The sequence below is a fragment of the Haliotis asinina genome, chromosome 10 (assembly GCF_037392515.1).
Source record: "Haliotis asinina isolate JCU_RB_2024 chromosome 10, JCU_Hal_asi_v2, whole genome shotgun sequence".
NCBI classification, from domain to species: domain Eukaryota; kingdom Metazoa; phylum Mollusca; class Gastropoda; order Lepetellida; family Haliotidae; genus Haliotis; species Haliotis asinina.
The window spans coordinates 48733088-48850268 of record NC_090289.1 but is presented as its reverse complement, the minus strand read 5'-3'; the positions used below and the strand labels follow the sequence as shown (position 1 = coordinate 48850268).

At 38.4% G+C, this 117181-nt stretch overlaps 2 protein-coding genes across 2 annotated transcripts; both read left to right on the top strand.

The window, feature by feature from the left end:
- Positions 1-42800: 42800 nt before the first annotated feature.
- Positions 42801-115695, top strand: LOC137254681 (uncharacterized). The gene is made up of 13 exons (XM_067792530.1): positions 42801-45635; positions 59499-60446; positions 62752-62789; positions 88425-88688; positions 89163-89244; positions 90252-90361; positions 92294-92383; positions 92826-92915; positions 93846-93935; positions 95204-95293; positions 95842-95931; positions 99599-99688; positions 112246-115695. The coding sequence occupies exons 1-13, from the start codon at positions 42818-42820 to the stop codon at positions 112372-112374; spliced, it is 4929 nt and encodes a 1642-aa protein (XP_067648631.1). The 5' UTR covers positions 42801-42817; the 3' UTR covers positions 112375-115695.
- LOC137297769 (microtubule-associated protein tau-like) lies at positions 106470-107639 on the top strand. Its single transcript, XM_067829714.1, has one exon. It carries the CDS (start codon positions 106470-106472, stop codon positions 107637-107639), a length of 1170 nt encoding a protein of 389 aa, XP_067685815.1.
- Positions 115696-117181: the final 1486 nt, after the last annotated feature.

Below are 117181 nucleotides of genomic sequence, written 5' to 3'. Positions count from 1 at the left end.
AGCATTCCAGAGGTGTGAGTACTGATCATGTGAATTGGGCCTCTCTTATGACAACAGAACCAAACCAAGCCTCCTGCTAAAGAGTTGTACATTTCCTTAACAGCTCTGAAAACAATAAGTCCTCAAGCATGTTTTCCCCTTTTTACGGTTCTTAATACTCTGATGAGTCCTTATCTCAGAAGACTGTCTTGTCGACACATTTTATATGCTAAAAGTATCTATAATTAATATATGACCTGTTTGAGTCACAATATGGCTGATATATTTCCAATGTGACACTACATTTTCTCATTCACTCACCTAACCTCAAGCTTTCCCTCAGATATACTACTGTCATAGACATTTATGGTGTCCAGCCTGTGTGCATGGGTGTGTAGGGTGAGCACTATATGACATGCTTCATTTGATTTTGAAGAATATTTAGGGCATTATATAAGCATACTCGCCATGCAAACTTTTTGTCCACCTTAAATGTGTATGTCAGATGAAAAACGCTGACAATCTGACCTTTTGGCGTGCCTCTTGAAAGAATAAAAATATGTAACACTTGGGAGATATATTGAATATATTGACAGATTTAATTCAAATAGCTGTGCATTCATTCATTCATTCATTCATTCATTCATTCATTCATTATGAGTGCTATGTGGCCAGAATATCTGAATATCATTTACAGATAAGCTATCTGAAATAAGTGCTGTTAATATCATTTTGAAAAGTGTGTTATTGTTTTATTGTACTTACATTTCTTACATACTTCCATCCATATTCCACATGACATAAATAAGATGAAAATTGAATTAAATTGAAAATGTTATGAATATTCAAGAACAAGGTATCATTCAGAGATGATAGATGTTAGAAGTAGATGTTCTAGCTGTCTCTAATGAGTGTAAATGAGTTTAGTTTAACAATATTCCAGCATAATCACGGAAGGGGACACCAGAAATAGGCTTCACACATTGTTCCCATGTGGGGAATCAAACTCACATGAGTTTAGTATGACAAGCAAACATCTGAACCACTATCCCCTGCCTGTATAACTGACCTGAATGAGGAACTATTGAGGATCAACATTAAATGATTTGGTCATGACATGTGATTTGGCATATACTCACTGCAGTGCTCTACCAGATGTCACAACTTCAGGGCCACTTGTTTTCAGTGTTTCCATATAATACAAATGTGTTGCCAGCTTTTTCATCCCTGTGCATTTAGCACAAAGTGGGGGATATAGTATTAGACTCTGTCTGTACGAAAATGGAAGAAGTGAAAAAGAGTTGTTTACATTCTTTTCATATTTGGTATTAGGTAGGTTCATTACAGTATGAGAAAGGTGCTGGTCAGGGTTGGTGATCTTGACCATCATTTCAAGGTCACAAGGGGACTTTAACGTTTTAACCTTGTCGAACTGATTGCTGTATTTTTTTCACATTTGACACCAAGCTTTATCTAGGGAATGCATAGGACCCAGTTGATTTTGGTGACCTTCACATCATTTTCAGTGTCACACCGACAATTTTGAAGATTTCAGCATGTTCACCTACACTTTTAGCTTGTCAACAAGATATCTCAAGAACTGATCTCTGGATTTTCTTAATTCACATGTGACACCAATATTCATCTACAGATGGTGTAGGGCCCAGTTGATTTTGGTGACCTTAACATCATTTTCAAGGTCACTGCAACACTTTGTAGGTTTGAGCATGAATAATTTGCGGTGATTGATTATGTCACCTAAGTCACAATGCTTGTTTTGCTCTATATATGAGACCATATTCAGGAACTGCTGCTATTTTTGCAACTTTGCCACATTTATGTTTATTTGGACTAGGCAGGTAGAAGTTGGCCTGAATTTTTCAATATGGACATTCTACAAGTTATGTTGCATGTTTTTTGCTTTCTAGTCTCCACATTGAAGTACATGTATTACACAATGCTGACATGTCCAGCCTCTATTGCTCCCCATAACAAAATACACATTTCAGTTAAAATTTATTTTAATCATAAAAACTGAGTTTCAATATTTATTTGAACAAGTCAGTAGACGTTGGTTTACCAGGTGTGTCTCTGGATGATAAAAGCTTTTATTACCTACAGTTTAATGAAAGCTGACCTTTGGGATAAAGCCTGAAACAAGTATCAGCAATCTATTCTATCAGAATCATCCATCAGTGTCTTCATTGGTAAAACATTTCATCTTCAGCAGGTTATATTGAAGCAGATAGCAAGAATGTATTGCCAGCTTTGTTCAAAAGAACAGTTCTATTTTAAACACAATAATCATGACTTCAACAGAGGAAGCTGACTGCTTACTGTTCTCATGCTTCAGAGTTGCAGGGTGCAGTATTTAAATGTGGAAACTGCAGAAGAGTTCTCACTTAGTCATTTTCTGTGATTATAAAAACATCTTTCAACAGGTGTATAGCATCTTGGCCCTGGAAAGCAGATTCCAAGACTGATATCACCTTCCCTCACTCCCCCTCCAAGACTTAATAAGATTCCATGCTGCCTCTAAGTGGGTCACCTCAGCCAGCCAAGATGCAGGTTGTGTTTCTGTGAGATGTTTCATGTTTCTGAACAGGCATTTCCGTAACTGAGATGGCGACATATCTTCCAGTTTGCTGGTGTAAATAGCTGTGGTGGGACTGAAACCACTCCTTGAAGAAAGGTGAAACTGGTGGGTCTTGAGGCTTTGACAACTTGCAGGTCTGACTTGTGGTAAAAGTATGGGTAAGACTTGGTGCCTGGGTTCATTACATACGAGTATGGTTTTATACCTTTTTTGGCAATATTCCAGTAATATCACAGCAAAGGAGCATCAGAAATGGGCTACACATATTGTACCCATGTGGGGAATTGAACCTGGATCTTTGGTGTGATGAGTGAATGCTTGAACCATTTACATATCCACCCGCCCTTGAAACAAGGAACAAACTAACAGCTGATGCATTTTGAAGAGAGTAGCCTGAATCAGAGAATGTTTTAGGTTAAGATTTATTAGAGTGTTAGGTTTGAAGTAGAAACGTATGTTTTAAGACATTCTGTGTCCAGCATTATTCAAGAAAGGTGGAACTCTTCAGCAGGAAGCTAGGTTTGGTCAAGTTGTTGTAAGGGAGACCATTTCACTTCATCGGTACCATACCAAGACTTCTGGAATGCTAATAAACCTGAGTGAGCGAATATGTTTTTGCTGGGTTTGGTAATATTCCTGCAATATCACCGCAGGGAGTTAAGGCTTCACTCATTGTACCTGGTGAGATGTAAAACTTGCCAGCCCTGACCAAAATTTACCAACTCAAAAAATAAAATGCTAATTTACTTAGTATTATCAAATTAAAACTTGTAAAACATTAAAAAAACTCCTTCCAATGTGAGAAAAGAAATAACAATTTGTTTTAGATTTGTGAGTAAGTAATGATTTATCGTCCTGACATATACGTGTACATGTTTAAATTTTAACCTGACCATCGGGCAGGTCAATTTGAGATTCTCGCTGTCAGTGTTGAAAATAACCCGTCATGGGCGGTTGGGCAGGCAGGTATTTTGAACGCTGATTTGATTGGTGTTTGGTATAACTGACAGATGCATTTCAGGATAGGGCTGTGCATTAGATGCATAACAGAATGCATCCCTCTTCTACACTTTGATTCATTATTTTTTAAGTAATCTTTAGACAAGAGTTATGTATGATTGGTTGATTTTGGTTTTCTGCTACCTGGCAGACATAGATGGCATATGAGTATTTAAAATCCACTAGAAACATTACTTCCAAAGGTAACAACCAAGCAAATACTTCTGATGTAGACCGATATCGCAACCTTTCTGTTGTAATAATAATAATATGTGCATTTACATTGTGCCAAACTCCGTTCACGAGGTGCATGCTCATAGCCCTAACAGTCAAAGCAGGCATATTATTGCCCTGGAGAATAGTTTCAAAATAAAGATCACATTAAATTCAGTTTGGCTGCCTCAGTTGAACAGTTACTAAGAAGAAGATTCTCCAACAACTGCCATTAGCCTTGTAGAACCATGTTCCTGGCTCGATGTGCGCATCTCCTAAACACACTCATTGGTTCCACTCCTGGCCCAGAGGCTGTTGTCTCAGGATACTGTGACATTGTAACAGAACCTGTGTCTTTCGAACTGGAATTATAAGTGAGACTGAATAATGGATGACGTGTGATATGCCAGGTAAGAAGTGTCACCACTTTTACTCTATGTCTTGTCAGTGTCATTCTTGTTAATGCAGTTACAATGTTTCTACTAACTGTGACTTATGCACCTCAAGTCTGGAGTTACTCATTGTTGAGGCAGAGCTCAGGTGATTCACAGTACTCCATGCACCCAGGTTCCTACATCTGCAATGGTTACAAAGGACTGGTGAACATGTTCATCAAACTGAAAAAATTTACTTTTCCTGAAAAGAAATCATGAAGTTAGTGTTTATTCTGAGGATATATCCATTTGCATCTGTTTTACTCGTTTTCTCCTTCACTTTGAAAAAAAACTTTAAATGCTCTAAAGTGTGAGTCGATTCAGGTCAAAAACTTTTGTCTGTTAAGAAAAGCATGGTGTTGTTCTGAAATATGTGTTACATTTCAACTGGGTACTGTAAGTAAATGCTAACAGTCTGAAGTTTACTGTATTATCTTCAACTGAAGGACAAGATAAGCAGAACATTCAAGGTGAAGATTTTAACTATGCAAGTGTTTTGAAATGTATTTCTGAAGGTGATCTGTTGAGGAAAACCATTACAAAGGCGGTGACCCTGTTTCTAATGTAGAAATGGGACTGTAATAGTTTATCAGACTCATTTCTTCATCTAAGTTTTAACAACTGTTTTAACAGCTACCAAATACGCAGGGTAGACCCAACAAGACTTTTGTAGTCTGGAACTTTCTTCAGAGTTGTGGTATATGTAACATTCTAACATGACTTCAATAAATACTGGATTGTGATTGGTTAATCAAAGTCATCCAGAGGTATATAATCACGTTATATACCTCTGATTTCCCAACACAGTATGTTTATCTCCTAAATTACTAAAAGTTGCCTCAAAACCAAAAGTCCCCGCATTTTTCACTCATTCTGAACAAGTGGAATCCTGGTTATACTGAACCCTGTGGGATTCCCTTAAAATAATAAAATTATAAAGTCCTTCAAAATACGACTGGTGTCACAGGAATGAAAATTGCTTCAGTTTGTTTCAGTTATTTTTTGTCCAAGAAGGAAAACACACAACAGCTTTGCAATTTTCTGCTTATGAATTCTGAACAAATTTCCCAGCTGCATGTTCCCAGCTATGGATGCTTATGAGGCTGGTAATAAAGCCAGGCTTGCCAACACTGATAATCTGGCAGGGTTGTATCAGAGTGTGCAGACAGCTGCTTGGTGTTGGGCTGTATGTGGCCTATCGTCATTAGAGCGCAGGATCAGCGATGCACTTGGAAGGATAATTTTTATCGAAGGCCTATATTTGTTTGCATAAACTGATAAAGAAATATTTTATGAAAACATCATTTTTTTGTGACTCTTGGGTGTGCCACTTGATGCTTGCGAAAATCCTTTGCTCATTCATTGAAGATACTGCTCATTATGACATCATGGGTCATCAGAATCAGGATGCATGAAGAGTGAACATCTGGCAGGATTAAGTTTATTATCACCCAGTCTCATCGTGGTAAATCACAGGAATATTAGTAGATTCTTCTTGTAACAGATGTGTGTATTTTTTAATAATTTTTGGAAGAATTATATTCCTGTGTTTTTGTGAATCCTTTGCCCAAATAAGTTGGGCAATTTAGGTTTTTGAACTTATCCCAAAATCTTGTGTTACTTTGCAGAGATATGTATTATTTTATCATTACACATAAGTATTTATTTTTTTTAAAAATTTGGACAGCTTCCACAGTTTATTTGGATACACGTACACCTAAAGCTACATATTCCTGTGGTTTCATGAATCCTTTTTCAAAATGGAGATGAGCCTATCTGGTATTGAGATTTATCCTGACATTTAATTGTGTTGCATTGTTGAAAGGTGGTAGCTAGTTGGATTTTCTTATTGTGTCTTCCTCTTGTTCTGTATCCCAGTGCACATATTTCTATCACTGCCAGAACTTGTACCCTGCTGAGAAAATAACAAATATGTCAAAGTGGTTCAACACGCAGACCTTCCTGTCTGTCTTCGTGTTGTCAGAAAGGATGTGTAGTGATTGATTTTTTTTACATCATGCTGATTGCTGATCTAGCTGATGGCTGACATATTCGCAGCCCATGATACTCGATCAACTTCATGCCATGTTCCTAGTGAGAGTATGTCTCCAATCAAAGAGAATTTAGATACAATAAAATTAGGAGAACTTGCAGATCTAGACTTGCCTCCTTACAGCCTAAATGTTGAAGGTGAGGTTTCCTTTTACTCTTTTCATGACATTTCAGAGACAGTCAAAAGATTTTTTATGGTCCAAAGCTAGAAAATCTGTTTTGTCAGCCTCATATTGTAGTGTTTCCCTATGAGGTGTTTTGTACAATGACAGATGTTATACAAATGCATCAAGGAACAAACAGTTGATTATTTTGGATAGGATGGGTAGGGTGTATAGAGGGTTGCTGGGGGTTGTAGAGGGGGCAGTGTACTTTGTGGACAGGGTTTTGTTCTGCTATTATTGGTTTTGGTATTTAGGAACCCTGTTATTTTTATTCAACATAAACATGGTTAATTGTTATTTTAAAAATGAATACCAATAAAAATTGAATTGTTTGGACACTGTAGTATTGATAGTAAATATTCCCCCTGCAGTGTAAGGCATATGTAATTTAAATGGAAATGAATGATTAAGTTAGAATATAATAACCACCCCAGTTTGTCTGACAGTCCCCAAACCATATTATTTTGCCTACAGCCTAACCCTCTCTGTAGTGCTAAGGCTCTAAATGAAGCAAGTCTAGATTTCCTTAGACTAATGCCTTGTCTGTGAATATATGTAATTTTGATAGCAGCAAACAAACCCATTTCAATTGAAAAGGAGCCCCAGGGAGACCAGAGATTCAGAACCTGAGGAAATCTATCCTTTAGGGTTATAGCACTGCAGGGAAGGCTTGGCAGTAGGCAATATAATGTGGTTCAGGGACTGTGAGACAGACTCACATTTCCTCAGCTTTGGAGTCTTAGAACTGCCTTCTTTTCAATTTAAATAGGTTTGTTTCTTACTATCAAATTTATATAATCAGAAACATATAACCGTCCCTGAAATTTAATGGCTGCTCCCACTCTAGAACTGCTTCAAAGCATCAGCTTGCAGAGAAGCAGTTGATATACAACATGTAGTCTGGTAGACCTTCAAACCTGATATCAGCCGAAGTGCAAGATAACTTGTCCTTGAATGGAGGATAGGATGCCTACAAATGCCAGGTGTAAAATATTTCCTAGTGTATGCTCACTAGTCTCAGTGTTAACATTGCAAACCTCCTCACTCCATGTAATAGCCCAGGTAAAGTACCAAGAGACAGGTTAAAGGTGGTTGTGGTCAGGAAGTCTGCCATATGTTGACATGGAAACTTGATGCCAACAGACAGTATCATGTGTCAGTCTGAGGAGCTAAAGAGATACTAGACATCATCCTCTGCACTTGACCTCTGATGACTCCTAGCCTCTGACCTTAATCCTGATAAAAGCTGCTCATTTTGTCTGGGTTCCCGCTGATTACTAGAAGAAAGATGTGTGTCATGTCTCCATTTTCAAACTTCTTAATATATGTGTCAGTGAGTAGTTTCACTTCTCAGAGGTGCTGAATGCATCTTGTCAGACACTGTGTAAAGTGCAGTGTAGGGTAAGTTGAAGCATTTGTAGGGTTGGTATCAATGACAGACACGGTTGGGTCTGATCAGGACAGATATTGTGCAGACAACAGTCTGATCATAGTTCAAGAGTCTGCAAGGTTTGTGTCTGTAACAGACATAAGTCAGACACAAAATTCTGCTAACACTCTGGCCCACTGTAGGTTTGGGGTTCTGTGAGATAGACGTCTGTGATGGAGATAAGTCATTCACAGATTTCTCCAAACACTTTGGCCCAGTGTAGGTTATGGGGTCTTTGAGATAGACATCTGTGACAGACATAGGTCTTCTCCAAACACTTTGTCCCAATTTAGGCTATGCGTCTGTGAGATAGACATCTGTGACAGACATAAATCAGACACAGACTTCTCCAAACACTCTGGTCCAATGTAGGTTATGGGTCCTGTGAGATAGACATTTGTGACAGAGATAAGTCAGTCACAGACTTCACCAAACCCTCAGACTCAGTGTTGAATAAGGGTCCTGTGAGATATACATCTTTGACAGACATAGGTCAGAGACATGCTTCTCCAAACACTCTGGCCCAGGATAGAAGAGAGGATCTACAAGATTGGTATCTTATACAGACACTAGGTGTTGAGACAGTTTTCTCTACATGTTTGCTTATGCTCAGGCAAAGCATTTTGTACATTTCTCTATGAATATTTGATGACTCCTTACCATTATTTGTTCAGTGTGACATTTGATGAGTTATTGTATCCAGTGAGGGAAAAGGTAATGCAAAGTAGTTTCATTGTTTTTATTTTCTTCATGCATATGGTAGATGCAGTCATATTGTTGTTTTGTCAAGGGTTACAAGATTCAAGTCAGTGTGGTTGAAATGCTGCCTTAATAAACTCACTCACTCACTCACTCACTCATGGACAAATGAACAACGTTATGAATGGATGAAATTACTTTAAGTATTGTTATGGGGATCACACTATCAGTAGTCCATGACAGCAAGGATTTCTTTTCCTCAGTGTTTCAGTCTTTGAATAAGAATGTGTAGCCACCCTTCTGTAGACTGAGTGGGAGGGATCTTAACATGAGCAATGGGGGCTGCAGCGCAATCAGCTCAGTATGTTTTGAAGGTGAAATCAATACTTGCGTCTGAAGAAATGATAATTATGTTTTGCCTATGTGTTGTACAGAGCAAAGATAAACACAACACACAATCCCAGATTATAACATTACACCCAATAAAGATAGAAGATAATGCTCAATAGGCAGTAATGTGTAGAAGGATAGCAGGCCGACTTGGGATTATTCTTGACATGGAAATAGATGAGAAGAATACTGGAAATGTGATTACTGTTTGAAGAGTGTAAATAGGAAGCACATTTAGGGTGACACCATGAGGCTGCTGGGGAAGGAGAATGCTGGATCCAAGTCTTCTATGTTGCAGCAGTGACAGGATGTGTACCATGTTGCAGGGTTTGGAAAGGGGGAGGGAGGTTCTTCAGAATATGGTGGTCATGCAAGAGGAAACTGAGGGGAGTTTGTGTAGATGAGGAAGCAGGGACTGATACTGGAGGAGGTGATGACCAGAGTCTTGTACTGCAGGAAGCAATGACAGGGGTCTTGGACTAGAGGAGACGCTGACTGGGGTCTGGTGCTGGAGGAAGGGATGACCAGGGTCTTGTACTGCAGGAGGCAATGACCGGGGTCTAGGACTAGAGGAGGTGCTGAGTGGGGTCTGGTACTGGAGGAAGTGATTACCATGCAGGAGCGATTGAGTGAGTGCATGAGTTTAGTTTTATTCTTTTAGCAATTACTCATCAATGTCACTGCATGGGACACCAGAAATAAGTGGACTTCTCACATTGTGCCAATGAGGGGAATCCAACCTGGGTCTTCAGCACAATCAATGGATGCTTTAACCACTATGCCACCCAACTACCTTTTATGCAAGAGTTTAGGGGAGTTTGTGTGGATGAGGAAGAGGATGGTGATCTGGTGGAGATGGGAAGGAGGTTATTGTGAGTTTGTTTGGATGAGGAAGAGGATGGTGATCTGGTGAAGATGGGAAGGAGGTGATGTGAGTTTGTTTGGATGAGGAAAAGGATAGGGATCTGGTGGAGATGGGAAGGAGGTGATGTGAGTTTGTTTGGATGAGGAAGGGGATGGTGGTCTGAAGAAGATAATGGTCATGCAGGAGGGAGGTGATTGGAGTTTGTGTGGATTGGAAGAGGATAGGGTACTGGAGGAGGGACAATGATAGTTGAGAAGCAAGTGTATGAAGCATGATTTGGTTTGAAGTGTGGTTGGTTGTGGATCATTGTGAACTTACACTGTGATGGATATATGGATGAAAGACTTCACTGGATTCTGGAGTAGAAGTCCCCATGATCCTATGCCAATTCCTGGCAACTAAGACAAGATGTTATTATTTCCCTGATGGTGTAGATACTTACTCACACCATGAATCCAATCTAACTCCTCACAATGTCACCTATAATTATCTACAGGCTGCTGTGGTAGAGTTTGAATAATCCTGAGTGTTGCTATAAACATCAAACAAACAATTGAAAGAGAGATGAAGTAGGCAGTTGAGAATTAAACTGTAGAGATTTGATGATTTTAGCCAGATGGGGATGGTCCAAGGTTATCGGAGCTCTCAGGCAACCCTGTAGACTAACATCTAGTTTCTGAAATGAACATATGTTACAAACATATAGAACAAACTGTTTATGAAAAAAATAATAACAAAATCTAATGAAAAGAAGCCCAGAGACTCTTCATTTTCATAAACTGAGGAATTCTATCTAGACATATCCTACACTTGGATGGGGTCTCTTAGGTATATTTATTTCGGGATCTATATGACAGACAAGGAGATCTATTGCTCCAGGGATCTATTAGTAGGACTTCCAAGATTCCAATGACAGTGGCATTTCTATTGTAAATTTTTAAAGGCATACACATCAGACTTTTATAATGACATTCATGGAAGAAAGACAAGAGTCAGGTGCTACTGAGCTGATTGTGTCATAGTAATGGCTTCAATGAGGAAAGCTTCTGTTCTTCTGTCAGTACAGAAGGAGAGCTCCATGGCCTGCTGCTGTGACCTTTCTCTGTTTATGTGTATGCATAGTCCAAATAGGAACCAGGGAATAACAGACTTGATGTTTTGTGCTTGTGTTTCCCAACATCAAGCATATCTCTGACAGACTCTCTGCATGCCTGGGGGAAGTCTGACAGAACTGGGGACAGGAATAGCTGCTCGTTTTAAATTAAGATTTGGGTAAAACCAAATATAAACATGTTGATTTTGTTTAGCATGTAGAAAGTATTGGTACATAAATATACAATACCACTTAAAAGAAACTACAATTCTACGTGGGGCTAGAAGTGGTTCTGTGTGTGTGGGGTGTGTGTGTGGGTGTATGTGGGTAGGTGGGTGGGGGGTGGGGTGTGGGTGTGTGGGTGTGGGAGGGTATGCTGGTGTGGGCCCTCTGGGATGATCTGGTTAGAATTCAGATGGTCACTTACTTGGTTGATTCATGGCACAGTTTTCGAATTTCGATGGACACCTATTCCTGTAGATGAAGCTTTGTTAGTTAAGATCCTTGCCCAATCATTCTAGACTTTAGCTGGACTCCTCTTTTTCTTGAAAATGAGATTTATGTTTTTTCTCTCAAGTTTGTTGATCAATGCTCATGAGGCTTCCCCTACACATTTACATTTGAGGGTCAGATTGACTCCCAAAAAACTTTTTGAGAATCAAATAAAATTTTGGGGATCAAACAATTTACAAGATAATCCATTTTCAAGTGTTAATTGTTATTTCAGGTATATCAGAAATCATTTAAGTTATATTTACTACCAATAGCACTGAATTGTGTGGTTTTGGTTTGCGACACAGTATTTTCACTTCTCACTGCATCATATACGCAGCTTTTCACCATCAAGGGGAACCCTGCTCATGATGTTAATCATTTGATTGTCTAGTCCACAAATTGATTGTTTGCTGGCTGCCATTATATTAGTAGGTGATCAGACTCAATAACCATATGGATCATTGCTCATGGTTTCTGTTGACTCGTTGCTTTGACAACTAATATGTGAAACACAGTATTTATAAAGTCAGTCTAGACCAGTGGCATATGTGTGTTATTGCCTGTCTCATGGTCCCCGAAGCAGAAAATATTCCCCTCTGCCAGCTGCTTCTGCTACGCAAATACTGCATTTGAAGCAAGATGAAGGTATATAATAAAAAACATTGTAAAGGTGACATAGTCCCCGTCAGCAAATTATCAAACTTAAAAAGTAATGAAAGTGAAATGTAACATATGTCATATTTGGGATTACACTTTCTTAGTAAAGTACAAATGCCAAAATCCTGATATCTTGTTGACAGTCTTAACGTGCAGTTTAATATTCTGAAATCATTAAGATGTCACAGTGATGTTGGAAGTTAAGTGAAAGTCATAAAATTGACTGGAACTTACACCTTCCTCAGGTGAAGTTTAGTGTTGAATATGAAGAGAATCTAGGGGACGGTTCTTGAGATGTCTTGCAGACAAGGTTAATGTGCAATTCAACATGCTAATATCTTAAAAATGTCACTGTGACCTTGAAAGCTATGTGAAGGTCACCAAATCGACTGGGCCTTGTGCCTTCCCTAGATAAAACTTGGTGTTGAATGTGAATAAAATCCAGAGAACAGCCTTGAGATCTCTCACTGCCAAGGGTAAGACATTAAAATCCATTTTTGAACTTGAAATGAAGGTCAAGGTCACCAAACCTGACTTGGACCTTTCATGGACTGTGATTAACATAGATACGAAATATGGAAAGAATCTAGACAACATTTCCAGTTTGTATGTACAGGTGGACGAACAGACAGATGGAGCTTAATGCTAATAATTAGTCTAGTGTGAACATGAGCTGGGGCTGAGCTAGTGTTTAGAGTAATGCATAGCTGGTGAAATCATTCATTGCACCTTCTTGATTAATATCTTTCTTTAATAATGCTACATATGTTTGGTAAAGTTTTTGTGGCGTATACGATATGTTATCCTCAGAAAACATTGGACAGTGAGCCTGAAGTTGTACATGAATTTTAAATACTACCTACCAGTTCTTCTGTTGTGACTGATGATTTTAAGACTGATAAATCTGTCTTTATCTTATACAAGTCATAAGAGTTCCTTTTTTGTTTTATAATGATAACATTTTGAAATTGTTAGATTGTTTTGTTTCTCCTTCTTATTATTTTGTTTACACTTCAGCTCCAGTCTTCATTCAGGTTTGAAACAACTCGGTTTTACCCATTTCCATGAATAAATATGCTAAATGTCTTTCATCATTTCTCAATGGCAAGACTGCTAATTACAGAGTTCCTGTAACCTCTTGTGGTTAAGATATGTAATCTGCTTTTTACAAGATTATTTTCTCTTTACAAAGTCTGTAACTAAAGCCACGAGAGAGATCTTGGCCATGATCTTAATGAAGTATACTGTGTGTGTGTGGTTTTGCCTTCAAGTGCCAACCCATGGACCATTACCATTTTGTAGATAGCTAACGACTGGTTTCCATAAGGCCAAATAACTCACCACTGATGTGTTTTTAAATTCCATGAATAGGTGCCATGCAAGTTTGTTGAGGTAGGTGGACTTAATTAGTGATCTACAGGATAATTCTGATATTTGTGTACTTCATTTATAAATTATATGACAGAATTCTTTCTGTTTTCTGAACATGAGAATTTAAACCTCATTTAATATCCCAGACATAAAGTGAACAAAAGCTTGTACAGTGTGTAAAACTTTTTCAAATGGATGAGAGCATGAGCTAGTTTTATGGTGCTCAGGGCAGTTCTGTATTTCCTTGATTATTGTGTGTACCCAGTTCTAGTGGATTTTTGTATGCTTCAAGTTTAGTGTTAGAGTTCTGTTAACAAAACAAGTAACATTGAATTCCTGTAACAAATTCATTATAATTACAAACAAGGGCCAGGTTCGTGACATGTGTTACCGGGAAAACGTGTCTACTGTGCTCAAGACTTGTAAGAATAAGAAAATACAGAGATTTTTTGTGGTGTGCACAATTTGTGGAGGAGGACAAGCCTAACTCACTCTGACAACGTGATTATCACAATGTTCTAATTGAAAGTATGCCCTTGAAATTTGGTCATGGATAAAGGATGTACTGAATTTGAATCACTCACTCACTCACTCATTCACTCAGATTTTCTGTTCCGTTCTTACATTATTTATGGCTGTCATGTAGCTAGAATCTTGTTGCATTGTGGTGTAACGCAACATGCAAACAAGCTGCCAGTCTGTTTCTTTTTTATTTTTCTGGCCACAGTAATACATGCTTGGACTATCAAACCAACAAACACAGATACGAACTACAGAACTGTTGTGGCCACAGTAATACATGCTTGGACTATCAAACAAACAAACACACAGACAAACTACAGGACTGTTCTGGCCACAGTAATACATGCTTGGACTATCAAACAAACAAACAGACAAACTACAGGACTGTTGTGGCCACAGTAATACATGCTTGGACTATCAAACAAACAAACACACAGACAAACTACAGGACTGTTGTGGCCACAGTAATACATGCTTGGACTATCAAACAAACAAACACACAGACAAACTACAGGACTGTTATGGCCACAGTAATACATCCCTGGACAACCAGAAAGAGACAACTGTCCATTTTCTTCTGGCACTAATGAGACTACTGATGACCTGGGCTGGTCAGAGAGAACACTTTATAATGGTACCAGTACTCTTGAAGGGCCATCAGGGCAAAATATAACCAATTAGTTTGGACAGCTTAGACATCTAAATATTTCTCTAATGGTCATTTACCTGTTGCTGCCAATTATCACAGTTCTGTCATATATGTATATCTATAAATACATGACTATTTTAATGAAAACGAGTCAATGCCAATGAGTCTGTGCCTGGTCAAAAGATTCAGTGAAATACATGACCAGTCCCCAAGCTTTGCAAGATGGAGTTGTTACCAAGCGCCAACTTTTGCCTAATCAACTGGACAACTTTGCTTCTTAAGGTTTCAAGTGCAATATTATATTTTCCACTAATTGATCTTTGTACTGGAATTGTCATCAGTTTTTGCTGTAGTATTTAATCAACAGCCATCTTAGCGCTAATATAGCTCTGAGGAATCTAATCTTTGTAATCTAGTATGTCCAGTTGACAAATGTTGTTTTTTCTGTGTTGGAACTGGATGGAAAAGGTGTTTCAATAAAAAATGTCTGTTGAATATGTTTCAGGTTTTGACCCCTCCTTTTAGTAAAATCATTGCTTGACCTGCTTCAGGAAAGTAGTTCCTGCAGTTTATGTTGAGTAATAAGTCCATCTGTAACTCTGAATGAAAATCAATCTCAATGCAATACTGTACAATCACCACTAATCACTAAATCCTGACCAGACAACACTGCTAATTGAAGATACAGTTTGTTTTGTCTGACAATATTGATGTCAGTACTGTCTTGGATGGTGTTCATGAACATACCAAAGAGAGATGAACAAACATATTGTGCTGGTAATGGGGACAATGTACATTCCCAGCCCTGCTGGACCATACAGGAAGTGTGTGGTCCTTCCAAGGCATGTTGGCATGTGCGTGCATGGAAGTACGTCTTTGTGCACATACCTTCCTTGGTTTAGGACTGAGTGGCATGACTGCATATGTATGGCACCATATAGCAAAGCTGAATGAGGAGAATGGATTATTAATCTGTACCATGATAGGTATTTCTTTGTTTCAATTTTCATACACAAGACAGGTTAGTGAAAGAGATCGTTCTTTGATATGCCACTTTGGTCAGTAATTCATGGCATTGAATGTCATGAATCATCTCGACAAATTGTACACAGTTGAGAAAGGAGCATAGCCTATGGTTTGACTATGCAACCATATGCATTCCTAATTTTTATCATTCCAATGCCCTATGTATGACTTGTGTAAAATGCATAGAAACCCATACAGGTTACCCCCTGCTAAAGTCTGACTACAATACTTCTGAAAAGAGCTCTAAACTTGACTCTCTCAACTTCTTCTCTGCCTTCCACTGAAATAGTGAGCTTGAACATGACAATTTCTGCTTATGCACCCAATGGATAACTAATTATGTGTCTTTATCTTTGTCCTACCCCTTACCTGATGCTTATCTACATGCACCTTTTCAGACTGGAGGACTGTTGAAGTTAAGGTATAATTTACACACAGTAATAATAGCTGTTTAATCATTTTAATTTGTAACAGAAAGGTGCTCTGGTCCCATTTTCACCAAGCAATCTTAGCTACTATAAATATCATAACTGCTTTAGCACTATTAAAGATCTGATTTTGTAGAAGTATGCTCAGAAGATTGTTATTTACAACTGTTTTTTAAGGGTATGCATGTAAGATGAAAGCATGTGAAAATTTATATCAAAATCTATTTCAGTACACCTGGATCTTTCTTCAATATGATTTGTATCAAAGTCCATATTTATACCTTGATGAAGCCTGATTAATAAAAATCTATTATGTCTACCAATGTATAGATGATGCGTGTCTATGTAGAGTAGGAAACAACTCTTGGTTGCAGGTTATCAAGGAGTAGTCCTCTTAGCTCTGGGATGAGTGTGTGCATGTATCACTGAGTGTTGTACACCTCTTAGACTCATTAGGTAATGGCCAACACAGGAGTGTAAGGCAGTGACTGTTTACAAGTATTCCATGTGAGCAGCATGTGCTGGGTTGTTTATGAGCAAGACCTGCAGTTGTTGCCCCAGGTAACTAGGTGATGCAATGGTAGGAGTCAGGAGAGATTTGCATGACAAGAACACTCATGTACAGCCCAAAGGGAGCAGTAACAGGAACAAGCTGATGCCAGAGGTTGATGATAACTTATGTCAATCTTTTTTTGTAAGAATGATTTTTTCATGAGAATTTGAAAATACCACTATGGTTTCAAAGAGTTGTTAGATACGTTGGCAGTCGATCAATTTTAGGTCATTTAGGTGTATTAAAATTATGTATGTTCTGTAACAGATGACGTCTAGTTTTTTTTAAGAACTTAGCACAAATATGAAATTTTCCTTTATTTTGAGGGGGTGGAGGGGATTTTTTTAATTCCAGATAAAGACCTGTTATATTTGCAAGTCTGTGCCCAAGATACCAACAAACTCATATAACAAATGTTTAAGGAATCTCTTTCTCTCTCTCTCTCTTTCTCTCTGACACGCACGCACGCACGCACGCACGCACGCACGCACGCACGCACGCACGCACGCACACACTGATCCTTTGCAAGAATATTTAAGCTTGAAAATTGTAACTATTAATTATAAATATTACCCCATCTCGTGCCCTGTGTGCCCCCACCTCCATCCCCAGAGTGGAAACTGAAGCCCCATGCCCACTCCTACACCTCCTGCCTAAACACCTTATTACAGACTTGATAGAAAAAGAAATCATGCTAAAAGTAATAAAATGATACACTAACCAGCAGGTGCTTGAAACATGCAATGAAAAATATCTTGGTATGTGTTTCTTCAAACGTAATGTAGTTTCACCTTGGCCATGTGATTGTAAAAGGAAACTATCCATATTAAGCTTGTGTTGTTTTCTTTCAGCAAATAAGTGAATAATCCACATGTTATTAAAACAAGCAAGTATCTTGTTAAGGAAATATTGGATAATGTAATTTTCTGGATGATGTGCCCTGTAAGGAGCAGCAGGCCATCATGCTAATGAAGGGGCATGTCTGTGAGAAGGGTCTCAATTAGAGCAAGACAGTCCACATGCCCAGGGCTTGTTGTGGTTACCAGTGTGAATGTTATGGTAGGGGGTAATGATGTTAAACATGCTGTCTTGATTTATGTCTTACAGGGTCAACTACTCAGCCACATCCTCCAGAGTTTGATAGTCCAGGAGGTTGAAGAAAAGAGCTGTCATAGCTATTTGTAGAATACTAGTCTTTCTGGAAATTGGTCATTCTGCTTCATTACAGGGTTGGATAACAGTTTTTTCATAGGTTCACAGGGTACATTTTTGAAGATTCTGAAAGATCATTTTTATGGAAGATAAAAACATGTCCAGGGCTATTGAAGGATGGGAGCCAAGACAAAAATACACATGACTGATGGTGTTCATGTAATGGTGGGAAACACTTGGACCAGTTGTATTTGTCTGTTACATGACTACAGAGATTCTCCACACTTTCCCCTCCAGCCCCCAATGTTAGAGGAGAGCCACTGTAACATAGAGAAGTAGTTATTTACACTTAACCTGTACAGGGAGATCTAGTGTGTGAAGTGATGTGTCAGGGATTGGCAGGTTGTGTGGCAGTGTGAAGGTCAGGCCATACATCACAAAGCCATAACTACTGTGGCTAAGTGATGAGGAATCCTTGGTGATGAAGAATCAGTCAGAGGGTCAGTTGGGTGTAACTCTATCTTACAGAGTTAAGCACTGGCATTCCTTTTTGGTCTTGTCATGCTGGGACCTATTCCACAAAGTGATCTCAGCCCTAATGTGATTGTAGTTCACATATGTTAGCATAGACATATGAAAGACAGTTGTAGTGATATGGTGCTATCTGGTATGGAGCCCTGGTATATGACATGAAACTAGTTTGAAGAATTGTGTCTCAGGCTTGCCAAACTGAGCATGTCCTATTTATGACTCCTTACTGAAGACTGATAGACTATAGTAGACAGTCAAACTAAAAATGCTTTATGGTTCAACTTCTTTATTATACAAGGTCACATCGTTTCGAGACAGTTGTTAGTCTCTTCACTTCACCTGAAGAAGAGACTAGGAACTGTCTCCAAATGTTGTGAACCTTGTATAATACAGAAGTTGAACCATAAAGCATTTTTAGTTTGATTCCACCAACTTCTGAATGCCTTTGGAACAACTTAGTAGACAGTCACTTATAATAATAACTTTGGACATTGGTGCCAGTGTCAACTTAGTTGCGCCAGCATTTTTCAAGCACCTACGGTTTAGTGTATCATTTTATTCACCAGTGGTTTGTCTAGTCTAGATGTTAATGTTATACCCCCTTGTAATACAAACAAATAAAGCGATTTGAAACGGTGATTGTTTGTTAAACAACTTTTATACTAGCTGAATAAAATTCTGAGATTTAAATGTTCAACTGGCAAGATAAAATTGTGAGGATTTGCAATCTTTATTCCATTTAGTTTTCATTTAAAGTGAACTTCATTGACACATTTTCACTGCAAAGACTGATACATTTTCACAGCAGCTCATGTCTGTTTTTTTTCTTCTCACCTCCAATCCACACTTCTCCACACACACACTCATCTCCCTGCTCCACTCCACATTGCTCTGCTCTGGTTTACTACCGTTCTGCACTCCTCATCTCCCTGATCCACTCCTCATTGCTCTGCTCTGGTTTACTGCTCTGTCCTGCACTCCTCATCTCCCTGCTCCACTCTTCACTACCCTGCTCTGGTTTACAGCTCTGTCCTGCACTCCTCACTTCACTATTCCTCATCCCTCTTCTCCCCAAACTCCTACCCACTCCAGTCCTTTCCTCACTGGTCCAGCCCTACTCTAAGTCACCTGTCAGGGCAGGGAATGGTGTGTGTTCTCACAACATGTCTCAAATGATCAGGTTTCAGACCCCACCTTCAGTTTGCTCTTATGGGCTGTAAACGAGAAAAAGCAATTCCTGCAAGAAACAACCTTTCACACTTTTGGAACTGAATGATTAATAGATGCACAACAGCAGTCATGAAAGCACAAATGGGAGAATTCAACAGCAATTAGCATGATGATATCCATACAAGTGGATGCTGAATATATAACTTTATAGGGGCCTTAAGCTAGAAAATGTATTGATATAGATTGCTAAAAAGCTACTCTGGGATGTGTTGAATGATTCAAAATGTCAAAGAACTATTTTAAGGTTGGTTGTATGGAGTATTCTAACATCACTGATTTGCCTAGAGAGCAGTAAAAATATCTACCCATTTTTGTAGTAGGCATAAACATGGGAGTTATCAACAGTTATTTATTCATTAAGCATTTGGTTTCCAACATTTTGGAAGCTATGTGGTAACTGAGGTGAGCCATGTATATACCCAAGGAAAAACTGAGTTGAACTGACAGGAAATTAATCTTCACTTGAAAATAAGACTTTCAGAGTCCTCAGATTTGATCTTACAAACAGGCTTGGGTGCTTGTGTATGATGTTAGTTGAATATCATTTGGCATTACTTCAGAGGCATTGGATAGAACAGATAGCTGGCTACCTTATATCAACTGGTTCTGATAGCTGTTCTAGAATTAATCCTATATTCTCAGATTAGTGGTATCACCTCCCACAGTTCAAAGCTGTGTGGAGTATTCTAAGCAGCGTTGCCTGCCTCACACTGTGATAGATGGGCTTTAGGTCCTGTCAGGGATTGGGGGTGGGGGCAATACCAGTGATAGGCAGCAAGGATTGGGTGGAAGGATTTACTAACAGAAGGTGTTTCACCAGCTACTGACTGGAATAATGAGCTCTGTGGTATTTGACCCTGAAAAGGAAACATGATTCTGTGCCACTAGTAGACTTTTAGCTGTTGATATATAGAGGGGTGTACCGACTGAACGGGTCATTGGTGCGTACTTAGGGAATATAATGTTGTGTTGAGGTGCTGAGGTGTTCTGAACAAGTCTCTGCAGATGACTTGGTGAGATACCATTGTATTTACGTTTCTGCATTGTTGGCTATGTTATCAAAGGTTTGTGAAGTATGTGTGTAATGCATTTTGAAGTGAAGGTACAGTCCTGGGACTGTTATAAGTATGTTTGATTATTCAGTGCAGAATCCTCCCGTTTGACTGTTTAGGATGCAGAATACTTTGCCATTGTAAAATATCATTACTCTGTCACATGCCAGTATTTAATGGTCTGTAACTGCACACCTGTATGTAAAACCTGTGTAGTATCCCTTCATGTTTCACCTGTATGTGCCCACCTGTATGTGCCCACCTGTATAATATACCTGCATGTTTCACCTGTATGTGCCCACCTGTATAATATACCTGCATGTTTCACATGTATGTACACACCTGTATGTAAAACCAGTATAATATGCTTGCATGTTTCATCTGTATGTGCACACCTGTATGTAAAACATGTATAATATACCTGCATGTTTCATCCGCATGTGCACACATGTATGTAAAACCTGTATAATATACCTGCATGTTTCAGCTGTATGCCACACCTGCACATGCACATATGTATGATACACCTGCATGTACCTGTCTATATGTTACATCTGTATGTACACACATGTATGTTACATCTTTATCCAACTAGCTGTCTGTACATATCCTTTCAATAAATATATGTCACCAAATCTGTATGATATGCCTGCATGTTCAATTTGTATGTTACCTATATGTGTGCACATGTGTGTTACATTTGTATGTACACATATGTATATGAACGTACACCTTTATATGAATACTTGCATGGTATACCTGCATGTGTACTCCTGTCCGTTGCATCTCTAGGATACACCTGTCTGTACACACATATGTAAAAATATATGCACAACTGTATGTTACACCAGTATCAAAATACTTGTTTGTACACATCTCTGTCATACAGGTATATAATTGTACACCTGTATATAACATCTTACACCTGTATGCTACACCATTATCTTCATATCTGTATGTACACATGTATGTGTTACATCTGGATGTACATGCTTGTGTGGACACATCTTATGACAAATCTAACGTACATACACAACCCTGTGTGATTCAAGTTTATTTATTATCAAAGGCCTCCCAGAGTACATGTAAAGATTAATTTGGTCAAGTCAATTCATTATGATTAAAACACATTATACCGATTGAAACCTTAAGACAGATGCATAAATGCATACAAAATTCAACAGTGTATGGTGTATACATTTGTTTGTACATTTGTAAAAATAGAAATTGTCTATACCTATATTCTACGCCTGTATTTCACACCTGTATGCTTCACCTGTACGTTACACTTGTATGCTACACTTGTATATTACTTTGTCTTATCCTGTAGAATGTAAGAATAAGAATCTCCCTGAAATAAGAACAAATCCTCTCAAGACTTGTGTTGTAACATCACCTAGACTCCTAGAGTCTGAAGGTACAGATACTCTACAGTATTTTTCAGTACTATCCTGCATGTTTCACTGTAGAATGAAGACAGACTTCACATGTGCTAGTATATTCTTAACCTGGGTCAGCCATTTCCATGTTTCTCTGCCCTTTGCCAAAGAGTTCTCAAGTTCCAGTTGTATCTGGTAGACATTCTTGAATTTCCTCTATATCACTACAGCCATATTGGTTCTATTAGGACAACTTAATTACATATGTCAAGTAAAAGCTTAGAGATGTGATGGAGGGCAAACCATGTTAGTTTTGACACTAAGTATGAGGGGAGTCTGAGGATATGTCCTACCATGATGTAGGTCTGTGTATTGGGTCAACTGGAGTCAATTGCCATGACAATGACCTACTTTACACTAGATATGTTTTCTGTGATGCACTTTGGCTGCATCTCCTGCCATTTAACCTCAGTAACTGGTGTGGATGTATCTTCTATATATTAGCAAAGGAGACACTTTGAAACTGATATGTCTAAATTATTCATTGCAAGCAATATACTAGTATTAGTTATCAACAGGACAAAATAGTGTTTGTTGATGAATGAGGCTTTGCTTGCAAAAGGGAGAATGTTTTTAAAGTAAATGTAGTAAATGAGACACAGGGACATTTTGGAATGTGGATGTGAACTGTAAGCCTGCACAGCTTACAAGAATTAGAGGCCTTTCAGCAACTAACTAAAATGAACTAAAGGATATTGCAATCTCACAGAGAAAAGACAATTAAGAACATGGTGTGATCAATACTTTTTTCAATGAGGCCAGTCCCTTTTCAGATTTACTTATCCATTTGCTTCTTACAGAAGTGTGTTGAAGAAAGCAAACATTGGTTTCGATGTTAGATTAATTTCTTTGAAAAACAAGGGGTAGCCTACTTTATAAGCATTCACTTGTCACATCAATGTCCAGAGTTCGATTCCCCATATGGGTACAGCGTGTGGAGCCCATTTAAGGTGTTCCCTGGATGATATTGCTTGAATATTGCTAACAGTGACTTAAAAGTAAACTCACTCGCTCACTCTTTAAAAAATGTCCTTTGATAAAACTTAAACACAATAGTTTCTTCATGCATATTTTTATGCAAGCAGTTTATAGATCTTTAGAATTTTGAGATCTGAAAACAAGAACAGGGATTAGGTTTGCCTTGGTAAGTGTGATTTGACAGTAAGTATGAAACATGTCATCACCAGCAGTTATGTTATTGTATTATACCAGATATGGTGTTAGTGACTGGAAACATTCTTGCACCTCAGCTTAGTTTGTAAACTCCACAGGCAGGTGAGAATGGAATTTGTACTTGCACTGATCCATAGGTAATATCACAATGTTTTATTGTATTGAGCATATATTTGATGGATGCAGCCTGGAGCAACATAAACAGACTGCTTCTTCTCTTCTATCCTTTTTCTCCCTAGATAAGCAATCAGATCTGTATCTGGCTTACAAGTTATAGGGACACAGGCCCCAGACAATATCAGTGATCTTGAAAAAGTGCCTAGTCCCATCCTCAGCAACTATCAATGCTGCATGAAGTTTTGATAACTTTCTTTGTTCCATGAATCAACAAGTGTTCTATGGAAGCAGGCTATATTCTTCATATTCCCCACTTCTTTTGAATCTTTCCTCTATCTACTACTCTTCTTTTTGTGACCTTCTTCTACAGATGAACTGGGGGAAGAGCCAGTATTGTTCACATCAACTTCTCTTGTGTCCACCCTGTCTATCTCAGTGTCCCTGAACCACATTATTCTCTCTACTACATAGCCCTCCCTGCAACACCAAAGCCTTAAATGACTATGCTACTATAAAAATAATATATATTCAGAGCCTAAGCATTAGTTTAGTGTCAGCCCTCTACACATGGACTGTTGATGCAGGCCTTTCTTTTGCACATCCAAACCTATTCTGTGATGATCTCTGTGGGTGCTGTTTGTTTTGTGCTGCCGCAAAAATAGAGAAACATGTTTATGCTACTCCTGTGAATCTCTGGGACTGCAGGAAGCGCGACTGCTTGGCCTGATTCCACAATGTCAGAACAACTGACAGCCCATGTCTACAAGTGCTTATTTACCTGTGCCACTTGGTAGGGGAGCTAGGATCCCACTGGCTGTATCTACTGATGGTGGAGCCATGCTTACTGGGCAGCACTATGTAGCCTCTTCCTTTATGAATTAGGAGCCATGACTTAGTCATTGGCTGTCAGGTGGTTCCTGCTTAGTAATATATTGAAGCCAAGAAGGACCAAAATAACATTGTGTTTTTGTGGGAGAAATTTATACCTTCTGACAAGGCATCATGGCGTGCTGGCGGTATGCATATGGTGCTGTGGAATGCTCATGCTCTAATTTGCCGAACTGATTGGTTAATGAAGCTGAAGTCATTCAGCAGTCAGATTTACTTCAGAAAGTGACAAGAAGCATGTGCTTTTGTTTTGATGGAAAATTGGTTGATTGTTTTAGTGAAGCCTTGCTGACTGGGAGACTCATGGAGTTTCAGAAAGATAAGGAGCTATCTGTGGTTTGGGATCAGAGTGAGCTATCTGTGGTTTGGGATGAGAGTGTTGATGCAAGTTTTGTGGTATAACCCTTAATAACGCATGAAGTTAGTGGAGTTTGACAAGGGAGGATTCTCTGTAAAGGCTGTGAAATCTGAGTCTCTCTATTTAACTAATTAAGTTAGCAGGTCATCAATAATCAGAACAAATGGGAAACAAACTTTACTATCATTAATGTAAATGGCATTTTGGTATAGATGCTAGCATCATTGTTAGGCCTTATCAAGCATCATCTACCTGTCACTCAAAGAAGTTCAGTAACTATCTGCCTAATGGTTTAAAAACTTGTCATTGATATACAAGACTTGTTACGGGTAACAGAATATTTGGGCTTTACAAAGGAATTTGATACATGTAATTGTTTTGTTTGTGGTAACGTTTTTGAGTTTGTGAGTGAGTGAGTGAATTGAGATTTTACATACCATCAGTGATATTTAAGCCATATACCAATGACTCAGTGAATTTAGTTATACTCCACTGTTTGCAATATTCCAGCAATACCACAATGATAAACACAAGAAATGGGCTTCAGACAATGGCACCCATGTGGGCAATCAAACCTGGATCTTCGTTGAGATGAGTGATTGCTTTGACCATTAGGCTAACCCACTGCCCTTTTCACAATGAGATTTATGTAAAACTTTATAAATTTAGTACTATAATGTTTCCGCACAAGATAAACTTTTTCAGTTAATAACTTCATGTTATATTACATATTCATTGTGCACTGCAAATGATTGTGCATCGTGGCTGATTTTTTTTTCTCTTTCCAAATTGCTAGGATTGAACCAGACTTTCCAAGTTATTGTACAATGTTATTGAACGCAGTATACTCACTCAATTCCCAGACTCACTCAATCCCCAGACTCTTGTCAAGTTACAACTCAGTTATTTCAGCAATATCATGTTTGGAAGATGAAATGAGCTCCACACACACTGTAACCAAGTGGGGAATAGAACCAGTTATGAGCAAACACTGTAACCACTAAGCTCCCCCACTGCCCCATTAAGAGCCTTGATGGCAGGTCTATGAATCGTACTCAGCTGAGGAGAAATTTGGAAGAAGGGCAAGAAGTATATCTGAGGAAGAGAGATAGTGCATGTAGGGTAATGGTCTGAATTTTGGATGGGTGAGTGTGATGTTGATACAGCACTGACAGGACATTTGGCCAAGTCCATGCAACCATGATAAGATAAGACCTTGAAGAGCTCACAGTTCACACATTGATTGGTGCTTCCTCATGTATTTAGGAGCTGTCAGTTTGTAGCAGTATTGCAGAGGGAAATATCTATGTATATTGTCTACAAATAATGACTCATTATATTCTTGAGCTCTACACTGGATATTTCAAATAATGTCTCTCATACACAGAATTTCTGAGGCTCCTCTGTCTTTTTACATATAGTGGTCTTAATTACTACTTGGTGAAAGCTGCCATGTTGGATGGTTGGCCCAGTTTAGTGATTCACTCTTGGTCTGAATCCATGTCTGACACTTTGGATCATGGGCTCAAATCCCAGGTTCTCCCTGATGGTGTCTATGTGTGTCAACCCCATAGTACCTCCACTAAAGAGTTCACAAGACAGGGAAATGACTGAGACCTGTTTTACATGAAATTGTCTTAGGCAGGCATCGTAGACTGGATATGTAATAAGTGAAATCATATTCAACGTGAGGCGAAATGAGCTTTAACATCATACGTGTGAATGTTTCACTCATATGACGATGTGCATGTGTGTGTGTGTGTGTGTGTGTGTGCGTGTGTGTGTGTGCGTGTGTGTGTGTGCGTGTGCGTGCGTGCGTGTGTGCGTGCGTGCGTGCGTGCGTGCGTGCGTGCGTGCGTGCGTGCGTGCGTGCGTGCGTGCGTGCGTGCGTGTGTGCTTGTACTAGCAAGGTTTAAACTGGTGGTATAGTGTTATCTCCCTGATATACCATGTGTCAGTTATGCATGAATACCCAACTGAGACACGTTATACTGGTTCTAAACTGACCAGTCCTTGTACCCAAGCGCCAAGCGCGAAGCAGGTAAGTAGTGTTCAAAACTCAAGTCTATTAAAACAAGTCTGCATTTTGAAACTGGAAAAAGAATGTATTTTGTGTCTGGTATTGATATTGCTGAGAATAAGGACCCCTGATTAGTACAAACCTGCAGAAATATAATTACACACTGCTTCAGTATGCTGCAATATTTATAAGACAAGTGATGCTATAGACATCTTAAATATGCATCAAAGGGGGTGCAGTGGGTGAACTGTCTAAGATGTAGTGATCCTGTGAGCTTGAAGGTGCCAGGATCCAGCCCACCAGTGACAGAGTGTAAAAACTATGTTGTCGACTTTGTGTAGAAACTCTTTCAGTGTTGTCACATCCCCTAGCTTACAGTTCTCACCTCTGTGCACTTATAGATCACATATACTCTAGGAGGTGAAAATGCATAAATCACTCATTGACATCGTTATAAATGAAACCCCATCATTAAAACTACTCATTTCGATCTTTACCTACCGTAAATTGACCTTTTTGACAACAGTACACAATTCTCAAACGCAAACGAAATTTCAACCAATCAGAGCGGTGCGTCTCCGTGATGTAAGTATAGATATGAGTGTCTATGCAACATTCATCTACATTTCAGAGGATAAACTATTTCGTTTACAGGTTTTACAAACCTGAAATCGCTGCAGCTGTTGTGAAAAATGGAAGCTATATGTTCTCACAATCTACTCTCATTTAGTTTTGTCTTCTGCTTTGCCTGGTTTCCGAGTTACAACCCTTGTTTTCATAGACGATTCTGTCAAAATCACTTGGTGTCGCTTTGTTGTAATCCATGTTAGGTGGTATAAACCTACATGTTATTTGTCATCATTCACTTGATGCTCAGTTAATGAATTTATAATGGGTATAATTAATGGTAACACTACTTAGATTACCTGTCAAAGGTCCCCATTTGGCATTTCTTGTGTCTGGATCGATCAAAGGATTAACTGATAACACGCTGATTGATTAATTAGTTTTATGTGGATTTAAATGGGGGATTTGTCAAAAGGTCGTATTTATGTATGTACATTTACTAATCTGTACTGAATACACTCTGTCGTATCTGTGTCTATGTAAAAACAACACCCGTCTTTCAAAGGATTAACCGTCAATACGTAGACTGATTGCTCATTATTGGCTAACTAATTATTTTTTTAAAAGAATGACACACATTATACAATTAGTTGCCAGGTGTGCTATCTTGGGTGACCAATGAGACTATACAGCAATGTGAAAAACCTGAAACGATACATCACGCTTTTGTATGTTAGACTGGTAAAAGACACATCGCTTTGGAAATCTGCAGATGAATTATATATCACTTGTTTATGTGGATATTGATGGATATGTTCCTCGAACATGGTAATAGCCTGACATTGCTCCTATAACTTTAATTTTTTTAATTTTAGTATTTGCATTTTATTTTTATTAAGTTGTCATAGCTTTCAACAGAATCGTTGTTTTCGTCGTGAAGTGTAATGGTACAGACGACATACACTACTTGTGCGTGCGAATTATGATTCATAAAGGCAAACTATAAAATGTCTAGATATTACATTCCTGTTATACATTTGCAGATCGCTTCTATTTATTAAATTTCAAAATGAATAAAAGTGTGATTATAAAGTAATTAGGGTTAGGAGATCAAATATAAAGACGTATATTGACAAGTGTCTACATACTTAGGTGAGTGAACATTACAAACCAAGTAAATTTAGCAAGTGAAGAAAGAGTATTTTCACTTCGACCTAGCTTAATGTATGTTACAGGTTGTGTCTTGCAAATTCCTTTTGGCCATGACTGAAATACATGTTTAGCTACTAGGAAAAAGTAGTTTTTATTTTCTAACTTGATGAAAACAAACCATATTCTCAATAATTCTAACAGACTTTAGCCAATGACTTCACGATTTTTAAAACTGGCGACGCCCTGTCTGAGGATAAATGCTATTTAAGTTTGTTTTCACAGACTTACTAAATCGAAGTTACTTTCCACTGGTAGTAAAATATGTATTTTATTGATGGACAGTAGGATTTTACATGACATTGCTTATAACATAACAATTTCACTCTTGGGAGCGAGGCGGGGGTCAATATAATATTGCTTAAGGTAACAAATTGTCACTTCGACCACAGCCTGGCTTCCAAGGAAGAAAGTGTTATATTCATGCAAAATCCTTTTGGTCAGCAATGAGTAGTAAACAGTCTTGAACTCCATTTTCTATCATGGAAGTGTGGTAGGGGGCGCACCATCCAATTTAGTATATACCACAGACTTTAATCGTTCTTCAAAAGAACCAACAAATGAGTTGGTAGATGACAGATGGTGGCCATGTAAATACTGTTACGTGCAAACACCTTGTTGTGGGTACAGTAATGGGCAGCAAACTCAGGCAAAAATACTGTGACTGTGTCCCAGACCACACATCTGTGAATGCTCCCAAGGGATTTGAGATTGCGATTGGAAATACCATGTGCCACTGTGATGGACATCCATTGATCGAGGGGGGAAAAATGCCTTTGTCACATGAAAGTTACAGGTGAGCTTCAGTATCTAAGCCATATCATATTAGCTGAGGTAAAGTAACAAATGAAATAAGATTTATATTCAGTGAAAATACAGCTGAGTTACTGGTGCATAGAGTGTATTATAAGGTGATCTAAAGCTGCTATATGTATTAACAATATAGGCTTGTATTTAACATATTACAAGGCGAGGTGGCCACCTACTTTTATGTTCAGGTGAGCTGTAATTACTTTTGCGTAATGCTTCCACAATGTGTAGAACATGGTTTTGTGTTAGTAAAAACACACAAGATAATGATATGGTGTCTGAGACTGTTAAGAAACAGTTCTGTCTCAAGTTGACATCTATGGGATATCAACTTAAATGCATGACTAAACACCAGTCATATATAGACATGGGTCTTGCCCAGTTACATACTTATCATTTACTAGCAACCTTGCAGCAGTGACTTGACAGCTGTATAAGAATTGGTACTGAAATCTGGCATCGTAAAATAATAGAAACGTATCCTGACATTCTTACCTTACAGCAGTGCTCCATATGCACCAGGTGTTTTTGTTTGAGGGAGATGTTTGTCATATCTAGTGTTATGTTTGATGATAAAAGAAGACAGGTGTGTGCCATCACATAAAGGCCTTGTCTTGTTTTGTGCACAATGCTTTAAAAAGGATTGTCACAAGAACCCACCACTATATCCTCTAATTGCATAACACATAATGCACACCCACACTCTGTTAAAGTTTTCCTACTGTCATTTGGGGAAGTAGGAATTTTAGAAACCACAAATTTTATCAGAACTGAGCTGTTTCCCTTGTCTTGTAAATACATTGTTTCTAATTTGTAATTGCATAAAGATGTTCTGCCAAATGTGTTCTGTGCTTTTACTAACCATAGGAATCCATTTTTCTCATGAACATTTTGTACATATATTATTTTTATATGATATATATATGGTTGTAATGTGTCACTTACTATTTTCCTGTCTTGCAAATACATTTTTTCTAACTTGTAATTGCATAATGATGTTTTGCCAAATGTCTTCTGTGCTTTTAGGAATCCATTTTTCTTATGAAAAAGTTTCTACAGTGGTTTTCATAATTTTTTGGTGTGGTGTCACTTACTATTATCCAAATCACATTATTAAAGTTATATTGAGTGATTTTTTTTTTTTTTAAATACAAGAGAAGAAATATAAATTGTTCAAAGTAGAATTTTAGGCAGATGGCTCTTTGTAGCACTGAAATAAAAATGGAACAGAAAAAATATTTTATTTATTTTAATGTGTTGAAAATACTTCTAGTTCTGTTTGAAAATGTTTGACTTCTTAGACAAATGTAAATAATTTTTTTAATGTGCACCTTTAGGTTAAAATGTCTACATCTACAATTTTGTATTCATGTTTTTCTTAGCTTCACATTTTCTTGATAAAGCAGGAAGGAAGTGCCACATCAGGGCAGGATATTTCAATTTTGCTGGTATGGTTTGCAAGTCGCTTGAAGAACCACACAATCTTGAGGTCATTCTGTAATGTTCCAGGAAAGAAATGTCAAATATTTGATGGATTGACATCCAACCTTGAATTACATGCTCCACAAATTTCAAAGAGTGCACTGAGGTGCATGTCAACACAAGCGTACAAATGGTTTAATGTGAGAACGATGCCTGTTAACCGTTTAAAGCACCCATGATTACCCGCCCTTTTTCATTCTTTACACAAAGAGGTTGAGGATCAATAACTACCTAATTAATAATCTATGCATGGATCGATCCACTATATTGTTAATGCTCTCTCTCTCGCAGACTCCCGAAGATAGCAGTGAATGGCTGCCGAGACCTTGCCTTGACTCACAGCTAGCAGTTAGCTTACGGCACCCAGGAATTACTCAAAACTATGGCGGAGGTGGACAATGGAATGGATACCATGCAAGCTAACTCTAGCGATAGCAGTAAGTGACGACACTTGTTTTGGGGTACCGTTGTTTGGTCCTAGAAGTGTCTGGAAGGCAAGGCAACTAGTTATGGCTGACGCTCTGATGTGATATTCCACAAGTGTGCTGGCAGTCTTAAGTAGATATATGCAGATTTTTATTGGTATTGATATGTTTTTGATGTATTACGTTCTTTAAGTTTGTTTTTTGCAATAAACAGCCTGCTTCTCAGTATGACTGATCATGCTAACTGGTCTGCATAATCAGCTTGTGGCCACATAATTCAGCAATGTCAAGTGGGCTTTGTATAATGTTGGCGTGTCAGCTTTGTCGTAATTTTAGCCGATGCTTTGAGTAAACATGCTATCTGAGGTATTACGCCAGATCTGATATTTTTGCTGTGATTGCATCAATGATTGACAGATTCAGCCTCTCAGAACCTAAAAATATACACGCATATAGTTATCCATGTGAGAGGGGGAGGGTAGTGAGGAGGGGTGATATAGGCAAGGTTTGTTGTATCCAATGATGTCACTTACGTGGAATAATAGTGCTGCAGATGCTGATATGATTCATATGACACGGCACTCTCAGATAATGGTAGTCTATATTTAGCAGTGACACAGATCGGCTATGCATGCAGGGAACACAGGAGCATTATGGAGTGTTATAGTACACACATTTGTTCCATGTCAACTAACAATGGCAGTCTATACTGTTGGCAGATTGTTGAGCTGGTGGTGTTCAAAATGCCACATTGATCTGTGTTTGATACGCTCCATGTGGTTTATGGACATGTGGACAAAGCTGGAGTGGATGTTAGGAATGTCAGATGGATGTTGTTAACTCAGCTGAAACTGTAGTGGGATTATCTGCCAAGATGAGTCACCAGTCAACCCTCCCAATACCAGGCCCCCTTGTCATATACTCTCCTATATGCCACTCTACCCTAACATAGACACCCTCCCCTTCACCCATGCCTGCCCTAGATCTCCTATTCCCTGACCGCCCCGCTCTCAGCTCCTCGTTGGTGTACCCTGCACTACCTTAGATCCCTTCGTTCCAGTTCCACATTGTATCTATTAATCTGTCCATTGTGTACCTTCCTGTATCTAATCAGCTGAAACCCTCCCCCATCCACCCCCACCCCGACACATTGTGAACATTAACTATGCCCCCCCCCCCTTGCCTGTCCTTTCATTGTGCCTTGCTGTCATTGTATCCATTCCATTGTATTGCCTCCATTCAGATATATGCCTAGTGGACCTCCTCACTCTCCATATTCCCCCCTCGCCCACCCCACCCACCTCAACTAACACCCCCCAAACCCTTGAGATAATCAGAGGCTGCTACTGTCAAGGGACTTGATAAGAAGCTTGTTCTACACAGGCATTTAAAGGTAACATGTGTTCCTGTTTGGTATCATAGTATGTGTGTTATGGCATCCCTGTTTCAAAGACTCATGATATATTTACAATAGCTGGAGTCTTCAGTTGACGGCCTTGAAGGTGACAGACTGCTGAAATTGACGAGTCAGCTATTCGATGATTAATTATGTAACAGTAGGAAGCTGCATCAGTATTGTATGAGGAACGACAGCAGTTCCGGTAATCACACATTAATGCTTGTCAGCATTATTTGTTCATTTGCAGATAAAATTGTCTGATCATTATTCATTTGTAGAAATGTCATGGGCTCTCTGTTTCAAATCCCAGATAAGAGGCTATCGTTTTATTTAATTTTACGACTGTGTAATGTGTATAAAGGTATCAGAGCTTGGCATGTTGAAAGTTCAGTGTTCATATTTTACGATGTGACAGCAAATAATAACTTACTGTATACACACTGTATTATGAAACTTGCTGTCATTTCCATCAGTTATGTGAGTACTGTCCCATCTTGTCATCTTAGAATGCCAAAATGTTACTATTCAACAAAGTAATCACAGGAATAAGATTGTCATTACTCCCATACAGTGACAGTCATAAGACTACAAATCCAGTGCAGATCATAGTCAAGGGTCTGGCGTGTTTCTGTTCAGGATGATCACTTCACAATTGTATTATGCAGGACTGTATGCATGAGACCTTTTCCCTGGTCATGACAAAGTGTGAGTGAGTGAGTTTAGTTTTATGCCACTTATAACAATATTCCAGCAAAGTCACAGAGGGGGACACCAGAAATGTGTTTCACACATTGTACCCATGTGGGGAATCGAACCTGTTTGTTGGGTGATATGAGCTAACCACTTGACTGTCCCTCTGTCCCACATAACCAAGGGATACAACTCCGTACTGACTATAAGGACTACAGGTGCCAATTTTCCCCCATTTCCCTCATCCTCATCCATATGTTTTGTCAGAAACTGCATTGTACGTACACAAGCATCGGCTGAAACATCATGGCTGAATGTGGGTTGAGAAATATGACTTTCCAGTTCCCTTGAGTGTAGCCTTGAAGAAGACCGAGGAAAGTGTGCATATCTTCAGTTCCCATAGATTCACAGATATCATATTACCTCTGTTGGGCTTCATGAATACCAAATACTGACAAAAGTCCACAAGACAGACTGATGAATTACATTTATGGACATTGTGGCATAAGGTAGGAAAGGAAGTGGCTCTTCTACTGATTGCACTGTAATCTCTTAATCAATTATTCCAGCGTTATGCCAGCTTGGGATCAAGGATGATCAATCCCTTGCAGCAGAAGTGCAGGTATAAGTATTGATCAGGGCCTTCAGTTGCTGTTGATAGGTTTTATAGTATGCTTTTGAAGCTGTGCAGACGCAATGATATGTATCACATGAGTGTTGGTGAGTGAGTGAATGTGTGCTGTGTGGGTTGTGTAAGTGAGGGAGTCAACATTTGTGAATGAGTGGCATTATACAGCAACAATATTTCCAAACACAGTACCATTAATTGGTCAATGTGAGCAACTATTTCTCAGGTGTCCCCCACTGGAATTTTGCTGAAAGTGAGGTAAAACCAAACTCACTAAATGTTAATGGCAGCAATTGTAAGTATCAATCACTAGAATAGAGTTTAACAAAGAAAGTTTAACAGTGAATGTCATGACTCAGATCACAGAATTAGAACAGGCCTGTGTCTGTTCTTTCAAGACAGAATCATTTCAGAAGCTTGCAAGAATTTATTGTTTTTAGATAATCCATCCACACTTGGCAGGTACATTGTAGATAAGACTCAAGTCAGGTGGAAAAATGTTTCGAATACCCTCAGACATCATTCTTTTATAGGAACAGCTGTCATGATAAACACTCATCATTTCACTCACTATCCAATAATTTGTTGCCACTGACAACCACTAGATGTTCCTACAACAGTCTCTGTATCATGCCCAATGTCAGATCTGATATCTGGGAATGTGTTAACCATTTCTATGGGATGCTATGCCTGGATTAATGAGGTGTTGGTGTTGTTTCCACTGGTTGTGTCAGGTTCAGTGATGGAAGAGAGGGGTTGAGTGTGTGGAAGGGTTTAGCCTATTGGTTAAAGGATCCACTTGTCACCCTGAAGACCTGGGTTTGATTCCCCGCATGGCTGCAATGAAAGAAGCCCATTTCTGGTGTGCCTTGATCTGATATGACTTAAATAGTGCTAAAAGTGGCGTAAAACCATACTTACTCACTTGATGGAAGGGACGTCCTGAAGTGAAATTAGAGAAACATTCCAGAAAATACTTCTTGTCTGAAAAAGAGTTTAATATAATCTTATTTGTCAAGGTCATAATGTTGGCAATGATCATTGAGCTGTAGTAATACTTAGCAGGCCTGCTTTTATTTCACGACTGTGAAATAATGGGTGACTGTTGTTTTTTGTGCCTCTAACCAGTGGTTGATAGCATGAGTATTGATTCATGGTACCAAGGGACAGTCATATGCTAATCCTACTCAGTGTCATTTCATGGTCAAGACATCCATATGTAGTTTAGAATCTATTCATTTCCAAATAAATATCCAAAATTTAGAACAAAATTAGATGTTCAGTCTGCTTTCAAGTTCACTGTCTTGAAATTGGGAAGGAATGTTTTACAATACAGTTCACTCTGATCAACTCGGACTCTGTCTTTCTTGGATTGCTGTATATACCGGATTGAACTTACAGTCTTGACATAATCCTTTTGTAACTCTGACTGCTGTCTAATTTGGATGTTTTTGTTGGTCCCAATCCTGTCTAAATTAGACAGAGAACACTGTACTCGTTTTTGTGGATAAAAATCTAACTTTGAACATTCATCAGTTATGCTAATGGCATGTTCCCTGTTAGTGTTTGTATTCACGAATTTTTAAATGAAATTTGTCATGCTTAATTCTTTTCAGTGATTCTCGAGGAGTTTGTTTGAGAGAGAATTTCTGATTATTCCGAGTCAGAAAAGTTCTGTAGTTCCACTACATGGAAAAAGGCCTTAATGAGAGATTTGCATGTTACCACCAAAAGTTATTGATGAAACAATCATTGAACGACCACGGGGAATCTCATGTTCATTTAACATTAGGGTTACGTACTGTTATGGAGTGTTATTGTGCATTGATCTCGATGACCCAATCTTGCTGCCTAGTATCGGTACGATGGAACACGACCACACAGAACAATTTTTTGAGGTTATCAGATGTATTGATGGATTTCAAAAGCGTTAAAAGGAAAATAAATTGGTATGAGATTTCTGGGAGAACAGGCCAAAGCTAATGAGGCATAGCTTATTCGCTTATTCCACCATCTCTATTAATGCTTAATTTGAAAATGTGATTAGCTGTTAAGGTTCCTGATGTCATGTTGGGATGGGTAATAATTCATATTTCATGATAGCCTGAACATAATTGAATTTGAAACAGGGAAACAGGTGGTTGACAAGAACAGCAATGATCCACACTATTTGGATCTGGTACCATGAGAGCAACCACCCGGCCTTTGCCAACAAGCAAGACCCTCATTCCTCAAAGTGATTGTAGCACCAAGATGAATGTAACTGCCATACTTTAACATAGATGACTGTAATAGCGCTATGATCACACTGAGGGTTAAAATTGGTCCTCAGCAACCTTTCCTGCAGGTAACAGGCAACTTAGACTTGCTCAGGTTCTACGGTAATAATTAATAGTTTAAATGATAACTTCGTAAAAATATAATTCCTCTAACAGATTGGTAAACTTGATCAGTCTCTAAGGTAATAATCAATAGTTTACATGATAATTTCTGAAAAAACATAGATATTCCTCTAACAGATCTAGACTGGCAACCTTAGATTGCTATCCAGACTTGCCTCCCTGAAGGATTAAATTATTATATACATCTATGAGCTCAGTGTTCAGTACAGCCTAGGAGCAGGGATAGAACCAACCTAGACTGACACTTGGTCTGTGAATACATAATTTTGATTGTAACAAATAAACCCATTTGAATTGTAAAAGGACCACAAGTGAGACCAGAGATTCAGAACATGAGGAAATCTAGACTATATTCATTTATGGCTCTAACATTGCACCGTAGGTTAGGCAGTAGGGGAAATAACATGATTCAGTGACTGTGAGACAGACTAGAAGCAACTGAATGGATCATTCAGAATTTGCCCTGATGCAGAAAACCTGTGTATCAGATTATCTCAAATATGCACTCTTGATGCAATGCTACTTGGTCTTAAGTTCAAATAATCTAAGCTTGTAACTTGTTGTTTAAAACTGCTTAGTTTATTGTCTGACAGTTAACTGCTCTGTGCTGATTAAATACCTGACCTGCTTTCCCTTGTTTTATATTGTTATTAAACAGTCACAGTCACAGATATTTTGATGAAAGTTCCATACTGAAGTTGACTCCCCAAAATATGTCCATGAGACCTTCACATGACATCAGGGAGTCATTATGACTGCTAAATTTTCATGTCTGGGCAAAGACTGGATCATGTTGTCAGGCTTGTTCGTTTGACTGACTGCATGTGGTATGGGCTATTGGTTTTTGTGTTTCAATTACCATACTGTGTGGTTTGATTTTTTACAGCTTGCTGTTACATAACTGGCATTTTGTTGCATTAGACCAATACTTGCACCTACATGTGCACAGATATACATGTACACATTCTTTGTATCTCCTGTGTGTAAGGGAGATGATCGCCTGAAATCTAACCTTACCTGGATTCCTCAAAGGAGTCATATTACTGTAATCAGTCCATAAACATTGGGGCTTACGTGTGTGATGAGCAATGTGGATGGACTGTTTATTCTTAGTAAAAGAAATTTTGGTGTCCTTCATAATTTCATAGCTAGAAAAGTTATATGAATAATTCCATTTTGTAGTTCACCGTAAACTTGTGTATGCCATGGTTCCTTGTTCATAATCCATTCCTTGATTATTGTCAACATTTTACGCCTCAGCTGTATATGTGTGTGAGTTTAACGATCTCATGATATCATTCCTCACTATTCTGTACTGTTTCATTTCTTATTTCATGGACAGAACATAAATTGGATATCGTTGTGAACATTTATCGAAAAGTGACATGAATAATGTTAGTTCTAAAGAAGGATACATTACTTTGCTGTAGAAAAACTGGCCTGTAGGACAATCCGCACTAAAGTGCTGTACTGAAAGATTGTCAGTAGGCATGTAGTATGTTTTGTAGCGTTATAATTAGCACCGTCAAACATAAAGGTTGATGGACACTAATCATGAAGACTGTTCTGAATGACAGGTCCATGGCCATTCTTTCAGAGGAACCTATTCTTATTGTTTACATATACCAGAAGTTATGATGCCCCAGAGACTCTTACAAGTCTACTACATGGCCTTGAGACTCTTTTTGTCCTGTCTTAAAATTTTGTAAATCCTGTCCCCTGTTGTTTTGTGTAACAGAATATTGACATAATTGCCTAAAAATCCATCACACAACGTATAAAATTGGTGTTGCCTAATTATTGAGTATAACTGTGTTACAATGCTGAACACCCAGTAGAAAATACTTATCAGATAGACTGCAGGCATGTCTCCAGCTGGACAGATTTAGGAGAGTGTATCATTTCGCCAAGTTAAGCTGACTCACAAAGACTAATCACTAGCAGATGATGTGGATTTAAACATTTGAAGCAGGTTCACTTTGAGAGGTCAGATTCACTCCTTAGCACCTTCGCTTTATAATGGTTTGTAGAAGATGCCTTTGAAATCTGTTCTCAGTAATAGCTTGCCAAGTGCATAATGTGTGTTGGCTTAACACTGCCAAAGGGGATAGCATCGGATAATTTGATACTTGAAGACATATTTATATTTACATATAGAATGATAGTGAAAAAGCTGAGACTGGAAGGCTGCTTGTTCTAGAGCACAGGAAGCGTTGCTGGACACAAGTAAACCTACTTAAATTGATCATGTATCATAGATAGCTGCGGATGCTTGGGTCAGTAAAGCAATTTTTATTTGAGGAGAGCTATATATTCCTGTGATTGGAGTCAGATATTCCCCAAGGCCAGACACCAATTAAAAGAGACGTTTTTTAAGGTGAAAAAAACCCAGGAAATGTTGATAAGGATTACTGTTACATCCAGGCTAGGTTTGTTTAATGTTTTATACATTAACCTTACAAGAGTCAATATAACAGAAAAAAAGACATTTTTAATACAGTTTTTGCTCATCATTAGTTATGTCAGTTTAGAATAAGTGACAATTGGGGATTGTAAGGCCTTTTTGACTGCTGCATAATTTCTGATATAATTAGAGAAATTTCTGAAATAATTAGAGAGATCCCCTCCCTCCTATGTCTGCATGGTTTCACCCATCGCAATATAGGTCATTGACCCCATTGCATTTTACAGAAAATGTCCCTCTATGGAAGACTCTTGTTTCATAATTACTGTCTGCAGACATGGTCAGCATGTAGGCATAATAGATACCTATGAAAATCCAGGAACCCATGAAACATGTCATCATATCACAGTTGTGTAGATCGTTGTTCATGTTGTTGATCACTGAATTGTCTGGTTCAGACTTGATTATTTACACACTGACACCATATAGTTGTAATACACTGGGAGTTAAGCAACAAACAAAGAGGCATTTAAGAATTCGCCACCCATTACTGAGATAGACACAAGGCTGTATCCTACAGCTGTTAGGAACCAAATCAGTGGCCTAGTCAGTGCATCATGAACTGAGTTTATAACACCAACATACTGTAACCACTTAATGGTTTGTCAGTTAAAGTTGACTTGGAGTCTAATGGACCATGACAGGCAGTGCCTGTCAACAGGACAGAGCTATGCCACAGAGGGGCTGTAGTGGTGGGGTCAGCAGGGGTCAAGGTCTGGGTTGGGAGTATTGCTTAACTCATACATAGACTAATACTTAGCCACTGAATATATATAGTTTTGATTGTAACAGATAAACTCATTTAAAATGAAAAGGAGCCCCAGTGAGTCAGGAGATTGGGGAAATCTAGACTTGCTTCATTTAGGGCTTAGCTTTGTAAGGATGGCTTGCCAGTAAGGAAAATTATGTGGTTCAGGTACTGTGAGGCAGGCTACATTGCAGAGAGGGCTAGGCAGTAGGGGAAATAGCTTGGTTCAGGGACTGTCAAACAGACTTATCTCATTGTGGTATCTTGAACAATTGCCATATAGGGATACAGAAGATGGGTGCAAAGATGCTGAATCATACAGAACATGTTAATAAAACAAAACATATTAATTTCTTATTGTTTTCTGAGAAAAACATGACCAGAAAACACTCAATTCATGTTCTTTTTATTGTTTGTTTATGATTTTCATTGATTTCCTGTATTTTTTTAGTGCATACCACTTTTCCAAAAACATTTCATCTGTGTTAAGATCCATTTGCTGTTTTGAAAGACAGGCAGTCACAGTAAGTCAGTAAAATTTGCACTCAAATAACATTATTACCTAGTCTGCAGATTGTCCTGGTCATGGATGTATGAATATATGGCTCCTCATGTAACACCCCTTGGTGTCTTGTGCTTAAGGTATGAACTGGTCCTATATCCATCTCTTTTAGGTATAAATCAGGTCTTGTCATGCCAGTATGAGGAACTTCCTGTCTGTTCTGTGTGTTTTCCTCTACGCAGTATCTTTAAGACTCTCCAGTTTCGTGTGTAAGGGATATATCTTTGTTCTATAACCATATCATCTAGGTATAAATCAGGTTTTGTCATGCAATTTCACAGCTTCCTGTCTGCTGTGCAGAGAACAGAACTCTAAGTGCATATGTCTGACAAAGACGACACAGACAAAGAAAGAGAGTTCTCTTGTGAACTATGTAAGAAGTAGGTACACTGTACAAGACATAGCATGCTTCATGCGGTTCAAAGCAGTTGTGTTATGGCAGCCATATTGAATAACAAGGCTCAGATGAAGGCTCAGATGCTCACCATCATAATTGAAGTGATTTATCATGTTATATTAAGGCCTAACATTGTTGTTTTGTGACAAAGAAAGGCTAGAGCAATGGAATAACATAATCATATTGTTATGTGTAAACATGATAATTATGTTGTTTTCCCGCCAACAAACTTTAACATATTTAGGCTATTGTTGTGATTCTAGAGCTTGAAATAGGAAGGTTGTAGAAAGTTATGGAAACTGTTGGTTCTGCTAACAGTGAAAATATGCATTTATTAACTGAAGATGAAGCTGAACTGGCACCACATGTTCAGCATGTAAGGAGTTGTTTAGTAATAGAGGCACAAGTGTAACTCATCATCTGCAATGATTTGCTCTGAATATCTACCATCAGATCTCCAGAACAACTTCATCAGGCCTTTAGTGGTGAAACTGTGGTTGTAAAAGTTGTAAATGGTTGTAAGGCCAGACAAATTTAATTACTGGTTTCACACTGCCTGTCATAATTTCTCAAGAATCAAAAAAAAAAATACTTTCCCCACTCAAAGAATAAACTCCAAATGTTGATGTGATGTGATTAGCCCTTGAAATCAGTGTGAATCCTGAACTCACATAACTTGTTTGTCGATGATATAAACGAACGAAAAGAGTTAACATTGAAACTCATCTGTGTTTTTGCCCTGAATGTTGATATTTTTTGTTTTCTTCTGCCTTAAGGTTTTCTGAGGACAAAAACAAGAAATAAAATTGGTCTGGCCTAAAATATTTCTTTCAGTGAATTGAATAATGAATTCATCTCAGTGGGAATGGTAAAATTATACATATACATGAGTTCTGTTACATCTATATGTTGATGTATTCCCTGAGATATCAATACTAGTTCAGAGGAGGTCTTGGCAGAAAGGACAGGTAGAACAAGGGTGGTAAGAATTTTAGGTAAAGAGCAATATTTACAGTCAGATTTGCTAAAATTGAACAAGGTGGTACTTTGTTTTTGTCCCAAATCTGTCATGTTCTATTTGTCATGAGCTGAAACAAGATAACTGGAATCAGGTTAGTAGATCAGCTCTTTGGCCCCCATATTTGTTTTGTATGAGCAAGTTTAATGACAAGGTGTTGTGCTGAAAGTGATTGGTCTGAAGAAACATCACTGAATCAGTATCTGGAAGTATGTAGAAATAGCTTTCTGTTAATGTCACTGAGATGATTCCACATATGTTCACTTTATGGCTATATTGTAATTAGCCCTTGACAGTAAATGTGCATATAGGCAAACATCATGAGTATGTTGCCATGGAGACTCTTCTTGGTTTGCCAGTAACGTGCTAATGCTCAAAGGTTTTAGCAAAGCTTAGCACATGCATCACTTTAGGATATTCCTCCACATCAATCTGATATGACAAATATGACGCGTATTCCTGACTGTAAATTAACCATGGTGATTTCGAGTATGAGCTAATGGTGCTTCAATTAATAATGAATTTGTCGCCTAGAAGATAATAAACCCACCCAGAATCTCCATTTTTTTTTGTCCAATATCGAATTTGATATTACCCACCGATGGCATTAATGCTGGCAGATATGTTTGTAGTAGTTACTTCAACTTCTGGAAGACACATGGAAATAATACACGTTGTTATTGATGCATAGTTCATGTCAATTTTATTGAGAGCTTCAGCAAATAGAACATTTAATATATTATTCACAAACAGGAATGATGGTAGCTTGGTATGAGTATTGCTGTAATTAGCAGTCTTTCATTAGGCATGATGAAGAGAGCCACCCCCTCTCCTGCTGTAACTATGTAGTAAACCCATGAGAATAATCTTAGGCATGTTCCACACGTCATCTGGTGAACATTGTCAGGTGCAAGTAACTAATGTAATGATGTAGATTGCAGCTCAGGAGCCAAGCACACCATTAAGCAAATAGACAACCTTTTCGTGACAATAAATTTGATTACTAAGCATCCTCTTGTCAAGCAGACGTCATCTGTAATGTACCAAAGGTCATGGAGGTTTTCATTAGGATATGAATTTTACGTGATCGAACCCAATAAGGTAGTTATATGGTCCATGTTTGTGTCCCCGAACACCTTTTCTGGAACAGCTGGAAGGTTCATCTTTCATGGGTAATGAATTAATCACGAACAAAAGTAAGTATGTAAATTAGATAATTTTCTTCATACGTAGGTGTTGGCATCCGCTGATTGGGTGATGGTCCAGGTATGGACCAAATATGTGCGGTGTAAGCATTCAGCAGAAAGCTTCTGGACAAGACGGTGGTCTTGGTGCTTCATCCTCATCCTCATGCAGCTTTCTGCTTCTTAAACACTTCAGTGTACTTCATTCTTCATGAAGTATTGAAACTTGCTTCACTCTTGTGTATTCAAGGCTTTTTTATGCTATTCATCAAGGAAATATTGTTTTTCATCATCTACACCCTGTTTGGGTTCACAAACATGGCCTCTGAGCAGCTCCCAGCAAAGAAAACCACTGCAAAAAGACGAGCAGTTGGATCCAGTAAAAGAATAAGATTCAGTAGTTGTTCCAGAGCATCCTTGGAGGGTCGAAAGCCATGGAACAGCTCTACCAAGTGCGACATCAGCCAAATTGTAAAGAGGAGGAAGTCTGTGTTTGCTAAACTTGGCACTATTGCTATTTGCACCTCAAAATGGCAAGGCCTGCGGAAAAAGAAGACCAAGGTAAAATGTTTTCCATCTTCAGTTTCTGGGATATCAGATAAGTGCCATGGTTTCAGTGTGAAGAGAGCTGAGAGGCCTTCAAGACCTCTGCAAGCAATGAGATTAAGAAATCATTCAAAAGCTGCTGCAGCACAAGACCCAAGCATGGAAATGGCCATGTCAGCACAGACAAGGTCTAGTAAAGGAGTCATGGACACATACCAATCTTGGAGTTCCTCGTTACGTAGTTACAGTACAAAGCGGACACTTACTCCACTAAAAACTATTGCAAGGTCAGAAAATGGTGTAGCATCCCAGAAATATTCAGCAAGAGGGAAGACTGCAAGGAGAAAGGTATATAGACATTCCATAGTTAACAGGGAAGAACCAGACAGTTTAACAACGGTAAATTCCAGGACACAGGGCCTGACCTTGATGACTTCTAGCAAGACTACTGGAACTGACAAACGATGGAGCAGTTCCTTGCGATTTTATCCCTCTAAAATCCCACAGCCAATAATACCTCTTGTTAAAGGTAAGAAAGAATATGAAGGAATGCCGGTAACATATTCTGTATTTGGAAAGCATGCTGTGAGATCCTTAGGAATTGTTCCAGTCAAGAACAGCCAACAGCAGTCTGTTGTGCAGCATCCTTATCAGTGGAGTCACTCTTTAAGGTCATATTCTTCTCATTTACTTCCCCCAAAACATTCTCGCAGGGTTTTCACAACAAGAAAGGATGTAAAGCTTCCCATTGCAGGTTTTGAAGATTTTCCTGTGAAAAATATACCTGCTGTTAGTGATAAGAAAGGAAGTGAAGAAATGACTGGAAGACATTCAGTTTCTGACAAGAAAGCTGTAAAACCCTCCAGGATTCTTCCTGTAAGAAAACATAAGATGGGCCAGCAAATGACTGTTTGGTCTCAAGGGTCAGTTGTGGAACAGGCTCATCAGTGGAGTAATTCCTTGCGATCATATTCCTCTCTTATCCCTCGGCCGAAAAAATCTCTCAAACCTTCAACAACAAGAAAGGATGTAATGACTCCTGTACCAGGTTGGAAAGAATCAAGAAATGATGGACATGAAGACAAGGCAGTATCTGTTAACTGGTGCTGTTTTTGTGACTGCCAGTGCCCTGATGTATTTGGTACCTCAAGGACACATATGTCAAGAGGAAATGGCAGAAAGATACAAGTACGAACAAAACCATTCAAGATGACAAAAGAAACCAGGAAGCCTTGGAACAGCTCTCCACGATGTGATGAAAAACCAGCACGGGGAATAGCTCATCCAAAACCTAGGAGGAGTAATATATCAGATATTTCATGCCAGGTTGGAACTAAAGGGAAGATGGATAAAGCTGTGTCTGTCAAGTGGTGCTGTCATTGTGACTGCCAATGTCCAAAGTCATGTAATGTTTCAAAAGGTGCAAAGGTCAGCAGCAAGACTAGGGAACCTAAACACACTGAAAACTATCCTGTGAATAGTAGAGAAGACAAACCATGGATATCTTCACTAAGATCCTATTCATCACGTATTCCAAGACCTCAGAAACATACAACCATTTACAAGCAGAGACAACTTGTTGATTCAAATGCCTCTGCAGGAAAAATCAACATAAAGGCTCAGCCTAAAATCGTAAGTTCCAAGAATGATTCAACAATCAAGCAACAGAGTTTCTCGACAAGACAATTTTCATCTTACCCACCTAGACCTCAGAAGACAGCAATCAGTGTTTGGCAGAAAAGACATACTGAACAAGGTGATGGAAATCTAACAGAAGGAAAGATGAACAAGAAGCCCTACTTGAAATCTTTCCAAGCTGATTTAGAGGGTATGACATGGGTTACATCTTTGAGATCCTATCACTCTCATATACCAAGATGGAAGAAACGTGCAATCAGTTCCCAGAAAAAACCAATGACTGAAGAAAATGATCAGAATTTTACAGCAACAAAGGACGCCGGAGTATCAGTTGAATGGTGTTGTTCCTGCGACTGTCAATGCCCAAAGCAGGAAGCCATCAACCCATCACTGGTCATCATAAAGAGCACAAAGAGACAGTCAAGGATCATTAAACCAGTTACATGTATGGAGGATAAGAGACCATGGAGCACATCCTTACGCTCCTATCCTTGCACTGTTCCCCAGACAAGGAAATCACTGTCAGTTCCTGTTGTTATGACTGAGGAGGACCCAGTGGGAGGACATCAAGGTCCAAGCACGGGGCAGCAAGATCATAGCACAGGATGTGAGGGTCCAAGGAGAGGGAAGAGAAAGGGTAGACTTTCTGTGAGCGAGGAGGAGCTGGAGAAGGAGGAAGGATGGTTGGTTGAGAAACTTGTCCGTCTGAGGGAAGTTCATCGTCTGGCAATGGAATCTGAGATGAGACGGCAAAGGATACAGAAATTACGACTGGAAGTTGAAAGATTGGAAAAAATGTTAATGACAGGAGACTTGGAATCAGGAGATTGTTTCAAAGGTGGCAAGCTGTCTATTGTTCCTGAAATCAGGATCAATGATAGGCATGATGAAGGTGAGCACTGACAGATTTCTTGTGACCAATACTTATGACATGATGATCAGGCATGTATGTTTGGCAGGAGGAACTTGGAGAGAGTATGTATGTTTGTATGTAACTTTTAACAGTATTCCAGCATTGGGCAAAGAGCCAGTGTCAGGAACTGAGTCCGAAAATGCAGCTTGGTTTGCCAACACTTTATGGATCAGCCTAGTCTGTGAATATGAACAACTCTGTTGTTTTCTTCAACTGTATGCCTTTGAAACAATCAATTGTGTATGAGTTCAGGTTTGGTGCCAGGTAGTCAGTTGCTCACAGGTGTAATCTAATAATTAATTTATCATGGCCTTGTCAGTTTCAGCATTTAATTTTGTACATAGCTACAGTCAAGATTAACTTCCTAAGGAACCACGGAAGAAATAGAGATAAGATAAGTCAGTTTTATCAGTGTTTGATCATAGACGATGGTGAATAAATCAGTGGATGAATAATCAATCACAAGTTCATTTAGTCTGGTACAAGTTGTTGATAATATTTTTTACTTTCTGAGGTAAGAACATGATGTTCAGTATTGCTGTGTGGGATTTCTAAAGTAATTAGATAGCCTGGACAGTATGATGTACAGAAGCATGGACTTAGACTGACATGGACACAAGCAGGATATGGCAATTTGGACATGGAACAGAATACGTACAGAGTGAAAATAATGTTTAGAGTGGGATTTTTGTATTGTAAGTTGGGAAACATCAGTATAAGAGGAACAGATCAGACTGTGTCTGTCAAGTGGTTGTTGGTATTACTTGATACGCATAATCCCAACTTACTTCTGTCAGCGGTTGACCCGTGAAGGTCCCGGGGTAGAATAGACCTTCAGCAACCCACGCTTGCCATTAAAGGCAACTATGCTTGTCTTAAGAGGTGACTAAGGTGGTCAGACTCGCTGACTTGTCATCAGTTCCCAACTGCACAGATCAATGCTCATGTTGTTGATCACCGTATTGTCTGGTCCAGACTCAATTATTTACAGACCGCCGCCATATTGCCGGAATATTGCTGAGTGTGGCGTAAAACTAAACTCACTCACTCACTGTGTCAGCGGTAAGTGGCTTCGAGTGAACTTGACTCTGTCTCATGTTTACTGGTGTCATGCAATACACAAACAGTTAATTTGTTATAGAGAATGTGTGAGTGTTGGATGTTATTGGTAGGGCAGGATATGTATTCTTGAACACCTGGTTTCATCACTGATTTGTAGTCCATTTATTATAATAATCTCTTTAGATAGCAGCTTGGCTTTTCATGCACAGAAGGATATTTTTTCCCTGGAGTTGATGTTTTATGTTAACTTAATTACCAGGTATTTCTGGGTGTAACATGAGTATTTTCATATCTAGAATTAGAAGGGTTTGAAGGGTGGCCACCTCATACACTGGGTACATGGTCTATGTCAGAGAGTAATTATGTGAATTTTGAATTTAAGGCAGAAGCCTAATGCATTTTCGACAATTTGATAATTCCATACACTCATCACAAGCACCCAATGTTGTTTGCTATGTTTCTGCTCTTGCAATTTGTTTTGGGGATAACCACATGCAGTCCATGTGTGAGGGAGCATGCCAGTTGCCTAAACTCGCACATGTTGCAAATGCCTGATGCTACATGATAATTGAATGCAAGTAAACCAATCCTTTGTCTGCTTTTCAGTCTAACAATATTTACCAACTGGTGATGTTGTATACAAACCTCACATTTTATTCACAATGACAGTTGCAAGAACTATTTTTGCATCTAGGCTTCCATTGTATGTGAATTCCTTGTTCGTACTACAGATACTCTGCAAACAAAAAACAATGCTGTTAACTGAAAATAATGAAAAATCTAAATATAGGTGAATTATTTCTTTGAAAGCTCCAATTATTGATGAAAAGTATAATAAATCCTGTGGCCAGCTGATGTATTTCTTATTTCTGCTCTGTATAAATATTTGCTGGCCTGAGGGTGATGCTTACTGCTGTGGTGTTCACCTTATGATCACACACAGATGGGGAGGCTGCAGCTAGAGCATAACATGGTGCAGACAGTTGCTTTCTTCAGTGCAATACAAGCAGAGTAGCTATCATTGGCAGATTTAGACAATTCCACTCATCCAAGTGCAATAACATCATCAGTTTAACCAGATGTGAAGATACATCAGAATACCTCAAAAAGTGCTGCTCCTTCCGAGGCCTTGGATGAGAGGGAGTGCAGTGATTCATGTGATAGACAGATTTACATAGTTTTGTTTCCTCAACATGTATGATATGATTATGTAATATATCATGTAGATTGTTTGCATGTTTGTCTCTGTATGAATCAGGTCTCAAGTGACAAATTAGTTTGTAGTGGTGTAAGGTGAAATATTGGTGGCTTTTTCTGAGACATAAATATGACATTTGTGCACTTGTTGGGCCTTTCAGCTGCATTAGGATGTCCGTACCTTGCTTTGTACTGACGTTTATGACAATTCATTCTAAGTTTGGCACCTACTGACGCACTGGAAGACAGATAGCTATAAAGATGTTATGGCATAGAGTTTCATACCAGAAACATATTTTCAAATGTCAGGAATAGCCAACATGTAAGGTTCATCTTCTGGCACTTCATGTATGTCCCCTGTCACCTCTACATCCCATGCACTACTTCTCTCTATTTAGTCCTACTTAAAGACAGACATGTAGTTAAGTTGTCTTATCTCAACTGTTATCTGTAAAACAGTGGAAGCTGTCTAAACCAGCACACATTGGGACTGAAGAAATAATCCAATTTAGACAATATGCTGGATTGGCGAGCTGATGATAAATGTTCAAACCACAAATGGGACTAATATTTTATGCCAGTGTTGACAACTTGCCAAAATGGACAGATACTGGTTTTGACAGTTTCCACTGTACATATATATATATATAATATGGACCAAATTGAGCCCAGAATAATCCTAAGCTTAAACAATCTAGACATCAGTTGGACACCTTTTTAATTTATTCTTCAGGAATTTGGTGATGGGATTTTCCTTCTATTTTTTTTCTAACCGTTCTTCACACCTGTCTTTTCCTCCCTTCAGTCCTTCCTCAAGTATCTCTTCCTCTCTAATTTCCCTACTCACACTCACTTCATCATCTTGACCCTTGATCTTTTTTTCATATCTTCTCTTCACTTCTGTTCACTCCTCAACACTCATCAATACCCAACCAATATTACACCCTTTCATTGTCTCTCTTCTAAATGAAGCAAGTCTAGATTTTTCCTGAGTGAGTGAGTGAATGAGTTTAGATTTACATTGCCTTTAGCAATATTCCAGCAATATCACAGAGGGGCATGCCAGAAATGGGCTTAGGAGACAGTAGCCATGTAGGGAATCAAACCCGGATCTCGTACATGATGAGCAAACACTTTGACCACTGTGCCACTCCACTACCCCAGATTTCCTCACGGTCAGGATCTCTGGTCTTAGTCTCTGATCTGCCTCTGTCTCCTTTTCCATTTAAATGTGTTTATTTGTTACAATCAAAATAATATTTACTATGTAGGCAGATATTATGCATTACTCTACTGCTCACCCTCTTCCCTCCCATTGCCAAGGGCTTCTTCCCTTCATTCCCCCATCTGCTACACTGTCCTTCTTCCCCTACCCCCTGCCCTCATTCCCCACCCTGGCAGTCCCTGCAACGTGCCAATATTGCTACACAGGTTATGTCAGGGACTCTCTAGTCTGTTTTGTACACAATCTTTAGGGGAGGGCCCACATGATAAAATATTTACAGCAAGGAAAAAGCTGTGATGTTGCTGTAAGTAGCTTGGCCATCTGTCTGGGGGTAAAAATGTGAGATGTGCTTCAGAGAGCATGGTGGCGGGGGATCTGGGAGTTTTTATGGGATGGATTGTCATAATGTAAGATGTTGGTGCTGACTGAAACGTGATTGCTGGTAGACATGGAACATGTTTAGCAGAGATTTTGACATAAATTTGATGGTTGTTGTGAGTTGTGGAACTATTTTGAGATGTAGTTAAAGGCTTGATATGTTTTATTTTTATGATGCTTTTTGTTGAAATTTTGGTTCAGATAGTACTGTGGAATGGCATCTAGTCATCAAAGTTTTATGTATTTTTAATGGACACATTTCAGGACTTTCCTTCATATTTCGTATTTATATATTGCGTATCATTCCGTCAAGAAACAGTAGCAATATACTATAAACTACAAATATGAACTTTACAGTAGTTACAGACATATAGAAATGCAGATATATAAATGATATACATTACAACAGTTTATCATATGCAGTGTAGTCAAATGGAATCGATATGAGGCAATATACAGGATTCATTTGAAATTGTAAATATCATGACATATTTTAGAAATAGTTTCAGGATTTCTGTTTGAAAAAATTGTTAAAAATGGTTCTTTTCTTTTCATATTTATGGCTATATTTGTTTGTTTCAGTCATTTTGTTTCTACATATTGCTGTGAAAAACTTAGAACCTTAAAACAGTAATAGACTGACAACTGACTTCAACTGTTTTCTCTTCAAGATACTATCTTCCTAAGCACATGTGCACTAACTGCTCATCTATTAAGATGGCAGGTCGGATACATGCACATGTGCACTCGCCACAACTACTGCAGATGCTTCTAAATTTCTTTCTGAAAAAAAAGAAACCTTAAACATTTCTTGAATCTTTGGACCAAGTCTAAATGTAGGATAAATTCATTAAAATTGCCTATTCATGAGAATTATCTGTTTTTGAAAATTTTGTTTGAACCATTCTTTGCTTGTTGTTTCGGTTGATTGTTGTACGGTTACTGTGAAGTGTTGTTGTCTAGGAGATAAGAGCAATGACCTCATAGGACTATTGTGTTTTCCATGAGGCAGTTGGGTATGACTGACGTGTTGCCATGCCAGCGATTCTTCCCACAAAGACTCTTATCAGGCCAATTTGCAGAATGTGTAATTTGATAGCAAGGAAATGGTAAAATGGGACTTTAACAGGGCTAGGTTTGCTGCAGATGTGCAGCAGGGGGTACGTGATGCACATTCTTGGAGCAGATGAGGGAGATACACTCCAGCAGGAGTTGATGTGAAGGTTGGGGCAGGGTTACATGAAAAAGATGTGATAGAAGGGAAGAGTAGGTCAGACAGTTAGGTGTGACACATTTGAAGATCAGGTCACTCAGTCAGGTGGGATACACGAGATCAGATCAAACAGGTGTAATAGAGGGGAGGATCAGGTCATGCAATCAATCGGATACAGGGGAAGATCAGGTCACAGAGTCAGGTGGGACACTGGAGATTGGATCACACAGTTAGGTGTCATACAAGGGAAATGATTAGGTAAAAAATTTAGGTGGGATACAAGAGAAGATCAGGTCAAACAGTCAGGTGAGATATGTGGGAAGATCAGGTCATGCAATCAATTGGATACAGGGGAAGATCAGGTCACAGAGTCAGGTGGGACACAGGAGATTGGATCACACAGTTAGGTGTCATACAAGGGAAATGATTAGGTAAAAAATTTAGGTGGGATACAAGAGAAGATCAGGTCAAACAGTCAGGTGAGATATGTGGGAAGATCAGGTCATGCAATCAATTGGATACAGGGGAAGATCAGGTCACAGAGTCAGGTGGGACACAGGAGATTGGATCACACAGTTAGGTGTCATGCAAGGGAAATGATTAGGTAAAAAATTTAGGTGGGATACAAGAGAAGATCAGGTCAAACAGTCAGGTGAGATATGTGGGAAGATCAGGTCATGCAGTCAGGTGGTATACAGGAGAAGATCGGGTCACGTAGTTGTAATACAAGGGAAGATCATATCAAACAGCTAGGCAGGATACAGGATACTATGGATCACATAGTTGTAATACTATTGAAGATCAGATCAGACAGTCAGGTGGGATACATGGGAAGATCAGGTCATGCAGGCAGGTGGGATACAGAAAATTGGATCACATAAGTGTAATACAAAGGAAGTCAGATCTAACAGTTAGGTGTAATACAAGGGAAGATCAGGCCAAACAGTCAGGTGGGATACAGGGAAAGAGCAGGTCAAACAGTCAGGTGGGATACAGGGAAAGATCAGGTGAAACAGTCAGGTGGGATACAGGGAAAGATCAGGTCAAACGGTCAGGTGGGATGCAAGAAAAGATCAGGTCAAACAGTAAGGTGGGAGACACAAGAAGACAAGGTCGCATGGTGGTGAGTGTGGTGGGTTTTGATATAAGGAGTAGGTCAGCCAGTTGGTATAGTAAAGGGGAGACAGGGTCACATGATAAGGTGTGATGAAGGGAGGACATGGTCACATATTGAGGTGTGACATAGAAAGGACATGGTCACATGGTGAGGTGTAACATTGAGAGGCCATGGTAACATAGGAAGGCGTGATATGGAGAGGATATGGTCAGGTGGTAAGGTGTAATATGGAGAGGACAAGGTCACATAATGAGGTGTGATATAGGGAGGACAAGGTCACGTGATGAGGTGTGATATAGGGAGGACAAAATCATGGTGATGTGTAATAGGGGAGGACATGGGTCACATGATGAGATGTGTAAAAGTGGAGATTGGGTCACAGGATGATGTGTGATGAAGGGAAGACAGGGTCAGATTGTGAGATGTGAACTAGTGAGGACAGAGTCACATGGTGAGATGTGCCAAAGTGGAGATTGGGTCACAGGATGATGTGTGATGAAGGGAAGACAGGGTCAGATTGTGAGATGTGAACTAGTGAGGACAGAGTCACATGGTGAGATGTGCCAAAGTGGAGATTGGGTCACAGGATAATGTGTGATGAAGGGAAGACAGGGTCAGATTGTGAGATGTGAACTAGTGAGGACAGAGTCACATGGTGAGATGTGCCAAAGTGGAGATTGGGTCACAGGATAATGTGTGATGAAGGGAAGACAGGGTCAGATTGTGAGATGTGAACTAGTGAGGACAGAGTCACATGGTGAGATGTGCCAAAGTGGAGATTGGGTCACAGGATGATGTGTGATGAAGGGAAGACAGGGTCAGATTGTGAGATGTGAACTAGTGAGGACAGAGTCACATGGTGAGGTGTGCCAAAGTGGAGATTGGGTCACAGGATGATGTGTGATGAAGGGAAGACAGGGTCAGATTGTGAGATGTGAACTAGTGAGGACAGAGTCACATGGTGAGATGTGCCAAAGTGGAGATTGGGTCACAGGATGATGTGTGATGAAGGGAAGACAGGGTCAGATTGTGAGATGTGAACTAGTGAGGACAGAGTCACATGGTGAGGTGTGATATAGGGAGGACAAAGTTATATGGTGAGGTGTGATATGATATGGGGAGGACATGGTGAGATGTGAAAAAGGGAAGACTAGGTCAGTGGTGAAGTGTGACATAGGGAGGACTAAGTCACACAATGAGGATTCAGGGAGGACAAGATGACACTGTGTGATGCTAGAGGGAAGATTAGGATGTAACCAGAAAATATGATATAGGGAGAACCTTGCCGCATATAAAGGTGTATTACACCAGGACTGAGTCAGATACAAATGTACCAGGGGACACATAGCTGTCATTGGCACCAGTTGGATTGGTTTCGGTTGTAATACATTTTGCTGAACAACATTAAACTACAACGACAAAAAACTACTTGAAACATTTCACAACCCACCACTGTCATGTTTTATTAAATAATCGGACCCTAAAATATGTTTCAGCATACACTTTCTTTTTTGTCATCACTTTGTATATTTCATCCAGTCCTTACAATATAATTGTGATCATTTTGGGCAATGCCCCTACACACCACCATCTGCTCATTCACATTTATCATTTTTCATTGCTTCATGACCACCAGTGAATACATGACCTGCCTTCTATATGGGGAGGCAAGGTCAGAGGTGAGATACAGAGTGGTATGTGAGTTATAGCATTCATTCATCAAAACAGGTGTTTTCTTCGAAGATATTTATGCTTTTTGTTTGTAAAAGGAGTTTACAATTATGTGATGTAAATATAGCAAATCAGACAGGATAGCTAGCTGAGGACAAAGTGACTTGACTGAGGCATCTGATGCTTTCAGGGAAATATACATGTACACATAAATGTACTGACTGTGGTCCAAACTACAGTTGAACCTCATTTATCCAGACATTTTGGTTTCACTCGAAAATCGTCTAGATAGTGAGATGACCAGTTAACTGGGTCAAACAAGCAAAACATGAAAATTGAGTGAAAGCAAAATATTTTCATGTACATGTATCAATAAATCAACAGTCATTAGTAATAACAGTGAATCATCATAACATATAAGTGTCAGGTTTGTCAGGTTGTCTCAGACATATTCGTGTAGCGTGTGGAGCTTTAGATGGTAAGTTAGATGAAAAACATAAATCAATGACAAAAAGTTTCTATTTTGCCAATTGCATATTCTATGTTATACTTTTAAATGCCCTAAAAGCATATGACATCGCGCCGAACTTATGCTGTCTGCAGAAAGTAAACTTCCGGACGGGATCACATGACTTAGATCATGTGGCAGGCTATTTTTAACTTGCATCACGACAGAAAGCAGGGGTTGATTTTTATGTGTTATATGCACTACAATTACAGTGTAGTATAGCCTTAATCCTACTTAGCATGTGTTTTTGTATTGATGAGATGTTCTCACATGCGCCTAATCCTAATGAACAACCTGAATGACATGCGTCACTAGTGTTTTGATGGCTAATTAATCAATTCACACCAAATGCCTTCCAACAGATTAAGAAGGAAATCACATCGTCGTGCGGTAAATGGTAGTGACGTGACACATGCACGTTGTACAGATCTCACCATCAGGGTATCTGGATCAATTTTTTAATGGAAATCTATGGGAATGGTTTGAGAATTCACTGTCTGGGTCCGGAAGTGCAGTGTCCGGTTAAGCGAGTACAAATAATGAACAAAAGTTTCGTTTCACATAAAAATCCTCCAGAAGTCAGAGTTTCCGGATATATGTGGTCCGAGTAAACGGGGTTCGACTGCATCTGGGGTGGTGAGGTAGGTAGGTGGTTAAGTGAGTGAGTGAGCGAGTAAGTTTAGTTTTACACCACACCCAACAATATTCCAGCTATATGGCGGTGGTCTATAAATAATCAAGTCTGGACCAGACAATCCAGTGATCAACAGCATGAGCATTGATCTGTGCTATTAGGAACCAATGACACATGCCAACCAAGTCAGCGAGCCTGACCACCCGATCCCGTTAGTTCTCTTACAACAAGCATAGTCGCCATTTATAGCAAGCATTTGCTGAAATCCTAATCTATCCTGGACCTGCCTAGTGGTTAAAGCTGGAGCCAAAGACCAGTTTTGTTTCCCCTCATGAGTACAGGGTGAGGGCAACATAAACAAACTTTGCGGGGACATGAGTCCATGTACCCCGATGGACCAGTGAACAACGTATTTATCTTACTGAACACCTGAATTTTAATTTTGAACTGTTTGAAGCACTACTGTTGAATGCGAGGCGAATTGTCATTTTGCAGAGGACACAAGGTAAACAGATTTAGAGTCATCTCCCTTCCATCGATTTTCAGTCACAAAGCATTGGTAATTTCAGTGCTTGATGCGTGATTCAATGTTATTCGAGGTAAATAAGTAATACCATGAAGCACCAGTACCATGAAGTTTCGGAATTCCCAACAATGTACATTGAAAATAATACATCGCCTGTGAGCGGGGTACATTGAAATTAATACAATAGCGCTTAGCCAATCAGAAAGCAACATTCATTTGTGAGGTAAGATAATGTGTCATGCCCATTTCTGGTGTCCCCTACCGTGGTGTTGCTGGAATATGGCTAAAACAATACTCCCTCCCTCCTTCCTTCACTCACTCCTTCACTCACTCGCTCACTCACTCACTCACTCACTCACCAACCAAACTGACAACTTGTGAACATGCTGCTATGTGTGTTAGCGTCATGGTAACAGTGTTCATGGTACCACAACCATCTCTACACTGGAGACTGTAACAATGCAGATGTCTCTTGTTACAGCATCATGTTTGCCCATGTCTGTTGTTGAGACTACAGTTAATGGCACAGTGTTCAGGGAAACTGGAGAGACTGGCAGGTGATAATGGCTGTGTTCTCAACATATCTGTTGGAATATATAGACAGTATTGGGATCAACTGAGACAATGATTACTGATTGTAGACAGGCGGGGTTTGCCCCCACATGGTGTCAAGACAGCTGAGGTGTCATCCGTTGAGATGATTTCTAGGAAATGACAACCATGAAGTTAAAAAATCCTTCACTGGAATCGATTGCTGTTCTGTATTCTGTAGCTGTAACTGATGATGTATGTATTGGAGTGGGTTTGGATGACTGGATGACTCATTTGACTCCATATGAGGCAGTTGTTCTGCTGTGTCTCCTTATGTCTGGTATATCAATAACAACAATCCATACCTGACTATGTCCTACAATATAATTTGAAGTACATGCACGTCTTGTCCTTGTATAGGAAAGCGTTAGATATGTCACATACATGCATGCATCTGTCCATCTGTCCATCCATCCTTCCATCCATCCATCCATATATCCATCCATCCATCCACACACACTCACTCACTCACTCACTCACTCAGAGACACACACATGCATGTCCTATGATACGATATGATGCCTGCGTAATCTATGATAAAGTTTTACAAATATTGTTCTGTATTTAGTCTGGTAATGAAAGGGCCTCATGTAACATTTTGACATTGACATGGGAGCTTAAGACACTGTTTAGGAAGTCTTACCACCTTGTAAGATTGAATCTATGAACGCAACACAGGGAAGGATGTTGACGGTTGCCATTACATTTATGGCCACTATTAAATATAATCATGATAGATACATACTCAAAACTATGGCCATAAATCAAATGTTCATTTCTTTTGAATAACTGTAGTATACTCTCACTAGCTGCTAGTTTTGATGTGAGAATGTTTAGAATAAAAATAGATTTTCACCAGAAATCAATTGAGGTACATATGTATATGTGTAAGAAGTTTGCCTCTTTAACATCCATCTACATCCATTTAATGGACCAGATGGGATACAAGACTGGAATTTATTGTCTGTGAATGAGATACACTGCCCTGAACAAATACATCAATGTAACAGATATGCATAAAAAGAAAGTATATCAATTTCTGCTGATACTTCCTGAGTACTTGACTTTCTGGGACACCCTCTCCTGGGAGAATAATACCAGGATATAAATAACACACGCAACAAAACATTCATTAGACTTGCCCAAACCATTTTCATAATAAAATAATTGCACAAAATGCCCAATACATCTAAAATAGAATGTGTCAATTCCTCAAGTTTATGATTGTGTGAAATTCATTAAAATGTTTCTTAGCATAGAAATGCTGTAGTTCCCCAGTTGGTATCTCTGGTATATTTTCTTATGGAAACGAAGACTGCTTCCAGTCTATATGGTTTCTATAATTACACCACTGGTCTGCCTCCCAGTGGAAATGTCGCCCTGACCTTGATTATCGTAATTAATAGTGTGTAATTTGCTAACCGGTTGTATGTTTGTCAGCGCTGAGTAATGCCCTCAGACAGCGAAGGGAGAACAGATGTTAGCCTCAGGATGAGGACTGGATGCAACTGCAGCTTGCTGGAGCTTCAAAGGAGACAAAAGATTAGGCTCTAATATGTCTTCTGAATCACTATTGTCACTTTTTGCGGGTTGAATGTTAAAACATATTTCCTTGTAATTGGCATCATTGTTCCTTCCAAGGCCCCTAGAGTTATCTCCCTTGTACTCTGATGGATAGGCAGTATGGGGAAAACACGAGCTGGAAGATCCAGTGTTGACACTGTTAGATCTAGAATAGACTGACAAGTAGTCTCTGAAATGCATATATTTTGGAGAAAAAAGGTTTAAAGTGATAAAAATGAAATATAATGAAAAGGAGCCCTGATACTTTCTTCATTTTCTTGAAGATGTGGAAATCTAGACTTGCCGCATTTTGTAGACTTGCATGGGCTTTCTTTCTGTATGACAGACTAGGTTTGGAATATCAAGTATATCACATGAAATTATGAATAATTGGTGAAAATATGATGTATGAGTTGAGTCAGACTTTGATATATTATTTTTGTTTCTCATATTGTCATTAGAACCTCATAAAAATATAACATATTGTTCAGTTGTATGATTGTTCCTTGGACAATAATCTGTTGTTGTGTGATCATAGTTCTTAAGGCATCTGACCCTTTTACATTGTCAGCGATAATGGACAATCTTCATGTTTGTGTCTTGTTTTCAAGGGTAGCTTAACTGAATATGTGTCTTAATTGAATCAGGCCCTACTATTGCTCTGAAAAGTTACATTTTGAAAGATTTTGTCTGGGCTCAAATCCCATCTGGATTTATCATTACCACACATATAATCTATTTCTTTCAACTTGTTAAACATTTTCATTAACTCAGTGGGAGCTTACAGCCCGTGAAGATGCATGCTTTAACTGGACAACTCACACACTCTTCATACGTCATTCCTAGGTTGTAAGATTACCAGTCCTTTGATGGTACTATCAGTTTCAAAGAACAAAAATGAAATGTTATTCCTATATTGGATTGTAGTCATATTATTTGAGATTTATGTGTATTTAAGATAAGAATCAGGTGGTATTTCCTGATGTGTATGGCTTTGCCTGTAAATACTTTGACCTGAAACATGTTACTGTCCATGTGTGAAGGTCAACCTGAGTGGCCATGCCAGACACCTGTCACCTGTGTATCTGACTCATTAGGTCTCATCAGGTCTTCATTGTTTTCTCTTGGACATCTGCCAGGTTCCAACCCAGTTACCATGGTAATACAATATCAATGTTGTTTTCACATGAAGAAAACATACCAAGAATGACATTACCATTACATTTGTCAGTACCATATATATTTATATATTCATAAGTTCAACATTCACAAGTGGCTTTTGAATATATTTGCTATTGAATTATTTTTAACATCACGCAAGAGTGTCATTAGAAAAATAGAACCTGATTTTCCTTCATCACCCAAAAGGCATTACATATTGCAGATGTTCACAGTCCTTATATTTACCCCTTGTATGAGTGTGAGTAAAAGTGAGTGAGTGAGTGAGAGGATGAGTGAGTGAGTAAATGAGTGGGTGGGCTGAGAGTAAGAAGGTGAGTGAGTGAGTGAGAGGGTGAGCAAGCGAGCGAGAGTGGGTGACTGAGTGAGGAGGTGACTGAGTGAGTAAGAGAGTGAGTGGGGGAGTGAGTGGATGAGTGAGTCGGTGAGTGAGTGAGTGAGTGAGTGAGTGAGTGAGTGAGTTGGTGAGTGAGAGGGTGAGTGAGTGGATGAGTGAGTTGGTGAGTGGATGAGTGAGTGAGTTGGTGAGTGAGAAGTTGAGTGAATGGATGAGTGAGTTGGCGAGTGAGTGGGTGAGTGAGTATGGTTTTATGCTGCTTTTAGCAATATACCAATAATGTCACTGCCTGACACAAGATCCCTTCATGTGTATCACTTCTAAATGCCATTCAAAGACTTTAGCAGGCATTTGTTGAAAGAATACTTAAGGTAAATGCTACTTACTGTACAACTGTATTAACTTGGGAAATTCACATGAGTATATACTGAATTAACATAGATAAGGTATTCCTGACAGATGTATTTTATGCATGATCAGCAAAATGTGTTTTGTTATTGATAGTATGGTCCAGGGTTAACACATTTGTTATTGCTATTATGGTTCAGGTAAATCCTTTGACACAGCGTATTGTATGCCATATAATGGGCTGCATCATGTCACCTCCACAACTTGTTGTAATTCTGTCATATTTCTTTCAGGTTTGCTAGATTCTGATGTGCCATATCCGGTGAAGCGTGAAACTGACCCCATGTCTCAATCAATGTATGACGCCTCAACCTCCGACCCGATGACACAGTCGATGTATGGGTACGACAATGGTTTACCTGATGCCGAACCCGTTTCGACAGACATACCCATGCAATTTGATTCGCTGTGCTCTAACGGAGATGCACAATACCCAAGTAGTAAGGATCAGGGCAGTGAACAGGGCATTCAGAATGGAGCTGGACCTGATGCAGCCCCGGTCCCTGAAGGGGTCCTGATTGACTTTGGAGGACAGATCCAGAATACCATTGAAGCAGCACCTATGCCAGAGCCTTCTCCTGTGATACAGAGCAAACCCCCAGAACTTCAGCCCATGTCACAGGAGCCTGGCATGTCACAGTTGAGCGAGCAGACGGACAAGCAACCCGACATGCTTGGTGATCTCATAGCCACAGAGCCAGCACCAGTCTCACAGGACAAGCAGCCGAATGAAGAGAAAACTTTCGGGGAAGTGAGCGCTGTGCAGCAGACACAAGCTACGACAGACAGTAGCGTTAGTCATAACATGGAAGGGGGTGGGGATTTCACGTCTGATGGAGAGTCAGTGAAGGGGGAAACAGTGCAAGGGGGGACAGTGCAAGGGGGTACGGCAGGTGACAGCCAGTCAGTGAATGGGGATGTACAACAGTCCATGGAGTACACAAAAACTACCAAATCAGTGACAGAGACTAATGGGGAGGTTACCACGGTGACCAGAAGAGAGGAGACCATGGTTAGTAGGATACCACAGAAACCTCCCTCACCAAAGAAATCAGGGGTGCCAGTCCTTCGTTCACCAAAGAAAGAGGCGCCGGTTGACGTGGGCCCAGGTTGGGATGACTCAATCACTGTCACCCACCCACGCTCACGACCAGCGCATCTCCTACCCAGGAATCTCAAAGGTAATGTCAATTTACATTAATACAAAGCATTAGAAAGGTAATGTCATTCTTGACACACGATTAAGCATCTTCTTTATCTATAAATTCATGAGTACCAGTATTCGGTATGTGGATGTCATTATTGCTAGTTGTCACCTCAGGTTGTGAGCGATTATATAAGTGATTGGCGGTTGTAAAATGCATTATAAAGGGCAACAGTGTTACATAGGTCAGAGTAGACTGAGAACACAGGAAACAAACCAGTTTTAGCAGTAGGTCAGGTCATGAGTGCACGCTGCAGAGACAGATGTTTTGGAAATATTAGAATTTATATTTCTGTCGACAGATGCAGTTTCCGTGATGATGTGTTGTGTTTGCAAACAGGAACAGAAAATTCTGTGGTTTAATCATTACAGAAACAGCTGCCGAAGCCTTAGTTCTGGTACTAAGGAATCAGGAGTTATTTCCCTTTAATTGCAAGTGGACTGTTGATCGCGTTAGTGAATATCGTGAATAATTCTATACATGCACTAGTTCTATGAATGAAACATATTTTTGTTTCCTGTTTTACAACTGGCAGTACACTTATGAATATCAACCAGTCTGTAATCCCCATTCATGTGAAAGTTGAAAAACGTTTGTATATTTTTTACTGTTCACAATTTATGGACAAAGATTTTATGGAGGGCAGGTTGCCTGTCAGTGTTTGGGATCTTATAGCTTTTACATTTGAAATACAAGGGGATATATACAGTATATATCCTTAAGATATGTGGTTGATATAGATTAAACACACAAGGAAATTTAATATGTTATTTAATATGTTTGTTGTGTAGATTCCATGGAAGGCATACAAATTGTATCTTTGAAACAATTGTATATTTTATGAGTTGTATGAATTTTATATATAAGAGAAAGCAAACATACACATGGGAAGATAAGTGCACTGTTTTTACTTTAACAAATGTTTTGCTTTCATACATGAACTAACAAGATTACTTTTGAGATGGTCCCTTCAGCTGCTTTTTGATTTACGAGAGATATACAAGCTGTCATACCTGAGGTTTTTATCAGTTAAAATCTCAGGTATGTCAGTTGCGGCAGCTCAGCTGTAAATTATGTCTGAAATAAATAATATAAAATCCTATTATCCTTTGCCTTGAGGACAACTGCCAGTGAGATTGAATGACTGGATCTCTTTATCAGACTAAGCAGTAGCAAGCCATGACAGGTAGAAATCTGATGATTTGTTAATTAGTTTTTGTGGATTTGTTACTTTGACCTTGGATAGTTGTTAAACAGACGTGAAAAAACAAGTTATTGCTTGGAACAGTCTTGTGATATATTCAAATCAGATGAACTGAGAAGCCAGATAGAGTTGAGAATCGAGAGCATCATTTCACTCTGCAACTTTGTTTCATTGTAATCATCATAAGGCCAAAATGGTTGATTTCCATGTTTTCGATATTTCTTCGATCATTAAGCCATGATGGAGCAGACAACATATTTAATTTCAAATTGCTAGGAATGATGATAGTTTAATTTCCATTCTTGAGAAATCAGGAGTAGGAACAGATTCCTTTGATATATTCTGTTATTGACAATCTCTAGTGTCTGTTTCACTCTACCTTTTGACCTACCATTATCATTGAACTCCTAGATCCAGAATCATTACAAAAAACCTTGGAAATAAATGTGACAAAAATATGAAAACTCAGATGTAAGAATAAAACTGTTCCAATGAAAAACATCTTTTTTACAATTTTGCTCTGTGTATTTGAGTAAATACATAGAAATATGAAATATATAGCTTGGTTGTAACATGATAGTGTGTTAGAAATAGCAAAAGACATAAACAACAGTTTCTCAGGTTTAACCCTTTTACAGGCAAGACATGATGACTGGTAGTCTCTAGTTTGTTTTTAGACCATATGTTTTCAGTAATGCATTTAGATGGCCATATCTACAGTGTTATCTTTAGCAGTTGTGTGTAATGTTTAGATTTAAAATTTGATTAAAAGTGATACTTTGGAAGCAGAATGTTAAAAAATTTACGAATATGATATCATCTCCGTAAACTGATATCAGCATGTTTTTTAATCTCCTTAAAGGAATGAGCTGATGCATTAGAAAAGCAAAATATGGACTTTCAATGGTGCATCTTAACCAGCCAAGACAAATATGAGAGCCACAGTGGACTGTATCATAATACAGTCTGTGTTTACTTTTATGGGTAAAACTACGCAGTATTTGAGTAAAGATGAATCATGTATTGCTAGTTTGTTGAAGTCAGCTTCTTCACCTTTATGTTATTTGTTTGTTGTAGAGCCAACTCCTCCGCCACGGCCTCAGTCGGGGAGACAGGTAAGACTGCTGCTTCTCCTACTTTGCTAATAGATCCTAATGCTCAGGGGATCAACGGTCATGGGTTTGAATCCCAGAATATCTCTATCCTTGCTTTGCTTGTGCCAGGTGAGTGGTTGCAGGATTCATTAAGTGGGGCACATTCCTTAGCTGTGTCATCAGTGTCATAAATAAAGGCTCTGTTGCCATGGTGACACTCAGTCACAATTTGGAGAGATGTTGGCAACATGTTCATGGTTGATAGATAGTGTTTTGAGACTTGTATCGAGTATATTTGTCATTTTTTAGCTAACAGTGTGGGTGGTGCTGACAGGGATCGGGATGGCAAGATAGCCAAGTGGTGAAGACACTTGTCGTGCCGAAGACTGGGATTCGATTTCTGACATGAGTATCATGTGTGAAGCCCATTTCTGGTGTCCCCCCACCATGGTATTTCTGAAATATTGCTGAAAGCTGTGTAACACCCAATCACTGACTCACTCACTCCCATGGGAAAGTCTTGAGCTGAGGTGCAGGGGAAGAACATCTGCACATGGAATTGAATCAAGATAATTCATTTTCCTAACCTATCAAACCAAAAGACGTTTAAGGACAGTGCATGTTACTCTGTCAGATGCTCAGCAGTAAGGGGCAGGACTAAGTCAAATCAGCTTGGAGTCAGTTATAACAATGTTTGTGAGTGTGGTGTGTATGTTGAGCTGAAGCTAGGTATATCAGTGGGCTGAAACTATGAAACTAGTATTAGTCAGGTGTTGCACAAGCAGCGATAAAAGTGCAATAATCTTCAAGATTAAACCTATTTCCCCTCAACTCATCAAAATATCAACGGCCAATATAAGACCCAAGTGGTTTTTAATTATATCATCTCAACTGATATGTCAAGTTCATGTGTTCAGATTTAGGATGTCATTGTATATCGACCACAAGCCAAGAGCCAATATAAGACCCAAGTGCTAATAAAACGATGAATTATGTCTTCTCTGTTGATATGTCAAGTTTAATATGTCGGAGTAAGGATATCAGTGTATCCAGAGACATGTAATCCTTGTCTGAAGCTCAGTGAGGTGTGTTCTGTGCATATGTTTGGACTGGTTGGTGTGTGTACACACACAACACCTGTCTGCTGTTTGTGTGTATTGTCAGTCACTGATACAGGTATACAGAAGTGAGAGACATGCTTTTATGGACGCCATCATTACATCACTTTATGTTACTGAACACAGGTACATGACAAGATTAGTTGTGTAATGATATGGGAATACAGTATTGTGTTATTATACGAGGCTCACAGTAATATATGTTGATTTACAACTCCTTAGCATGACTAAGTGAGTGAGTTTAAGTTTATGCCGCTTTTAGCAATATTCCATCAATATCACAACCAGTGGGCTTCAAACATAGTACCCACATGGGGTATCATACACAGGTCATCTGAGTGACGAGTGAACTCTCTAACCACTAGGCTACCCCACCACCCCACAACTCCTTACCATCATAAATACAACACATTATACTGGTGTGAAAAATGTTAAGGGACCCGTTGATGCAGATTTTCCAGGCTGTAGATAGCAGGGATGGTGGGGTAGCCTAGTTGTTCAGGTGCTTGTTCACCATGCCAAAAGCCTATATCTGATTACCTGCATGGCTGCATTGTGTGATACTCATTTGTAGTGTGATATTGCTGGAATATTTCTTAAAACCCATCTCACTCACTTTAAATAGCAGATTGTTCACACTATCACTAAGCTTGTGTTTCATTACAATTTCTCATCTTCACTGTCTAAGATTTAAACACAAATGTTTCAGGGCTGTGATTTACCTTCAGAAAGTGAGAGTACATGAAATGTAATACAAGTACGATATTAGGATACAAATTGTATCGCAGCAATATTTTTGATATATGTATCACATAATGGTCTCTGTTATACCTAACAACAAGACAGTTGTTACTGTTATGTTCAATGGCGTAAAATATCATGTTGTTGATATTGTGAGGTAATTAGAAATAACATCTAAAGAGAATATTTCTTGCAACATTCACACAGGACATGATTTATTTGCCAATATTTAGAATGTCAAAAAAGGATTGGATTTCTGTCAGCTCAGGAGACGCAAAGATGCTGCACTAACAACCTTCCATTAAATATTCCTGATAATTGAGATGATGTCATCATGTGATGTTCATGACTCAGGAAGCACGGATGTGGCAGTGGTATGCTTGGAACAAACAATCAAAGTAAATCCTTCTTTTGTTTGTTATAGAACTTCACACTCAGAAATCTTGGACCTGTGTGACAGCAGTCTGTATTTATCAGTCTAGTGATCGATATCATGAGCAATACATTGAGGTGCAGTGACATGCAATCACACCATTTCACTTAGTCTAAATTATTTATCCATAGAGGTGGCACTTACAACTAGTATAGATTCACATAGACAATGAACCAACAGAGACATCATTTAGCGAATCAGAAAAGTGAAGTTTGTCAGTAGTCTTTATTTATTTGTTTGTAGTTTGTTTGTCATACTCAGCAGTATTTTAGTGATATGGCACTGGTCTGTAAATAACTCAGTCAGGACCACACAATCCAGAGATCAATAGCATGAGCTATTTGTGAAGAAACTGATGGCTGTCCTACTTGTAGTTGCTACAGATGTCTGTCCCACATTAAGCAGACCACTGTATAGGTTACCAATAGCATCAGCGGTGTAAGCCAAAGATTCAGATCTGTATGAATGCCTCTGTTGGAAATATATGTGATGACTTCACAGGTTTGGAAATGCAGGAAATGCAGGCACTATTTTAATAATTAATACATTCAAAGTATTTATACATAGATAAGCAATTTCTTCATTGTATAGCAGTAACATTTTGATCTGTAGTATTATATGTGTTAGAACATAAGTTTTTACACCTTAAGACATGAGAATAGAAAACATTGTAGCAGTTTACAGTTCATGCCCTCAACACATCCAATTGAAGTTTGAAACTGTTGTTTGCCAGATTTCAAGCACCACAAGGAACTATTAGTCACAGTTGATGCTGCTTGTTTTGATCTGAGCCAGCCTCCTATACCTGAATCCCGTAGTTTACAATTCTATCAGGGACGTATATATAATTACCTACAAACAAAACCTGACACTGACATGTTTATAAACAGTTAGCTGGACAGGTCCACTAGCGGTGTTATGCTGAATGGGGATGGTATGGCTGATATCATGGTATGAAACAAAAGGCTGGTGCTCCAATAGTTATGTCTCTTATGTGAAAATATCCTGATATTGGGACACTGAAGCATATTGGTAACAGATGTTCCAGGGCTGACTGGTTCCATGGACTGCAAGTCAGGGATGGCCAATGATACACCATTGAGATTAAAGCATGCATGACAATGTTTGTGTCGAAAATAATCATGTGAAATGAAAATGGCCTTCCACGTTGTATTTTCTGTTTGCATCACAGGAAGCAGTTGGTCAATAATGAGAATAAAACAAAAATGTCAATATAGAAACTATGTTGGTAAGTATGCATCTGATAAGTTGTCTTTCTGCAAAGTAAAATGTGAAAAACCGGTCCACAGTATGAATGATGAAGTCCAGGTGCTCCTGAACACAATCATCAGGTGGTTCCCCAGTGCACCTAGCTTTACCCAAGCTGGGCTAAGAGTGAACCCTGACCTCTCTGTCTCTAGGGCAACCAAGGCTAATACAGTTATGGTCACATACCAGGATTAAGTCATTAGCATACGCATTCTCAAAAATGTTTATTGACATAGTTGTCAAGCTTGTTTCAGATGGCAGCCAGTAAAAGTACTGTACCACTCACATAAGGATTAACAAAGCCTTCTATGGATTAAATCTGCCCTAAGTTACATGGTGATCAAGTAATAGAATTGTAAAGTTGGGGGTCTGATTAGTCTGTCTCACAGTCCCTGAACCACATTATTTTGCCTACTGCCAAGCCTTCTCTGCAGTGCTAAAGCCTTGAATGAAGCAAGTCTATATTTCCACTGAATCTCTGGTCTCTGTGGGGCTCCTTTTCACTTAGAATGGGTTTGCTTGTTACTATCAGAATTATATATATTCAGAGACCAAGCCTTAGTCTAGGGTCTGGTGTGACATGGATAGAGGCTGATATTTTCAGCAGCACTTACCCATGAGAAATGCCCACCACAACAATACTGATGGCAGAAGAGGGAATTGGTATACATAATGAAAGTGAGTGTTGCGGAATTGCTACATGCCTAAGTTGGATTGATACAACCTTTATCAAATAAATGGATGGGGTGCTTCATGTAGATTTCAGATACCCGTCAATCATTTGTTTTTCAGCTCGAAATGTTTTGCAGCATAATTACGAGATATGCAGCCTCTCTGAGATCTGTATCCAGCTGTCACTGATGACTGTGAGATAGGCTGACAGTTGGTCCCTCAAATAGAGTTGTCTTATTTAAAGATTTAGAGAAAAGAAGTAAATTCCCAAAACAACCCAGAACTATTTTTATTTCAGCCAAGAGATGAGGCAGTCTTGACTTCCATAATTATTGTAGACTAATTGGGCACTGTAAATTAATTTTGTTTCTAGTTTCTAGGATGCAGTTTTAATCTGTCTCACTGTCCCATGTTCTCTACTGCCCAACCCTTCCTGCAAAGACTAAGCCCTAACTGAAGCAAGTCTAGATTTCCTCAGGCAGAGTCTTGTATATTTTAAGGCTAACCATTAGTCAAAGACTAACTTTGAGAGGTTGATACTTGTCAGTCTGTGAAAAGGCTAGTTGCTAGTTGTATTAGGCTCTAAATATGTATAATTCTAATAGACACACATAATCCCTTTTAAACTAAAAAGGAATCCCAGGGAAATGGCACAATCTTGACTTGCTTCAGTTAGGGCTTTAGTATATTGCAGGGATGTCGAGGCAGTAGGGGAAATAATGTGGTTCAGGGACTGTCAGACAGACTACCACCTTTATCTGAAAACACTCCAAGACTTTATCTCCTGATTCAATTAGACTAAGTATGGTCAACACCTAGCTATCTCTCTGTAGGCTCTCCCCAGCCCAGTATCTGAGTCTGACCACTTCAACACCTTGCCCTGTCGTGAAGTGGCCATGTCATTTAGTGTGCAAGAGGAATGCAGCAAGGTGTTCATTACCACAGATGTCGCATGACAAGGGGCACAACAGTAATACAGATATTGACTATCACCTTTTAATCAGGCAATTTGTATGTAGGCATATTATGAGAGAGTTCTTTCCTCTAAGCGTGTGAGTGTCTAAGACATGTGAATGACAGAATCCAGGTCAGAGGGGTTTGACATGAATGTGGCTGCCCTGTCAGGATGTGCTGTGATGTTTATGTCATTTTAATGTTTTTATAGGACAGCCATGAATATTACAGAAAGCCTTTAGCGGCGTGACATCCCTGGACCTGAATATGCTTAGCCTGGACGGTTATGTTAAGCTTGGGAAATACAACACAAACCCTCGGTGGTTAGATGAGGTGTAACCCTCTGTAACAATGCAGGACTTTGAGCGTGGTGTAGGGTAATGAAAAACCGAATAACTAATATGCATAAATATGAGTTGATTCCTGTGCTGAAAGGTGATACTGAGTTTATTCAGCATGACTGGTAAGGTTATCCCTCAACAACACCACTCAGATGCAGTTGTATGATATACTAGTACTAAGTGACCAGGCGTTTTATTACAAACTATTCATATATTGATTTTTGGGGGGTGAAATATTTGAGATGAAGTTTCCTTTCCTGCATGTGACCCAAGTTGTGATGCTAGTTCGGGGATATATTAGAGTATCTTGGTTTAGCATGTTTTCAGGAGTGGTGGGGTAGTCTAGTGGTTAAGGCATCCGCTCGTCACTCCAAAGACCCAGGTTCAATTCCCCTATGGGTACAATGTGTGAAGCCCATTTCTGGTGTCTCCCTACTGTGATGAGGCTTGAATATTGCTAAAAGGGGCATAAAACTAAACTTACTCAGTTCTAAATATAATTACTCATGAAAGCTCTCTTATTTTTGTCAGATACACGTAATGTGTCGATAGCTCATGCAATCTAGACTTACAATTGTTTTTAAAAAAATTTTCTCACTCACTTGCTTCAGTATGTTTAAGCTTACTTACGACTTGCTGTACTTCTCATGCTGTGACATGTCACAGTCACTGTTCATAATTTGAGGGCCAATTAATCATCAGTAATTCTTCTATAAAATCATCAGTAATTCTTCTATAAAATTTGTAATTACTTCAATACCTTACATGTTTGGTCATAAAAACAGTCCAATTTTAGTATCATTAAAGAGTGATCTCAGTGGTTGGAACTGAAAGAATATGTCAACCCTTTATTGCTTAGAAGTCTGTAATAGTCTCTGTCCTGTTGTATTGGAGCTACAAGTCTACATGATATAAGTAAGAATTCTGTGCTGAGAGTTAAAGAGATGGCATGATATCATGATATCCCTCACTCACTCTAGGCCATAGCGCACAGCAACCTGAGAGCCTAATGGCCTCGGTATATTGTAACACAACAGCATGTAAATGTGTAGCTTGAATGCTATTATCACAGGTCAATACTGGAAACATAACACAATTGACATACAAGTATTCACCATTTAGTGATTGATTGTCACCATACATGTAAAGTGATTTGTACAATGCTCAGTATTCAGTTGTAATATAGATATTGATGTGTATTTTATGGCTGTTGCAGACTGACTGGCTTGGCCAAATCTAGACTGTGGGTCGCCAGACGTCAGTAACTTAACATGAAAAATCTCAAACATAATTGACATGGATCTCATTAGTTGGCATTGTTTAAAAGACAGTATCTTTTCCTGAAGAACTTGATACCTCTTGTCTATTACAGTTACTCAATAAAGGTTATAGTTTAGCCTAGCCCAGTGGGGAGGCTATGTTTATAAGTGTATATGTAGTCTTTAGATAGATTTGGTACTGTGCTATTAGATGTTTCAAACAAACAATTTTGACCCATTAAATAACCTGTCTGAGTGTCTATGCTGACCATTCAAATTTTTGTGATTTTGTTTTTTTTGTTTTTCTCAATTATGATTCATCTTTGTATAAAATGGGCTGCTACATCTGACAATGTTTCCACAGCATGTGATGTTGGCAGCTGTGATGCGTAGAAATGATCATATGTTTGTGCTATGAACACTGTGACAATTTCTTTTGAGTTCATACCATTGAAAAATTAATTTACAAGCATATATAACAGGCTATGTGATAAAATCACATTTGTAAATGTAACTTTGAAATAATCGAGTTTGTAATTTCCTTGTGATAACCATGGAAGTTACATTTCTTTCACAAATTTTGTAACTGATCATTCACATTTTGTTTACATGACAGCAACCTGTGTATAGGCATCCGCTCGTCACTCCAAAGACCCAGGTTCAATTCCCCTATGGGTACAATGTGTGAAGCCCATTTCTGGTGTCTCAGAAACAATTTTGACCCATTAAATAACCTGTCTGAGTGTCTATGCTGACCATGCAAATTTTTGTGATCATGTATTCTCAATTATGATTCATCTTTGTATAAAATGGGCTGCTACATCTGACAATGTTTCCACAGCATGTGATGTTGGCAGCTGTGATGCGTAGAAATGATCATATGTTTGTGCTATGAACACTGTGACAATTTCTTTTGAGTTCATACCATTGAAAAATTAATTTACAAGCATATATAACAGGCTATGTGATAAAATCACATTTGTAAATGTAACTTTGAAATAATCGAGTTTGTAATTTCCTTGTGATAACCATGGAAGTTACATTTCTTTCACAAATTTTGCAACTGATCATTCACATTTTGTTTACATGACAGCAACCTGTGTATAATTGTGCCTGGACTAGTCAAACCAGTTTTTGACGTTATGATCAAGGTTCAGTGCTGCTGGAAGAGGAGGACCAACAGCCAAATTACGAAACATAACCACTCTATCAGTTCCACTGTTGAGTTTGGTGTAGGCCAGTTGTCCTTGGTTTAATCCCCCTCATAATCCTGCTTTATCTGTACCTAAACATCTGTGGTAGCTCTGATGCTCCACCTCACGTGACAGGGCAGATTTGATGCAAAGACCAACTGCATCACTGTCTGTCATGCTGCATCCCCTTGGTGTGATGGATGGACCCCCGAGTTGGGGGACACACTCAGTCCATATTCAGTTCACCCTGAACTCTGTGGAAGTCTAGCAAATACAGGCTCATAAAACTTCATGCCTCCTATTTCAAGAAATCATTATTGCAGTAAAAGAAATATATTCATAAGTATCCGTTTGTATCTAAAGGAAAATGTGAGGATTTTGAGTCTTTAGTAGTGTCTATTACATTCACATGAAGTAATTTTTAATCAAACATTAACTTACTTAATTGTGTAGTTTCATAGATGTGAACAAACAAGAGAAAAGATTTTCAGTGAAAAATGCCAAGTCCTCTATTTATAATTAGATATAAATCTGAAGGAAACAGAAATGATATTGTCAACATCCCAGTATATGTTAGAACCAGAGAATTTGAATGTGTGCTTTCTATGCCACTTCACAATATTTCAGCAATATCATGATTGGGGACACCAGAAATTTTCTTCACACATTTTGGGGAATCAAACCAAGGTCTTCAGCGTGACGAGCAGACACTATAACCATTAGGCTACCTCACCACCCCTGGGTATGTGTATTCATGGAGTGTCTGTTGTAAGATTGATATCAACAGCCATTGTCTTCCTGCCATAAATCACAGAGATTGAAAGATGTGAAGTTCCTTGTCTACTCTGTGCAGTCAACAGGGGCCTCATTCATAAGTACCTTCACTCGTGCCTTTTTATTGTTCATGTCCATGCAATAGGCTACCTGAAAAAATGAAATATTTTTAATGCTTTTTTCAAGTACAAATATTTGCACAGCTCTCTCAGGTTCTCTTTATTTCAAGAAGGTGGAGTGATTTGTTTGCTTATAAATATTTATACATGTGATAAGCTGAATTCCTCGCAAATACACTTGAAGTGTTGTGTATGGGTATGTAACATGTATAGCTGCCCTTGGTCTGCATTCGGTGATAACCTTGCCTGACAGAGCATCCGGTGTAGCTGTGGTAACTTTAAGTCATTTTAGATTTTGATGTGTAATGGTTTACAAATTCGAAATGCAAAAAAGTTTAAGCTTATAACCTGGAAAAAATGGTTTTGTTCTGCTGAATGCTGAATTGTGGTCACTATAAACATAAATTGATTGTCTTCCCAAACTGTATTCTAAAGTCAAATATAGCAACACAAGTCAATTAAGATTATGTAATTCTCTGGATTGCTGAAAGTGTTTCTGAAAAAAACCCTGTAATTTATATTGATCTATTTTTTCCAAAATCATTTCATGAGCATTAGTCTGATTTCTAAGATAATCTTGAAATCAACTGACAGCGTATCATGTCTCTATCAATTATGGAAATGTACATACACAGTAATCTTAACAAAGCTTTTGTTTTCTGCCATGGTAGATTATCTTTGAAATATCACAGATATATATATATATATACATATGGAAATTAATTAAGCAACACCAAATTCAAAGACACATAAAAACTTAACAAAGTTTAACGAAGTAATTTTGATGATTGATTATTCAATTTTGATGTATTGACATACAGCATGAGCTTTTCATGGGTTGATATGACGCGCGTGAAGCTTGCACAGCGCACGTGCATTGCTTTAACCTCAACTTTCGAAAAATGCACTTTTTCCCTGGGGTGTTTACAAGCGCAGGTTGTCGATTGCATTCGGTTTTTCATTCATTTCAATGTCATGGCACGTAGGAAATTATCAGAGGCCACTCGTTGGCAAATAATCGGCATGAGGAATGCTGGTATGTCTCTAAGACAAATCGGGACTCAAATCGGACGACATCATTCCATAATTTCAAAACTTTTGAAAAAATACCGGGCCACTAATGAAGTTAAAGACCTGCCTAGACCAGGAAGACCCAGGAAGACCACAGTCCGGGAGGACAGAGCTTTACTGAGACTTGTACGGCGCAGGTCCTTCGACTCGAGCTCTCGGTTGAGACAGGAGTGGCTTCCAGGGAGACCCATCTCGAACAGGACTGTTCGGAATCGTCTGAAAGCTGCAGGATACCGGGCAAGGAGGCCAATCAAGCGACCCAGACTGTCTCCAGCCCATAAGGCAGCCCGACTGGCCTGGTGTAATGACCGTTTGCACTGGAACATTGCCTCTTGGAGGAAGGTCCATTTCTCAGATGAGAGCCGGTTCTTGCTGCACATGGTGGACGGTCGTACTCGGGTCTGGAGGCAGAGGAACACAGCAATGGCTCCACGGAACATCCAGGAGACTGTGGCCTTTGGGGGAGGTTCCGTTATGGTATGGGGGTGCATTTCCATGAACTGCAAGTTGGATATCATTACCATCCGTGGCAACCTTAACGGTGTTCGTTACCAACAGGAGGTTCTTGACAGGGCTGTGGTACCTCATTTTGAGAACCATCCTCTGGCAACGAGACCCATATTTATGGACGACAATGCTAGACCTCACAGGGCGCATGCTGTAAATGATTTTTTGCGGCAAAATGCAATTGACAGAATTCCATGGCCTGCCATGAGCCCTGACCTCAACCCCATTGAACATTTGTGGGACTTTATTGGCCGTCGTGTGAGGCAGAGAGACCCACCAGTCCATAATCTCAACGAATTGACGGCTGCCCTGCATGAGGAGTGGAACAGGATCCCCCAGAATCAGATCCGGAGACTCATCCAAGGAATGAGGAGGCGTCTGGAATCGGTGGTGCGTGCGCAGGGAGGACACACTAGATATTGATGAAAGTCGGTGTGCAGACTCTCAGATGACTGTTCTTTCTTTCCATGTGACATTTGTGTTAATACACCTGACAACAACGTCTGTGGATGAATAGTAAATTGTGTCCATTTTTTCATGAATTTAAGACAGTTTTAAGAATTTGGATTTCGTTGCAATAAAGCAAAGTCTTGATACTTTTTCCCTTTAAGTTGTTTGTCAGAGATCGTCTGTTGAATAAAAAAGTGTCAAACTATATCAACCCGGCATATTTTGATTGTCAGAACACTTCAAAGTTGCTCCAATAGAAAAAATTGGGGTGTTGCTTGATTAATTTCCAGGTGTATATATATATCACTGAAATTCTTCTAAATTCAAAGTTTAATGTGTTATATATTTATTATTTTTCATAAAAGAATAAATATAGTCAAAAGTTTAATTGTTTGCCCAACTGATGATATAAGCTGTACAATGCTACATGGGGACACATTCAAGTAATGTTCAGCACCAGCTAAACAAAAAATGTAGAAAAAATATAATAAACGTAGGAAGACATGCATATTAGTACATACAGTAATTCAACAAACTTGTCAGTACATGTCCTATTGTATGGTTATTGTATTGTAGAGGTGTATGGGTAGCCTCAATTTGTGGTAAACATTGTACGTTCCAACTTCTAAATGCCACTGAAACTAGTATTCTTTATAATCTTAAGTCAGAAGTTCTGTACAGGAATTTCATGGTCACATTATTCGTTTGAGGTTTAGGGTGTGACGTCTGACCTTCTGTAGAGCAATCTAATGGTTATGTTACCGTTTGTTATTTGAGTTAAGTCTGCCATTCTGTACAGCAATGTCACAGATATGTCAGTTCACTATTTGGATTTGATGTCTGACATTCTGTATAGCGACATTCATAGATACATTACTTCTTGATTTGAGTTGGAAGTCAGATATTTTGTACAATGAGGTTACAACAGGTTCATCACTTGGCTGTTGGAGGTGATATATACCGAAGGTCCATGTCAAAAGAACATTACTGGACTGTTTGGGTTTGATTTGAGTAATTGTGGACAGCAGTTGACACATTCACCACTTCACAAGTTTGAAGTGAGATCATGTATACAGCCATTCCACATCCTACCACCATGGACCAACTTCACATCTCCCGCCCAAGGCCTGTTGCCACTCTCGCTGTAATCAATTTCTGCTGCCTCTGATTATTGCAGTATCGATTATTTCTCTGCCTAGAACCTGCAGCACAGAAATTCTGGTTATCGTCACCCGACCATGTGACTCGCTCTGACACAGCCTCATCAAAATATTTCTTCTTCTTCCATGCACTTTATGTGATGTGAACATGAAGAGAAAAAATATTTTTCCATGACAACAGGATGATTACCTTGCTGTGAGAACAGTTTTGCATCCTTCACAGGATTGGTTCAGCAAACTGAACAACAACGAGGAGTCTTCTAGCATCCTGACCTAGTTTTTGTGGTTCCATATTCTGAATTTGACGTAAGCAGACAGAATTTATTGTCCTTCATACACCACATCCGACATTCACGGATATTTTGTCAGGCAACTTTGTTGCATTGAGAGCTATCTTTCTTGCGTGGAAGCAAGTGGAACATATGTGACTGAAGATCTAATGAGATGACAGTACATGGAGGCGTGGAGCTGTGCATTACTATGCCCAGTGATACTCAAGAGCTGTGTTTGTTTGTAATGTAATCTGTTACACTAATTTGTAGAAGAAGCACGACATTCTCCATGGTCATCTGAGCCTCATTCACAATATCCTGATTAAGTGCAAGGGAAGTAATTGTTCAAGCCAAATTGTTGCCTTATCCACGGTATTTACCCACGGCCATACCACACGTCTACTAATCTCCGGCGTCTCCTGACTGGGTCATCTCCCGCAGGACAAGAAAGTGAGCAGCGTTGTGTTTGATGTGAAATAATGTAGCGTACAGTGGCAGTGTGTGTATACTGACCCCTCTGATCTGTGTGTACCTGTCCACTCCATTCACAACCCACGGTGACAACAGCTGACGATATACATAAAGCGGCAAGAGGTACTTCACCTCCCTTACCTACTGTGACTCTCAGTGAAGGAACTTAGTTAAGGATTTCTGGAGGTTTTGTATATAAGTGCATTTCAGGATGGCAACAAAGGTAATCTTATTTTCTTTTCATTCAACTAAATTCCTTCTTGTAGTTACTTAACTGATGGATTGATTTACTAACTGATTTCTTTTTGTTGATAAAGAAAATTTTTTATATTTGCTAAGTTTTCAGTGGTTTGTCTTCCAAAAACTGGTAATAATTATTAATTGAATAAGTTTGTGCTTTTGGAGAGTTGTATTCATATTTCTGTTATTATGAATGTGGCAAAATATGCCAGAAGGTGTTTAACATTTTCTGACATGAAATTTTACTTTTATCATGTATTTGGTGTAAATGAATACATTTTCAACACTTCCTGAGCATGTATAGAGGACTGAGAATATTACATGGTGTATATCCCCATGTGTTCCTCCCCTGCTGGATGTTTAGTGATCAATGAATGTATAATGGTATAGATTATCAGGCTTTAAGCAACAGATGGTCGAAGGAGGTGATGTCCTATATCCCTGTGTGTTGAGACAGGCATGTTAGAGGTCGATGTGGCAACCTGCTGCTATACCAGCGCCTGATGCTTGGCTGCACTTGACAGCCCCCCTTTCACTCCATCTCCTCAGTCCCCTTCCATCCCCAACCAGTGAAGCTATTCAACCTGTTTCAGGGAAACATGAAACTGCTATCAAAGAAGACTGAGTTTCATATTGTTTTGTAATGATGTCTTGGGTCTAAATGGTGCCCCTTGATCAGGTTACTAAGAGGCATCAATCTGGTCATCATCTTCGAGTGATAACAAGAAACAGAATTGACTGAAAATATCAAAATTAGTTTAAGTCTTATGTGTTTATGTTCTGTCATGTTTTGAATGCCTATGAGAGACTTCATTAGGTCTGAAAATGTCGTATTAAATTGGATCAAAGGTCATTTTACACCTATCATGTCTTAGTGAGAATGGTGTAGAATATTGAAATAACTGCTACTTTGTGTTGGATTATGAAGGCTGTTTTTGTTATATTTCTACAGAAAAGTGATATTTTTTCATTTTTGTTTTGTATGATAGGAATTTTTCCCTTTGAATCGTTTTGTAAGTAATGAAAAATGAAAACAGTTACCATTGCCTTGAGTTTGTAACATTTTTGTTGTAAACAAATTGGAAATGAAAGGAAGCTGTATAACTAATCTGGGTCTGTGTTTGTCAGCATTATATCAACATGAATGTCTGGTCATAGCTGAATGCTCTTCACAGTGGAGCGATATGTAGAGAGGGAATGCCTACATGTGTTGGACATGGTGGTGACTAGCAATACAGGAGATAGACTGACAGAGGTGTTCATGATAGTTTCACAGGCTTTTAGCACTATATGTAGCAATATGAAGATGGGTGTGTGAGATGGAATAGACATCAACCATGTATAAAAACACAGAAAAGTCCATAACATTACCAAATATGCAATGTTTCTGTGAAGTGAAGCTTAACTCTCCCAGAGTGCTTCAGGTTGGCATGGATACTGTAGAATTTCTGCCACAGATGCAGAATGTGTGATGGAGATGGTGTTAAAGCAGGGATGCTTAGAATTGATTTAGCAGCAAATATTATTAAATATTCCTCAGCTGGAAATGTACATTTCCAAATTCATAATTATCAAGTTATGATTTTTTTGTAAAGGTAATTCTTACACAAATTTTAATTTCAGGAAATGAGAATTTAAAAAAAAATCCTATTTTTCTTAATTGGCCTGCCAACAGCTGTTGGAAATTCAATAAATATCCTTGCTAAGTCAGCCATGAAACATGTGTGCAAAACAAGTGATGTCATCAATAACTTGTATGGTATGTTCAAGGATGTTTGCAGAAACGTTTATGAATTTATGAAAAGGCATGAATATATAGATATGACAACAGGATTTAATCCATGTCCTTTACCATCTGACATTACAGCAGCTGTTATGGTTGGATGTGGTTGACTTTTGCCATGAGAGGGCATGATAATTAGCCTTTCCAAATGGAACAAAATGTAATCTAAATGTACTGTAATGTGTTGACAGCCTTGGTGTTATGACTAGCTCTGGTCTACTTGTGTGATATATAAGTGGACAATTACTTACAATTAACATTCCATACGATACACAAAGCATTGGGGACTATTTGTTCCATTGGTTCCAATTATGTAGCCTGCTGTATTCATTATTACAATATCAAAACTGTCAAAAATTTACATACTTGTAATCAGTTCAATCAAAGGGGCAGTGTGGCAAGCCCAGTGGTTAAAGTGTTCGCTTGTCATCTGAATACCTGTGTTTGATTTCCCACATGTGCACAATGTGTGAATCCCATTTTTGGTGTCACCTGCCATGATGTTAGTGGAATATTGCTAAAAGTGTCACTCACTCACTCACTCACTCACTCATACATAAATTACTTATGAAAGTTAAATATATTCCACAATGTTCCTCAAATATACATAATGTGTCAACAGCTCACCCAAGCAACACTTACAGAAGTGAAATACTTCCAAATATATCTTGAAACTAAAAAATACCAAAATTTTGTTGTTCACATGAACAATGCTGTTGTATCAGGGTACTATCAGTAAGGTGTCTTGGTCCCATAAGAAACTCCAAAGAAGTTTGAAAGAGCCCATCAGACCATGGTTCACCTTTGATGTTTGTATTTGGGATGATCTGTGGCTAGTGTATAGTGTAAACAATGACCGTTGAAGGTGGTGACACCAGCCCTTGTCAACACTGTTATTGATGGTGTCTCAGTCCAGTGGTGGGGAGATAACAAAATAGCAGAGTAAAGTAAAGGGATTGACGTTGCTTACATTGCTGATTTTATTATTTGAAAAATGTCAGTAAGATGAATCTCACTGAGCTTCTTGCTTCTTAGGGAAGGACCAAGTGATACTTGGTGGCTGGGTTGCGCCATCTTGAATTTGCTCAGTGTTGAAATTAACTATCAGAGATCAGTTGAAGTGATATCAAGTTCAGTGTTATACATGATATATTTAGGAGATAAACATACTGTGTTGGAAAATCAGAGGTATGTAACGAAATTATAATAGCTCTAAATTTGATTTAAAACCGGAATGCGTGGCATTATTCAGATTTTAAACAAATACATAATGTGTTGGAAAATCAGAGGTATATAATATGATTATGTATCTCTGAATGACTTTGATTAACCAGTCACAGTCCAGAATTTACTGAAGTCATGGTAGAATTGGGATTATACTTTCTCTTTTTTATACAGATTCTAGAATATTTTTTGGTTTGAGTCCCATCTGGGAATGAAACCCACACTCTTAGAGTCAGTCAGTTGCCAGCACACAAAGATAGCCATCTAACCCACTCAGCCACCATGACTTCCACTAGTGGTGAACTTGAAGGTGTATTATACTCAGTAAGTGTAATCACAAATGTAATATTTGTTAGATTTGACCACTTTCTAAATGGCATTGTGTATTCATAGTTATAACATTGCATTAATGATCAGTGTAGTGTATGCCTGTTGATTGTATAGTCTTGTGTTATGCTGGTATTATGAGTTTAGTCTACAGTGACACAGCTGACCAGTCCTAATGTTTTATCCATTCATCAGTACCACGCAGGGTAACTACAAATCTTCATAATAGACAACCTCACTAAATTAGAATCATGCACCGGTGCCTTGACGGTATTGTGCCATCCTATTTGTGTGAACTTGTAAGCCAGGGCTCTGTTTCACAAAACTCTCGTCAGCCTAACATCTCATAACTTTTCTCGTAGCATACATACCTCCTTTGTTACAGGTATTTTATAAGAGGTATGAATGCTACAAGAAAAGTATCTTACGCTATGAGAGTTTTGTGATACTTGCTCCAGTACAATCCAATCAGGCCTCTCAGATCCCAGTCCCAAATTCTGTACACTGTATTTAGATAGTTATTGAAAAGATTTGGATTCTGATTATTTGCCTACCAATCAGCTCCTCTGTGGAAATCTCTGCCTGAAGATCTCAAAACAGCCCCAAACCTGCACTCCTTCAAAACTCTGCTCAAAACATTTTTATTGGAGAAGTACTTTGTCTAGACTCTCACCCAAATAACATGTAGTTCTATGATCATACCAGCTTGCATGCAGTTTAGAGCTTCAAAGAAAGTCATCAAGACATGCATAATTTCTTTTGGAATAAATTTATTTCACCAACTATCATCCTGGGTCTGTTGAGGACATTTTACCCGAAACTATCTTCTGTGGACAGAGAGGTCAGGATTGTATATCTACAGGCAGATTTTGTTGGCATATGAACCAATTGCTGACACATCAGAAATTTGCATAAATATTACTTTGTCTTATCTAAGAATTTAAAGTGGTTGTGTAAAAATTCAAATCATACACTGCTGACGTCAGTGATTTCTTGTTGACAGATTAATGGTGATAGGAAATTCAGCTACCATTGATAAAAACTCATGCAGCATTCAAACACATTTGAAAATAGATTTATTGGATTTAGCCTTGGGGGTCATTTGTTGTGAGACTGTTGAAGTTATTGAAGATATCTGATTAACCTTGAAGTGATCATACAAGGTTTGTCTACAGGGCAAGAGAAATCAATTGAAATAAGAAAGTACCAATTATCGTAGTAATATATTTCATTTAATCATGACAAAATAACTGATTCAGTCCTCTGGCATCTTTTACCAGATAATGGCACATCTTGTGTCAACATAGAATGTTTATGAGGACATTCAGAAGGAATATAAATTAAATTCTTTTCTGAGTGGCCATTGATTCACCTGAAGGTATACCTGTTGGCATTTTATTTCACACTGAATTATTTAGCAGAAGATTTAGGGTAGGATTATAGTATGAGAGTGAAGGAATGGCCATCATGTTTGTTATATGAGGGTCTTCAGACGAGTTTACATTGGCCGAAGCCTGACATACTACTCCAATAAACAACTCCAGATAAGCAGAGTGATATTTGAACACGTTCCTCTTTCACCCAGTTTGATTAGAAAAGATACATTTATAGGTAAATACATGTAGATATAGGTGTTATGTGCTGACTGTTGGGTAGTTGTTTTGGCTACCACAGAAGCATCTGTGTTTAAGGGTACTTACATGAATGACATGTTCACTTGTAGGCTTGATAGCCATCAAGCTGTTTATCTCAAGTGTCTCCTTGTGTTGTGTCAGAGCCCTATCATATTGTAAGGATGCAATGTTGTATGCTGACTGAAGGAACCTTTGTTGGAAGGAGCTCTTACAATATATGTTTACAAAAATTTGGTAAAGTTGTAACATGCTGAACTGCGAAAGAAATATACATTTAGAAAAATGAAATGTCATAACAGTAAATGTTCATATTTATGTCTTCTGTTTAAAAACTGAGTTACTTTCTTTTCCTGCTGAGTATAATAAAGTAAAGTGTGTAACATCAAGTAATGATTGTTTACTGTTTAGATATGTAAGAGGTATTGTTATGGTGGTATTGTTAGGGTAGTAATGCTACAATGGTGCAAAAGTATTGGTGTGTGGTATTGTTTAGGACTGTGACGATTCGGTTCGATTCATTTCATTCAAATCTGACACCTTTGGTTTGATTTTTGATAAACATTATCTCTATTTCCTTTCGATATTTGGATATTATTTATTAATATTATTTCCACACAGCGAGAACATTATTTTTTCTCTCCAACTTGACCAACTACAAGCACAAGTCAAAGCATGATTGGTTGATACTGACTAATTATCCAACGAGAATTGTTGATAGCAGATGTGTCCAAGTGTTTAAGCATCATATTTTATTCATTTTTAGAAGGTTATGTCATTTGCTTTCCTGATTTCCTAGTCAAATGTTGGAATAAAGTTTTCAGTGTGATATGCATTGTTTGATAAGCCCTGGGAATTAAATGCTTTTTTTTTTTTTTTCATTTTATGAAGTATCAAATTGTAAATGATTGAATCAGGGGTTAGATATCAAGAATAAAATGAATTGTTGCAGACCTAGTGTTGACATGATAGTAATGGTACTGGAATATTCACTGTATTCGTGCAGTTTCACTGGTATGAAACTGTTAGAACAAACACTAACATCTAAAGAATGTGTCATAGTACTTTCTTCCTGTAAAATGAAGATAAGCTGGTTCTTTATGATATGGATGAGGTGACCCTTGATATTTCTCAACACAAAGGCAGTTATTTCCACAAATCAATGAAAACATTGCTTCTTTCATTTTCTGAGATGATTTAGTTCTTGAGTAATCACCAGTCAGTATTTATGAAACAAGAGATTCATTGGTCTGGCGTTTCTTTGTGTGTCAGGATAATGTTATGTGTTTGCAGCAGCTGTAGAATCCTTTGTGTTTATTAGCAATCGTAACTATCATTAGTTAAAAGAAACAGAAACAATGTGATTCAGTAAATAAGGACTCACACACATGATCTGTTACTCAGGTTTTGCTATCATAGGACCATAGAATACATTTCCTAGTTAGATGTCATATGTATGCAAGTCTGCTGCTGTTTCAGTCCCAGAATCCAATGTTGACATTTCAGCGATTCAGCCATTGTACCGATCGATGATGAGTGGAGCCTAATTATATTCTGGCCATGAATTAAAAGGATTTTAGTATTGATATGGGTTGGATGTCTGTTGATCTGGAGCTGTTATGCAAATTGTCCACTCCTCCCAAAAGTTGACGATTCATCCAAGTCATTGCCTGTTCAGATAACTGGTGAATGTGCAATTGTTAGGAGACATTCCAGTGAATGTTTGTTGCCTGGGTATGTTCAGGAATCCAGGAAAGTAGCCATCCGGGCTAATCCTTGGAAGCATTAGACTTTCATCCCAGCTCGAAAACAGAGTGATATGGTAAGTGTGAGGACTTCTGAAAGAATGTCTGTAATTGTCAGTGACCTGTTTTCCATGTGTACAGGGGTCATGGTTTGAAGGATCCATGAGATGTCTGCTTGGTGATAATTGTTCAATGACCATGGACTCAGTTGTTGCTTAAATGGTGTGGAGCTTGGCTAATGGAGGCTTGTATTCTACCATGTGTTCCTGCCCATTACTGGCCTGTGCCTTTGGTTGTGGTGATTCTTACACAGGGAAGAATATGTGTCTTTTGGCCTGTTGTGGCTATGGATAAGAAAATTTTGTTCAGTTTATGACCTTTACATGTCATGCTGTTTTGTAAACTAAAAGTTATGGAATCTTGTTGCATGAGCTAATGCTTTTTTGAAGTCCCATTGCCTTTGTATCCCAGTAATGGTTGACTTTTTCAGAGACAGCTTCTTATTGTTTGAATAATAAACTCCTGAAGCTAGAACACTTGATGAAGGTGTTTTGAAAATAGCATGATTGTGTTATCACAAAGAAGTCATGTTTTGTGTGGAAAATATGTGAAGTGAAAACTCTTCCTACAAGATGAATCAATAAGCATGATTTAGTCTCAATACAAATATTAGTATTTACACTGAGAGTGAGAGAGTCGTGACTGCAAGAAGTTAAAAATACTCAATAATTGTCTTGGATGAGGTATGATTTTTCAAAAGTTTTTGGCGGTAGTCATTAATGTCTTGGTTATTTCCTTACTTCAGATCACAAAGTTGTTTTGATATATTATTAATGCATATATTAATGAACATGGTGTGGGAATTATAGTTAGTTCCATGATATTCATGCTGGTTAGCAACCAGGTATCACCATGTACCGCTTATTGCCAACACCTGGCTGTAGCATTTGTGCAAACAGCTTGACTTGTACTTCCGTAGTACTTCTCACATTGACACATGACAAAAGCGATAGGCTATGAGAGTTCAAATCACTAAAAGTATTTTACTTTGTAGACGTTACAGATATGTATCCCGTTGGAAGACTAGACCCAAACACATCGAGTGGATGTCACATGACCATTAGTGTGTTGACATGAAATTTTGTAGCTGATGAGAATTGAATGAAAATCACCCTGGCTATGTTGTGAATTTATGAAATAAGAGTCCAGTCCATAAAGAGTGCAGATTTTGTTTTGTCTAAACATACCCATAATGCCAACATTCAATCACTAAACTTTGAAATGACCTAATTTTCCATGTCGATGTAATGGACTCGACATAAACCATGCATGCAGTACTGACAAAATGTAACTGTCGGTTTCCACCTTAAACTGTACTTTTTTCCCAGAGAAAATAAACATTACCAGAATTTGACATCTCCATATTCCAGTCAACTTATGTCAGAGTCCATCACAAAGAGAGCGAGTTTTGCTCTTGTAAATTTTTTTTTCGAAACTAGTTCAAATTCAAACATTTCTTCAATAAGTCAATGTTTGAAACACAATAGTTGAAAAATTCAAAAATGGCAATAACTGGTCTCATTAGTTATTGAGCAAGCACAATATACACTATCATGCCTTCCGCATTTCTGACAAACACGATTGGCAACTGTAAACAAGTAGGAAATGCTTTGGAATAGCTAATCTATCATCAAGATAAAATTTGTTTCATTTTGTTACGACACAAGAGAGCAAATTGTTAAAAACTGCTAGCCAGTACAGTATGCTACAGTTATAACAAACCAATGGCCCACTCCCTGTAGTTTGTTATAGCTGGCGTTTTTTATGTCCATTTTGACTGAAAATATACAGCAAGTGACTGTGACCACAATATCAGGTAATAATGTGTGTAAGTCTCTTACAAGCATTTGTGTTATGAGAATAGTTTAGAGTAGTCATGTGAACTGTTTGAGTGGCATTTCTTGACGTTTATGTTAGGTAAGTAACAGCAATGTGAAAAACGACAACTTGTTTATTCTAACATGATGTTACATTTTGTAAAGATCCTATCACCTTTGTCAAGCAAGAGTGACATTTCCATATACATGTTCTCCATACAGGATCCCCCACCTCTGTATGTGTTTTCACTTAACTGGTGACTATGGAATGTTGTTGGTGTACCGAATATGTTTGTGTGTTTGTACATTAAGTGGGGTGAAATGTTCTTTGTTTGAACAGGGCTCTGTAGGTGTGTGACATCACAGGACTGAATGAACAATACATATTCTTGTTTACCAAAACATGCTGACTGAATCTTTGCCAAATGAAGTGCAAATAGCTTTGCTTATGTACATTACTAACATGATTACATTTCTTTAACTGACTACACAAGCACAGAGAATGAATGAAGGTTTCACTCAGTTGAGGTGGGGGTTAATCATATATGGACAGTGTCTGTATGTACTATTAACGAGGACTGAGGAATGCCTGATACATTCACATGACTATAGGGGTGGTGGGGTAGCCCAGTGGTTAAAGTGCTCACTTTTCAAGCTGAAGGGTACAATGTGTCAAGCCTATTTCATCCGCTCATAAAAACATGAAGGTCCTGGAGTAGAATAGGCCTTCAAAAACCCATGGTTGCCATAAAAAGATGACACAGATTGTCGTAAGAGGCGACTTATGGGATCGGGTGGACAGGCTAGCTGGCTTGCTTCACACATCACCGGTTCCCAAATCTTGCTGAGTGCAGCATAAAACTAAACTCAATCACTCAATCACTCACTCACTCATCCGCTCATATGAGTTTGTGAGTTTAGTTTTACACCACCCTATTCCAGCTATATTGCAGCAGTCTTTAAATGATTGAGGGTGGACTAGACAATCCAGGGATCAACAGCATGAGCATCAATCTGCATAACTGGAGATCAGTGACATGCGGTCAACCAAGTCAGCATCTCTTACAACAAACATGGGTTACTGAAGATCAATTCTAACCTGGATCTTCATGGATACACGCACTTCAGTGAATAGACATACTCAGTTACATGTCATATGGTCATATGAAAGAATAAGGTGCTTTTTAACATAATTTTAGAGTAATATTTTCATACTTGGCTGCATATGTGATATTGATGAAAATAAAATTGAAAGTATTCTGGAACATGATCTGTTGACAGTGAAAGAAGTTATTTGGTGATCCCTAACAGGAATATGTTTTTAATTACTCCACACATTTAGAGTTAACTGCTTCACATGTGTGATAAGCTGGGTAAGAGAGTAAGTCTGAAGGCCTTTCTAAACAGTATTATAGCTCCATGACACCATGACCTACTGAGTATGGGTCTGACAAGACTAAGAATGATATTCAGGGTATAATTAGGATCTGAACCCCAAACCTGAAGATTTGGCCTGTGTGGAATGACTGATGACTTTGATTGCATGTGTTTTCAGAATAAATTTGATTTTTTTCTTTGGATTGCAATTGAATGCATTGAAAAAAATACCCAAGCAAGTAACAACCAGTATCGAAATGTCCATGCGGTTTCTTTGTCATACGATGATTTATGGAAGAGTTGGTGAAATAGAATGATTGCAGTTCCATGTAGGGTTCCCTGAACACTGACGTACGTTCCTCAGAATACTGGTCTGACTTGCCATAGAGTGTGGGTGGCCATTAAGTGTTTTATTGCTATTGATTATTGTGGTGGATTTAGGACGTGCTGACCGAATTGATGAATGTTCATACCAGACTTATACTAGAATGGTATAAGAGTGCAATATTTTGATGTAATGGATACCTAAAGTAAATGAGCTGGATAAATGGGTCTAATATCTGGTACTATTGACGCTACATTTCTTGAGGACCTACTTGTCACCATTGCAGAAGGTTGAACGGGTTAATGTTAAAGGTCTTTTGGCTGCCTTTTTGAAGTTTGGAAAAAGCATAAATGTGAAGTTTATGGATAGCAACTGCTTCTATTTCTAGTGCAGTGTTAAAAACAGATTCCTGTGTCATAACGGTACAAGAATCTGTGTTGAAACATCATGATTACAAAATAGAAGAGGTTATTACCCATATAATTTGTCATTAATGAAACTACAATGCCAGAACATGGCTTGTATAAGTCTACTGTGTGTATGTGTACAGACCAATGAAAGCCAGTGATGACACCAGGTATTAATGCATCTGTAACAAGCTCATGTTGCATTGTTAGAGTTACGATTGTCTTAGTGCTACATCTGTAATAATCTCATATTGCATTGGGAGAGTTACGATCATCTTAGTGCTACATCTGCAATAAGTCCATGTTTCAGTGTAGGAGTTACGATCGTCTTAGTGCTACATCTGTAATAATCTCATATTGCATTGGGAGAGTTACGATCGTCTTAGTGCTACATCTGTATTAATCTCATGTTGTATTGGGAAGTTACGATCATCTTAGTGCTACATCTGTAATAATCTCATGTTGCATTGGGAGAGTTACGATCGTCTTAGTGCTACATCTGCAATAAGTCCATGTTTCAGCATAGGAGTTACGATCGTCTTAGTGCTACATCTGTAATAATCTCTTGTTGCATTGGGAGAGTTACGATCGTCTTAGTGCTACATCTGCAATAAGTCCATGTTTCAGTGTTGGAGTTACGATCGTCTTAGTGCTACATCTGTAATAATCTCTTGTTGCATTGGGAGAGTTACGATCGTCTTAGTGCTACATCTGCAATAAGTCCATGTTTCAGCGTAGGAGTTACGATCGTCTTAGTGCTACATCTGTAATAATCTCTTGTTGCATTGGGAGAGTTACGATCGTCTTAGTGCTACATCTGCAATAAGTCCATGTTTCAGTGTTGGAGTTACGATCGTCTTAGTGCTACATCTGTAATAATCTCTTGTTGCATTGGGAGAGTTACGATCGTCTTAGTGCTACATCTGCAATAAGTTCATGTTTCAGTGTTGGAGTTATGATCGTCTTAGTGCTACATCTGTAATAATCTCTTGTTGCTTTGGAAGAGTTACGATCGTCTTAGTGCTACATCTGCAATAAGTTCATGTTTCAGTGTGGGAGTCATGACTAGCAAAAATCCTGGAGAGCAAAGATGAGATGTTCCAGCTGATGTGGGTGGTAGTTTGAGTGGCTTGATATTTACCCTTGGCCATAGGTGATGTGTTGAGTGTGAGGAGTATGAACATGTTAATGAATGTCAACTCCCAGGTGTACCCAACACACTGAAGATGTTTACATGTGGATAACGAACATGTGGATATCTTTGTGCAGATCACATGGTTCAGGGCATTTGCTTACTGTGGTCAACAGTAGCCAGGATGTGTGAAGTCAGTGTCACATCTTGTCAGGTGTATTACACATCCTCTTGACATGAACAACCAGGGCACCGTTTCACAAATCTCTTGTGAGCCTAAGATTTTGTAACTTTTCTCGCAGTGTTCATACCTCCTGTGCTACAAGAGCATTGTGAAAAGGGACCCAAGATCACTCCTCAATTCACTCTGTTCAACCATATTTTGTTCAGTGGTGATAGAAGCCCATGTTGGCAATGTTCTATCAATATGGCCAAGTCTGTAAATAATATTTCCTCACCAAGTCAACCAATGATTGATATTATGCGCAATATCTCATGCCACCAAGGTATAATAGTATAAGACCCTGGTTAGAGTCCCAATATTGATACAATTTACGAAGCCCATTTCTGGTGTTCCCCTACTGTGATATTACTGGAATATTACTTAAAGTGTTGTAAAATTAAAACTCGCTCCCTATTTCTTATCATATGCTGTCATATGCCAGAAACTGTAGCAAATGTACTGTTTAGCTGTATCAGTAACTTCCTGTGTAAATCTATCACAGCAACGTAAGCTTCTGTTTGTTATACTTCTTCCATCCTGACCTTCACCTTTATGTTTCAGAGCGTAGAAAGGAAAAAGTATGGCATTGACTCCAAGCGGCCCGACTACCGCCCTGGTGGTGGAGATATCCAGATCTTCAGTGAGAAGAAGGAATATAAGGCAGAAGCTCGAATAGATGCTCGGGCTTCACCAGCATCCCGAGCCTCTCCCAAACCTGGAACCCATCGTACCCCTCCGGTGAAGTCACCCTCACCTAATTTGTCAGCGGTTCGATCAAAGATAGGATCCATGGATAAGGCCAAGCACACCCCTGGAGGAGGAAATGTAAGACTTCTGTACTTTACTCTGAATTTCATTCTTTTGATTAATATTATTATTTGTTCTAGGTCACTGCATGTGTTGTGAAATGACAAGTATACTGTAAAGTTTTAGCATGATCAACATGTTCGACCAATCACTGTCTGCAAAGACGTCATTCTTGAGAACTATTGTTGAGAACAAGGATCACCCCTGCGAACCATTCTTATTTCAAAATAAGGGTCACAAGTGCATGTTCATCTTGTAAGAATGGTCACATTTGTGTGTTCTTGTGGATGATGGTCATGCTGGTGTGTTCTTCATGTGAATAATTGTCAAGTGGGTGTGTTCCTCTCAAGAATAAGAGCCAGAAGGATAAGGATCACTGATGCGTGTTCTTCATGTGAATAAGGGTCACATGTGTGAACTGTTCTCTTGATGGAGGTAATGGTCACTGATGTGAACTGCTGCGTGCTAAGATCAAACTGTGAATTGTTCCAGGTGAAGATTGTAACAAAGAAGACTGACTATACATCTGTGTCCAGCAGAGTTGGCTCCAAGGACAAACTCATGCACAAACCTGGTGGGTAGAACCTTTGGTCATGCTGCAGATCGATCTGAGTCGCAGAACAGCTGTACATTCAGATGGCCATTTAGCATAAATAAGACTGAAAAGGACTTAAAGCAATGGAACTAGATAATGAATTTGCATATTATTTTAAAAGGGATACAGGGATTATGTAAGATACTGGCAATGTTTTATCTTTTTTTTATACATGAAAAGAGTGTATTGTTGTTATATATGTAGGTATACAATGATGGTATGAGACCACAGAAATTACAGGTTTATGATGGTACTGAAGCATGCAGAGATTATCAAAGGGTCGATGTTTCATGGCCTAGAGGTATGCCCAAGCCTCTGCTGTAGAGATGAAGGCAAATAATCAATTAGTTATGGCCTGAAGAAAAACCATAGCTACTGCTTGTAAACCTGTAGCAAAGGTAAATTACATGGGATGTTAGCCTGGAATGGTTAACTCGGAATACTTGGGTTGACTGTGTTGGCAGGTTCATCAGTAGGAAATGGGTACCCAAAGGACCACCCAGACCTAGTAGTTATGTATAGTTTTATGACAAACATTCACTACTGAAACTCCATGGTTACCTGCCAGTACTTGCTTATCCTTTTGACTGGCTGTTGGGTGGCCTAGTGATTAAAGTGTATGCTCACGACGACATTGCTAGAATATTGCTAAAAGTGGCATAGATAAAAACTCACTCACTGACTTATTTTGATTACACATACATTCCTCCTGATCTTTATATGTTTGAAAAGTGCTTTAATGACCTACAATGCATGCATAGAAAGATTACTTTGGTTTGATTATAAGGCTTTGGTAAAACAGTTCCCAGCTTGACATTTTGTACCCGATAAAAGGCAGGTACCCAATTTGTAATTTTGTGTTCACATGCAAATGATCACGAAGGTGGAACAATCTGCTCTTAATATTATTTTACCCGTTTATCATTATTTTAAGAAGTGTCTTCTGAGTGGTCTGTTATATAGCAATGTCTAACATTTTTCTTTAGGAGGGGGAAATGTGAAGATAGAGAACAAGAAGCTGAGTTTGGATAATGTAACACCTCGTATTGGTTCCCTTGAAAATGCCAGGCATCAAGCTGGAGGAGGGGACAAGAAGGTAGGGGATCTCCCATTGACCCATGCCTGTGTTAGATGTGAGACCATTTAATCAAGCTGTTTGCATTCTGCTTACTTTTATTTGCCTTTTCTTAATATTGCAATCATTGTATAATATTATTTGATGTAATATTGTTCCATTTTAAGATCATTAGGATGAACAATAACCTAGAGAGGGTGAGGGTGTTGTTACCACAGCAGTGAATGTTTTCAGTGATGCTGACAGTCTGTGTTAGAACTGGTCTTCGGCAACCCATAATTGTTGTAAGAGGCGACTAGGGGTTAGGACAGTCAGGCTTGCTATCTTGGTTCAACCTTGCTGTCGTATCTCAGTTGTGACAATCCATGCTCATGATGTAAGTCACTGGATTGTCTGGTTCAGATTTACTGACTTCTGTCACATAGCCGGAATATTGCTGGTGTGTGTGGTGTTTCACAACAAACAAGCAAACAACCAATGATGCTGTCAGAAATTCTTTATATCTAAGGTGATTTGTACCGCTGTCATATTTTCTTGTGAAAGTAAATCCTCTGTCTGCCCCTTTTGCGAAGACCAGTAGGTATTAGTCATGAGTAGGAGCTAAAAAGTAACAATCATGGTTCTCAGGCATTCCACGATAATTCAGAACAAAAAACTTTTTCAGAATACATTTGTTAATATATGTGAGACATTGAGAATTTTATGATTCTTTGATGGAAAGGGTATCTCCCTGAAACTTTATAAATATTCCTGAATGAAAGCTGGATAACCACATTCTTGGGTGATGGAATAGTAGAATGAAAACGAAGTAGTTTTATTCTACTACTTACCATACACTTACTACTACTTACCGTATAAATTAACATTAAGATAAAATGGTTGCAAAGTACATGGTGTTCATTTCCATAATTGTACAGGTCCTGTACGTTTTAGGGCCAAAAGAATAAAAAATACAAATACAGAAAGACTTACAGGTGCACTCTTGACCTCATTTTCCATTGCCTGAGAATCAGAGACTTTCATTTTATAGCCTTAGATTACTTACAAAGAAGTTGAAGAATATCCAATTCTTCATATTACCATACTTACTGTCTTAGCTAGCTAGACTGATTGTAGTGATATGAAAGATATGACATTGTTTAAATAGTTCTGAGTAGTATTTGATATATATTGTGTATATTCCTTGAAACAACTGTGTTTTTCAAGAGAAGTGTACACATAATTAAAGGTAAAAGTAACTCTGACTTTATTGATAGCAAAAAAACACAAAAATAATTATGATAAAGTGAAAACTGTAGACTGATGAACCTTCCGAATGTGAACACAAGAAAGATTGTTATTTGTATATTCCTTCAATTTTTAAATGGTTAAAGAAAATACAAATATAGTTAAGCTTTTCCTTTAAACTAAAGCAGTGATGAATGGAAACTGTCAGGCATTGCTCCATCATTTGCCAGAATTCCAAATTTAGAAATAATGTCATTCTTAAAATAATCACTGAAATCATTTGTGGCATTCTTCATTCAAAGTAGACACCAGTACTTTAGTTCTTATATAAAGAAAACTGGACTCGTGAATTAACAGTACTCTTACATAGATATGAGCCAGCAATACTCAAGAACAACCAGTCTTGAAACAGATGGCACAAAAGCAATTAGAAATCAGTGATGATGTAGGTGTTCATGAAAAAGGCAACCAAGGTCAGAGTTACTATTGTCTTTGCGTATATTTAAACAGAGTCATAACTTATGCTATAATGGGAGGACACACTGTTGTTTATTATTAAGTTAATTTACTTACTGTCATCCAGGTCAGTGTTTGTACAGCTGTTGTATCCTGCATGCTGAAAGTCTACAAGAGGCGATGTAGATAAGACTTTGTTGTATAGTGGTGAAACGTACAACCTCTGAGAACTTTTCACAACTATTGAACAAAAAGAATGTGTTATTGCAGGTCGAAACTAAAAAACTTAATTGGGAAGCTAAATCGAAAATCGGTTCCATGGACAATGCAAAACATGTTCCTGGAGGTGGTGAGAAGAAGGTAAGGGGGATAACTCTGTTTTTAACATGAACATGTTCAACCATTAACTTTTCAGTATTTGCTTGATTTTCTTGATTCAGGCTTGCTGCATGTTCTTACTGCTGTTTATTGAATATTGATGTTTGATTGATTGATGAAGCTTTAGGTAAGAGACGTTGTAGCTTTGCATGTGCGTCATCAATAGGATTTGCAGCAGCAGCCTTGACAGATCGTCAAAACATCAATCCATTAACATTTCATTAAAGAAGTAGAAAATTCCAAGTTGACATATTTTCATCCATTTTGTCCATTAACACCAAATACAACTGAGATGAAAATCTGATGTACTTCCCTGGTGAACTCACCCAGAGTTTGGTAGCAGCATGGTCTCCTATTCCTAACCATGGGAGATTCACTTCAGAGCTTGTTGCCTTGCCTGCATGCTGTTGCTTTGCTTTGCCAGATTGAGACTAAGAAACTTGAATGGAAAACAGAATCCCGTGTTGGCTCCATGGATAATGCGAAGCACGTGGCAGGCGGTGGTGATAAAAAGGTGGGATAGTAGTTCACCTCTAACTCAGTGACTTAGCTGTCAGTTCTTAATGCTAACCAGTGTGATGCGAAAGTCAGATTCTGGGCTGCAGAATTCCATGCAGACTGAAAAATTGTGTGAGGAGTATATGAGCAGCAAATTTTGGTTCTGTTGCAAAACTTATACATATAACTGTTCGTCAAAAATAGCAAGGCCCCAATCCTAGACATCCTTTGTTTTTGTGTTTGTTTTTTATGGTTTGTTTGGTGGTCAGTTTGCTAGAGAGATCAAAGCTGTAATTGTGTGACTTCAGAAAATTGCCACCATCTACTAAGTATGGAGATTTTATGATCGCAGTTAGCATGTTTTGATAACATTAGTCATGAAAAAACATTGTTCGGCCTTAGAAGGATATATGAAGTACCACGGGACAGGAATTTTAGTGTTAAATGGGTGTTTAAACCTATATCTGTAACTGATGTAGTGGTCATGTTTTCATATTTTTCTCTGAGTATTTTCACGAAATATATTTCAGTTGTAAAATATTCTTGAGATAGTACAGAACATTCAATATTTTGATTCAGAAAAAATATTTGGGGCTCTTTTATATTCATATGTTCATGTATGTTTGCATTTCCTAATATTTGTGATCTGATAGATAAGTGGATTGGAAATTGGAAATACATTTCGGCCTGTTTTGTATTGATGTGATAAAAATTTGCTGCTGATCTAGCATCCCAGAGTTTGGGTGATTGAGTGAGTGAGTTAATACTTAATGTCACATCGGCAATACCTCAGCCATATCGTGACGAAAAGAATTTATATGAGAAAAATGAAAACATTTTAAAGCCCAGATTTTGAAGTTTGCGCCAAGAGCTCCCACACCTAATAATGGAAACCTCTTCTCACAGCTTGTCGCCTTGCCTGCATGCTGTTGCTTTGCTTTGCCAGATTGAGACTAAGAAACTTGAATGGAAAACAGAATCCCGTGTTGGCTCCATGGATAATGCGAAGCATGTGGCAGGCGGTGGTGATAAAAAGGTGGGATAGTAGTTCACCTCTAACTCAGTGATGTAGTTGCCAGTGCTGCATAACAACCAGTTGGGCATTAACATCTGATGCAGAATGGTGGAATTCTAGGGAATTCCATGGAATTCCAAACAGACTGAAGGATCATGTAAGGAATATCAGGGCAAAGCGTCAGGTGTGTTTCCTGATGTTAAACATGCCATTCAAAGTAGACAAAATATGTGGCTAATAAGGCCTTTAATGTACCATCATGGCAATGTTTTCTTCGAGCGATATTCTAGAAGTTGTTAATATAGAGATGACCAAACTTTATGGATGATCAGTTTCTATACTTTCAAAATAGCGATGTAGCATATGGAAGGGCTGCTTGAAATTGTTTTACGAAGCTATACCAAAATGTCATCTCCATAATAGGAATGTTTCAATGTAGTCTATTCTTTGTATTGTGTACTCATATTAGACCCATGAAGATTCGGGGTAGAATAGACCTTCAGCAACCTATGCTTGCCAAAAAAGGCGACTATGCTTGTCGCAAGAGGGACTAACAGGATGGGGTGAACAGGCTTGCTGAATTGGTTGACACATGCCATCGGTCCCCATTTGCACAGATCGATGCTCATGCTGTCCATCACTGGATTGTCTGGTCCAGACTTGATTATTTACAGACCCCTGCCATATTTCTTGAATATTGCTGAATGTGGCTTAAAACTAAATTCACTCACTCACTCATACAAAAACATAGTCAAGTCACTCAGTGATAGGATCTGATGTAGAATATTTACACATTCCTGCTTTGTAGTCGTGTAGGGTATCGAAAGCGGGACTTTGGTGTGATGAGCCATGGCTTCAACCTCTTGGCTACCATTGTGGCTATAGCTCAGAGTGGTGTACAGAACACTATCTTATTTTGTGGCGTAACAATGTGTAAGCTTTGTCAGACGAGGTGAGCTTTAGTGATATGTTATGTTACAAAGTTTAGAAGAATCTATTTGTAGAACATTGAGAGCATATTATTTTTTTTCTGATTCCTTACAAAATGGCATATCTATCTTATTCTTTTTTATTTCTGTGTATTTTAAATCCCAATCTGAAACTTAAATGAATGGGGAAGTTCTGTATAATAAAGCGTATTTCTAATGACAAAATAATCTGATGTAGCTCCATGATTAAGTCGCTCGCATCCCAGAGTTTGGTAGTGACCTGATCTCCCACACCTAATAACGGAAACCTCATCTCACAGCTTGTTGCCTTGCCTGCATGCTGTTGCTTTGCTTTGCCAGATTGAGACTAAGAAACTTGAATGGAAAACAGAATCCCGTGTTGGCTCCATGGATAATGCGAAGCACGTGGCAGGCGGTGGTGATAAAAAGGTGGGATAGTAGTTCACCTCTAACTCAGTGACGTAGTTGTCATTGCTGAATATAACCGTTTCATCATCGTGAACATTATACCCTTTTCCCTAAGGCCATGTCCATATGGAGATGTAACTGCTACACTTGCTGTAAGTTGGGTCAGTCGTGATAGATGATTGTTGTATCAGAGACGTTTGTCTACCATTGTATTTCTAGCTCAGTACTTAATGGCATACCCACAGGATGTCAATGAGAAACCTACCAGCAAAGATACTAGATGATACTTGATTAATGTACTTATATATAATGTCACCTGCAGTAGCACTTACATCACATGTAGAAATGGCCAGGAATCATATTCTTGAATGTGTACCATTTCTAACCTCATCCCAAAACATGATTGATAAGTAACATTCCATGACTGACTCATGTATGACATCATTAACCTCTATTGCTCTCTATTGCTGCTGTTATTCCTTACTAACATCACAAGCAAGGACACTGTCTCCGTGATGAGACATCACAGCTTACTGTCATGCTTGCATAGTGGTGCTTTGCTTTGCCAGATTGAGACTAAGAAACTCGATTGGAAAGTGGAGTCTCGAGTTGGCTCCTTGGATAATGCCAAACATGTTGCAGGCGGTGGTGATGTAAAGGTGGGATAATGTGGTCTTGTGTACATGTGAACCTCCAAGCACACACTGCCCATGGAATTCACACCAGCATTCTCAAATAATGAGAGTTATCTCCCTTCAAATGATTTCTGCATTGAGTTATATCCCTTGATCTGTCAGTCAAAAGAATGGTGGGTTTAAATGTGCTAATGGCAGTCCATGAATGAATTTACTTTTTCTTTGAATTTGGGGAGGAAACTTTGTAATGCCTCTGAATTTGAGAGAAGAAACTTTGAAATGCTTTGCATTTTCGGGAGGAAGCTGTGAAAAAGGCTTTGAATGGTGTACTCCATGGTCTGTGCTGGTGTAGCTGGAGGTGCATCCATGTTGTGACAGGCATGAGTTTTAAGAATTCCCAATTTGTTTTCTGTTGTAACAGCATAGTACAAGAACCATGTGTGTTCAGATACTCGATGCCTTCGTTTTGAAATTGGTATCAGGTGTTGGTATCAGGTGTCTTCAAATCCAGATCTATAGCATTAGATCTCACAATGCCCAAATCATCATTTTCTAAGTCTTGCAGAATATCTGAAAATGATCTTTTTGTGTTCATTTTTCACATGTTAAGATTGAAAGCCACAAAATAGATTGGAGATCTGAGTCAAAAGTTGGATCACTTGACAATGCTCACCATACTCCAGGCGGGGGAGAAAAGAAGGTAATGGTTTGTCGCCATGGTAACCAACACATCATGATCATGTGATCACTTTGTTTGATATGTTTGTATTACTGTTATGTTTCACTTATTGTATATGTTCTAGAGGAGAGTTTATGTCTGTTTTTATCTCATTTGTCATGTGAAAGACCCAGTCTCTCTGTCTCTTTATCTCACCATCATCTCAGCTTCTTGACACACCTTTCTGCTTTTTGTTTAAACATACTAAATATGTTTCTATCATATTTTATATTATTCAGAATCATTATCACAGCATTATGCATTAAATATTATTACCAACATTTTTCTTAAAAATATTTTACATTGAAAATTGGAAGAAAAATTTAATATGATATTATTTAGTGTGACGTGTTAGTACTTACAAGCTGAGGGAGATAAATCTTTTGAGGTGTAGGTGAAGTGTAATAGAAGTGGTGTGTTGTTGACACTTTGGTTGGCACAGTGGTGAGGTGTATAAGTGTTATCAACATCTGGTATAGACTCCACTTTATACATCATAGTTTGCAGTCACAGGAACATTGGATTAGAATTTCTGTGGCCAAATCACAGAAGTACATATCAGGAAGCAAAATATATTCTCAGTTTTCAAGATGTTTCCTTTAGAGTAGAATATGGTAAACATCCTGTCGTTTTCTAAAGAACTGTGTTGTAGAAAACAGTTATGTAGCTGAACATGAGTCAAACTTTATGAACCTATTTTTTTAAAAAAAGTATCAGTAGCAAATGTGCCATGCATAAATAAGATATTCCTGATGATGAACTTTCTAAAAGAGGAAATTGTGTAGCATTTGCTTCTTTTTAATATAAAAGCAATATCTTGGTTTCTATCATTAGTTTCCAGCATGTATTAGTTTGTTTCCTGAAAACGTTACATTTCTTTTTCAAAACATCACAGCTGTTGTCTATTAGTGGATGTGAAGCCTCAGACTGTAGGGTGTACATATGCCTGTATTTATTAGGATGTAGTGATGCATGCTGTTTTCATACATACATATTAAATAACAATGTATCTATATTGTAACATTTTGCTTGGAAACACATAAAAGCTGTTTGATCCGGTAATTTTTCTTTGATGTAATATGATGCTTCAAATCAAACAACAGTGCCCTTTAATTTTTTATGAAACTAAGACTAGTATAAATTTTCAAATATTACAATTATTACTTTTCTGTTCAGTTCAATTACATAATTCTGAATATTGAAATATTTTATTAATTAATGGTTACATTTTTACAAAATATCTTTCATGAGTCATTTCCTGGTATCTCCTGAGTGTATATATCTTAGGTAGCTGGTATATGGTTTTCTTTATTGTGTGAATGCATGTCAAGTACTTGTTCAGCGTCTAACACAGTCTGTGTGCTCACTAACTTTGTGTAAGTGTCTAATGAAGTTCAAAGATATCTTCTAATTCAAATAAAATGAATTCCCTGAGTTAACAGTGCTAAATTGCGACTGACAGTGTTAGATTTATACTTTGGTAAAGTAATTATTTTGATTTCTAGAATCTTTTCTAAGATTCATTTAATTCATTGCAAATTTATTTTTTGGCTCCTTTGTTTCTATTAATTTGAAATACGTTATGCTAACAGTAATGCTTATTCTTTTCATTATTATCAAAATCACAAACATAACTTGATAATCAAACCCGATTCTTCAAAATGTTCTCTATTCTTTGAGTAAAATAACAGCGAGATAGGTCACTATTTCTCCCAGTTTTCTTACAGTATTTATCTCCCTTTGTTCCCATGCTAGATAGGCTCTGTAAAACTGGATTCGCTGGAAACTGCAATTCATTCGGAGGTGGTAAAGTCAAAGTAATGTTGCATCTGCCATGTTGTATGTATGTATGTATATACTACTGCCTGCCTCATCATGTGCACACTGAATAACTGCCACAAGTTGTCTTCCTCTTCAATATTTCTAAAATTTCATTGTTTTGAAATACATCTTTTTGGTTATGTTTCGATTCAACATTTTGAAAAAAGTCTGTTTTGAGTTTTGTCTGTATGCTGTTTTGAGCTATTTAATACAGTAAACTACTGTTTTAACAAACTCACAAGCACCTATGGTTTGTGTTCGTAATAACTCTGTTCAATTACATGTATGCATTTCCACAATAGTCTCCAACAAGTAACCAGGACAGTACGTAATACCATCAGTGCATATGCATATACATATGTTTGTAATAAACATAGTTTTCTGTTTTTATATTTCTCAAAAACATTGTTTACTTTTTGAGCGAAAATTTATCATTTTGATTGACAAAATAGAGTTAATTCTCAAAATCAGGGAGACAAAATACACTGCACTGTATAGAGAGGTGAATGGATTAAAGAAGGTAAGGTAATGTTTGAGTTCCAGAGTGTGCAAGGAAGCGCTTGGGTGTGTGCCCTGTAGCGAGGCTGGTAGAAACTGATGTTGAGAAATAGAAATATGATGTTTGTAACAAATCCACAGGACTCAGTAAAAACAATATTTAAGGTATTTCAGAATCAGATGGTTTGGGGTCTAAAAGTGACTGATGAACACATAAAATATACTTCACTGTAGTTGTGATGATGTGATGTGTTTGTGAAATTAAATATTGGTAACTGACCAGAACAAATTTTGAAAACATTATTGACAAACTGACAATTTGAAAATTTGCTTTAATTGTTTCATGTATTCTGCTTTCTGTTGTCTTTTCTGATCTTGGCATTATTTCTAACTTCTGTTGAACAGTATTGATTTCCATTGCTTCAATAGATGAACTGTCTTGATGTAATTTGAAATTAACCAATTGCAAGCACATACATCCATGGACATCTTAGATGATCTGGACCTCTAAGATGATCTGGACCTCTGAGGACATGGTACTGAAGAAAGTGAGAAGACATGTCTTTAGATACTGATTTGACATGGAGGCCACACCCTTCACGAGGCATCTGCTGCAACCTTCCTTGACTAACATCCTTTTCATTTGTTTCATAGATTGTTAATGAGAAAGTAGATTTCAAGGCTGAGTCAAAGGTGGGGTCGCTGAAGAATGTGAAACACTCACCAGGAGGAGGTGACAAGTTGGTAAGTAAATTTATGTATGAAATGACTAGTTTGTTAGTTAGCAATGGTTCTGCTTAGTCATGATGTCCTTAAATTTGGATCAGACAAACCTGTGATTGATAGAATGAAGCGTTTATGAGCTGGTACAATGACACACATGCATTCAAGTTTGACTAACAAATCAAATAGTTGCCTCAAATTACAATTAATATTCTGTCTTGGCCCCCACAGCGATGGAGATAAAGGATTTTATACATGTGAACTTGTTTATTTTGAGGAACACAACATTTTGGAGTTTATCCTTACTCCTTCATCAGGTGAATGAATGCTATGAGACAGAGAGGATATATGACTTTCGTCCTTATATGTATCATTTCTAAAAGCCATTTAAAGATGCTATAGAGATTATTAAAAATATTCATATCTCAATATCAGATTAAAAATTGACATCATGACATAATCAGGCCATATAACTCGTGTCATTGTTGTTCATCTTTATTTACTACTTGACATGACTGACTAAACTTTGGACTATTCTTGCTACACAAGAATATCTCCTCTTCTCCTCACTAATCCCTTTCCTAGCAAATAGTCCTCTGTGATCCACCCTGTATCAAACACTTAATATAGCATAGATTATTTGTCACATAAATTATACACCTGGTATTAAGTCCTTTGTCTGGATCAGCAAGACAGAATGCAAACAATCTGTACCTAATACTGTCATTACAAGAGAAATATTTATGGTGCTGGAGAATGTTTGAAATTTTCCTTGTGTCTTACATGTAGAGTGTGGACATGTTGTTGGACATAAACAATACTTGTTGCTGTATAGGATATCTATTGTTGCCGGTACACAATACACTTCATGTATTGCGTTTCTATGTGATACTTAACTTTCACTTGAACTGGTGTGACAGGTTGAAGAATATATAGTTATAAATGTACATATGTTTTGATGGAAATATTGGAGCAAAATTTGAATTTGTCACCTGTTCAAATTTGAATGAGTGAGTGAGCGGGTGAGGTTCAATTCATTATAAGAAGAAGTATCAGGATGGTTAGCAACCAGCTCAATATATTTTAACATTATTTACCATGGGTAGCATCAGAAAAAGTACAGACTTTGAAAGAATTACTTACTGGGAGAGGTAGGATAATATGTTAGTCATGTACTATTGATATTTACAATAACTTTTTGACTGTCTTGGTAGGAAAAAAACACTCTGGACTCATGCTGAGGTTCATCGGGGCTGAAGAAACGTGCATATTTATGTTAATAACACAACTGTATATTCAAAGCCTCTGTGATGATAACCAGTCTTTATATAGCAGCTGTGTAAGACTATCAGAAGTCAGTATAGCAACAATATCTCCTTCTTTATGGCCTGTACTTTATTGATCTGGTGGATATTATCCTCTATATCTCCCCAGATGAAACACTGATGAGCTAATCAGTATGCAGGTGCTCACAGGAGGGATATTGATGAGTGTTAATCATGCCTGACAAAAATATCGGAACACGATATGTATTCACATAGAGTAGTCAGTGCACAGAATACTATTGCTTTGTAAGGGTATGCAGTTTTGGATACTGTGAAGTTTAGCTTGCAATTGGCTGAAATTTATTTGAATTTTATTTTGATTTTTATGAAAATTGTGTTTAAGATTGTGAGGGTCATGATTCTGTGTATATTGATTTTCTGATTTTATGAAGAGTGAGAAGGGAATTTTGTGACATTTATGGCAGTGGATCAATTTTGTATCTGAAGGAAAATAAGACAAAGTTAAAAACTTGTTTCAAGTCTCGTTTCAGGAAAATATTATCGTGAAGTTTATGTTCAGGTATCATATATCTTATTGTTGCATTCCTTGTTCTTCATTGGAGTTTATCAGCTGCATAGAAGAATGAGAATGAATTCTGAGGAATATATCCAAGGTTTGAAAGGCCAAGTTAATTATCTTAGGGTATAATGATATCGCAGCTGTACATGAATGTCAGTTTTATCAAATGTAGTTGGGGGCAATGGGGTAGCCTAGTGGTTAAAGTGTTCGCTCATTATGTCAAAGACCAGGGACTGATTTCCCACATGGGTACAAGATGTGAAGCCCATTTCTGGTGTACCTTTGATATTGCTGGACTTTTGCTGGAAGCAGCTTAGAACTCAACTCAACTCACTCACTCTCACTCACTCACTCACTCACTCACTCTCACTCACTCACTCACTCACTCACTCACTCACTCAAATGTCATTAGTATGTCTTTGTGTAGATTCTGTTTGATGGTAGAGAAAAAGGAAACAAGCAAATCGACACCTGTGTGCTTGACATTGCAGTATCTTGACGACTGTTTACACCCAAGTTTGGTTATGATCACATTTATTATGCAGCAGGGTCATTAAGGACAAAATTCAATTTTCAGTTGTGGACTTGTTTTCACTTCACAGTTTATATTTAAGGTGTCAACAGTTGTGTAGTATGTACTTATTAAATGAGAAATCAACAACTGAACAATGCAAACAAATAATCTTGTATAAATGTCTGTTATTTCTTGGTGCATAGGTAATCAATATTGCTCCTGTATATGTCACGTTAATGACAAGTAAGCATATAAAATTCCAAGCCTGACTGTAATCACTAATCAGCTTATCAATCACCATGATCATTGTGTTCCCGGCGACCAGGGTTGCCTTCAGCAGGTGGAGGGTTGGTCTTGTTAGCATGCAACTGCAAATGTTTTATTGTGATCTGCAGTCAGATTTTTATCAGAGAATTAAAGTTGTACGGCACAAATCTTTCCTCCATAGTTACCGGAGTTCTCATTGTGACTCAGCTTGCTGTCAGTGCTATACAGGGGGTCTGTGTTGATGTGATATATGTTGTAGAACAACTATCATGATACTATGTATGTATCATCTGTGATTAAAATACTTCCCACTGACTATTTCAGGCAAGCCGTTTTTTGCCTTCGAGGGTTGGGGTTAAAAGCATTCACTCTTCACACTAAGACTGGGGTGTGAGTTCCCACATGGGTACAGTGTGTGAAACCCATTTCTGGTGTCCACCACCTTGATTTTTCCTGGAATATAAATATTGCGAAAAGTAACCAAAACTGAACTCACTTTTGGAGGGTCCACATGTAGAACATTTGTAACTTGTGAAGCATGTCCCCTGGTGTGGTTGATATTTATTAATAGGGTTAAAAATAACTTGCACCTGATCACAGACTCTTCCAAATAAACATGAACACATAATGTGGTGAAAAGCATAGTTAGGATTTCACCTTGAAAATATACTGGACAAAAATAGTTAGAATTTTTGAAATTATGAACAAAGATGTATAACATTTATTCACTGACATACTGACAAGGTATCAGTCATACAAATACCAATATCCCTAAATCATTTTGTCCAGTATATGTTGTATCACATGGATTAAATTCCCCTGTACAGGTTCTACTCAAGAATGTACCAAACTGTTACTTTTATGTTTTGACCAACCAAGCAATATTGTCAGTATGAGGAAACTATTAAATATAAATAATAAAGCCTTAAGGTTACCATGGTGTCATGATACTACAATCATAGGTATTCCATGTGATAACTCGCTGTGATATGATAACCAGCCATACATCTCATGCACATACCAGCTGTATTTGTGTGCCTGTATGACACATTTGTTTCATATAATACAGATTTGGTATATAAATGCCAAGGAACAAGTATAAAAAATGTTTCAGTTTCATCAATGTTTGAACTATTTATTAATGTCCCCAAATCAGTTTAACTAAGTCTTCCTATCTCAACTGTTCCCTGTATCAACAACCAAGCAACATATTAAGGATTGTGTGAAGTAGCCAAAATGCTCTGCTCGCAACCATTCTTAGCGTTGCCCAATACCCTAACACTCATAGTTTCAAGATGAGATATCAAAGCTACATGAGTGTGTTCCAATCTGTTTGTTATCTATGTTTGGAGGGTCAGGGGTCCTCAAGGTAGCTGTAGTCAATCAGTTAATATATAACTGTGTCATTTCTGCCATGGTCTGTCTTGTTTGACAGCAAAATCCCTGAGACGTGAGTACATACAGGATAACTTGGCCACCTCTGTTGTCAACTTCATAACCATCAGTTGCTACCCCAGGTAGACTAAGAGCTAGTCTCTGAAATGAACACAAAGTAGTTATAGAAAGTAAGATCTAATGAAAAGATCTCATGACTTTCTTCAGTTCAGATGATGATGATGATGATGATGATGATGATGATGATGTGCCACATTTCCTAGACTTGCATGTGCTTTGTGGGGTATATTTGCCTCAGAGTCTGTCTGACTACTAGCCCAGGCTGCAATAAACACATCTGTTTACTCAGTATGATCCTTACTTAGCAGAAGAGTGACAGTGAAATCTGGGTTGTATGGATGTTAATATTTTTGCTGTATTGAATGACATTAGTTTGGTAATGGGAGTTATTTCTGGTGGTGTCAAAGGGGTCTTGGTGCAGATCAATTTAAAGTGACATAGAGTCGGTTTGGTTGTACACCTTTAGCAATATTCAAGCAATATGACAGCAGGAGACACCAGAAATTTGCTTCACTCGTAGTATCCATGTGGGGAATCAAACCTGGGTCGCAGATGCCCCTCAGCTTTAAGACACTTCATTGTTAAATTGTATTTCGATAGGATAAGATGACACTTTGTTATTGTATTAAGATATACATGCTGCTCTGCAGTAACAGTAAAACTGTGTGGAGTTTTAGCAACATGGAACTATTCTCAGAATATGATTTTGCTTTAACATATACTGTAGGCTAAACCTTGGCATTATAAATGTTTTGGAGATATATGAATATTTTGACGGAAGCTGATTGTATAATTCAATGAAAATATCACAAAAGAATAGTCGTATCTCTTGTTCGATTCAGTACAGTAAATATTGGGTCAAAATATTCAGGATCTATTTGTTTTATTTGGAATTAACAACTAACAAATCAATGCACTGACCTAAATTTGGGAAAAATACAAAAATATGTTTAAAAAACGATGACAATTTTGAATTCAAAATATACTTTTTTGTGTGAACTTTTGACCACTTGTTTGACCTCCACTGTCACCAAGTAGACAGATTCAATGGCCTATTCAAGATTTTTACATTTAAAAACATCAAGGGTTAATAAATCCAGGGTGTACTAAATTACATGTAATGGTCAGTGGAAGTAATTGTTTAAACCTACCTTGATAATTATAGTGTATGTTCATCCTAGCTGATAAGTTCCTTGATCATGACCCCAGTGAACTGGCACGTTAAGCTTGAAACTGCTGGCGATTTGTTCAGTTTTCATTTTGTGACAACCGGTGTATGAAATTCGAGAATTCACGATTAGAGTCACAGATAATAAGAACATGTGCAGTCAAGAATGAATGAATCTGTCTTCCGCTTTCTTATGATACGAGATTATCAATGATCTTTTATTAACTTATGTTGGATCTCTGTGATGATCTGAAATACTTGATGAGGGTGCTCAGTATAATGGATATGACAAAGCATGTCCTAGCTTTCAACAAAACCTACCTCACCTTGCTTGTGTTAATGTTCTACATTTGACCTGGAGACACATTTACTCAGCAGGAACATAGCGCTTTCAATGAATATACAAAACTGTAAGCAGAGGTTTAACATTGGGAGATATAAATGCACAAATGTAGACAATGATAGACAAAGGTAGATATATTAAGGCAGATACAGGCATGAGGTATTGTTTGTACAGTGACTCTCCACACCCAGTAGCTGTCAAATAGTTACCAGTCTTGGATACCAATGAAAGACTATGTAGTAAATAAACTCTCTTTTGTTAGCCATTTAATGGAGGCCCCGTCTGTCAAGAGGCAATGTTTGATAATGAAACCAAAATGCTATTCAAGTGAACAAAATAGGTATTATATTGAATGACATGATGTATTGGGTGTATATCTCTAATCACTGTTTGCCTTGCTTTAATAGATTGGCAAGTACTCCACTCAGACGGTTAGTGTACTATTTCTCTGACGTTAACCCCTATTCAATGTGGGTCAGGCTCGATTGAAAGTTTTCAGATAAGGGCACTTTAAATGAACTAAGTTTTCTCACAGTTGGATCAGTTAGGTTTACAAGAAGCGTTACGTAGGGCAGGAGATTACCAAAAAGACTCTTTTGTATTTTAATCTTATTGATTATGGGATCCCATGGAGCCAGAAGGGGCACTGAGGCAGAGAGTGACTTAACGACACAGATTTGCCGGATCTGACACATGCATGGCTAAGCAGGACATTGGTGTGAACAGACACTCAGTAGCAGACGTCAGTTGACCAAAGAAGCAGACGTGACTTGACCATACTAACAGACGTGAAAGGCTCAGAGACGTTACTCCTTGTTGTGAATGGTGAAGTGTGGAAGAGATACTACAGGACCACATGGGACTGACATGATGTCTCTCATTTGCCATCATAACTTGCGGAATGTGTGGATTTTATCGAGATGTTAATTTTGTTAAATACTTTTGAGGCATGTTTTTAGAATCAGCCTAGTCATAGCAAACATGGACGTTTTTCTCATTTATAGTTGATTTGATTCTCTAGACATCAAAGTTGACAGATTTCAAGAAGTACTAACATGACAGACGCTATGCGATGCAAGAATGTCATTCCTGTATGCCTCCAACAAAAGGGAGGATTGCAACAAATGCTGAAATTTATGGATAGCAACTAATACATGGGTACTTCATACTCTTGATGGTGCTTCTTAAATGGACATACTAATGCTTTAACATGACGAAGCGGCCGATACGTGTCATTCCTTTGGTCTCTGATTCAGAGGGCCAGTGGAAGTTTGGCCAAGTGAGAAAGAGTGACTATATTTCAGAAGGGGAATCCTCTACGAATGGCACAGTTCCCTATGTGTCTGTAAAGCGACGAAGTGATGGGAAATATATTGTGGTGGAGAAATATCCAAGGAAGTTGAAACCTGTAAGTAAACTGAACTCCCATAATGCACCTCTTGCTCACATGGACTATTCCTCAGAAGTGAAATTTCGATCCATCAAACCAGAGTGGAAGTACTCACAACGTCACAGAGTGCTGGGGGACCATGATAATAGCAGTCTCTTGCCTCCCATAGACCTAGGGTGGACATCAGATTCAAAGATTGGATCCTTAGACAATATTGATCATACACCGCGAGGAGGTGATAAACAGATTGTCAGTCATAGACTTAAATGGGAAGCCAAAGCAAAGATAGGATCTCTGGACAATATTGACTTCCCACAGAGGACAGGAAGAAGTCTTAGTGATCCTACAAGTAGTCGTAAACTTGAACCGCTAGAGAAAACTCCACGAAAACTTCGTGTCAGGCCTCGATATGGAGCTATTGGAGATGCAGGAGCTTTCGGAAACAAACACTACACACCAGGTGGCGCTGAGGTGGTGCGGCCATCAGAGAGGTATAATCATGTTAAATCAAAAGTTGGATCCTTAGATAATATTGAGCACCAGCCAATGGGTGGGGATGTGAGAATCCCTTCATACCCCAACAACTGGCAAGCTGAGTCTCAATTAAGATCCCTGGAGAACGTTCACCACAAGCCGGGTGGTGGTGATGTCATCTTCCTTCAGGAGAAACTTCAGTGGAATTCTGGGCCCAAGGTTGGATCCCTGGAGAATATCAACCACATCCCTGGTGGGGGTCACAAGAAGATCTTCAACATGAAGCTGAACTGGCAGTCAGGAGCTAAAGTTGGCTCCCTGAGGAACATAAATCATGTTCCAGGGGGTGGGATGGTGAACATGCCCGATCATCCGCTCCGATGGAAATCAAAAGCTAAGGTGGACAATAAACCAAAGAAGAAGAAAAGGGTTTCAGAACTGAATTTGTCGTTTGATTCTCTAGATTCCTACGAGTGTGAGTATCTTGAGATAGTAACTGGTAGAGCCACACTGTAATAGTTCTAGTCATCACCTTAGAAATGTAGACTAGCAATCTGCAAACTCTTTCCTGTACATTGCATCTTCTTTATGTGAATAGATTTCAGTATTTTGCCTTCCCCAAATCACAGAGTAATGACAGAATATTCCTCTGCTATAAACAAAGGATAAGTTAATCCGCGGCTGTATCTATATCATTTTGTGCTTTGTTGCTATGGATTTCTGTGTCAAAGGTTGCCAACTGTCAAGGCTATTCATACTACCCATTAGCAAACGGTAATATGGACATATTCTACCCACTTTAGAGTACAGTTTTATATGCATTGTTCATTAACAAGTCAAAAAGGAATGATTTATCTCTTGATTTATGGGGGTAGTAAGCACTGATCGTGGGCAGATTTTCATGTAAACTGATACAGATATCAACTGAAAGTTGGAATGTATCAACACATGTATAGAATGTCATCACAAGGAAATGACCAGTTACAAGTATTAACAGATACAGATGCCACTGTGTGAAAATACGAATGAATATGTCACTGAAAATCTGAGGCACCACTAGATGAAAGAAAGAAGTCTTAATGCTTATGTATTTCACGTCGTTATCTGATGATCTAGCCATCTGTATACATGTCATTCACTTCTGCAGCAGGGACAAGCTCAAAACCACTGTGTAGACTGGATTTATTGTAATAGAAGCTCTTAGCTTGTGTAAGAAATATAACCCTTTGTGTGTGTTTCATAATGAGGTGCATATGCTAATGTTTATTTGTCAATAAATAGATGCATAGTCTTGCTCTCCTTTCTCTCTGTTATGGAAGAAATCTTGGATCTGTCCCGTTATGATCCTTGACTTGTTACTACCATGGTACATGGTTCATGGTGCCAACATGTCCACAGAATGCACTGCACGACCTGTTTTGTCTTTCCTCCCCAGAACATCTGATGTTACACTGAAATACTTTAAATAGAAACAATCAATGTCTTTTGCTTTCATACTGTAATTTGTGATATCCTTGAAGTCTTTCTAAAGGAACAACGGCTTGTGCTCATGATATTATTGTTATATATCATAAGTACACACACACATTGTGATATAGCATATATTTAATGGAGGCATTTCAGGTGGTTCGCTCTAAAAAAATATAAAAAATCTTCAATGTGGTCAATTTAAAAAAACCCTGAAACACCCCTTATAATGACAGCCTGTATATATCCTGTATGACTAGTATATATCATCAGCATGACAGGATATGCAGATTATTACAATGATTATAATAACAGGGTGTATATGTTGAGTGAGTGAGTTTGGTTTTACGCCGCTTTTAGCAATATTCCAGCGATATCACGGCGGGGGACACCAGAAAATGGGCCTCACACATTGTACCCATGTGGGGAATCGAACCCGGGTCTTCGGCGTGACGAGCGAGTGTATATGTTGTATTTTGACAGGTTTTATATTGAATATTATAAAGGCGCATCATATGAAAACCAGGTGTATATGGTATATTATCATAGGTTGCATATTGCATAACATAACATTGTGTATGCGAAAAGAGACTACAATCCAAGGGTATGGTTGCACGTTACACTGATTTCAGTTGTAGATAGAAACAGCTGCATTGCTGAGATCAGTGGACATGTCAAACGGTGTATCAGTGTTCATACTGCAGCTGACATTGCATGAACTTCATGAAGTTTTATAGTGTTTAGATTAACTTTACAAATAATAGTCACCTTTATGGTATGTTGTGCTGTTGCATTTCTCCATGGATGGAAACAAAGTCAATATTGATCAAACAACAACAGTGTGCCTGAACCTGGACTATTAACCCTATTATCCGTTACACGTCATACAGTGGACTTTCTACATGCCCTTTAGGAGGTCATACAATGGACTTTCTACGTGCCCTTTAGGAGGTCATACAGTGAACTTTCTACATTCCCAGTAGGAGGTCATACAGTGGACTTTCTACATACCCTGTAGGTCCTACAGTGAACTTTCTATGTGCCCTTTAGGTCATACAGTGAACTTTCTACATTCCCAGTAGATCATACAGTGAACTATCAACATTCCTTGTAGGTCATTCAGTGAGCTTTATACATGCCCTTTAGGAGGTCATACAGTGAACTTTCTACATTCCCAGTAGGAGGTCATACAGTGAACTATCAACATTCCTTGTAGGTCATACAGTGAGCTTTCTACATGCCCTTTAGGAGGTCATACAGTGAACTTTCTACATTCCCTGTAGGAGGTCATACAGTAAACTTTCTACATTCCCTGTAGGAGGTCATGCAGTGAACTTTCTACATTCCCTGTAGGAGGTCATACAGTGAACTATCTACACTCCCTGTAGGTCCTACAGTGAACTTTCTACATTCCTTGTAGGTCCAACAGTGAACTATCAACATTCCTTGTAGGCCATACAGTGAACTATCAACATTCCCTGTAGGTCATGCAGTGAACTTTCTACATTCCCTGTAGGTCATGCAGTGAACTTTCTACATTCCCTGTAGGTCATGCAGTGAACTTTCTACATTCCCTGTAGGTCATGCAGTGAACTTTCTACATGCCCTTTAGGAGGTCATGCAGTGAACTTTCTACATTCCCTGTAGGTCATGCAGTGAACTTTCTACATTCCCTGTAGGTCATGCAGTGAACTTTCTACATTCCCTGTAGGAGGTCTTACAGTGAACTATCTACACTCCCTGTAGGTCCTACAGTGAACTTTCTACATGCCCTTTAGGAGATCATACAGTGAACTATCAACATTCCTTGTAGGTCCAACAGTGAACTATCAACATTCCTTGTAGGCCATACAGTGAACTATCAACATTCCCTGTAGGTCATGCAGTGAACTTTCTACATTCCCTGTAGGTCCTACAGTGAACTTTCTACATTCCCTGTAGGTCATGCAGTGAACTTTCTACATGCCCTTTAGGAGGTCGTACAGTGAACTATCAACATTCCTTGTAGGCCATACAGTGAACTATGTACATTCCCTGTAGGTCCTACAGTGAACTTTCTACATGCCCTTTAGGAGGTCGTACAGTGAACTGTCTACATTCCCTGTAGGTCCTACAGTGAACTTTCTACATGCCCTTTAGGAGGTCGTACAGTGAACTGTCTACATTCCCTGTAGGTCCTACAGTGAACTTTCTACATGCCCTTTAGGAGGTCGTACAGTGAACTGTCTACATTCCCTGTAGGTCCTACAGTGAACTTTCTACATGCCCTTTAGGAGGTCGTACAGTGAACTGTCTACATTCCCTGTAGGTCATACAGTGAACTTTCTACATTTCTCTGTAGGAGGGCATACAGTAAACTTTCTACAAAACCTTAAGGAGATCATGCGATGACCTCCCTACATACCCATTCAGAGGTCATTATACGTTGAACTCACATTATACCTTTGAAAATGTCATTCAGTTAACTTTCTACATACCCTCTAATATGTCAAAATGTGCCTTTTGACTTTGCATATTAATCTTCATGACTGTATTAAACCACAGAAACAGACAATTTAATGCTTTTTTTTATATTTTGATCCACATTTAATGAGATGTGCACAACAAAAATCACTGTTTAAATTTTAGTCACCTCACTGGCTGGAAACATTTCAGAATCTTAAGCCCAGTCAGTATTTTGCATACCACTGGTTTGAAGCTAGACAGCCTTTTTGTCTCATTGACAGTAGTGGAGGTGGCCAAACGTTTAGAACTTGAAGAAATACAGTGACTGTGACTGTATGCCATCACTTCTGATCATCTTGTAATGTGAAACTATCACACCATCAGTGTTCATTCAACATATACGTATACATGCTAAGCTCGACTACTGTGGTGCATGTCTTCTGAGACACCCTCAAACAAATATTTTATTCTTCATTTTCTATTCAGGTTTATTCTATTGAATCTAATTTGTGGGAAAATATACAGTTGCTGTTTTACGCCAATGTAATTAAAGACAAGCTAAAAACATCCTTACTAATCAACCTGGTCTGCTATTTTCTACAAGACCTTTTCTCATACAAGACTTACACACAGGAGTTACACACAGATATATGCACATATAATGTTGAAGTGACTATTCACCCCAGCAACAAGCACTGTCACAGACTTTTGTTTTTAGCAACTCGGCTTCCACAAGCCAATAGTGTATGATCCAGTCATAGACGTCGTCATCTCATATATTTGTACACTGCTTCCGCCATCACCCATCAACACATAGTCACAAGTATTAACAATTAAAGTCACATCTTGCTTCCATAAATGGGAGAAAATAAAAAATGGGCAATATCTCTCATCTGTCATTGCCTCGTTGCCATCTACTCTACTCATTGCTTTAATGATAGCTGATGTAAATGTTTTTCAAAGTTATTTCATGGACAAGTGTTTGTTTGGCTTCCATGAGTTTTGCAAACCTTACTTTATTACCTGATGAAGCATTACATGGGCAAAGTCACTAAACATCCTGTAGCGGCCACATGTATTCATGAATGATGGAGGAGCATTGAGTGCACAAACCCAGGACAATAAACATGAGCCCCTGAAACGTTCCCTTATGATATTAGTTTACTCTTTGTAAGTTTACTATTTATAACATTATGTCTTTCTCCTTCAGATTGAAACCCAGAAACTGAACTTCAAGGAGACAGCAAAGGCGAGAACAAAACATGGAATGAATGAGGACGGGTCCTCTCGACGCAGTAACAGCATCACCTCTCAAAGTACAGCTGACGAGAGCCAGTGAAATTCCAGACAGAAGATACCTTAATGCACAATTCCTGTAGGAACAAACTGATGAAAGCTATGTGAGGGAAGATGAAGTTGTCTTTATTGCCTTGTAGCCTGTAGATCAAGGGAGATAACTCTCAGCAAATGGAAGATAACTCATCCTAGTTTTGTGCATGGGAGAGAGTTCCTGTGTCAAAATGCAGAGAGGCAAGATGTATTTTGCAAAACATCAACAACTGCATAATTTTATGTTACTTTGCCACCTGTATTTGTCATTGACATAACTGGTCTTTGTTGAGCATGTTGCAGGACGTGAATGATTGATTAGCTATGTAATTAACCAACTGCTCTTTGTAGTTTTGCTAATACATGTGTAACTCAGGCTTTGGTAAATACTGAGAAAACTGCACCATTGCCAGAAGGTACCTTTGAATGTAAAACAGTAACATGGAATGTAAATGTTTAGATAACAGAGCAAGTTTCGTGTCTTTGCAGAATTTTGTAATACCAGTTTGGTTTGTTGTTACAAAAACCAGTACGAATATGAAGCTTTATCCAGTGACTCAGTGCTATTAACAGATGATGCTGCCATCTTCACAGCTGTCCTCAGTGTCTGTCTGCCACATATGAATGCTACTCTAGTATATATATGAAACAATGATGTATATTTGCTGCCTGCAAGGTCGGTGTTGAAAGCAATGTTCCGTGTGGGCACACAAGTCCTCCGATTACAACTGTCTCCCGTGTACGTGTGCATGCTGATTCCAGCTTAAGGCTCTTGTCATCATATGTAATCAAAAGCCTTAAACCTTAGTCATTTGCTTACAGTGTAATCTCATCAAAAGATTGTATGATATTGACTTAAGAATATTTCCATGCCATTAACACTATTTATTCCATCATATTGCTGTAAGCTTGTAGCCTTAGAGATCTAGCAAGGAAGTCATCTACTGGTCTTCTCTGATATTCCCAGATGGACTTTAGATAAGTATTTCAAATGAATAATTAGACAAAGGAATTTGTTTCAAAGATATGTAGTGGAAAATGTTTGTTTTAAAGAAATGGCTAAAAATATGTTTCTAGATTAAATCATTAGATGATAGTGTACATGATCATCATTGTAAGTTATAAACTGTGTAACAAATAAGGAAATATTTAATGTTTGGGTTATCATTGTTAGTGAGAAATATTAATTATCTCAGCACTTGTTACTTTGTATGCCACATGCACAATTCCTCTTTATGTAGTTTACCATGCACAGTTTGTATGTTAGGAAATGTTATGGGTAATATATGAACACTTTGTTGAGAGGTTACACTTTTTATCTTTCCTTTGCAAAAATTCTCCACAAATGAGAATCTCTTGTAATGAAAGTACATGACTTTCATTTGGTCTGTTAAAAAAAAAAATCAGTTTTATTGCACTGATAGAACATTAATTTTATTTGGTCTGTTTAACAAGATCAGTTTTATTGCACTTTTCCCTTTCTGACCACCATAGTAACTATAGCTATCAGTTAATTACGAGCAGTTGAACAAAAGTGTATTCTCGTCTACCTCTGTTATGTTTATGCACCCTTGCCATTTTGAAGTAGGAAGTAGATGGTTATGGACCCAAGTGTATATTTTCCAGGTGCCTCAATCACTAATGCCCTTTGAGCACTACGCAGTGGTTATTGTGAGGATATGAGGGCTGTGGGAAGAAGCTTTGCTGTCACCATCATTTCTGATTCTAATGAGATACTGCGAGAGCAATGTATCTAAACAAGAGTATGGAGGTGTATATCAAAAACATTTTCTTGAATGAAATGCTCATTGGAAGCCATTGAGGAAAATAATTATTTTAGTGTTTTCTATGTGCATGTTTTGCCTGCTATGATGCTTCTGATTGTTTTCATTTTTCATGTTACATGACTATGTTTTTCATGATATTTGGTAGATTTACTCAAGGTGAGAAGCAGATACAATGTTTTGAATGGATGCAGATTTTAATAAATAGTGCTTTTTTATTTAAGAGGTACAGTTTTACTTTTTAAGCCTTTTAGTTTCTTACTCTCTTTAGAGATAATGTTTAACTCTTTTGAGCTGTTCAGACCTTTTGCTGACATTTCCTTTTCCTTTTCCATTCCTCAAACTTTTGTTTACGGGTTTGAGTTTTTGCTCACAGTATCAGCTTCTTCTTCATAGAAAACATTATGAACGCCATTCTTATCATCCAGTAGTTCAGTAAAACAACTGACGCTTTATGTCAAAGCCACAGTCATCTTGTTTCATGGTAAGCAAGGTGATTTAGATAAGCCTGTAAAACTATGGAAGTGCAACGTTGACTTGATAGAATAATCAATTTTTTTGTGTGTAATTTTTATTCTAAGTTTTGTATCATATTATGTCTAAAATACCAAAAATTGTTGTTTGAACATCAAAGGACTGTACCTTTTCATAACTACCAGAAACAAGCATAGAAACAGTGAATGAACTAATATTTCATAATATACTTAACTTACTCAAACAATGAATACAACTTACTACACAGATGAGCATGTGCATTGTCGTTTTTTATATCTCTCTCAATAATTCATTGCAAAATTAAAGAAATTAAGTGTCTTGTATCAACATGCATGTACTTTAAAGTTATGTATATTGAGTTTTTTTACATGCCTTTTCATAAAAAAACCCATCTTTTATGGTTGCTGTTTAGGTAAATGTTTGACATCCTTGTATACTGCTACTTCAACAGGTGTTTGTATGTCATCCAATAACTGTTTCCTGGAATAATGAAGTCTTCCTCGTGTCATTACAGCAGATAAACCAAAACAGTGTCTCAAAATGTTCATGAATATGTTCATGATGTTCAGGTGAAGGCTGTGTGAGAGACAAATAAACTGTTCATGAATATGTTCATGATATTCAGGTCAGGGCTCTGTTGAGAGACAAGTAAACTTCAAAGTTACATTAAACCAAAGTCATTAACTCAGCATTTTTATATACTGCATAATATTGAAACACCGTTCTATATTTTAACATTATTTATACATCTGTTATTCTGATATGTCAAGGCTCAGATGCTGAACATGTTTAGGTTATTGTTGGTAAACCTTCCATTCTCCATTAAGTATCATCTGTCATGTGTCCAGGTTCTGCAGAATCTAGAATAAAGCTTAGTGTCTTGACAGAGTTACCTCCCCTTTCTGCTCTGTGATTGGCTGACTATAACCACCCGTTGTGTTGTCCTTGACCTTGTGCTACATGTGTGGTCAGTGTGATGCAAGATGTACACATCCAGCACCCTGCATGGGTGCAGCTGTAGCTACACTGGCCAATAAACATCATTCTTATCATGTCTTGTGGTGTTCTCATTATCACCAGTTCCAAGGAGGATTCTGAACTCTGTGAAGATCTGGGTTAGAATAAATCTTCAGTAACCCATGCTTGTTGTAAGAGGCCATAATTGTATTGAGTGGTTGGGCTTGCTGATTTGGTTGACACGTGTTGATCACATGTTGATTGTCTGGTCCAGACTCTGGACCATATGGCTAGAATATCGCTGAGTGTGACATAAAACTAAACTCACTCACTCCTTTGGTGATTGTGTGGAATCACTGGTCGAACTCTTGGTGCCATTGTCTCCATTGGTACAGCAGATAGGTACATGTGGTATGTTTCAAATATGTGCCCAACGCAAAATCAGAATACTGAAGAGTATCAGTACATTTTGAATTGCAAAGTGGAAATGGTTCCTTGTAACTGAACGTTAAGGGTGAGTGACTGAGCTTAGTGTTAGGCCACACTCACTAATATTCCAGCTACTCGGCTGGGGTCTGTAAGTAATCCAGTCAGAACCAGACAATCCAGTGATTAACAGCTTGAGCATCAATCTACGCAATGCGGGATACAATGACATGTCAGTCAAGTCATTGAGCCTGACCACCCAAGCCTGACCATCCCGTTAATCTCCTCATACAACAAGCATGGGTTGCTGTTCAAAGATCAGGGGTCAAATATTTAAGGTTTCATTGTGTTTCGAGATCATAATTGTCCTGTTGCATGAGGCTGTGTCAGTTCCCTGTATAGTACACTGTCACATAATAGTGCATGCCATGAAGACTGGTCTGCCTCAGTGGGCCATATTACTAAGCACACATTCCCAGTCAAGTGAACCAAACTTACAACAAGAGCTTGATTTGGTTTCACATTGAGGAATATTGTTACATCTACCATTTAGGTTTGTTCTAATTTGGCTGCAGTACATGTCACTTTAATTTAGACTGTTTGAAGTGAAAACATGCCCATGACTTTCACTTTGAAGAAAAGAGTAAACTAAATAATCCTCATGATTTAATTTGTCAATTCACAATCTGGTCTGTGAATTTTATTCTTGTATAAAGGTTGTTTTACAGACGATCATAGATTCAAAATTAATCCTTATTATCGGTTTGTTTTACAAGGAGTTAAGGCAGTAGTTGGGACAGTGAAACAAATGCACGTGCAATATGTGATGAGCGTTAACTTAGACCTACCCTACGTGTTCTCGATGTTTCATCTAATGTGAATAACCCCTTGTAGTACAAACGAATAAAACGATTTTCACCACTGGAGTGAGTGACCTGAGTGAGGGGTTTAGTTTTTCGCCGCTTTTAGTAATATTCCAGCAATATCAGGGTGAGGGACGCCAGAAATGGGTTTCACACATTGTACTTATGTGGGGAATGGAACCAGGGTCTTTTTGGCTGGCGAGCGAACTCCTTTCCCACCAGGCCACCCCGCCAAGCCTACATCACTGGAACTATCATAGATTTTTTTCCTGTCCCTCGAAACAGTTGGATT

Bases quoted from the DNA above. Each gene is read 5' to 3' on its own strand.
- LOC137254681 (XM_067792530.1), top strand. From the start codon at position 42,818: ATGCTATTCATCAAGGAAATATTGTTTTTCATCATCTACACCCTGTTT. The intron at 92,916-93,845 runs GTGGGATAGTAG...TTGCTTTGCCAG, and splicing joins CAGGCGGTGGTGATAAAAAG to ATTGAGACTAAGAAACTTGA. The intron at 93,936-95,203 runs GTGGGATAGTAG...TTGCTTTGCCAG, and splicing joins CAGGCGGTGGTGATAAAAAG to ATTGAGACTAAGAAACTTGA.
- LOC137297769 (XM_067829714.1), top strand. From the start codon at position 106,470: ATGACGAAGCGGCCGATACGTGTCATTCCTTTGGTCTCTGATTCAGAG.